Below are 106,910 nucleotides of genomic sequence, written 5' to 3' on the forward strand. Positions count from 1 at the left end.
AGAGTGAAAGGTCAGGTTTACTAAGTATTGTCTAAGTGCATGGTTAAATGTCTGGAAATACACATTAACATGAATCCAACATGATAGTGTTGTGAAACAAGTCTATGAAGCTGCCTATGAAATCTCTAAAAAAAGAAAAATGTATACAATATATAATGGGGGTCCCTGCTTTCTCTCTCTCTAAGCCAAGGGGTCCCTGGCCTGAAAACGTTGAAGACCCCTGGTGTATTGTTTCACACATGGTATTTATTTGGGTCACAGACTGAAATGTTGTGTTCAAGATTGAGTTTGTGCTTAATCTTTCTTTCACTCTCTTTTTTGAACAAAGCATAAATCATATTTAAAGACATTATATTCTATCAGCATAGAATGCATGCTACAGTCATTGCATGTCTGTAGTTTGCTTTTTTCCTTTGAATAAATCATCTGCTCTGATCAACGACTTCGAATGCTAATGTATGGTATATTAATGCAATGTCGGTTTAGATTTTAATTTTGTACTGTAATATCTGCAATATCAGTGTGGTATCATGGTGTGATTACATGATTACCTTAGAAACAAACACTTCTCAAATCAATGACTAACATTGTGCAGTAATCACAATGCCAGCAGGGGGCACTCATTTTACCAGAATAAATGGAGATGAATTAATATAAGTCTAACGTGCAGAATAAATGCTCATAATGCACTACAGCAACAGATATTTTCTCTGTCAAAGACTGGAGAATTTTTAAATCCACAACTTTTGTGCAAAGTTACCTTAAAGTGGTGTGTTTGTCATCAGCGGTGGCACTGATTAACCTGGCATGACCAGACTAAGACACAGATATGAGCAGATATGACCTGTCCTCCGCCTATCTCACGAACCGTCTGACCGATTGACTTCAAACATTGGCGCGTGTATCGCCAAGGACTGGAGAGAATGCTGTGCCCTGTGGGAAGTCGGTTGGATAGGCGGTTCGCCGAAAATCTGTAGAAATTACACAAATCTCCATATATGGAGATATCCCTGATGTCATCAATATGACATAATTATTTATGATATCACGTACTGACGTCAAAGACTAGCCCTCCTGGGTTTTTTGATATTCGTTGTACGACAGAGTGTATTGGTTTAAGTGGTGAAAGATTAAGTATGTTGTATTATTTATTTCAGGATCACTGTGATACAGTGCGATGCGGCGCAGACTCCCAAGCGACTCCCTCTAGTGATTCAGTGTTCAGAGGAAAAAATACCCTACCCTGAGGCTAGTGTGTGAATGCCTGGAGTGTCAGACGTGGAAGTGTAGGGCTTTCACTCAGTGCTTATTGAACACTGAAGAAAAGAAGAAAAAAAAACTCAAGGATGCCAAGGATATCAATATATACCGTACAGCAGTGGTTCTCAACCGTATCAGGCCGTGACCCAATTTGAACTGGGCACATTCTGCTTCCACCCTGATGAGCACTTGGAATGTAGGAGTTGAGGCTTTACATTTTGTTTGACTCGGTTTCCGCAGATAAATATTGTGGAAAATAGCCGATCTACAAGCTCACAACGCCTCGCAACGCAAATATGATTGTCACTTCAAAAATAGCAGATCTACAAGCTCGTAGCGCTGCACTGAGTGCCGCGCTACGAGCTTGTAGATCTGCTATTTTTGAGCAAACGGGAGAATGTGTGCAAATCTTTGAATAGATATTGTTTTAAAGCGAACATTTTGAACTCAAATCTTTGCTTCTGGGGACCCCGCCCCCTGGGTGTCCCGACCCAGAGGTTTAGAACCACTGACTTACAGTATGAGATTGAGACGGGAGTAATAAACATTACATGATGAGAGCTGCTCATTAGTCATTGATTAGAAGCACAGCAGCTCACTGGCATGCCACAAGCTTCAACACATCTGAGACTAAATTAAATCCTTTAACGAGTGGATTAGGGCTGCAACTATCCTTAACCTTCTGAGCGGCTATTCTATCAATTACTTTTAGATTAATGGCATTATCAAGAAGCACGTTCTTTGGGGGTAATGTTTTTATATAGCCTATAATGAATCAATTTGAAACATTTCTAATATTTATTGTATTGTCGATTAAATCGATCAAGTCTGATTAACCACTTATCCCTATTTTATACTTTTTTGTACAACGCAAAAATAGTGAAAATAGCCGAAGCTCACAAACAAGCTTGCAGATCTGCTATTTTCAGTATTTATCCAAAACGATTGTTTTTTTTGTTTTTTTTCTTATCAATTATAATCAATTAAGTCGATTAGTTTGATTAACTGTTCCATCCATGTGGATCATCAGTGTTGCCTGTCTCCATGCATGAAAATATTTCTCCATATAGGATATGTTATAATACAATACAACGTGTGTGTAGCCCACAGGGCCCCATATCTCTCCAAAACAAGAGAGAATTGGCCATTTGTAGGCCTTGCCAAGGGACAAAAAGGCCCACGTGGTGGCCGATGACGTGCGAACGGCACAGGCTGTGCCAGACTGGGCGACAGGTGGCGCTAGGTTCACACAGCGGGGCCGTGGGTGTCTGTGCCCTGCTGCACCAGGCCCTGGTGCACACAAACACCCCATGGCAGCTGAGTCACAAAAGAGAACACATTCTGGGCAGTGGGCACAGCTTCACTGGAGCGGCGTCGGCTGGAAATGGCACGTTTCCCCGATGACACAAGGGACGTACAAATAAGGGAGAGCGTCGCTTCAGTTTTGAAGGCCTTTGCCTTCAAGATCTCATCGAGATGTTGTTGCCTGCTGCTTGCGAAGCTGTTGTTTTAGCAGTAGTTGTTGGACTCGGGCCACTAATGGCCAGTGGTGTAAAGTAACTAAGTACATTTACTCAAGTACTGTAATTTTGAGGTACTTTTACTTTACTGGAGTATTTCCAATTGTCTACACTTTTACTCCTACTCCACTACATCTCAGAGGCAAATGTTATACTTTTACTCCACTACAATTATTTGAAAACTTTAGTTACTAGTTACTTTGCAGATATAAATCATTACATCATAAAACATATACTGACCACTTTAGCCCTATTTTATACCTAGGCTATTTGAAAATAGCCGATCTACAAGCTCACAACGCGTCGCAATGCGACGCGTTGTGAACTTGTAGATCTGCTATTTTCAAACATTTTAGTACTTTTGCTTTTGGTACTTTAAGTAGCTGTTTAAGAAGCTGTCGTTTTATCAGTAGCGGTTAGACTCATGGCCACTAATGGCTTGAGTGGGAAACAAGCTAAAGCCTGTTCTCAAGCCCTGCTGCTGTATACATGATCCAAGTCGGAGCAGATTTCACCAGTCTGTGGATGCTATAGCAGTGTGCTGTCGGCTGTTGGATCCGTCCACACAGTCTCGGGTGCAGAGCGTGTGAAGACGGTTGAGGAGGAGGAGGCAGAGAAAAACATTCGGCAGATCACGTCAACACAACACACACAGGTCCCTGTGGGAGAGAGGAGCCTACGCATACGCAACTCAGCCTTCCTGTGACCCTGCAAGCATCTGCTAGCCGCTGAGGCCTGGCGCTGGCTGTCGCCAGCACGACTTGCGCACATATGCACTGTCATGGCCCAGCCCAACCCCAGGCTCTCTTCTTACTTCCTTCACAGGTGTTACCAATGATACTAATGAAGGCTCTGTCCCATTCTGGTCAGGGTGCTGATATTGTGCATGTTGGCTCACTAGAAACACTCCATTTCGGTTCCCAAATGGCCCCTTATGGTGACCCGTAAGGGGTCCATTTGGGTCAGACTCAAGGGTCAGACTCTCATTTTGTGTTCAAGATTCACAACTTGCACACATATGCACTGTCATGGCCCAGCCCAACCCCAGGTTCCTCATTCATGTCTCACGCCGGGCTGTCGTGCCTTTTGAGTCACATAGTGGAACTTTCTTTGTGGCATGTCTTGTCAGCCCTGGAACTGACTCATACATACAGTTTCCCATGCCAGTATTCTATCTATCTATCTCTCTCTCTATACACACACACGCCTTTTCCCCCCAATCCTCTCTCTCTACATCCTGCTAGCTCTTCTACTTTCCATTTCTCTTTCTTTTGAAATCCTTTATCTCCCTACTTCCTGTAAGCCCGTTGTGGTGGTTTAAAATTGAGGGAAAAGTAGGCTATGCCACAGCACCCACCGCTTCTCACGAAAACCAAGCAGCGCTACCAACAATGCACTTTTCCTTCCACACATATATAGGCTACCCACTCATGACTGAGAGAACATTCCTTTTTCTCGCGCACTCGTCTTTCTACAGTATCCACCTGCCACCCCCTCTTGTGCTCGCTCTCACACACACACTCCTCCATACGCTCGTATCCTCTGATGATCCTCCATACAGCTATTCTTTTCCATTGAGCTACAGTGGAGATGAAACTACTTAAGCCCTATATATACTGCCGAAAATAGCCAATCCACAAGCTCACAACGCGTCACATTGCAACGCGTTGTGAGCTTGTAGATCTGATTTGTTATTTAATTTTTTCGCCTTAACCCTTTAAGTCCGGGAACGCATTTTTGTCACTTTAAAGGGATTGTTGACAACATTAAGCCCACATTTGAAAAATATCTCTATATATATATATTTTGCATTTTTTCCCCTCTATCAGCCACTATATAATGATGCTGGGGTGTTTTCCTGCATTGAAACACAGTCCTCTTTCTGAAATCGTATTTTCCCTACTGTTTATGTTTGTAGCGGGCCGTAAATTAACGCACGCATGTGCGCATCCGTGCGCGTCCGTGTCCGTGTGAACTTTTTACTTTCGGTTTGAAAACGCTCTCAAACTTCGTTTTTGAGGCACATAATTTACTTTTCAGATAGCGTTTGGATAGAATTTAGTTGTTTAACTTCATATATGTGGTCAATTTGTCATGAAAGAGCCTATTTAAAAATAAAAATTCAGAGAACCGGCAGGGGTGGGCAGTTCTGCGAATTGTATCCGAATAAAGTAACCTATATTCGGCATGGCCCGTTTAGAAGTCCCCTTAACTCTATGGAAGTCCTCCCTACGTCACCCCCTGGTGGTCGGGGAAACGAACTGCTGGAGTTTTTTTCTTTGTTTATCTCTGAATCGCCTACAATCCCTTTAAGATGTCTTTGGCTATTCAAAAATAGCAGATATACAAGCTCATAGGTGCCGCGCCATGAGCTTGTAGAACTGCTATTTTTGAAATCCTAACAAATCTTGAACAGTTTTTAAAAAAAACGTATGTTGCTATAATATCAGTGGTTCTCAAACTTTTTCATGTCAAGGACCCCCAAAATTATATGTATTTGGCTGCTGACCCCCATGTCAAAATATGTTGTTCCAGGGACCCCCCAGAAGCAAAGATTTTAAAGTTAAAAATGTTCGCTTTAAAAATATATATATTCAAAGATTTGCACACATTTTTCACGATTTTTCAAAAAATAGCCGATCTGCCGCGCTATGAGCTTGTAGATCTGCTATTTTTTAATAGCAAAAGAAATCCAAAAACTACACACAGATGCGTTCCCATGCTTCTTAATGGGTTAAATTGCATTCTCAGAATAAGGACGCCATGGGTTGAAAATGGTTATATGCTAAGTGTGGACAGCGCGTATAGCACCCCCGCCTGGTCTGCACCCATAAGCCCCCCCTACACGACCACCTCTGCACTTTGCACGCTTGAGAAGTGATCCTTGGTGCAGCAGACATTTGGAGCGGAGTGCATGAAATATTTATGCGTGTCCCTCCTCAGAGGCTGACAACCATTACCAGGCCTTCTACTCCCTCACATGCCCCGAACACGGAGATGTTTTATTCATTTCTATTTATACTTTTCCGTTTATTTTTGTAAACATGCTGGTATTATCCTGGATGCTATAGTTTTCATCCATAATTCACCATTTACCATGCTCCCTAAATTCCAGAAACACAAAACACAAAATGTAACAAGCAATAGTGATATTAATCAAATGTAAAACATGTCAGTTATAGCAAAGACAGACGTAAGCAGAAGCGGCAGCAGTGAAAGCAGTAAAAGCATGTTTGTACAATTCAACATTAAAAAGCAGTTTTATCAAAACAGACAAGCAATGTGGGAAACAGGACAACAGGAGCACTAGGGCAGGTCAAGAAACAGGGTAATTTATTAACACACAGATGAAGATGTCCAAACTAGGGCTGGACAGATTTCATGGCTTCTTAGCCACATAATTTGTCTAGAAAATTACCTGTAAGTTTAACTGTCTAGAAAATGTATTTAACTGTCCAGAAAATGACCTGCAAGTTGCGAGTTGTTCCCTGATGTGGGCTGATAAAGCATTCCATCCCTGTGCTCATTTAATTGAGAAGGCAGATGGAAAGAAAGAATGTTTATGGAATAATGCAGTTTCATCTTGTGACCCCTCTTGTAATTTACTCATTGTCTACAACAAAGCAAGTGGGAGAGGGACAATGCCATGAATAATATAATATAATATAATTCTATAGACCTTGCATGCTTGGTCAAGTTCCCAGCTCAGAAGGTTATAACTTTCCAGTATATTACAGTGGTGAAAACTAGGGGGTTTAGTGGCCATAGATGAGTGGGTAGGTTTGCTGGTTCGGTCCTCGCGCAACCCGTCCCTGAGCAAGACACTTGACCCCTATAACATGGCCATATTAATGGCACCCGGGGAGCACTGCTCCTAATTGTTAGGATGGGTAGATGCAAAGGACACATTTCACGCACCGGTATGTGCAAATGTGCAGTGACAAATAATACCCCAACAACAACTAAAGGAGACTTATTATATCAAATGAATTCTTATCAAGGGTTGTATACTGAATATAATGATTCTAGTGGCCTGAAGGTTGACCTTCTTGCCTGTGACCAGCACTTTCAACCTGGCATCCCTAATGCCCTATGACCTATGACACCCTAATGTGTCATAGGTGAACATAAAAAATATGACACATGACTCCAAAGTTGGACACGGTTTCAGCCTGATCAGAGTCCCATTGATCAGTCCCACATGATGTTCTGCATAGTTATATCTGTCTGTCATTTAATGTCACTATGAATTGAGTACAAAGGACCCCAATGGAAACAAGCCAATGGCTTACTTGGGTTTTTTAATTCCTATTAGCTGACCTTGTATTGAACTGTACTTTCATGTGCTTTTTTCTGCAAACTTCTAATAAAGTATTCAATCAATCAAAAACCATTGACTTCCATTTTTTAATTAAAGTTAAAGGTAGGGTAAGTGATATTTTCTGGTGAAAACAAAAGTTTTTTTGTTAAAAGGTTAAAGCACTATATTCTTATAGTAATCATTGCAATAGAGCGTTTGTTCAGTAACAGGGGTCTCTGCGTCTCTCCAGCTCTTCAATAAACAGAAAATACATTTTCAGGTAGGTGACAAAATTTCAGCCAATCAGGAGAGTGTTCCAGTAAAAAAAAAGTGTCTGCTAATTTCTTTGTGTCATCACTTCCAATTTCACTTGTTTAATCTGTATCCTGTCTGAGTTCTCTGTCCTGATTGGATAAAATTGGTGTCCTGACCTGAAAATGCATTTCCTTTTTAATAAAGAGCTGGAAAGACATGGAGACTCCTGTTACTGAACAAACTATATATGAGTACTATCAGAATATAGAGCTATTTAACACTTATTTTAACCAAAGAAAATCACTTACCCTACCTTCAAATATTTAAAAAAAAGTGGAGGTATTTCTGTGGCCTACTGGCTGTGTGCATACAAAGTACGAACACCTGTCTTACGGAGTCAGTGTAAAATGTAGAACAAAATGTATCTAGGACCAACATCTTCGACTCACTGCAATGATCCATGTCTGCAGAAAGCTTTTAGATGAAAAGGCCTGTGTCATCAATCATAATAATCATAATGTGGTTAAATGTCTCCTTTTGTGATCTGGTGGAGATAGATTTGCCAGCTCAGACAGGGAACGCTATATTATGGATTGATGAATGTATACGGAGGAGAAACGATTCCAGAGCTAAGCATTATGTTCAATATACAGACGTTCTTATCCAGAGTGACGCGTACAAAAGTATTATCTGCTATGCCGAGGTTATCTTCCAGTCAGCCAAAAACTGAAATATGTGTGGGTGGAGAGCAATGAGTGAGTTCTGTGTGTGTGTGTGTGTGTGTGTGTGTGTGTGTGTGTGTGTGTGTGTGTGTGTGTGTGTGTGTGTGTGTGTGTGTGTGTGTGTGTGTGTGTGTGTGTGTGTGTGTGTGTGTGTGTGTGTGTGTGTGTGTGTGTGTGTGTGTGTGTGTGTGTGTGTGCGTGTGTGCGTGCGCATACTATATAGTGCACATAGCAGGAGGCGTGTGGGTGCATGTACAGTATAGGAGCTGTGATGTGGTACTGGGGGAATGGATAGAGCACATGGAAGAAGTATGGTTATGTTTAGAGGGTGAGGATCTCCCTTCTCTCCTCTCACTCCTTGTAATTCATCACGTATAATTGAGTCTCCATTCCGGTAATATCACATTTTTTATTACTCCCCGCTGCAGAATAAAAAGACAACAGAAAAGGGAAGAAAAAGGAGACTGATGATGTGTTGGAAAAGAGGGTGCCGTTAACTCTTCTTCACCCCTCCTTTTTATCTTTTTTTTTTTGCTCCGTTCCCCTCTCTCCCTACTCCAGCCTTTTGACATCACACAGGAGGGAGCCAATCGCAGAGCTTGGACTTGCCCCCTTTTTCCTTCCTGGCTCCACCCCCGAAGTGGCCCCTTACATATATGCCCCCTCGCTCCGTTCGGCAGTGTAAAATATGCTGCGAGAGAAGAACCAGCAAGCGCTACGCCGACACACAGTCGGAGAGGGAGAGGGAGAGGACGCTGAAGTGTGAGTGGATTTCTGCGCAGACTTAAGGGACGCTTCAGCCATTCTTCCTCCAGACTCCTCTTCTGGTCTCACAAAGACCTCCTTCTGCTCTCTCTCTCCCTCTCTCCCTCCCATTCTGTTCTCCCTTTCTTGCCTCTTCCCCTGTGGCTCTCCAAGCCAGAGCTGACTACAGAGGAGACCACAGACCACAACTACCACAGCCCTATAGTCTCCAGACCCTGCACGAGCAGCCCACAGCACGAGGATGGGCTGCACCACGGGTCACCTCGCCTGTCAGCCCCAGCCCCAGGGCAACTCAGGACAGGAGGGACAGTGCCTGGAGGCGGGCGGACCCAAGGTCCCGGACGTGCTGTCGTCGCTGGAGCGTCTGTCCCAGGCCACCGGGGGCATGGAGAAGTCCTGGTACCGCTGCATCTTCCCCTTCGGCATCATCTCCCTGGTGATCGGCGTGGCGGGGACGGGAGTGACCTACACCTACAACGACTTGCCTCAGACCAAAGTGGTGTCAGTGGTGTTGCTGGTCGTGGGCCTGGTGCTGGTGCTCACGGCCACCGCTTGCTGGGCCGTGCACAAAAAGAAGAGGAGGAAAAAAAAGGAGGGAGGAGGCTCCTTCACCTCAGAGCAGTGTCCCCTGTGAGGCACGACGGAGAGGGGGACTCAGGGACACCGAGCGAGGAAAGACATGCCCGGGGGCCAGGGGCTCACAGACGGGCTAGACAAGCCACCATTCCAACCCCTCTATATGCCCCAAATCCTCTCAAATCTTTATCACACTAAAGTTTGGCTCCGCTCGCACCGAGGAGAACTTGGGGTTCAGAGTTGATATGGACGGAGAAAGAGAGAGAACGGATGGACACTGAGGATCTATGGGAGCCTGGTAGCGCTTTTTGGATTGCCACCATCGGAGGGATCACCATGCACAGCTCACACGAACACACACACTGTCACGCACGCACACACACACACACACACACACACACACACACACACACACACACACACACACACACACACACACACACACACACACACACACACACACACACACACACACACACACACACACACACACACACACACATACTGCTTTATCATCAGACAGCAGGTGTCCAGTGTCAAAACAACTTCCAAGGAGACACATACATAAATATGCACCTCACACACACACACACACACACACACACACACACACACACACACACACACACACACACACACACACACACACACACACACACACACACAGACGCACACAAACGCACGTACACATGAATATGCACTGCTCTCACACACACATACATATGCACCAGCCACACACACAGCAGCGGGAAATCTCACACTCAGCGCGCTATGCGGAGCGCCTGTCAGAGTCGGCGCGGACGTCACCGGGCACGTCAGTCGCGGCATTCCTCCAGCCAGGATAGGTGACCGTCCGAGAGGCCAGGAAGTGGGCCAAAGACGGCAACCCGACACTGGGCCGAAAGAGGAGTGCACCCACGTCAGCGGCCCACGTCATTCACTCGTCCTGTGACACCGCAGCAATGTGTTGGGGCTTTTTTTACGCAACGGGAAAGTGGAACCCGAGTCCAAAAGGCTCTCGCTGGCAGCTGTGTGGATGAGGAGTTGGGAGAGGGCCGGAGAGGGTCTGCCGGGGGGGAAATGTAGGCCGCATGTGTGTGTGTGTGTGTATGTGGGCCCACGTACTGTATGTAAAAGTGTGCATAACGTGGATATTGGGGGGGGGGGGACTGAAGCTTTACAAGACCCTGTGCCGTGTAAGCGTCACTATTAAGGAATGAGGGAGTCACACACACACACAATCACACACTCTATGTGAGTGCATGCGTGGATGTCCCCCAGCACAGCCCAAACTATTGTAATAGGCCCTGTCCACAAAAGGGGCAAGACATTTCCAGTGGAGCAACTTGGAGAGGAAACAGACTCTCAAAAGGTCTTTATCTTTTTTTTCCTCCCCTGCGTCAGTGTGCAGGGCGGTGACTTTCTGACTGACTTTTACAGATGCCTGCCCTCCTGACTATGTGTGAACAGTGTGCCCAGCATACTGCGTACGTGGGGGACCTCACCTCCAGGCAGGGCAGGCCAGGATTACTGAAGGACACACTGCCTGAGGGCTGAGGGGGGACATGCCACGGCGGGGCTGCTTTGACTTGGACAGTCCCTCCCCATGCTGCCTTAATCTATACTCCATCTTACAACGGTGTCGCTCGCTGAAAATAGCTGCTTATTTTTGGCGAGCGACACACCGTCGTACCGCGAAGAATACATCCGGCTGCTCTGGTGCCTTGAGCGTATAGCGCTCAGTGGAAAAAGGCTCTGCAGGCGTTCCCCCGTTTCCATCTGCTCTCCTGGGAATTTCTCCCCTCTCTCTTTACCCCGACCCGACAGGACTCTCTCCCCCCGACACCACCCCCCCCCCCCACTCCTCCTCTCCGGTGCCCGCCATTTATACACCTTCCCTCATCCTTCCATGCCACCACCCTCACCACCCCCGCCACCTCCGCCTCCTCCTCCTCCTCCTCCTCACATCTCATTTCACTGTCAGCCCCATTATGATAGCCCCGGAGCAACTGTGTTGCTGCACCGCACACCACACTCACTTTTAAAAGCCACACGTCACACAGCCCTGCCCCGGGGCTCAGCCATGTCTATTTAGTTCTCCACCTGTTCGGCCATATAAATTGTATTCTTTTAATGTTTTATAGATGAAAGCCCATTGGCCGAGAGTGTAGGTAGGGGTTAATCCCTTTTGTAGGTATGCGTGCCAGGGCGTTTGAATGCACTGACGAAAAAGAGAATCGGTTGTGGGGATTCCCTCTCCTCTCCTTTTGCCTCTGTGCTCTTTGTCTTGCAGGGAGATTGGATGTTGTAGCTATACTGTGTTGCGGCGCTCGGCTCCGCATCGCTGACTGCCAGGAGTCTCGCTGTCTGTGTGTGATCTCACTAGGTGAGAGCACATTCTATTCATGTCTTAAAGAAGATTCTACAGTATGTTCTTGAACGTAAGAAGGGAGAGTACACTAAGGAAATCAAGCGGGAAGAAAATGCATGTGTGCAGTAAACACTGCAGAAAATAGAATGGAATTTAACACCATTTGTGTCTATGTGATGGAGCATGCACCCAGAGATTCTGTTACCCTCGACATTGATTACACTGTTGTATTGATCCGGGCTCCTACATTAGTGCCGCCCGCTTCTGTAAAATGTGTCTATGCATAATGTAGTAGCATTTGACAAACCGTGCCAAAGGCCATCCCATGTTCATAGTATTCACATTCATTCAAAGCAAATCGGTGATAGCTATCGTTAAATGACAACTATTGCCCATGAGCTGTGGCATTGTGCCATATTGTATATGTCAAGAGAAGACTATGACTTGGGGTGTTTTCTAATAGACAGGCTTGGCCTGAATTCCCGCTTGGGTTGTAAAACACAGTAAAATCTTCAGTGTTGATATAGAAATGGGTCCATTTGGGTCCATTTTTACACTCTCAGGGTTAAATTGATGCTGAGGATTTTCCCCTCTCACGCTTTGCCTTGCCCTGAATATGTTGCAGATCATTTTGCGTTGGATGCCCTGTTGTGGTGGTGTTGTCATTACGGCAGTACAGGAGAGAGAGAGAGAGAATAAATAGGAAAAGTAGGATGAACAGATAAAGATGGAGAGCCCCGTGACAGCTGCCCTATAGCCTCTTAACTTTTATGTGACAGCGGAGAGCCCAGGCTGTGGTGAGATTGGGATCAGCCATCCCGAACAGAACACAATTATATTCTGAGAGGATGTAATGCATTACGGGAAGGAACAGTGAAAATGTCAATTCTCCTAGAGATTGGGATCTGTGATTGGGCCTCCTTGGGTCTTTGAGCTGGGACAATGACGGAACCCACAGCACTGAGTCACGGCGAGGGAGGAGCCTTTCCTGTGCCTTTTCTTATTGGCAAAGGAACAGAAATCAAAACAAACAAGGCCTCTTTTTTTGTCTGTATAAAGAGACATCCTTCAGAAGAGCCAGGTTAGGTTTTATTTTATGATTCTTTTTTAGGGGGGGGGGGTATTAAAGGAAGTGTGGAGGATATTTATGACACTGTTTTTAGCTCCAGCGCAGTGGTATTGTGTGAGCAGATGAGACAGTAACCCCAGGTGGGATTAAATTACATTTTAATGATGACGAGGTAGCAGCCTAGCGCACTTCTCTGCATTGTATTGCAGCCCAGTCGGGGCACCCCATCTACCCCTGCTCGGATTATACTGTAGGCCTAATGAAAAACCTGTTTTTATCTCGGGATGGATCAGGAAAGGGGCCGATTTGGTCCAACGACGATGACAAGTTGTGCGTAGCGCTATCATCACCTCCAGCGAGGCACGCCATGTTCAATTAATTCTCAAGGGATCACGAGAACAACGTGATGAGATGAGCAGCCGGAGCTCTAAATGTCCTGGCGTGCTCCCTGAGTGTTTTTACTCAGAAAAAGATAGATTGCTGTGCAGGCTCAGACGTGGTAGAGATCCACTGAGAGAGGGAGAGTTGTGCAATTTCATTGAGAGAAGCAGACCGCAAGGAGCCAGCAGCGTGATGGGAATACAGATTTTACAGTCAGTCAGGCCACCAATTTGACCACAATAACGTAGCTTAGCGTAAACGCACACACACACACACACACGCACGCACGCGCACATGCACACGCACATAATTGGCCAGTGCATGATGTACATGTACACAGAGTGTGTCTGTGTTCACAGCCGTGTGTTGGACTGTAGGGGGCGAAAGCTCTTGTGTAACCATGAAGTTTGCATATTTTTTGTTCTAGCTGTTTGTGAAACTATACAGTGCCAAAATTGTTGATGTGTATTGATGAATACTGATGGCAATTGGCCAGATATTGTTTTGTAGCGATTCAAAAGTGATTCCCCCTAATGCAGAAAATCTACCTCTCTCAGCTCTGGTGAGGGAAATCTTTCTTTTACACAGTAGACAGCCTATTCTAATCCACTATTGCTGTTGGTCACTCTAGTGAGCGACAAAAGATTGTTTGTCTGTTATTTGGTGCTGTATATATATACATATATATATATAACCATTTTATATTTGTACTGTATATTTATACTTGAAAATGTATTTTAAATGTTGCATTAAAGAAATGTTATGTGAGCACGTTTGTCATGTCATGTTTCAGCATAAAGCGCCTTGATTAAAGTCCACCTACTGGCAAAAGGCTTAAATGTTAGTGATGATTTATAATTTATACTTCGCAGTACAAGAGTATACATTGCCAACAGATCCGATCCCCTTGCGCGATGGAATAGCCTATAAATTTACAGCAAGTAAAAGAATGGCAGCATCACTCCACAAATCATGGTTCCATTCGACATTTAAGCATGAGCACTGTTGGTCCAATTCAAACCCTGCTGCCAGCAGCAATGGGAACTGTCTGTGGGTGTGGAGAGAAAAGGGTTTCGGTCTGAATAACAGCGGAGAGGCCAGTGGGGGGGGGGGGTCGGTTAGATTGCTGGGGTCAGCACAGATTACAGGAAACTGGCTGGGAGCAATCATCCGCTTCTGAGGCCACGTCCACACAACTACGTTTTAGTCTGGAATAAAAACTCTTAAGTCTGGAATATGCATTTTAGTGTGGATGTAGCCCCAAGGCCTGGCTTCAAACCAAGGCCCATTAATCATCCTCTGGATTGCATAAGAGTGTCATCAGTTTAAAATGTAAGGTCAGAGAAGAGGCTGCAGACAAGGCAACGTGACGTGTTGCATTCAAGTCTCCATTTGGCAGCTTGATTATTATCATCAGCTCTTTTGGTTCAAGAGGTGCTTCTGTGCAAATTCAGACAATTCCGCATGAATTCTGAGTCACCATCTGCTGTCATTGTGACATAATGATACCTTTATGGCTGGGAGGTGTTACATTTAATTTCTACACCTGATATTAAAGAGGACAGCTCTATCTGGGGACAGGTCGTTTCTGGGACATAATGAACATGTGTGGCCAAAAAAAGAAAAAATGAATCAGATTATAGTTATCAATTCAACATGTTCTGTGCTGTCCGGCTGCGTTTGACTGGTACTACACTGGAAAGATAGTGAGCAAAACAGGAAACATCAAAATAGTTGAACAGCATAACACTGGCATGTTTGAGCGCCATAGAAGTGAAGTTATCATAAATGTGTCAAAGCCAGAACTTTTGGAATGCCTACTTCTGCTTTAACCCACATGTACCCCCACCCCCGCTCTGCCTCTCTCACAACCTCATTCAGTTCAGTTTTGGAATGTTCTGTGATAGCACCCCACCCCCCTCTTTCTGGGGGAGAATGAAGTTCAGTTTCATAATGTTGATAGCCGTTATGAATGTTTCAAGGCATATTCCAGCTTTGGAAAGTTATTATTATTTGATGCGAGCCAAACTGCAAAATACAGTTGAATTTATAAAGGAGGGCTTACAACTGTTATTGAATACTTCTAAAACGTTTATTAATAAAGAAGAATAAACTTTTTGGGAACATTCAATAAGAGTTGTGAGCCCTTCCAACCTGCCAAATTCTTCTAAATATTTGAAATGCATCACATTGGGCATTTTCTGGACAAGCACCACAGAAGGGAAGAGAAGTTATAAATTAGAGTTGACAAAGCCAGAACTCTCTCTCTGAGAATGAACTCCAGTATTGGAATGTTCTGCCATAAACCTTTTTGGAACATTCAATAAGAATAAACTTTTTTTTAGACATTGTGTTGCGAGCCCTCCTTTATAAATTCCAACTTTGGAAGCTGTTATTCAGGGAAATCTTGTTTGAGCGTGTCTTTATTGTTGTGAATACCTGAATTTATTGTTCTGAATACCTGAATACACCATGTATTATACTCTTCTTGTAGGATTGTAACTTGCTGCTCCAGTTTATTACCCTGCCTGCTGCAGTAATGTAAGGAACAATATCATCAGTCCTGTTTGTTAGATTTTGAGTAGAGTTTGTTACAACTTGAGGATGGACGGGCAGATTATCCTGAAACTGAGGCAATGCTCAGCAGGTGGACCCAAAGAGACGTTTAACGTTTGGGGAATAAAGGTGAAAGGCAGCTGTCACAATTAACCACATGAACCGTACTGACCCTATTCTGGGCATGTCATGATAGGCAACCATTCAGCAAATATTGCGACTCATTGTGAGATTGTAGATCGGCTATTTTCCCGCGAAGAGATGGTGTAGAGACCATCTCGAGAATGGATGGGCATATTTTCATGACACTTGGTGGGAATGATGAGCAGGCTGCCTAAAAGTGATGATTACGTTTTAGGTCAAAAAGGTATGTGAATGAAATAAAGCTGCCCTGTCGGCAGGCGGTCTACTGCAAGGCAATCCGTCCCAACCAGTTTAGGGTATTGTGATGTTGCTGGTTGCTTCCAGCCGAGAGCTTAAGTATTCGCTCATGTCCATGAACCTGTCCGATCCAACTATGGCCTTCTGTAGCCAACGTCTCTCAGGGCTCTGCATACTTTCTACAACGTCAGTCTTGGGTGACCTAGGTCGAACCAGGCCTGGATCTCGGACGGCCCCTTGCTCCATGGTCAGATCCTCTCCAACAGTGAAGGTCCAAATATATTGTTTAATATGTACATTGTCACATTCTTTGTGCAGCACTTGGTAGCTCATGTCTTTTAAAATGCTATATTATAATGTATTCCCATCTGTTATTACGTCTGGAGACTCCCGCTCATGACATGCTTCAGAGGGCTCCTGCAGGAGACTTGGCTGTGAACCCATTTGATTTGACGTTAGGGACCTGTTACGACCGCATGCCCTTGCTGATGTCAAATTCAAGTAGGGTTTGAAACCAAGACCTTCCGCATTTAAGGTGCATGCTCTAACCACTACACTAGGGTGGCTCTATTGCTATATTTAATATTAAAATTGGGTAATGAGTCACTCTGAGTCATATAAGGAGTTCCCAATGCAGATATGCATTTTAGATTAAAGGTACTGTACGTGCCATTTTTTGGGTTAAAACAAAAAGTGTATTATTAAAAGGTTAAAGCTCTGTATTGTGATAGTAATCATTGTATAGAGTGTTTGTTCAGTGGGTTTCCCTGTCTCTCCAGATTTTTTGTAAACACTGATGAGCCCTGGGGCTTTTTGTGTTATCCTTTTTGCATAACATTTTAGCTGTACTACCTGTACTGTTAACACACTTGTATACAAAACAAAAACAAAACAAACAAAAAAATGAAAATACATACAACTTTCATCCAATAAAGAGAAAGAACCTCACACAAATCATTTATCAACTTCAAGTTCAAGTTCCAATTTTGTCTGCTCATATAATGTGTTTAATCACTTCCAATTTTTCTTGTTTATCCTGTATTAGTTCTCTTTCCTGATTGGATTGAATTGGTGTCTTGACCTGAAAATGTATTGTTGTTTACCAAAGAGCTGGAGAGAGACGTTATTGAAAAAAAACTCTATAGCAATGATTGCTATGGGAATCGATACAGAGCTATAATTAATGTTTATTTTACAGAAATGCACCAAATGATTATTTGTCCCTTGCCATTGGTGCTCTAGTCCAGACATCATGTTGGAGATCCAACGTTCTAGGGAAACACTATTGAATCCAATAAGAGGATATGATTGCCTGTGCCTGTCTAACTAGGCCACTCCACCACGATATAATTTGGCCTGGCAACACCTCTACTAAACCCATCAAAGCTGGTGAACACATTTTTCTCTGGGGGAAAATGTTGAGAAATAAAGTGAAAACTAATCAAATTGCTGTCTTTATTTTCTTCATACTATCCTTCACTACATACAGACAGATCTACATCTAAATTAATATTGACTGGTCACGCTCACCTTGAGCATTTCTCAATGATGGAAGGCACTGACAGGTTTGTTGGTGATCTAGATCAAAATTAGAATAGGCATCCATTTCACCTCAAAATTACTTGAGTAGCCTACCAAAAGTAGAAAGTACTCATCATGCAGAATGTTCCATTTCTCAAGTTTTCAAATGTATGTATAAAAATATTTTGAAAATAGCAGATTTACAAGCTCACAATGCGTTGCATCAATCTGTGATGTGGTGTTGTTGTGCAGAACGGATAAACACTTTGTAGCCTATGTCAGCCTTGAGGGAAAAAGAGGAGGAAAAAAAAGAGTTTTAAATAGGCATGCAGTTCTTTTTGAAGAGCGACACAGTCGAAGAACAAAGTATAAATAGGCTGTATGCATCACAGCCATATGTTGTTGAGCACTAACCACTTAAACCCCATACGGCATCGGTATTGTGGGGAAAGCTTTTGCTGAAAATAGCAGATCGACAACCATTGTGAGCTTGTGGATCGGCTATTTTCAGCGAAAGCCTTCCCCACAATAACATAAAACAGATCAGACGCTAGTATTGAGCCCTGAGGGACTCCAGTCACCCATATGGGGTTTAAGTGGTTAATGATTTCCCATGGATAGTGTGAGGATTGCCAGGTACTGAAGGGGACTACTCTTCTGAACAGATCAATAGAGACCAGCAGAAAGCAGCCTATACCCCTGCACTCTCCCTCTATGATCCTCAAGTGAGCAGCCATCTCTAAGTGGGAAAGTGTCTTTAATAATCACGTCATGTCCTGGAAGACAGCTGCACCCAGGGCTGAACATCCAATCTGTGGTCGATACTAATTAGGCCTATATGCGTCTCCGGTGTTACGAAAGAGATATTGATTTGTGTGTGTGTGTGTGTGTGTGTGTGTGTGTGTGTGTGTGTGTGTGTGTGTGTGTGTGTGTGTGTGTGTGTGTGTGTGTGTGTGTGTGTGTGTGTGTGTGTGTGTGTCAGTGGTGTAAACTTAAGTAACATTAAGTACATTTACTCAAGTACTGCACTTAAGTACAATTTTGAGGCATTTTTACTTTACTGGAGTATTTCCAATTTTCAATACTTTTACATCTACTCCACTTGCATCTCAGAGACAAATATTATACTTTTACTCCACTACAATTATTTTCAAACTTTAGTTACAAGTTATTTTGAATATTATTACAAAACATACATTATATATTTCGGCCATTTGAAAATAGCTGATCAATGAAAATAGCTCATCATTGTGAGCTTGTAAATCTGTTCTATACATTAGAAAACTTGAAAAGGGACATTCTGCATAATAAGTAGTGTGTGTGTGTGTGTGTGTGTGTGTGTGTGTGTGTGTGTGTGTGTGTGTGTGTGTGTGTGTGTGTGTGTGTGTGTGTGTGTGTGTGTGTGTGTGTGTGTGTGTGTGTGTGTGTGTGTGTGTGTGTGTGTGTGTGTGTGTGTGTGTGTGTGTGTGTGTGTGTGTGTGTGTGTGTGAAAAGTCAAATCCAAAGTGACAGTATTCTCCCTGTTTACTTATTCATTGGCAGTCTGAACTTGTTTGGTTTCACCCAGGTTTCACCCATCATGGTTTCACTATAGCCTTGGATCAAGAGTCAAGACTATCATAGATGTATTACATACATGATAGTCTTGACCCAAGGCTAGTTTCACCACAATGTCCACATCTTTGTACAGACTCAGAGTAACATCAAGTCCTGTAGTGTAATAGCGAAAGTAACAGATCTACAAACTCACAGCGCCTGGCATCACAACACAATAAATGTGAGCTTGTAGATCAGCCAATTTCAAAGTAAACAAATAAATAAATACAATGTATTCTATAATTAGAGAAAGACATGCCCAATTATAGGGGTGTCATTCACCAGGTTGCTTCAGTGATTGTGCATACAGTTTAACCTCTTAAACCCCATATGGTTGAGTGGAGGGCCTCAAGGCTCTATTCTAGTGTCTTTTCTGTTTTCTGTTATTGCGGGGAAGGCTTTAGCAGTCAAATAGATGATCGACAAGCTCACAAGTGGTTTGAGTGGTTAATCTTGGCATTTCACTCACTTCGAGCAATTATTTGAATGTATTCTCATATTCTGTCACAGGGTAGCTATGATCTACCAAGACAGGCAAAACATATTTTCATCTTTTATTCAGTTTATGAAATTAGATCAGAACAAGAGATATTCCTGTGCTTTCATTAAGATTATTTGAAAAATGATAAGGCTATGTGATGATTAAAATTGAGGAGGAGGGTTCATTGAATTGCAAATGTGATTATAATAACAAAGATCTATTCACTATGATCATTTGCTTAATGGGTATTTGTAATTAAATCGCTAATAGATTCATTTAATTTAATCCAAGCCAAGGTTTAGCATCTTCTGAAAGGGCCTAAATGTCCACCCCTTTGCAAGACTACTGAGAGTATCAGTATCAGTATCAGTGTTTAAGAGCATAAGTGCTAAAGAAACACATTTTAAAAGGACACAATATCAAGACAATGAAAAAATAAGCTGAGACAATATGAGAATAAAGTTACAGCGCAGTACAAGAAATTATGAAATGAAATGGAAAACAAACAAAACAAAAAAAAACTCAATAAAATACAGCGGCAAACAGAAGTATTCAGCTTTGTCTCAGTGTTGTGTGTGGGGAGTGTGTGGAATAACCAGTGGTGGAAACTAACTAAGTACATTACTCAAACTTTACTTGAGTACAATTTTGAGGTATTTTTTACTTTACTTGAGTATTTCCAAATGTCAATACTTTACTTCTACTCCACTACATCTCAGAGGCAAATATTGTACTTTTTACTCCACTACAATTATTTGAAAACGTTTTGTAGATTTTTATTATTATTACAAAACATACCACTTCAGCCCTATACATTCACCCATTTGAAAATAGATCTGCTATTTTCAAAAGATTGTATACATTTGAAAACTTGTGAAATGGGACATTCTGCATAATGAGTACTGTCATGGTAGAACGAAGTAAGGAATATCAGGCGTAGACGAGGGCATCTTTAGTGTGTTGCATATTTATTCAGAACCGCACACTTCTACTTTTGGTACTTTAAGTACATTTTGATACCAATACTTTTGTACTTATACTCTAATTTTTGAATTCCGGAACTTTACTTGTAACAGAGTATTTCTACATTGCAGAATTGATACTTTTACAAGTAAAACGTTTTAAGTAAAACAAATGTGAGTACTTTTTCCACCACTGGTGTGTGGAGAGTGTGAATGACCGTGTGATTTGATTTCATGGTTCATGTTTCTTTAACTGAGGTACCTTTAAATGAGCGGGTGTTGATCAACTACATGTCCCATGAGCCAACGCAAAGCGATACTACCATTTTTTTGGTTTGTATTTTCTTTAACCAATCACCTGTGCTCATTTTGGAGCGCGTATTTTCGAAACCGCGTCGTGTCATCCAATCCGCAATGATTATATTCGGAGTTCGTAAACACCGGCCAATCGGCGCTGCCGTTCTTTGTTCCGACCAATCTAAGGCCCGCTACTTGGCCAGGGGTGGTACCCCAATCTGACCAATGAAAACGTAAGTTGACGTTTAAACGCTGCGAGCGGGGCGGTGCTAAGGGGGATTAGGGGCGGGTCTTCACAATAGAGATGTATGCAGTGTTGCCATGTCGGCTTATTATAAGCGACTTTGGCCTTGTTTTTCTGGCAAGTTGCTTGTAAATATTGGTATTTGCGGGTTGCGGTTTTTTGGGGCTTGTTTCTAAAGTGTAGTTGCTTATTTTGGGCTTGTTTCCTAAATGTTCTTTAAACCAGTGGTTCTCAAACATTTTAATGTCAAGGACCCCCAAATTAATATGTATTTGTCTGCGGACCCCCATCTGAAATCATGTTATGCCATAGGCTAACTTGAGTTTAAAATCAAATTAGCAGACCAGTATTGAACTATACTTTCCTGTGCATTTTTTTTGAGCAAACTGCCAATAAAGTATTCAATCAATCAATCAAAACCCCCCATACAAGATTTGTGTTGTTAAAATGCATTTAGGTTTGCATTGTGCTCATGTGGCCTAGGTTGCTTCTTTTGGGCTTGTTTTTCTAGACCTGGTTGCTTGTTTCTCTCGCAAAACCTGGCAACACTTGATCATGCATGCTTGAATTTGAATCTAGGAAGGAAGAGCAGACCCACAACACAGTGAAACTACTAGTCCGTTTACTCTTCTTAAAGCTTAGCTTTCAGCTGATCACAACTAACTTTACTATACATTAGTATAATCTGTGTCATTTAAAGCAGGTTGAGTTTCATCTGCCTTGTTTATTATTACTGGACATTCATTTAATCTATCTGATCATCAGAGGACTGAGAGCTCCCTCCACTTGCAATGAAAGCCGGCGGTAAGTCTTTTTAACTCGTAAATGAAATATAACATCGTGTGTAATTGTGTCATGTGGTTTAAGATGTAGATTTCTTCACATCATGTTATATTAGATCTCATAGATCATTAGATCTCTTAGATCTCATCTCGAATTGAATACACACACAGGACCACAATGGAAACAAGCCATAGTGCTTTCTTGGGTTTAATCCTTTTAGCACACTTTTGTACTAAACTGTACTTTTTGTGCTTTTTTTGTGTGCTTAACTGTTAATAAAATATTCAATCAATCAATTATAAAAGGCAGTTATAAACGTTGATTAGCTCGCTGCTACTTGTTAGCCAGCTTATCGTTAGCTGTGTAGCAGCAACAAGTTCAAGTTGGCAAACTTTAGAGAAATGGTCAACATTTGTTGGGAAACGGTGTTGCTTCATACATAACGTAATAAACAACACATTATTGATCGTGATCATTTCAGACCGACATACAAATGATCAGATACGTAAATAAACAGCCCTAAAAGGTGCCTTTCCGCAGGAGGGAAATTTGGGCGCTCACTTGATCATACCTAACATGCCTTGTTGTTACTACTGCTTTATGCTAGTCATTAATCCGTCGACTGTTTTTAATAAATAATAATAGTCTTTGCCAGTTGTTTAAACATCAAATCGTCATTATCAGAAATGTGATTCTTAAGACCACCTGGAGAGGCACAACGTTAGGCGGTTTGAAACATGGAGCCACAATATTCATAGTGGTTTGTTTTAGCTCACATGATGCAACCCAGTGAAGCTACACAACAGTGAACTATTCTCCACTGTTTGTTTGTAAACTGACTGCAAACAGCCTGTTTTTTTTGTGATGGTGTGATGTGAGAAGTAACACCCTGCCCCACACTGAGATGGGATTTGTTTTTGAATAAAGTTGTATGTAGTGCATCCATTACACACAACTCTGTCTCTTGAAATGGACTGGGCATTTATGATGTATTTTGAGGTTTACAATTCACAATTTAGGCATTTAGCAGACACAGGAAAACATGAGGTAATACATCAAATGCATAGAAATGGTAATCTAGGATCATAGGTAAACCAAGAACCTATCATCAGTCTAAAAGGTATAATATAAAAAAAGATCCATGATCTGTACATTGAAACTATACACACTATAGAATGCATACAAATAACCTAGCATCTGTCTTCTCTGTGTGCACATTTTGCTAAACTTTTGACACGATTACATTTTTCAGTACTCCATTGCCACTGTTCCAAATGCTACTCTGTTCCGGTGCGGAAGAGGGTCCGTAAAAGAACTCCAGCCCTGACCCTGTTGTCACTGCCTGAGGAGGTTCTGCTGTGCGTGCTGAGATGCCTCTCTGCTGAGGACCTGCTGGCTGTCAGAGCAGTGAGTAAACACAATGCACACTTTCACGCCACAGTTCCACATTTAGCGTATAGATTCAACATCATCTGGGATTGCTTGGTCTCATCGTCTGTGTCCACCTAATTTGGTTGTTTTTTTAAGCTGACTCTCTGTTGACTCAACCAAAAATAGCTGATCTACAAGCTCACAACGTGATGCGCTGAGAGCTTGTAGATCGGTGGTTTTGCTATAAAATGTGGCTAAATTGTATTGACATCTGTTGCAGGTCCATTCTCAGCTGCGGGACATAGTCGACAGCAATTCCAGTGTATGGGCCAGGGTCAGTTTCAGGGATACCTGGCCAGCCCCCAAAACAGTCTGGCTATTTGAAAGGTACAATCCCTCACTTCAAATCTATTCCATTTCCGACACAATCCTTTCCCCCCTGCCCCATGTGTTTTTAACTGTAGTTTCTCTTTTCTTTCAGAGCTGCAGAGAAGGGGAACTTTGAAGCGGCTGTGAAACTAGGGATTGCCTATTTGTACAATGAAGGCCGTAAGTTACTGTCCATACCTCTCTGATTCATGTGTTTCAAATGATTACACCTCTTTATGTGTTTCGTTCAGCGTGCAATCCACTTTCATATATCATGTGCCCTGGGCGCCTATCTCTCTGTCTTAGTGGTTGTTGGGTAGGCTGGTAAACCATTCCGGTCATGTGAATAGGCTCTATGCACAGCAGCCATATTGGGAATGAATTGGGCCCCTTCCTTACTTCCTTCGCAGGTGTTACCAATGATAGTAATTAAGGCTCTGTTCCATTTAGTGTGGCATAGTGGTTGTCTTATTTTCAAGGACCCCCATAACTCTGAGAGTGTACAAATGGAACCAAATGGACCGTAAGGGTCCATTTGGTTCCATTTGTACACTCTCAGAGTTAGACACCCACCATAAGGGGTCATTTGGGAACCAAAATGGAGTGTTTCTAGTGAGCCAACATGCACGATATCAGCACCCTGACCAGAATGGAACAGAGCCCTTCATTAGTATCATTGGTAACACCTGTGAAGGAAGTAAGAAGAGGCCCAATTTCTTTCCAATATCACTGCTGTGCATAGAGCCTATTCACATTACTATGTGTCTTCTGCAGACCGGGCTGCCTCCAAGCGCTGGGTGGGCGTTTTGCAGAAACCAAAAAGTGGAAGAGCCAATCTGCATCTGTCAATCACAGGGGCCCTGAACACAGACCCTGATGGGCACATTGTTGTATGTTTTCTGATTCTGTAAATAAAGTTCTCTCTCTATCTCTCTCTCTGTCTTAGCGTTGTTGACTGACGAGGGGCGGGCGGACGTGTGTGGTCGGAAGGCCTCCCGCTTCTTCAGCCTGGCAGAGAGCCTGCGCCCCCCTACGGCAGACCCCTTTGTCTGGGTTTTCATTCGTCCTCCTTGGTCCCCAACTGGAAGCTGCTGCAAAGCAGTGGTGTTTGACCGTCTCAAGGCTGAGTGCGACACTAACGCGGTAATTGACACACACACGTCACCATTTTGTTCATCTCATGCATGCATCTCATGCTCAAGCAAGTGGTTTGTAACAAACATAACGCTTCAACGCTTGTATCTACTGGGTATTGATGACAGATAGATGGATAAATATATGGATAGATAGATAGATGGATAAATATATGAATAGATGGATAAATATACGGATAGATAGGTAGATGGATAGATGCTGGTGTTGTATCAGCAACAGCAGTAACATTAAATACAGTAGGCGCAGTTAAGATTATATATAAATATATATATTATAAGATAAAAACAAAATGGAATGAAAAGGGTGTCACGAATCGATGCATCATAAAAATAGAACAAAAAGGGCATCTTCATGCGTCATTGTCTCTGTGTGCATTCATTGCAACTAATGACTGATACTTTTGGACAATGATGTGGACTGGGGATGAGTCAATAGGTTCATAATGAGTCTCTGGCTCTACGGTTCCTTGCTGTGAAGACAAATCTCAGTCCTGAATACATGTTTCCTTGTCATTACTCGACTTGGGGATCTGGCCCGGAAGCGCTGGCTTTCACAGGGAGAGACCTTTTTGTCCTCGTTATAACTTTTTCTCTGGGCTTCTCATGTTGCTCAATGCAAGAAATGAAAACAATTCAATTTCAAAGAAGGTTTCTCTGTATGTTTAGAACAGCAGCAATCATTTGTTATAAATGAAAACAAAAACAAGTACGCATGAATGTTATTGGTATGATAGTAAGGGATGCCTTCTCTAGATTAAGAAACGGATGGTCTAATTATCACTGTCACTTAAACCGCAGCCATGTTCATTTAATGATGTTTATTTCATTGTCTCTGCAGGAGAGAAAAGGACCTTTGCTGCATTGTTTGGCCAGGGTCCTGCAGCTCTTTGATGTGAGTGTGAAACACAGACCATTGCTTCCTGTGGTTGAACGTGAAACGCGTTCAGCGTGCTTCTGATCGGCATGGGGTTGTGTGCCGCTGTTACAGATGGTTATTGTCTGGTCATCATAAGCAGAACCGATGGGAAAATTGCTGTTTTCTGCCTAGTTCGTATAGCGCGGCAATTGCCTTGCACTCCCTGTGGAGTCTGTGTACCTACTGCCTATAGTCTCAGTGTTCATTCTGCTGTTGTTTCAACCACATTAAACCCGGCGTCCCTATACTGGGCACATGTTTCAACAATAGAAATAACAGAAATACTAGCTCACAACATGTCACAATGCAACATGTTGTGAGCTTATAGATCTGCTAATTTAGCTATTTGTCATAGGATGAAGTATATAAGGCTTAAGAAGTGGTTACGGAATTTACTATTCATTTCACCCCCAACCCAGATAGTTATTTTTAAGGACCATTACACATGCGCACAGAACCTTTTTATTTGTTCCTGATGCAGGCAACTGTGATTATTCCGGTATATCAAAGGGATGTCCCCTGGAGTATTCTGTTTTTGTTTGCCATGGTAGATGTCTAAGGAAGATGAAAATATATCTGCTTTTAAGTCGACTGTGTCTGTAACCTTGTTTATATGATTCTAGGAGGAGGAGAAGCGCTCAGAAGCCTTGCCCATGCTGGAGGAGTCATCACAGGCTGGCTGTCTACAGAGCTCCTACATGTTATGGGAGCTCAGCCATAAAGCTGCTGTGAGTCTTAAAACATCTCCATGATCTGTTCCAGTCTTTAACCCATTAAAACCGAGAACGCACGTAAACCATTATTTTATACTTTGGCTATTCAAAAATAGCTGATGTACAATCTCATAGCGCGGCACCGAGTGTCACGCTACAAGTTTTTTTTTTATCGTGGGCAAATCTTTGAATATATATTTTTTTTAAAGGGAACATTCTTAACTAAATCCTAACAGTTAAAAAACAAAAACGTATGTTGCTATATATATCAGTGGTTCTCAAACTTTTTCATGTCAAGGACCCCCAAAATGATATGTATTTAGCCACGGACCCCCCCATCTAAAAATATTTTTGTTCCAGAGACCCCCAGAAGCAAAGATTTTAATTAACAGTGTATATACATTAAAAGATTTGCACCCATTTTCACGATTTCTTCCCCTCTAAAATTACAGATCTACAAGTTCATATCGCGGCACTCGTTGCCTCGCTATGAGCTTGTAGATCAGCTATTTTTGAATAGTGGAAGAAATCTAAAATGACACAGTATGTGCGTTCCCGAATTGAATGGGTTAACTAACAAGTGAAAACGTTACACGTTCTTGATCTATATTTCTCCATGCTGAAATGCAGCGTCAAAACGTACTATTTGGACCGTGTATACAGACTGTTTTGAAGTGTCAGGCCTATAGTTTGAGGGGGGTAAAATGCCCTGAGGAAATATCCTGTCAGTGCTGATATGCCCTGGTCTTATTTGACAGTGCAAAAATGCTTACCCAATACTCATGTCTCTTGTATTTCAGATGGCAGACCCAGGCAGGTACCTCCAGTGTGTTCGAACCCTCAGGGACTATGCTGCCAAAGGTTGCTGGGAGGCACAGGTGCGTGTTTCTTTTTTTTAAATACACAACCAAGCTTTTATTTAAGTACTGCATTTGTAATTTTTTTCGAATCTTGGCAATAAATTCTGTCAAGGCCGGTCATTAACGGCAATGGGCCTCATTCACCAACCATTCTTTAGAAGAAATGTCTTCTTAGGATCCACTTAGGCAGTTTTCACGAACATTCTGACATTCAGGTGTGATTTGTTCTTAGGTAAGAACAGAATCTACGCACGCTAAAGATCACTCTTAGGTACATTTTAGTGCTGAAATGTTTCACTTTGCTCATGTCCCCCCCCTGTTTTCTTCTGTTCTTCTATAATATAGGATTTAAATTACAATAATATCTTTAGAGCAGTGGTTCTGAAGGGAGTTCCAGGGGGTTCACAAAAGGAAAAGCAAAACAAGGAACACTTTAACCCTATTTTATACTTTGTTTGGGATAGCTGCTCTACACCAGATCAGCTATCCCAACGCATCCAACTTGCCGCAGCCCGTTTTGAGCTTGTAGAGCAGCTATTTTCAAACATGTTGATATAGAGAAATTGTGAAACATGCACAAATCTTCTCTTATGCGAGTCCCTGGCAGAACATATTTTCAGATGGAGGTCTGCAGCCATTTGCATGTCAATTTGGGGGTCCTTGACAACTGCTTTAGAGTTTTCAACGGGCCTGAAAATGACTATCCAACCCGAACAGACCCGGTTGAGTTGAAGCCCAAGCCCCATAACACCCCAGCCCCCCTCATCCCCCCTTACAGCCGCCACAACCCCATTTGCTGTTCACTTCAGAAGTACCTCCACAGAACTATTGATGTGTTTTCTTTAATGTGTGGAGATGTTAGGCATCCTTGACTTCATTCATTTATTTCTGTGTGTGATTTCCTGTGCAAAAATCAGGTGTGACTGCAGGCAGGGCCATGCAGTCATGCCTTTGAATGGGAATTGGTGGGGCGGCTCCCTAAGGTTATTCGGATGCTAATTAGGATAGGTGCGGCGTCTATGATAATTAGGATTAACTGGCACACCCATTTAGGAAGAAAACGTACAAAGGTATTGGTGAATGAGGCCCATTGACAGTAGTTCTTTCATCTGACTCTGTGGTGCAGTCAGTGTGTCATCACACCCGGCCTCCAAAAGTCTTGATATAAAATATTTTGCGTGTTGTCATGCACCAAAAATAGCCAATCTACAAGCACGCAGTGCACTGCTGCGTCACGCTGTGAGCTTGTAAATTGGCCATTTTGGCTGTGCGTAACCAATTTGCCTGATTTATTTTCCCATTCCGTATATTTTCTCTTCTCTACAGGTATCCTTGGCCAAGGTGTGCAGCAGCGGGAACCCCTTGGGCTTGGAGGCGCGGGCTTGCGCAGATCTGGTTGCCCAGCTCTTCAGTTCGCCTGGCCCCGCACCGGGCCACTGCACAGAGGAGGTCCTCAGACGTGGCATCAAGGACACCATGAGGTAAATCCACACGTCGCTACTGACATCATGACTTCAAGTCTGTTTGGTTATCATGCGCATTGTTCCAGCCAGGAGTCAGTGTAGTGAGTGACTCATTGTGCTTTTTCCTCATTAGATTTGAGTCCCCCGCTAATGGCATTAGTAGAGCTTGATGAATCACAGCATCCACTTATGGCATTGGTTTGCTGTTTTTCAACTCGGACCTTCCTTTTTAAAATGGTCCCATCAATTGCGCATAGCACAGCCTCGCCAAAATTACTATTATTGGGCTGGCAGCAATAATTTAGGCCTTCAAAACGGGTGCCTTGTAGCACAGTCACACATGTATGTGTACATATATGTTGTGTATTCAGAACAACGGTAATATCCAATACGATTTGGAAGTACTATTTTCCTATCACCACAGTACAAGAAAAAAAAGACCCTGTTTGGATGCCACAGCCACACATCCTTTCTTCATCTCTGCTATGCATCACTGTCTCCCCCTCGGCTGCACAATGTTCACCACCCTCGCACCTTCTCTGCCTGTCCTTCCATCGTAGGTACATCTTGGTGGACTGGCTGGTTGAAGTGACCACCATGAAGGACTTCTCCAGCCTGACGCTACATGTGACGGTGGGTTGTGTCGACCGCTATCTGGGTCTGTGCTCCGTCCCCAAGGCCCGCCTTCAGCTGCTGGGCATCGCCTGCATGGTCGTTTGCACACGGTGAGAGACACACACACACACACACACATTGCATAATGTTTTGTATTTTTGTAATCTACATCCTCTGGTACATTGTGGTCCTGATACAGATAAGCTCCAATAAGCTAAATTCAAGCAGTTTTTATTTAGTCCAGGATTAAGTGGTCAAGTGGCTTTACGTCCTTTTGCCCATTTCGGTCTATAATCTGTGTTCTGCGTTGAATCCTAATCATGGAAATTTACCGGCCAAGAGTTTTCAGTTTTCTTGCCAACTTAATCTCTTAAGCCCCATTTCAAAAACGAGTAGCGTTGCAACTCGCAACCCATTGTGAGGTTGTAGATTTGCTTTGTTCACAATTTGTTTTCTTTTCTGTCTCTTTTTGTTTGCATAAAAAGCTTAAAAGGGTAAAGAAATTGCAGCACGGTCAAGGAAAGGAAATCGTGCGGGTCGAGGATGGCAAGTGGGAGACTGGACTTTGTTCCCTGTACTGACTTTAGATAGTGACCTTTTCCCCCTTCTTTTTCCTGTAGCTACATGAGCAAAGAGATCCTGACCATCCGCGAGGCCGTCTGGCTCACGGACAACACCTACAAATATGAAGACCTGGTCCGCATGATGGGGGAGGTCGTCTCTGTGCTTGAGGGGAGGATCAGGGTGAGGATGCCAACGATACCCAACCAGTGGTTCTCAACCAGTGGTCCTTGGGGGGGGGCAAAAAAAGGGCAATGCTCGTGGACTGTACAGTGCATGGAGGAGGTCTTCATGAAATCACTGCCTTCTCCTGTTCAATGACTTCTTTGGTGGCCAGGGGGTCCCCAACTAAATTAGTTAACGTAGCGTCACAATAATTTTTAACTCATTTTTAACTAAAATCTTCTCTTCTGGGGGTCCCTGGCACAAAACATTTTCAGATGAGGGTCCGTGGCCAAATGTATATCAATTTAGGGGTCCTTGGCATGAAATAGGTTGAAAACCACTGAAATAGACGATCTACAAGTCGAGCTCGCAAGTCGCAACGCGTCGCGTTGTGAGCTTGTAGATCTGCTATTTTTGAAAATGTATGAATATTTTCCCGACATGATCGTGAGGCGCTAACAAAAAAAAAAAAGATGGGTCCTTTATGTAATAATTGTGACAGGCCCTATAATAACCTGTGTGGTTCCCTCGCAGGCCCCCACGCTGCTGGACTACGGAGAGGTGCTGCTGTCGCTGACGCCTCTGGAGAGGCGGACCACCCACCTGTTCAGCTACATCTGTGAGCTGTCTCTCCTCTACTCGGCTCTCACCGTGCTGCCGGCCGCAAAGCTGGCCTGCGCCGCTCTGCTGCTCACGCGGGCTCTACACCACTACGGTGAGTGTGGGGACAGTGTCCGCGCGTTACATGCATATACTGTGAATCAGTGGTGGGAAAAGTACAAAATTGTATTCAATACTGCAATGTAGAAACAAGCTCACAATGCTTGTAGATCGGCTGAAAATAGCCGAAGTTTAAATGGGGCTGAAGTGGTTCATGTATGTTTTGTAATTATAATTCAAATCTACAAAGTAACTAGTAACTAAAGTTTACAAATAATTGTAGTAGTAGAGTAAAAAGTACAATATTTGCTTCTGAGATCAAGTGGAGTAGAAGTAAATGTATTGAAAATGACTCAAGTAAAGTAAAAGTACCCCTTTTTTTTATAGATTTAAATTTGTATTTTATATATATATCAGCAAATCAATGCAATTTTTTTTATTGATTAATTGATTTAACCACTTAAGCCCTGTTTTATACTTTGTTGTACACCGGTGTCACTTGAAAATTGCTGATCCTACAAGCTCACAATGTGGTCCGATGCGACATGCTGTGAGATTGTAGATTTTTTTTAACATAAAATAATGGATTATTTTATGTAAATCGGTTATTCGATTACTTTGATTTAGTCCTCTAGCCGCTATGTGTGAATTGTGGAGACTTGCAGGCTGTGCCAGTGTTTTGTGTACCTTCCTTGGTTTCATACGCTGACTCTTGGCCTTTTTCGTCCCTCTTCCTCCACCCCTCTCTGCAGCTCCCATATGGCCTGTCCAGGTGGCTGACTACACGGGTTTCTCCAAGAAAGACCTCATCCCTTTCACTGTGCTGCTCTACGTCAAGTGGTGAGCGTTTACACTGAAACCGCCAGGCATTCTTCCCTGGATTGGTCCCCCAGTCACGCCTTGTCTTTACCCTCCTTCTGTCTCATTCATCACAGTCTGTTGCACATCATTCAGACCTCCATCACAGTCATGTACACCTGCCCAGTGGTGGAAAAAAGTACTCGACTGTTATACTTAAGTAAAAGTATCAATACTGCAATGTAGAAGTACTCTGTTACAAGTAGAAGTCTGCGACGCGTTGTGAGCTTGAAGATCAGCTATTTTCAAATAGCCTAGATAAAATAGTACTAAAGTGGTTAATGTATGTTTTATAATGTAATAATTTATATCTGCAAAGTAACAAAAGTTTTCAAATAATTGTAGTGGAGTAAAAGTACAATATTTTCCTCTGAGATGTAGTGGAGTACAAGTATAGACAATTGGAAATACAATGGTAAAAGTACCTCAAACTTGTACTTAAGTACAGTACTTGGTATGGTAAATGTACTTAGTTACTTTACACCACTGCACCTGCCCCGGCCTCGTTTGTAAAAAGTCAACTGTTCAGACGAGAGTGATACCATCGCCCATTCTGTGTTCGGCTCGTTTCCTTGGTTACGAGAGCACCCCTGGCTCTGACTGAGGTGTAGGAGTTGTAACTTTAGCATGAAAATGCACACCTCATGCGTTCGCGCCAAAGCCACGCTTGTGTCTTGCATTTAGACTTTATATATGAGGCAGCAGGCTCTATTGTATTTTGAAGGTTCTACCGTCTGCTGCAAATTCAAGAATGAATGCTTAGAATTGCTTATGTGGTCCAAACTGAAGTCATTATAATGAAATGCTTCTGAAGGGGAAAACTTTCAGTTCTGAGTTGGCTGTAATTCAATGTCTAAGTGCGGCTGAAGTTAATTATGTTGGTTAAGTAAGGTAGTTGCTATGGCTCTCTGTGATGTATTACACTTTACATCCTCTGTCTCCGCTGTCGTGATGCATACTTCTGAGGTGGGTTATTTATAACGCCAGGAAATGAACCTTTCACACTCACAGCTTGGAAGGAAAAATGCTAATGTAGTCGTTTTGTTAAAGGCCCCGAAAATGAGTGTTGAAAAAAACTTTGATAAAAAATAAAACAAATCGGTTGCACAGGAAATGAATCAACTAACCATATTAATCCTGGCATCTCTATTTTGGGTGAAATACTAATAATAATCTTCTTTTTATACAAAGAAAATAGCAGATCTACAAGCCCACAATGCATTCACTATGCAACGGCTATAAGCAATTGTGATGATTTTTTTTATTCCACGGCAGCACGTTGTTGGTTTGTAATAAGACGTTTTGGCACAGACATGCATATAAAAATGAAGTGCTTACACTGCAGCCAATTAGTAACAGATATGCATTCAGTCAGTGTAATGATTGCATAAGACCAGCCTGCTCAGAAATGGGTGTTCATTAAGTTCTGCTTTGGTGTCACAGAAAATGCTCGCCATTAATGTCACATTCGACATGTACCACCGTGAAGTGTTGACGCATTCTGTCCCATCTGATGCCTGAGAAAATCTACAGTACTGTTGTTGACAAAAGTAATGAGTAATTTATTGCACCAGCATGTTCAGATGGGGACATTAGTGCTTTCGGTGTTCCTTTTTTTTTTTAAGGGTTAGGGTACCCAGTCACAAACAGTGCACCATGGCATAGGCAGTACACACAGTTATACTTTGATATTATACTTTCACACTGCAAACATTAATAATACCAGGGCCCACAGTTTTTATTTTTTTAGGCATCGACTTGATTAGAGATCTGGTTTTGTATGCAGTCTGGTCATCGCAAGAAAGGCGATGGTCATCAGATATGGTGACAAGCAGACGGCGTGGGGGCTTGTAGCATGACAGTGAGCAGAGTTTGGACCGTGCATGTGTGTGGGTGGGAGTGTGTGTGTGTGTGTGTGTGTGGTGTGTGTGTGGTGTGTGTGCAGGCGGATGAGTCATACAAACGTACCGCAGAGTGAGTCACTCGCAAGGGGGGGGGGGGGGGTGGCAGGGGCTATTTCCCAAATGGACACTGTAACAAGGTTGGTCCATAGAGTTTATGGCAATATATAAATGAAAATCTGATTGGTGCTGCTCCAAGATTGTAAATGTACCCCTCTCTCCTCTCTTTTAGTTTTAGTCAAGATGTGCCCAAAGACTACAGACACGTGTCTCTTACTGGAGTCAAGCAGCGCTTTGAGGACGAAGCCTACCAGCATATCGGCAAAGAACAGGTACACACACTTTTTTTTAGAATTTAGAGCTGTATTATATTTTTGGGGAACGTCCACCTTGATGCTTGTCTTTAAAAAAAAAACACTACAAATACAAAGCATTCGTACGTCATGGCTCAGTGTAGCCATCTTCACCATGTGTGGTATCTTCTCTTAGATTTGTATTCTTAATCTTTAACTCGTTTTGCAATGGCCTCCAATCAGGTGATGGACTTCAAAGAGCTGTGCCAGATCCTGGAGGTGCCCGAGGTGGAGCCCCAGATAAGCATTCAGATGGATCCCAACTCCCCCAGCGGCCAACCAGCAGACATCCACACGTTCCTCTCATCCCCATCCAGCAACAGCAAGAGGTTAGCCACACCCCCTCGTCAAGCACGCCTCCTTCCAGCGTAACGCCCGGCCATTTCCTGCCTTGCTGTCGTAGAGGCAGAGCGTCTCCTCTTCTCACTTTAATGGTGTATCTCCGTCTAGGCCTGTCACAATTATTACATAATCGTCTAATCACAATTATTTGAGATAATCACAATTATTTTTGCATAATCGTCATAATCGTCTACATGTTGAAACATTTTCACACATTTTCAAATACAAAAAATAGCAGATCTATAAGTTTACAACGCGTCACTTCATGACACGTAAGCTTGTAGATCAGCTATTTCAGCTTATTTTTTTTACACGAATAGAATGTAAATACATATTAAATATCTTAATAACATTTGTACATTTAAGTTATTTGTCATATCTGCCCTGTGATTTTTGATTTCGAAACCTAAAAGCCAAACAGACTTTTTTATTTTATTCACGTGTTCCAATGTTCGCCAAAAACACAATTAAATCGTTAATTGCAATTATTTTAGTGACAATTAATCGTCAACTTAAATTTGTAATCGTGACAGCCCTCTCTCCGTCTGCTGTGTGACAAGCGGCTGCGGCAATATTGTTGTTTTGTTTCAGAAAGTGTTTTTTGGTTTGTTTGCGCTGTAATGGAAATCGACCCAGCTGACTCACTCCTTCCTGACGCCTCTTTTTTTAAATTGTTCTCTACAGAAGGCGTGATGACAACATGCAGGCCCACAGAGGAAGTTTTGTGGCCACGCCCACCGCTGAGCTGTCCCCCCAGGAGGAGACGCTGCTCGGCGACATGCTGGACTGGAGCTTGGACACTTCCTGTTCCGGCTACGAGGGAGACCTAGAGGGAGACCTAGAGGGCGACCTAGAGGGAGACCTAGAGGGCGACCTAGAGGAGAGCGAGGAAGGGGAGAGAGAGGCAGAGGGTGAGTGCCTGTGGGGAAATTGCCTTTGGTGTTGATGCAACAGTAATAATTGTATATTTATTTGTGTAGGTCCGTTTCATGCATTCTCGAATGGAGTGAATTGTGAAAAGATCTTAAGAAGCAGCCCAAGATCATTAATGTAACAAAGAGAGAGTTCAACAAAGGCATAGATAGACGATGTAGTAAGTCACAAAAGGCAAGAATTAATTGATAATTGAGTAGGAGAAGCTGCTTTACAGCAGTTTACACTCTCAATACAGCAACAATACCAATATTACGTCTAAATGTAGTCACTGGCTGACTTCCAAGGCCATAAAGTACTGTTTTAAAGGGGAAGCGAGCAATGACCACAGGGCAATAAGGCATGAGTCAGTGCAACATGATGATACTAGGCATGACTCGGCAGTTATGATGCTCCGCAAGCATCATACTGTAGCATCCATTAGCTCCAATCAAGGCCTACTTAACGCTCACTGTTGAACAACATTCAACCTTTTCTTTAATGCTCTCTATTCTTCTCTTCCGAAAGCCTCAATCAAGAGCATCACACTGCACCAGGCGGCGGGCGCAGAGGACTGGCTAGAGCACTGCCGAGCTCTGTCCAGCGACGAAGACAGCACCTGTGAAGACGTCGCCGAGGACCAGGGCAGCGCTCGGAGCCGACCCAAGGAACCCCTGTCCCGCTTCTCCGCCGATCTCCACAGCTCTGGTTACTCCTCTGTCCAGAGTGCCAGCCCCCCGACTTGCACCACCACCACCGCCACCTCCTCCTCTTCCCTCCTCGTGCCGTGCACACTGGCGACCATTCCTGCCGCCTCGGGCACGGCCTCCGCAAACGCCCGGCCGGGTTTCCGCCTCTTGGTGCCCATGCAGAGGCCCAGAGGCTCTTCCTGCAAACAGGTGAAGAGGAAGAACGCGGCAGCCCACAGTGGAGGAGAGCTGGAGAGAGGGGAGGAAGAGGACGGGGAATATTCTGCCAATATAGGGTTCTTGAGCCTGTGAGCACCGTTTGACCGGCGTGAAATTGCTATCCAAGTAGCCATCTATCCCCCCTCCTTTCCACTCGTCTCCAGCACTTTTTCCTCTTATTCCCATGTTCTCAATGCTGGTCCTCGCTCTGCACTGGTTCTTCTACTGCCAAGAAGATCAAAAGATACTCAAAGCTTTAAGAAAGAAACGACAAAACTATAAAGGGAATGGTCATGACACAGAATGTTGCCTTTCTTTTACATGTCTCATTTCACTCAAGAGTTTACAGGCACACGGCACAGTAAGATACCTCTCACAAACCTGGACAGTACATCCATGGACTCTCAGTGCGTTTAACTCTCCTCAGGATATCCCTGTTACAACGGCCACAGACGTAAAAGAGAGAACTGCTTTAGACGTACAAAGGTTTCCCCACAGTATAGCAACAATATGAAACCAAAACTGTAAAGACATAGTATAATAATATAGGTCTACGTATAATATGGATGTATTATACGCAATTACAAAGACTTTTAATATGCATGTACTATATGCAATTAAAACCTCTTGGAGGGGAGGGCAACAATTTGGGGTTCCAGAAGGACAGATCATGTTGGCCAATGTGTCATCTGAGGCATAGCGACGGCCACTTCCTATTGGCTGTGGCCGTGCCAATGGAGTCATTCACCTTGCTAGCAAACCTCAGAGAGTTCAGTCTCCCCAAAGTTGTCACTCTTTGTTGGCAAACATCAGCGTTTTGCCGTTTCCTCCCAAACATCCCTGCAGAAGTAAGTAAGTTTGGAATTCCTGTATGGAATGAAACTCCTTGTTTGCCAGGGCAGTGATGACAATACCTAGGTTGGTGAGGGAGCCGTTAATGGCCGTCATTTCTTTGAACCGATCACCTTGAGCCTGGCTCTTCTGAACGCGCTCGCTACCGGCCAGGTCCACCAGGCAAAGGGTAGAGTTGCACTTTAGGTCCCTGCCTGTGTTCTCTCCCACGATATCAAGCTGGAACACTGAATGGGAGCGGGAGGAGCGGTCATTGAAGCTGGTCTGATATGTATTTATTATATATATTATAAATATTATATTAAATATATAATATTTAATATATAAATATTATATACTAAATATATTATATGTTTAATATATATATATTAATGTATTTTTAATACGAAAATATATTACATTTATATTTCATATAAATATAATATATATTTATTATATATAATAAATATATATATTATAGTATTTTTGCTGCGTTCTCCATGTTGTTTAGTTTGCTCTCCTAGTGTCTCAAGACTGCTAAACCGAACAGAATAGCAGATTGGTTGGTTTTCTCTGTGTTTGTTGACTTGATTGACTTCTCCTCTCCGGCTGGAACAAAGTAACAAACAAACGCCTGATTATCATCACACGGACCTCTGCAAAAACCCTATCTCATTGGATGGCTGCGAGGTCTCAAACTATTTTTGTGTGTTTATTTTTTTATTTTAAATTAAGCGTTGTTGTGAAGATGTCTTGAAAACCTTCAACCATAGCTGGCCTGCTGTTGTGATTGTATTGTTTTATCGTAGATTCTAATAATGCACTGTTCTTCGTACAAGAATGTAAAAGAAGAAATCAAGAAGAGGCTGTAAACTGCTTGATGTAAATATCAATTTGAAGCCGTGACATTGACTGTATTTAATTATTCTAAGAGTTTGTCATACGTGCATATGCCAAAGGTACTGTGGTGTTGTCAGATGAATCTACCTGTATAGATGGTGCTGTGAAATTGTTATTTAGGAGCCTGTTAAATGCATTTCTTTGCCCAGACGTTTGTGCACATGCGTCCACTGTCCCGTTGACAAACAGTTTGATCCTTATTACTGCAGAGAAGACATGGGATGGGGGGTTTGATTGAAAGGATTATGCATTACCTGTTGGGGTCTTGACACTTCAGATATTAAGTAATGTGGCTTATAATGGATATGCAGTACAGCTGATAAACTTGAGAAACCACTAAGGATGCAGGTTGTCATCAAAACATGTTAACAGTCAGCTGTCAAAAGCAAGTACATACCAGATTAAACCTGAACATCAGAATCAACTTTATTGTCACATAACAGGTTTACAGGTGTAAGAAAAGAGTTAAATGCTTTTTTTCCCCCGGTACTGATGAGTTGTACTATATACTATAGCGTATAATATATATACTCAGGTACTGGTGAAATTGTACTATTCTGTCCAGTGGTTCTCATCTCTCCCATCTAGATTTGTCACTTTCATCATCACTGGAACAGAGCGGTCCTACTGCAGCAAAGTGTTGTTTTCTATGCTTGAACAATCAATGCTAATTTTAGTATTATGTGGATCTGCTCTGCCTCCTCTAGGAGAAATGGAAGACTGAACACTAAAGGCAGAATTATTTTACTTGATGGGGTTTTGAAAGTGCTGTATGCCTTACGGGTGTTCTTGATGAACTGTAAATAGTAATACCTTTTAAACTGTTCCTAAAGGCTGATTATCTACTGTGCCACATACACGCATGTATTCAGTGGTGGAAAAATTATTCTGATTTTTGTACTTGATTAAAAGTAAAACGGTATAATCGAATTGTAAAGCAAACGGCAGTACTTGAGTGAATATACTTAGTTACTTTCCACCACTGTATATACGTATGTATAAAGTATATTATGTACATTATGTGTGTGTGTATATGTGTATATATATTTACACCTGTGTACATAACTTGTGTGAAATTTGTGGAAGAAATGACTTGCCTCTTTACTTGAAATTGTCTTTGCTTCATTCCAAAAGAGAGCAAGTGAATTTATTCTCTTATGAAACTTAAGTTTAAAGTGAAGTTTTTCTATATAGTACCTGTTCAAGTGGCCTGTGATGTGAATATTGTTTTTTTTTAAATGTTTTTAATAAAACAATCCTATGGGCTTGGAAATGAATGTGTCTTACTGTTAAATACAAAACCATGGCCGACTTAGAATATATATGTTTAATACACGAGAACGCATTTCACTTGGTACTGTTTGTTCCTCAAAACCTAACTAAGTACATTTATTTAATTACTGTACTTATGTACAATTTTGAGGAATTGAATTTTACTTGATTGTTTCCAATTTCCAATACTTTTATTTCTACTCCCCTACATCTCGGATCAAATATTGTACTTTTACTCCACTACATTTATTTGAAAACTTTAGTTACTTTGTAGATTTTGATTATCACAAAATATATATTAACCACTTCAGCCCTATATATATTGGCTATTTGAAAATAGCCGATCTACAAGCTCTGCATTACAAGATCTACAAACCGATCCACTATTCTGCTATTTTCAAAAGATTTGCATATTTGAAAACTTCAAAATTGACATTCTGCATAATGAGCACTTTCTATTTGTGGTACTTTGAGTACATTTTGACACCAATACTTTTGTACTTTTTGATTGATTGATTGATTGAAAATGTTATTAGGCAAAAGAATGTAAAACAACACAGTTACATTTATAATGCTTTTGTCTAAAAGGTCCGGCCAAAAAAGTCCTTGCGGACTTGTTTCCGTTGGGGTCCTTGAGTTAATTTCATAGACATATATAGTAGCAACCAAACAGTTCAAAAATCAACATGAAAATACAGATAATACAGAAAAAATACTCAAGTCAATTTTGAATTCCGAACTTTAACTTGTAACAGAGCACTTCTAAATTGCAACATTGATACTATTAAAAAAACATTAAAAAAACATGAGTACTTCTTCCACCACTGTATCCAAAACAGGATGAGGGAACACAAAAAAAACTAGCAGGGGGGGGGGGGTGCACAGCTGTTCTGTGGTCACGTGACTCAGCTCTGAGGCTCAGGTCACGTGAGAGGTTTTGTTGATGCTTTGTAGCTGCATTTCGCACAATGAACACGGTGGGAGCTGCTGCTGCTGCAATGTCATCATCGCATCCTGCTCTGAACCTTATGAATTGAGCCGGAATCCTTCTTTATATGCTATTTTATTACAGGGAATCCGGTGCAAAACATTATCAGCTTCGCTGATGTTTATTGTCAATCGATAGAGAGACAGTGATCGAAGGAAGAAGCACCCACGTATTTCAATGTTATTATCGCCATAAGACGGGGAGGAATTAAAGGAAAGGACAGCAGCCCATGAAGTTCACGTAGCGATTCCTGCTTTTGTCAAAGGTAATGTGGCGACCTTGTTTTACAGATCACAGTGTTTTCTAATCTACAGCGCTAATTCATGCTTAATGCTGTTCGTTACTGTAGGAATTTCAGGAAAATGCCTCATTTTAGTCTCCTGGCTCCATCATCAAAATTCATAGGCATCCTTGGGAGTGACAGGCTGGTGGAGTGTCCAATCGCGAAGTTCAAGAGGTTGTGTTTGACCAATGAGAGAGAGGAAAGGCAGGGCTTAAAGCGACGAGCAACGCATTATATTCTATCTATCTCTATGATGGCTTTATTATATATTATATATTTTTTGACAAAATGTGTGTTGCTTTAGTTTTCATGTAGCATTGCTTGAAGGATAATATATTTCCGTTATCTTAATCAGGCAAATATTGTACTTTTTATTTGACAGCTGTTAGTTACTAGTTATTTTGCAGATTCAGATTATTAATAACTTATCCAGTTTTAAAATCACAAATCATTTTGAAAATAGCAGATCTACAAGCTCACAAGAGATGTCCCTGTATCAGCCAATTCTCTGCATAATGAATCTTAGGTTGTAAATTTATTTTAGTTGTAGGAAGAGATCTAGGCCTTGTTTGTTTGTCAAAGAAAGGTACCACATGTTAGACAATTCTATTGAATCGTCTGACTTAACTAGATCACGTTTTTCAGCTCAAAAACCCAATAAGAAGCACACTGTTTTCAGATGGGCATTTATTCTAGTTCCTAAACCCTTGTACAGGGGGTCTTCAACATGGGGTCCGGGACCCCTAGGGATCCTCAGAGTTACTACAGGGGGGCCACCAAATCTTTGTGTGATAGGATGTTTTATTAAATTTACATTAACCACTTGACCCTTAGCATCCCTACTCTGGGAACATTGGCCGAAAATAGCAGATCTACAAGCTCACAACGCATTTTTTCGCTGAGAGGTTTGGTGTAGAGGGAAAAAAGAGCAGATCAAGTACAAGTTTTCAAGTATTGAGGGTTTAAGTGGTTAACTGTCTGAAAATACACATTAACATGAATTCAACACTGATGATAGTTGCCAGACCCATAGAGAGAGAGAGGGTTCCGTCACGCTTTGATCTCGCCGCAAAGCGTGCTGCTATGGGCTGTAGTTCCAAACATTGGAACTTCTTCATTGAGATAGACAGAGCATTTCCGCATTCAATTTTTTTCAATGGGCGTCTATGCCAGTGTCGTCACTCTCATACTACATCACGCTGGATAGTGCCGTCAAACAAGTCTATGAAGCTATCTATGAAATCTATGAAAAGGTTTAATGGGTCCCTGCTTCATCTCTCTCTCAGCTAAGGGGTCCTTGGCCTGAAAAACGTTGAAGACCCCTGCCCTAGTATGAAACGGGCAACTGCTAGCAACTTATTTCTTTCCAGATGTGTGGCACACAACCTTATTCTCAACAGAGTTTCTGCATAAACCTTTCACTCTAAAGTTAGCAGAAGCAGGAAGTACAGGAAGACGGCAAACAAACAAAATAGTGCATTTTTTCATTGACTCGTCCAACTGGTTTCCATTGACTGGTTTAACTCGTTTGGCACATGAATCTACTGGTGGCTTATCTATCTTTAGTGTTTTCTCTCTCTTTTTGCCCTTCCTTCAACTTCACTGAGTTCCTCAGTCTCTTGTTCAAATAAAATACATCAAGTAGCCACAGATATGCATATAAATATGTATGGAACAGGCCAGGGTACTCTTCAGGTTCATTTCCCTTTAACAGCTGAACTGCATCTTGTGATATGGCTATTTCACTGTAATTCCCAGATTGCACAAGGTCTTGTTTGTGTTCGATGCAATCGTGTTTGAAATTACCCAGGACCCAGGTGTAAACATCAAGCCAGCTGTAAAATGAACTTTAGACCACTTTCAGTGAATGCTTCCTTTTTTTTTAAGAATGTAAAAAGTCAGACGCTCTCTTTCCGTGGTTATGGCTCACTGTTGAGGTGTAATGACTCATTTAAATCTAACCCTAAAACAGTGCTTCTCAACCTTTTATAAGGAGTCCCAGTTTGATATATATATTCTTTACTATTTCTCCTTTTCTTTTCTTTTTTCCTCTTGTTTTATCTCTGGGGCCCCAGACACTGTAAACCCCCCCGTGTTTCTCAGAGTTACAGACCCAAAAGGTTCCATTTGGACACCTTGTGGCCCCCGGAGACAACATTGAGAAACAACAGTGCCTAAAACATCCTGTCTTTATGTCTTTCCAGCAGCTGTGGAAGGCCTGCCAGGCTGTGTTCTGTCTCCTGGTCAAAATGGCGATTGTGCGGCAGTTTGGATTACTGCTGTGGAAAAACTATCTGCAACAGGTGGGTTGGAGGAATATGAAACTATAACTAGTTTGCATATGCCATGGTTAGGCATGAATTTGGCTAGCATTTGAACTGTTTTACATTTCAGGCTTACGGTATATGAAGTAGGCTAATTAAAGGTAATGAGATATTTAAGTAAAGTGACATTTTATGGTGAAAACAAAACGTTTTTATTTTTTCCCCTCTTTTTTTGTGTGTGTGAAAAGGTTAAAGCTCTATATTCTGAGATGAACCATTTCCTATAATGGGTGCGTTCGGAAATTACGCACCGGAGCACACTCGCCTATTAGTTTGTATTGGCCAGTGCGCTCAGTGCTGTATTTTCGAACGCGCCCATAGTGTCCAATAACAGGGGTCTTCCCATTTCTCCAGCCCTTTAATGTACCAAAAATACATTTTCTAGTAGGTTTGCCAATTTCATCCCATTAGGAGAGAGTATTCATTTATCAGCTTAAATTTTATAGTGTTCCGTTTTTTTGTGTCATCACTTCCAATTTCTTTAAATTATTACACGCAATATTTCTCACATTATCCTGTATCCTGTATGAGTTCTCTCCCGTCATTGGATATAATTGGTATCCTGACCTGAACATTCATTTTCTATTTACTAAAGAGATGGGGAGACCCCTGTTACTGAATAAACACTCTAGAGCAATGATTACTATCACAATATAGAGCTATTTAATACTTACAAAAACAAGAAATAAAAAAAACACACCCAGTGTGAAGTGGGCGGTGTGGTCACAGTGGTCATCACAGTGATGGAAGTTCACTTAAAGAAAAGTAATATTTTGGACCAACCATTTTACACCCCTGACTAAAAAGCATAAATAAATGTAAAAAAACCATAAATGTGTTTTTTTAAAGTGCATAGTCCTATTTATAGGGCTATGCACATGTGCCATGTTTCACTAGCCAATCACAGTCCTGAATAGACTGTGATTGGCCAATCACGGTGCAGGGTTAGGGGGGTACAATGGTGGCCAATCACAGCGCAGGGTGGGGGGGGTACAATGGTGGCCAATCACAGTGCAGCGAATGTCGATGTCCAAACCTCACATATAGGGGCGGTTTCACCGCCCAAAAAACACACAACAATGACAACAACCCTAGGCTAGGTGGGTGGACCTTTCACTGATTAAAGATGTATTCATTATTAACCCACAATGTATATGGAATCGTACCCTCTATATACTTGCATAACAGGGATATTTCTCTTGTCACTGAGATCTCTCTCACCCATGGCAAAATAGCACAAAAGACAAAACTCAAGCTGGTCCATGTCCAGTTTGCTGCTCATGTTAAGACCTTCAGAACACCTTTGCCACACCTTCATATTGATTTATGACACGGGTGACGTGTTGGATCTCTCTCTCTCTGCCCTCCTGTTTGTCTGTCCACTCCATCCGATACTTTTGATCCCAAACTATTGGCTGGATTGCCAGGGGATTTGTTGTGCACCCTCATGCTCCCCAGAGGATGACCCCTGGTGATTTTGGTGACCTCACATTCACAACCTTTCCTGTAGTACCGCACCCATAGACCAGAATGTCCACTTGGATACAAGATATCTCAAAATATAATGGGCAGATTAAGGCCATTAAACTTGCTAAATGCATTTATGCTCCTTGGAAGATGAACCCTAACCAATTGAGTGACCTCATGACTTTTTCTCTAGCACCAGATACATGACAAAATGTCAAATTTGCAAACAAGATATCTCATAATCAGATTGCAGGATGAAACCTGCATATTTCTGTGACTTCATGGCCTTTTCCTCTTTAGTGCCACCCTTCAGTCAAAATGTGTAGTTGGGTATAAGGAACAGCATGGCCTTTAGGAGTTTTTACCCTGACTTTTAGACTTTTAGACTCAGTCCTGTTTTTGTTTATACATTTAAAGCCTCACAATGCCTTTTGAAGATCTGGCACAACGGTCACATAACTTGTATAGTCAGAGGAGGTTTGTAAGTACGGTATTTTGGTTCACATATTATCTGTGAGCTTTTCTACTGTTGGTTAACATTGTGTGATATGAAGTGAAAACCAGTTGGAGCGGAAGCTATACTGAATCAATATCTCTAGGGAATAACAAATATTGTTCACCTTAGGCTTGTACCGTTCTCAAGTTGACACACTTAGATAGTATTTGTATTCTGAGGCATCTGAGCCTTTATGTTTGAACATAAGGGAAATGGGGTTAATATGGGAGTTAGTACACAATGCTCCAAAGGTTCAGCCTGGGAGTTGGCAGCCTGATAGGTAAACATTAAGTTTGGTTGAAGAGTGTTGCTCTGTTGTCCTTTATCCCCTCCTTGCTGCTCTGTTGTTGTTGCTAAGAGACTCCATTGGGAGTAGACGGGAAAGGAAACATGGCCTGTGTGTGTACGTTGGCCGTGGTACACTGACACAGGGATGCAGCTACAGGTTCATATGAGGTGACCACAACTTCACAAAAGACTCTTTTAGACTGCAGATGTGTCCAGAGTTTAGTTGAAAATCTATTGTTTTTGTCTAGATTAGAGTGCTCAACAGGCCTGAAAATTAAGAAGAATTACCATAATATTAAAAACCCAGAAAAAGTGTCATTATGTGCTTAATGTCCTCAAAGTCAAGCATCCAACAAGCTTTAAACTGAGCAGATTGGACCTTCCGTTATGGCCAAAACGTCTTGGTTGATGTTTGAGTTTTGGCCATTTTCGTCAGTTTTTTTAAATAACACAGGCTAGGAAGGTCGTACGGCGACGAACTAGATACCTGAGTAAAGTTCACTTTGAGCTGGGTCGGGTAGAGTCAGGTTCTCGCAATGAAACACACAAATGTATTGTTGTGTATTTCTTTTATTGGGATAATCGAGAATATCCTCACAAGCCACTTGAAAAAGAAGTCTAGTTCACTAAAGTACCAGTGTTTCTTCTGTGAGAGTGTGTGCAGTGGGCACATTCTCATACCTCTACAAGCAAACAATAGCCAGAAAATGTGAAAAATGCTGGGTTTTTTTTCCTAAAACGTATTTAAAGTAGTACAGTTTGAATCTGCCACAATGCCTGTTGGACTTTATTTAGTTTATAGAAGACTCACACAATGTTGCGATGTTTTAGGCGTGGCTCACTGGAGGCCTGTGTGTTTGTCTGGAGCTAATCTCGCAAACCGCTGGACTGATAAGCGCCACATTTCTTGTGCTCACTGTGCTGGCAGTTGACCAACTTGGTGCCTCCATGCATTGTCTTTTTAACATTTTATAATGGTGACTTCCATTATAAAATTTGGGGCTCAGATTGGCCTGAAAGCTTTCCCAAATTTGGAGTCATGTGTCGTAGACGACTGATGACGTCACAGGTTGGCCACATGAAGAGCAAGATCCACATGAAGCCACGCTGTTCACATGTGGAACTCAAGAGCGGGGACCTTAAGATTGATGATTACAAAATTGGTTGGAAGCACAGGATTTGTGCATAGAATCTTTCACAGTTTATTCCTCTGACTTAGATTCGGTGTTGAATTGACAATCTCAAAAACCTGGCGCTTCTCTCTGTGTGATGAAAGAGTTCTGCCCTCAAACTGTCCAACTGTGACCTGAGAGAGGCCTCAACATAAATGTCCTTATATGAACTGTGACATTTTCTGGCTCTCAACTGGGACTGTAGAATTAATCACTACTCGGTAATCAGCGGTGAACCTCTTCTCAGGTCCAGTCATTTACAACAACGCTTGCATTATTGCATACTCTATGGTGTAGCCAGCCTGTCCAATTTCTTATTATCAAATAGCAAAGTGTGGATTTGTGCTGTGTGGCTGTACTCTGCTGCAGTGAGTTAAGTGAATCTTTAACTTAAGTTCAGTTTCATTGTGTCTACGACCAGGGTTGCCAGATCTGCTTATTATAATTTCCCCGCAAGATTTTCCCCGCAAGAAGCTAACAACGCATCGCGATGCGACGTGTTGTGAGCTTGTAGATCTGCTATTTTCAAATAGCTGATGTATATGTTAAAGTGCTCATGTGGCCCCATAGTCGCTTCTTTTGGGCTGGTTTTCCTAGACCTGGTTGCTTGTTTCTCTCACAGAATATGGCAATGATGGTCTACTTTTGGGTACATAACTATATATAGACATAGATAAACCATGTTCTGTATGGCTTGGCTTTCAGCCACGCCGTAAAAACCCTGAAACAGCAGATTGATGTAAACCATGATGGGGATATTGTTATTCTTGAAATGGATTTGCAGATTATATATAAACAGCACACATAGTGTATGCATAATGTAGTGCAGTGCTCTCCTGTCTAACGGTGGACAAAAGAATTAACTCAATATAGCTGAATTGCAGTCATACTCTCACAGCACAGAAATATGTATTCATGCAGTTATTACATTTCCATGGAGGCTGCAATGCACCTTTGATCTATCTACACTTCATATTCTCAGAAAACTCACTTGTTTTCTATTTTTGTCCACCCCTCCCCCTCTCTCAATATTTTCTTATCTATTTCTGCCTTAATGCTTTTTTGACATTCTCCCTCTTCTTTCCACGTACATCTGCTATTTTTGAACATTTTTTAAACATCTTGAAAGTGTGCAGAACTACTCATTTAGAAGGTATTTGTAGAATCGGCCCCGGGTCTTAATGGGTTAATGCATATCAAACTAGGGGTCCTTTAAATCATTGGTTCTCAAAGTGGCGTCCATATTTTATACTTTGGCTATTCAAAAATAGCAGATCTACAAGCTTGTAGATCTGCTATTTTTGAAAAATCGTGAACATTTGCGCAAATCTTTGAATATATATATTTTTAAAGCGAACATTTGTAACTCAAATCTTTGCTTCTGGGGGTTCCTGGAACAAAATATTTTGAGATGGGGGGGGTCCGCGGCCAAATACATATCATTTTGGGGGTCCTTGGCACGAAAAAGATTGAGAACCACTGCTTTAAATGAAAAAAGTTCTTCTTGCCTGACTTGCCTCTCCCCTTCCCTCCCATGTCTGCAGAAACGTCAGATCCTGGTGACTCTGGTGGAAATAGCCCTGCCTCTGCTGTTCTCCAGCATCCTCATTGTGCTGCGACAGAAGGTGCCCTTTAAGAACTACCCCAACGCCACCGTCTACGAGAGCTACTCCGTGGACGCGCTGCCCCCCCACCTGCACTACCAAGGCTACCAGCTGGCCTACGTGCCGGGCAACTCCAGCGTGGTGCGGCAGGTGGCAGAGGACGTGAAGCACAGCCTGGGCCCCTTTGGCATCGCCTCAGGTGGGTCCCAGACAGTGTTGATTTTGACAGCAAATCTTTATTTGGTTTTAGTCAATAGTCTTTTGAATAAAATTCCATTTAACTTTAGTCATATTTTAGTCTTCTGAAATGTTTTAGTTTTTGTCTAGTTTTAGTCGACTAAATATCATAAGATTATAGTCGACTAAATCTACAGTTGATTTAGTCGACTAAAATTTATTTTGGCGGTGCCTTGATGGCGTCGTAATGGCTGATTTTACACTTGGTTGCATGCTGAAAATAGCCAATCTACAAGCTGTGACGCGTTGTGAGCTTGTAGATCTGCTTATGTTCAGCATGCAACACCCACCCACGTGCAAGCAAACATAAAACGACTTGTCTTTTAGTTCTACTGGGTCTCTTCTCCACTAGTCCCTCCCTAACATTTTAGTCTAGTTTTTATTTGTTGACAAAATTGTCTATATATTTAGTCTTAGTTTTAGTCATCGTAGCTTAGTTTTTGTTTTCTTTTTGTCAGTGAAAAAAGGTAGTCGACAAACCTTTTCGCCATAGTTTGTCTACAAAATCAACACTGGTCCCAGGTGGATGAAGAGAAGGTGTCGTGGCGGGACTGGATTAGACTTCAGAGATCAGCATCGGATAGATTTTACATTGAATATATAGTTGGATACTTTGCATACACTGTGTACTACAAAATCCTGTACACTTTGTGTAGAGTTTGTTTAATTTGAGTTAAAACACTGAGGATTTTACTGTGTAGTTCCCCCATAAAATCCCACACTGAAATTCCCTTCGGTATATTCAAGCCACTTCCAGACATCAGGGTGACTTCATTTTCATTTTTACATTGTTTGAAAAAATGTCTGTGTGTCTGTGTATCTGGATCTAATCTTGGCTGGACCGATCAGCGTCAAATCTGTTATGCTACTACCAGTATGCCCCAAGAGTACCTCCACTAATTTGTTTTCACGTTGTTCACTGTCATTTCTTTTATCCTTTTTAAAATATTAAACGTACATTTTGTAATGAAAGTCAAAGGGGGCTCTGATCAGGCCGACCCCTTGTCATACGTCATAGATATGTCATAGACGACTGACCTCATAGATGACTCACATCACAGGCTGACCACATGGAGTTCAAGATCTTTTTTTCTCTTAAGTGCCCGTATCATCATTTCTACAATGTGAGGTCATTTTGTGAGATCATGTGAGATCAATAATAGTGTGATGCATTTCACGTACTACACGTTTCGTGTAGTAGCAGCTACAGTAGTGCTACCTAGTAACCTACCCCCAGAACTGTGTGTATCTATTGACTCAAGTTTCTGGGGGTAGGTTACTAGGTAGCACTAGCCACTATAGCTGAAATGTGATATGTGAAATACATGAAATGGTGACAATTTTTTTTAAATAAATTATTGACATTTGGTGTCCACCTGACACAGGGTCTAAATTTCGAAAGACCACCTCAAACCGCTTCAGATGTGCTACTTATATGTATAGAGTATATATTCATTTGCATGCTTGGGGATACTGCCAGCAGATTCTATCCGTGATGCAACACTAAAACCAGGGTGACACAGTCACTGTCACGACCCCACATGACACCCAAATACACTCACACACACAAACTCAGTCTCTTTGACAAGGCCGACATTGTGACTGGCAGACAGGTCAGGTGTGCAAATTGGCTGTCTGATAACATTTTGGCAGACAGGAACACAGATAACGGAATGGGTTTATAGACCTGTATATCTGCAGGTCGTCCCATAAAAAGCGGATGCGCCTTGTGTGAGATCCCAGCGGAGTCACAAATGAATAATTTAGCCTGTCTCAGTGATCACAGCAGGAGGGGGAGGGGAGTTTTCAGGATGGCAGTTTGGGATGACACACACACACACACACACACACACACACACACACACACACACACACACACATACACATACACATACACATACACACACTCACTCACAGAATAATGTGCAGTTTAAATTGAAATGTGCTCCGACATGACACGTACTGTAGACTATCCTGCTTACAGTTTTCCCCCATATGTCTTGAATCTTAAATCAGTCTCAACTAGTTGGTTACACTGTTTCTCGTGTGGTGGAATACATTGATTGTGTTTCTTCGTCTCTGTCGGGTGGAAACCTCATATGTCCAAAACGGTTACCTCTCAGGATTCAAATTCAAAAATAGAAAAAGTAGCAGATCTACAAGCTCGAGCTTGCAGATCTGCTACTTTTGATGCTTTTGTGTGACGCTGTAGTGTGATCAAGTAGGGCATTAACCATTAATTTACGAAAAAAGTTAAAATATAAGAGGTTTCTGCTCGACGGCAAGGCTATGCTGCTGTTAAGATCAGAGAAGAACAACTGTGGTCAGCGGCTGTGTGGACTTCCCGTTTGTGCGGTTGGCAGCTAGTTAACTTGGCATTGATCATTTCCGTTGGTCAACCCCTACATACCAGTGTTTATTTTATGCAACTGACCTTGATTTGACTGTGTGTGTGTGTGTGTGTGTGTGTGTGTGTGTGTGTGTGTGTGTACTGGCTTAACTCTTAACACGCATAGAATCTAGGCCGCAGAATACCTGCATGTGTTCATGATAAGATTAGAAATACCATTAATACCATTAGAAATACCATAGACCTCTTTGTCTTGGATTGCTCTTTGCTCGAGCTATCACATATTGGCCTTGACAGAAATGAGCACTTGCTCCTTCTGCGTCATTGTGCGTGTGTGCGTGTGCACTCGCGTGTGTGTGTACTCGCGCGCGCGTGTGTGTGTGTGTGTACCAGTCTCAGCCATCTTTGTATTCTGCTTTTGTATGTGACCTTACTGTGGACTTAAAGCTTTCGACTAGGCCTTTCACAATTATCGCCTGCTGGCATGTATTTGAGCTAATTCTTTTGCATAATAATTTCCATTTATTTGTATAAAGATGCTGGATGAAATTAAGGGTTGTCCCTATTTTGGGCAATTAGTGCAAAATCATAAAAGTTAAGTATTAAAATTAAATTATTTGTTTTGATTATTGGTACTGGTCATTGTCAGTCATTTCTTTGTGCAATGTTTTTTGTGCAGAGGCTTTGTACACAATCAAAGCCTATTTGTCATATCAATACAAATGAATTTGTTATTGATAAAAAAAAAATTTTTTATTGATGTGTTCACAGTGTGCAGTGCCAAAAACACAATGAAATCATTCATCACAGTTATTTTTTGACAATTAATCGCAAACCAAAATGGCATGATCTTGACAACCCTACTTTGGATATAGACTTTTATTATGCTGAGAGTTCTAGGACACTGGACAACCCTGAGTGTCAATTTCACCAAGCGTAAAAATGGACCAATGCGTCCGTGGTCCATGTTGTTTACACGCTGAGGCAAATGAACACTCAGGATTTTGCAGTGCACCTTGGAGAGGATGCACCAAGGTCAGAGAATGAAGGCACAGACACCACAACGGCTCTGTGTGACGTGAGGTGAATGCCACTCGTCAACTGATGTCATTCTTAATCTAATCGTGTGTGTGTGTGTGTGTGTGTGTGTGTGGGGGGGGGTGTGTGGGGGGGGGTGTGTGTGGGGGGGTGTGTGTGGGGGGGTGTGTGTGTGAATTAGTTATACTTTCAAGGGCCAAATATTCCCATAAGTATATTAGAACTTGAGTTGTAAGGACAATTTTCCTGTTCCTCACAAGATAAATGTTGTTTTAGGAAAAGATTAAGGTCGAGGTTAGGCCTAACCCGTAGGCATTTAGTGGTCAAGTTTAGGGTTTGCGGTTGTAGTTATGCACCGAAAATAGCTGATCAACAAGCTCACAACGTGTCGTAGTGCGATGCGTTGTGAGCTTGTAGATCGGCTATTTTTGGCTTCAGGGTAGGTGTTAAAAATTGCAAAAAAAAATAAAAAATGATGATGGCAATAAAATTGCCGTCCTAAAATGTTGATGTCCTCACAAGTATAGTAAATACAAACGTGTGTGTGTGTGTTATGTTCCATCTCCAGTGCGTGGCTTTGAAACGGAGCAGCTGTTTGAGGACTATGTGAGGCACGATCCCCTGTCGGGAAAGATTCTGGCTGCTGTGGTGTTTGAACATCCTTTCACCCACGACGACGAACCTCTGCCACAGCAGGTACTGTGGGGACTGGGGAGAGACTAATTCACACACACTGCAACGCAACTTGCCTTAGGGTGGATTGGAGGCTAGTTTAACCGCTTAAACCCTCTATACTTAGTCATTTGACCTAGTCGCAAATGTAATTGGTATGTTCTTTTTTTTCACTCTAGTCTACACCAAAAAATAATCATTCATCTCAGCCTCTTCACACTTCCAGGTTTCAAGCTGCATAATTTACATGCAACTTGATGTTCCACGAAGCAATTCACAAATAATTAAACACACTCAAATTATAAAGGGCTGTTTTTTTTCACTGTCTTTCTCAACTCTTGACAGTATGTCAAGGTACTGTAGAAATTGAGTCTCATTCTATAGAACCTTGAGAATAACAATGTGTTACAATGTCTGTGAGGAGAGAGTCTAGAGAAATTCTGGCAAGCTTAACAGGTTGGGCTGGCTGGGTATGTCTGCATAGGGTCTGCATGCCTGCAAAAGAGGCAATCAAAGAGAATTCCACCCACGTTTTTGTTTGAAGCTTGTTTTCATGTGTCTTTGTGTGTCTTTCTCCCTGTCTTGTTGTTTCCGCCAGGCCGAAAGGCATGGCGAGAGAGTATGTTTTGTACCCTGTCCGTCCGTCCGCGTGTCCGTGTGTCCGTGTGTCCTGTCCGTCCGTTAGCAGCTAATCTCTGGCACCGTTGGCCCAGTCGCTGCGAAACTGTGCGCACACACACTCCCTGGATGCCAATTCAGAACCTCTGCCCATTTTTCACATGCATTACATTACATTACATTACAGTCATTTAGCAGACGCTTTTATCCAAAGCGACTTACAATAAGTGTATTCAACATAGGTAGGGAACGAAAACTACTAATCACCAGAAGTCTTTAGTGCATTTTCTGCAAAAACAAGCAACCAAGAGTATACCTAGCGCTAAGGTAAAAGTGCAATATATCAGCCACCTATTTCCTTAAACAGATGAGACAAAAATAGCTAAATCAAATGAGCATGAGCTAAAACAAATAAGTGTATCGACTAAACAAGATCCAATAAACAATACAGCAATAGAAAACAAGCGTTCGTACAACTAGTTAACAACAAGTAGGTCAGGCAGAGAGGAAGGGTAGTGTTTCCTGAAGAGGTGGGTTTTCAGCCTGCGGCGAAATATGGGCAGTGACTCTGCTGTCCTAACATCAGTGGGAAGTTCATTCCACCACTGTGGGGCCAGAACAGAAAAGAGTCGTGCCCGTGTGGATCGGCCAGAAGGACCCTTGAGTGACGAGGCAATCAGTCGCCCCGAGGTGGCAGACCGAAGTGGTCGGGCAGGGGTGTAGGCATCGACCATAGCCCGGAGGTAAGAAGGAGCTGTTCCTTTCACTGCCCTATAGGCTAGCACCAGGGTTTTGAACTGGATGCGAGCCGCTACGGGGAGCCAGTGTAGAGAACGGAGAAGGATGGTTGTGTGGGAGAACTTGGGGCGGTTGAACACCAGACGAGCCGCAGCTTTCTGAACAAGCTCCAGAGGTCTGATTGCAGATGCCGGAGCACCAGCAAGGAGGGAGTTGCAGTAGTCCAGGCGGGAGATGACGAGAGCCTGGATGAGCACCTGGGCTGCCTTCTCCGTGAGGAAGGGGCGAATCCTCCTGATGTTGTAGAGGAGGAATCTGCAGGACCTTGTCACTGATGCGATGTTTGCCGAGAACGTCAGTTGATCGTCCAGGGTCACACCCAGATTCTTCGCAGTCCGAGTTGAGGTCACCACAGCATTATCAATGGTGATGGCCATGTCTCGGTGCGGACAGCCCTTCCCCGGGAGGAACATCAGCTCGGTCTTGTCCAGGTTGAGCTTCAGGTGGTTTGTCGACATCCACTCCGAGATGTCAGCCAGACAAGCAGCAATGCGTGCCTCCACCTGGGTATCAGAGGGGGGGAATGAGAGGATTAGCTGGGTGTCATCGGCATAGCAGTGGTAGGAAAAGCCATGGGAGTGGATGACAGCACCCAGAGATGTAGTGTAGAGAGAGAAAAGAAGAGGACCCAGAACCGAGCCTTGGGGAACCCCAGTTGTGAGCCTGTGTGGTTCTGACACAGACCCTCTCAGCATCACCTGGTAGGAGCGACCCGTCAGGTAGGATGCAAACAGGGAGAGTGCAGAGCCTGAGACACCCATCCCCTCGAGGGTGGAGAGGAGGATCTGATGGTTCACCGTGTCGAACGCTGCAGACAGGTCCAGGAGTATCAGAACGAGGAGAGAGAGTTCGCTCTAGCGGCATGGAGCGACTCTGTCACTGCCAGGAGGGCAGTCTCTGTCGAGTGACCCACTTTGAACCCAGACTGGTTGGAGTCCAGGAGGTTGTTCTGGTGGAGATAGGAGGACAGTTGTTTAAAGACAGCACGTTCGAGAGTTTTAGATAGGAAGGATAGAAGGGAAACCGGTCTGTAGTTCTTGATCTCAGAGGGGTCAAGTGTCGGTTTCTTCAGGAGGGGGGTGACTCTGGCAGTCTTGAAAGTAGAGGGAAAGTAGCCAGATGTCAGAGAGGTGTTAATAAGGTGGGTTAAGAAGGGAAGAAGTTCAGGTGCAATAGACTGCAACAGAGTGGATGGGACCGGGTCTAGAGAGCATGATGTGGGGCGACTAGAGGTAACAAGGAGAAGGACCTCGTTAGGGGAGAGGGGAGAGAAGTGGGATAGAGAGGGGATGGGGGGGGAAAGGAGTAGATGAAGGTAGAGAGGGGGGGGTGGCAGGCAGACGGGTGTGGGTGGTGCGCAGGGCACCAGCCGGGGGAGGAGGGAAGGAGGATCGGATATCGATCACCTTCTTGTCAAAGAAGTTGGCGAAATCGTCGGGGAGGAGGGACGAGGGGGTGGTGGTTGCAGGAGAGAGGAGAAAGTTTCAAAGAGTTTTTTAGGGTTGGAAGCAGAAGCCTGAATTTTAGTGGAGAAAAAAGCAGCTTTAGCAGCTGATAGAGAGAAATGAGAGATTGGAAGGTGAGAAGGTCCTCCAGGAGGTTGCCATTTCTCCATTTGCGCTCAGCCGCTCTCAGGCTCCGTCTCTCAGTCTGCACTGAGTCCGACAACCAGGGGGCAGGTGGAGTTTGGCGTGCAGGCCTGGTGGTGAGGGGACAGAGATGGTCGAGAGAAGAGGATAGAGTAGAGAAAAGAAGATCTGTGGCGGTATCAGGGGATAGAAGAGCAAAGGATTCAGGGGCAAGGAGAGCAGTGAGAACAGAAGAGGAAAGATCAGTTGAGGAAAGTGAGCGAAGATTGTGACGTGAGGAAATCATGTGGGTAGGGAGGGGCTGTGAGGGGGGAGAGGAGAGAGAGAGAGAGAGTAGGACATGAAGTAGTGATCAGAGAGTTTCTTACCCTTTTCACTGGAAAGAGGAGTGACAGACAGGTTAGCAATAGAGCAGCCTCTGGTGAAGATCAGGTCCAGTTGGTTGCCCGCCTCATGGGTAGGAGGAGATGGGGAAATAACTAGGTCAAAGGCGGCGAGAAACGAAAGTAGTGGGTCTAGCTGCTTCTCAGTCGGGAGGTTGAAGTCACCCAGAAGGATGAATCCAGAGCCATCGACAAGGAAGTGGGAGACTAGATGGTCCAGCTCCTCCAGGAAGCCACCAGCAGGGCCCGGTGGGCGATAAACAACTGCAATGGTGAGCTTGACTGGATGAGAAACAGTGACCACATGAAATTCAAATGAGGTAGGAGAGAATTGTGACAGTGAAACAGGAGAGAATTTTCCATTTTCTGGAAATTAGCAGACCAGCCCCACCACCTGTCCGCACGGCTCTGGGAGTGTGAGAGAAAGAGTACACATCTGACAGAGCCGCGGGCGTAGAAGTGTTTTCTGGTCTGATCCAGGTCTCAGTCAGAGCAAGGAAATTAAGGGAGAGCAAGGATGCGTAGGCTGAGATGAAAGCAGATTTGCCTTCCACCACAGCCGAGTGGCAATTCCAAAGCCCTCCCGTTACCACTTGCTCGACGTGAGTTGAAAGAGTCGGATAGATGAGATTAGTTGTGTCGCGACATCTGGGTGTAACCCAGTGTTTGTGCGACCACCAGGAAGAAGAGAGGACAGGAATAGGAAGAAAACACATTGTAGATCACTAAACATATACTACTATATCTATCACACTACTATATATATGTCAATAATCAATGATACAGCTTATCGTTCATTGACGAAAGTCGGACTTTGACAAAGTCGCCTGTCGCCTTAGTTCGCCTGGCCTTCGTTTGCTGGACGCCGCTTAAAAGCTGACGCTTTCAGCTGGTGGTATAAGGCCACTTCAACTGATTGCTAATCGTCTGCCAGGAGTGCTGCCCAAACGACACACTTCACAAGGCAATCAAGTGGCCTCTACAGGGTGAAACTACTTCGACTACTACAGTGCCAATAGCCTACTGCTTCAAGCACAAAAACAATACAACTATAAACTACAGACTACCACACAAGCTAATAATATAATACTAATACATAAGCACTTAGGGTACCACTACTAGCAGCTTGCTAAATAACAAAAGAATGCTACTATACTCAACTACCAGGAGGTCAGGAGCTCTGTTCACTTCAGATGTTGGTTACACATGCGCCACCAGGAGGCCGATTTGTGCAAAACCCATTTTTTGATAGTACTCCTACAGATTTTATCCAAACGTCATGCAAATCGGTACACAGTATCTCTATAGTCATGTGATCAACACGGATCTGTCCGGTTTTCCAGATTCCATCCTCATTGGCTAAGGTTGGCTTCCAAAGTTTGCAGGATTGGTCCGTTTTGAACAAAATGCCTCAAATCATGAACGCAGCTAGCCATTTCCGTGAAATTTCACACGCACATTCCCACTAGTGCCGAGGAAGAAATGCCACCCGTTTCACATTGGCCTGTTATAGCGCCACCAGCAGGTCTAATTTAGCATAACACATTTTTGGAACAAAATGCCTCAAATCATGAATGCAGTGTCCGATTGCCGTGAAAGCCCTAAGAAGAAATGGCACCCTTTTCACATTGGCCTATTATAGCGCCACCAGGAGGCCACAATAACGTACCTGACCTGTGCTCCGAGGAGCGCTTTTTCTAGTTTTCAATGTAACCTAGCTCTGAGAGCTAAATTCATTCTGTCACCGCCTGCGTGAACTACTCTTTCCTCAGGTTGAGTATCTCAAATACCACCAAAGACACAAATCTTATAAATGATCTTTGGTGTGTCTTTCTAGGCCAAGCCTGGGCACTTTGGGGGCGTCATATATGAACAGGCAGAAAATCTAAAATGGGAAAGTGTTTTGTTTAATCATTAACATTTGTGTAATAAGTATGAAATATGAAACACACTAATTCCACGTGATATTAAGGCGAGGCAATTGTGAAGGTACTTGTGAAATAGATGAATTCAGTAACCTAAATATCGGAATCTTTTCAGCTATGTGGGAAAGGTGAGAAATTGCTACAATAAATGGTTCTACTCTTTAATACATAGGAAAATATATATACAAATGGAAAATTACGAACTCATTTCAGATTTAAAAAAAATCCTGACTCACAAATAGGCATACTTTGTGTTTAAATATGCATGTTATTGTTTGTAAGAATTAAGAAACAGTTTGAAGCTACGTTTTTGCCAATTGGGCAGCTAGGCATGAAAATATATTGAACATGGCTATGCCTTTACTCAGTTGATTCCTTTATTCAAGTGCACATCTCCACTTCACCTCTTTCAGACAACAGACAATGCATTTTGTCTACATCCTCCAGATTCATTATAAGTGACACTGGAGTGAAGTGAACTTGAGTGGCAGTGAGACGTTTTCGTCCGCTACCCTTGCCACTGCACTCTTTGCTCCACATATCCTGCTTGCCCCTTGGCATTCTGTTGAGTTTTCACTTGAGCCCGACTGATACCAGATTTTTGGGCCGATCCCGACTGATGTTTTTTTGACCGATAATTTATCAGAAAGTGCAAAATCTGGAAATACGTTTTGGGGAAAAAAACAGGTTTGATTCAAGTTTGTATTTGAGAATATTTTACTTATAATTAACGAGAACCCCCCCCCCCCGCCGGCCCCACAAATAACACTTTGATAGAGATTAGATAGATAGATTTTTTTATTAAGTATATGTAACCCTATAGTAAACTTCAATATATGAAAATAACACTTATCTTTATTTATACAATGAACAAACAAAAATGTAATTATAAAATACACACAAATTGAATTTTATTTTAATAACAATTAAGCCCTATAATTTTTTTTTCAAAAATAGCCAATCTACAAGCTCACTCGCGTCACAACGGGCTTGTCACGCTATTTTTGAAACCTTTAACAATCTGGAAACATCGGCTGCACAATTGCAGTCGTCAAAAAAAATTATATAATGATCTGGCCCTAGTTTCCACTCTTCATAATTTTCTCTCTCTCCTCACACAGGTGAGCTACCACCTGCGCTTCACCTACACCCCTCGGGACGCCCCGCCCAAGGAGAAGTCTGAGCTGAACCCCAACAATGACCTGGACTGGCACACCCTCAGACTGTTCCCCCTCTTCCAGCTGCCGGGACCTCGGGAGCAGTACGACAAAGAGGGGGGCACGCCTGGTGAGAGAGACACACACACACACACACACACACCACTCACTCACTCACTCACTCACTCACACTCACACTCACACTCACACACAGACACAGTAGTAACAGTTACAACTTTAGTAGCCTGGGCATCATTCCTTTTCGGGTATATGATCCGGTCGGGAGCGGAAGTAAAAAAAAAGAAAAGTGGCCGGATGGGCAGAACCGGAAACACGTCTCACCACAAAATAGGTCCGTGCTAATAAAATCCTTGATTCGGCATAGTTTAGCTTATTTTTTAAATATAAATGTGCGTGCACTATCCGGAGACTATTTAGCGTCTGTATTATCCCACGGGGAAATTCTATTCCATTTAAATAGGGATTGGGGAACCAAAACAAAGCAGCACCGCAAAAACCGGATGGGCAGAATCCGGAAACAGGATTATTTTCTCTTTTTTTTTTCAGTAGACCGGATCATATGGGTCTTTAGTAACGAACACCAGGCTTTCCTCCGAGGTGGAAAGACTGGTGATGCGAGGTTACAACTTTAGTAATATGTATACACTCTCTGAGATAGAGATGGATAAATGAACACTGAGGATTTTTTTCCTGTGCAGTTCCCTCATCCTTCTTAAGATGTGTGGAGGTCATGTTGACTTCCACACACACACACACACACGCACACAGTGTTCGTTTAGCAATGACTGTGTACAAATGATACAGATGATGTGCAGCTCCCTCATCCGTCTTGTGATGCGTGGAGGTCATGTTTACTTCTCCGATGCAGCCATCCGAACCGAAGCCTCGCCCACGAGGTCCTATGAGGATACATGGATGGTGAACAACAGCTTGAGGGAACCTGCGTTGTGCCGCAGGGGGCTGTCTCTCAATCACCCAAAAAACAAGTCAGTCAGTATGGGTAGAAGGTTAGCACCTACGTACGTCGGCTTGAAATTGAAGTGAGCATTTGTGCCACGGAGAAGCCAAATGCCACAGCCACCCTTCATTTACGTTGTGATTGAAACACAGATCCCACTCGACACAAAGCGCTCTTATTACCACAGCGTTCCCCAGAGGGAGCGACAAGCCTCCCTCCTGTCGGAGTTCCCATGGTAACCGTGGCGCTGCAACGGGCCCACAGCTTAGCCCTGATTGGTGCAGTTATCGTGCCCCGGCTGTTGACAGGGCCCGCCGTCCGGCGGGTCGAGGCATCTGGCGCTCTTCACCGACCCCTATCAGAGACGCTGTCGACTCGGAGCCCTCGGTACGTGCCCTCCACCTCGAGGCGGCACGGCCTCATCGCCTCTGAGCGAGGCATTCGATGATGAATGAGGGTCTTAGATGAGGTCACGACAGCTCTGTGACATACAGGCCACACTTCATTTTGCTTAGAACTCGTGACGAGAGTGGACCCGACAGGGCTTTTAGAATCTCATGAATATGGATTCAGACCTTTCCCACTCTCTCTCTCACACACACACACACACACACACACTCACACCATAATGGCCAGTTATAGCAGCCACTGTTATTCCTCAATACCTCTCATCCATTTGCATTGAAAGACAGACTTCAGGTGGTGCTCATGTACATTATTATTAGTGGGAAATTGAAGGGCTGGCCTTCCGGTTAAAGTCATGATTTGTAAAATGGTAATGTCATTGGATTAAAGTTCTCAGTCCCCACAGACTGATTTCAGTCATTTGGATTTCATAGAAGCCAGCATGTCTGCTATAGAAGCATGTTGTGCTCTCTCAATGCGTCTGTGACACATTGAGAGCTTGTAGGACAATATTACTAAAACATCATCATTTTACATATTGTGTTAATCTGTCTCGGGTTCCCTGTACAGCGAAAACGGCGATTTTACTGTACCTTTGAAAAATCATGGAGTATTCTCCGTGACCTCCGTCCTCACGGAGATCGGCTCATTACACGCACCGGGGTGTATAGTATAGGGGAAAACTAATTGGCCGGCCGCGATCCTCCACTCCAGAGCTGTGACGTTTTGATTGTGGCTTGTTTTTTGAAAAACAGCAGAAGAACAACAGAAAGACGAGAAAAAAAAAGACTTTTATAAATCCTTTAACATGAAAGGTGCCTAGCTTTTTTGTTGTTGTGATCACGTGATTTCTGGGTGTACTCTTCTTCGGTAGCGCTTGGATCATTCACAGGCTGCGGAGCTTTTGCTTTAACCCATTAAGACCTGAGGCGATTCTTTAAAATGTTTTCTAAATCCTAACAGTTTAAAAAAAAAAAAAATCTAAAAACGTTTTTTTTTGTCAAGATTTTTCAAAAATAGCAGATCTACAAGCTCATAGCGCGGCACCGATATCTGCTATTTTTGAATAGCCAAAGAAATCTAAATTGACACAGATGCGTTCCAGGTCCTAATGGGGTTAATGCATGCGTTCCATATTCTGCTCTGTTAATCCTCTCTCTCTCTCTCTCAATCTCCCCCCCCCCCTTCTCTGTATCTTTCTGTGCTTTTAAACTAAAGGTTATTTCAGAGAGGGCTTCCTGGCGGTGCAGCACGCCGTGGACCGGGCCATCATGCGGTCCTACAACAGGACGGGGGCGGCCGCCCTGCTGGCCCAGACCCGGGTGGTGCTCTCCCGCTTCCCCTACCCGGCCTTCATGTACGACGTGTTCATCCTGGCCATCCAGAACCAGCTGCCCCTGCTGCTGGTGCTCAGCTTCACCTACACCTCGCTCAACATCGTACGCGCCGTGGTGCAGGAGAAGGAGAGGAAGCTCAAGGTGTGTGTGTGTGAGTGTGTGAAGCAAATCTAAAAAATACAATAGTTCGCTTTAAGAAATATATATTCAAAGATTTGCACAACTTTTCACGATTTTTTCAAAAATAACAGATCTACAAGCTCATAGCTTGTACATCTGCTATTTTTGAATAGCCAAAGAAATCTAAAATCTGTGTGTGTGAGGTTATTAGTAGGGCTGCAACTATCGATTATATTCTTAGCGATTATTCTATCGATTACTTAGTTGATTCATTGAATAGTTGAGAAGTTTTCATAATTTATTGCATTTTTATATTGCATTCTTTGAAAAAATATATATTTTTAAATGTAATAATCAATTAAATCGAGTACATGAACACGGAACAGGAATATTACGCTGCGATAAAGTTATTTCACCGTGAATAAATGAATCGACCTATATGAATGAGGCATCAACTACTCGCCGCAAAATATTTTCTGTGTTTTTTTCCTCCAAATTAATACCTTTCTCTGCATCTGTGTGTGTGTGTGTGTGTGTGTGTGTGTGTGTGTGTGTGTCTCAGGAGTACATGCGGATGATGGGCCTCAGCAACTGGCTCCATTGGAGCGCCTGGTTCCTCACGTTCTTCCTCTTCCTCTCCATCTCCATCTTCTTCGTCACTCTGCTCGTCTGCATTCAGGTGAGTCTACGTTCCGAGCGCACATCTGTCACGTTTTGCCTCTGCCATGTTCTCGCATTTGGCTTCTTTTTTTGGTGCTGTTATTTAACCAGGAGGTCCCTCAGGGGTCTATACTTGGTCTCCTCCTTTTTTCCCCTCTAAACCAAAATCTCTTAAAAAAAGAAAAACATCTCACAGAGTTTATAGATGTGCTAATTTCTGCAAATGTTTACCTATTTTCGGATAAAATTCGCCTAAAGGCACCAAAGGCAGAGGATAACGGCATTCAACCGGACTCTGTTGGATGGATAATAGTCACTAAAGGCAGCTACAGTGGGCAGTTCTTATTACTCTGTCTTTGATCCTTCTTTTTAGAACCAGCAGCTGCCTTCTAAATGCTTTTGGATATGCACAACCTTTTTGATCCCATTAAAGACGAGCACCAAATTCCTTTCTTACATTTTGGAGGATTTGATGTGTATCGATTGAACCAAATGTTAAAAACCACCGGCGGTTTCCTTCCGTCATTTTAGGCAGCGGTGTAAAGTAACTAAGTACATTTACTCAAGTTCTGTACAATTTTCAGTACTTTTACTTATACTCCACTGCATCTCAGAGGCAAATATTGTACTCCACTACAATTATTTGAAAACTTTAGTCACTTTGTAGATTTGGATATTATTACAAAACATACATTACTCACTTCCGCCCTATATACATTTTAATCAATTGAAAATAGCAGATCTACAAGTAGATCTTGTAGATCTACTATTTTCAAAAGATTTTTATACATTTGAAAACTTGTGAAATGGGACATTCTGCATAATGAGTGCCTTCTACTTTTGGTACTTTAAGTACATTTTGATGCCAATACCTTTGTACTTTTACTCATGTACATTTTTAATTCCGGACTTTTACTTGTAACAGAGTATTTTTTACATTGCAGTATTGATACTTTTACTTTAAAAATGTAGTACTTTTTCCACCACTGATTTTTAGGTGAGCCCCCAAGGAGCTGTGCTGACCTACAGTGACCCCACACTGGTGTTCGTCTTCCTGCTGGTGTTCGCTATAGCCACCATCAACTTCAGCTTCATGATAAGTGCCTTCTTTTCACGAGGTAAGATGGATGGGAGGGAGGGAGGGAGGGAGGAAAGAAAGAAGGGAGGGAGTCATTTGTGTGTCTTGTTTGTGGCATGGCTATAGGCCAGGCCTTCTAGAACAGGGTTTGTCTTTATTGTATGTATGCATGTATGTATGTTTGACTGATGTACAAGCTTACAACACATCGCAATGCAATGCTTATAGATGTGCTCTTTCTGCCAATATGTCACCTTTAAATGACATGCCCGAAATAGGGACGCCAAGTTGAAAGTGGTTAAAAGTAGATCAATCACAGCTCATGCCACTATGTGCATCTCCTATTAGGGGAGTGCCGATATATCGTCCCACGATATATTGCGATACGTTTTCGTGACGATATGTATCTTTTCCTTTTTTTTTTGCAATAATAACTCATTCAGTGCCACATGACGTCTAAAACGTTTTTTTGATTTTTTTTTTCAGAATCCAAGATATCATGATTTGAAAATGTGCTGCTCCATTCACTTCTTGTTTAACTTCTTACTGAAAAAGGCTGTATCTCGGCTCCTAAGCACTTTCTTTTTACAATGAATTTTTGGCTCTGGCACTGGGACAACACAAACAGAAATAAGTCAGGCACTGAATGAGTTAATAATGCAAAAACAGAAGTATTTGTTTGCATTTTCTTTCCCCCCCCCCATATATTTTCATAAGCTTTTTTCCCCCCCATATATTTTCATAATAAAAGAGTGCCATATATCGTATCGATATCGTATCGATGTCGTGAGCCCAATATCGTTTTGTATTTGTATCGTATCATGAAATTAGTGTATCGGCACACTCCTACCTCCTATGCATGTAAAGGATGATTTGTTTTCTCTTACTTACACCAATGTTGTTCTTGTGAAGTACGTTTTTTCAATTATTGGTGAAGTATGTATGAAGGCTGCTATTTCCATTTGGCTGTAGAGCGTCACCACACGTCAGCCAGCCCTGTATAGGGGCCGCTTCACCGCTGAACATTGTGATTTGCACATAGTAACTTTCTATGAATAGTTAGAGATCGAACAGGGAGGCCAAGCTGTTATTAGACTCCAGGTCTTTTCATTGTGTACACCTGTGTGTGTTTATCGCAGTGTTTCCTCTCCTTGCCTTTGCCTTTCACTCTATGCATGTTCCTTTCCAAGTAGGTCAGGATGTTGTTGCTTGCCTCGTCTGTTCTGACTGAGCTCCTCTAACCCATTAAGACCTGAGGCTCCGATTCTACAAATGCCTTCTAAATCCTAACAGTTTTTTGAAAAAAACGTATGTTACTTTGTCAGTGGTTCTCAAACTTTTTCATGTCTAGGACCCCCAAAATGATATGTATTTGGCCGCGGACCCCCATCTATAAATATTTTCTTCCAGGGACCCCCAGAAGCAACGATTTCAGTTACAAATGTTCGCTTTAAAATAATATATATTCAAAAATTTGCACACATTTTAAAAAATTTTGAATAGCCAAAGTGTAAAATAATGCTTTCTAGCTCACATCAAAAAATGACACAGACGCGTTCCAGGTCTTCATGGGCTAAAGCATGAATAGAACCATTGATAGAAAGGCCCATCAATGATAAAAGCAATCTTCTACACAACACAATGACAGGGAAGATGTAGGAAGTGGTGTGTGTGTGCATGTGTTTTTGTGTGTATGCAAGTAAGTGCATACAATAATATACATTTGCATACACACATGCATGTTGCAACAGAGCTCAGTATGAGTAAGCAGACAACAGCAGGATTTCCTTCAAATTCATCAAGATAACCACTCAGCGGCTATGTGTGAGCCCATACTGTACATGACTCACTTTCAGAATGTAACTCCATTATGACAAACACTATAAATGAATTGGCTTCAGAAGGAAATCCTATTTTTACTCATCCAGAGCACAATTTAGTCCAACTTGCTTTATGATGACTAGAAAAGACTCCGAATTGCCTTCCGACTTCACAAAATTACCGCCGTTTCTCTTCTAAATCCCCCGAAGCTTTTGATACAGACCGACATCTGTCCCCTCCAACTGTCCAAAAAATACAGCTCAGATGGCAGGCGTCCTGTTTGCCAGTTAACCGAGAAAGCACACAAACAAGTTCTTATTTGCCTTCTGGCTTCTGTTGGGCCACAGAGGAGGAAATGGAGAGCCCAGGGCCTCTCGTTATAAAATAATACAAAGGAACCTCCCAGTGTGAGTCTCTGGTAGCTGAGAACCATGACTTCCTGCACAGTGAGAGCAGGTTATTGTGTGTTTATCATCTAGCCAGGATGGCAGTAGTCCACATGGGCCTGACTTTGAGAAGAACTGCATTCACGGTGTATATATAGTGCTTTTCGAGTTTTCTGACCACTGAAAGTGATTTAAAATATTCAGTATACTTCACATTCAGTGGCAGAGACAGCCATGCAAGACACGAAAATTCTCGCTGGAAGCAGTTAGGGGGTCAGTCAGTGTCTTGCTCAAGACAGGCACTCTACCTGCTGATCCACTGAAAAGATATGCGAGACACTATGCTTTTGTTGGTTTACACGGAGGGGTTGAATTTCGCCCAGTCAGTCATATTGTGTTGCTGAGTGCACTCAGGCCAAACTATCATCTCCATCTGTCATCAAGTCAATTCAAATTTATTATAGTGCCATATCACAACAAGTTGTCTCAAGACACTTTAAAATGTAGAGCAGAGACCCGATGTCTCTGCTTTGGGGGAAAAATAAAATACATAGCAGCCAATGGTTGTTATTGTTTTTCTCTCCCGTCTTTCCAGTTCCACTTGACGTCTTCTCTTGCTTTCTCCCCTTTATGGTCTTGCCCTAGGCTGGCCTTTTATGAATGATTGATGTTTTGTTGTTGCAGGTGACAGAGATAGATTGTGTGATAAAAATAGGTCAGGTACCAAATCTATACTGTACACATCATGTCATATATATTGTAGTCACAAGCCACTGTCTTATTCCTGAATATTGTTTTCATGGGTATACTAGGCTCTCCCTCAGTCTTGTATACACTTAAAGGTAGGGTAAGTGATATTTTTTGGTTAAAACAAAAAGTATTTTGTTAAAATACTATATTCTGATAGTAATCATTGCTATAGAGTGTTTTTTCAGTAACAGATGTCTCCCTGTCTCTCCAGCTCTTTAATAAACAGAAAACACATTTTTCGGTAGGTGTCAAAATCTCAGCCAATCAGGAGAAAGTACCCATTTTTAAGCTTAATTTGTATAGTGTTCCAGTTCCAATTTTGCATGCTCATTTCTTAGTGTCATCACTTCCAATTTCACTTGTTTAATCTGTATCCTGATTGAGTTCTCTGTCCTGGTTGGATAAAATTGGAAATGAAACTGAAACTGAAACGAAAATGCATTTTCTGTTTAATAAAGAGGTGGAGAGACAAGGAGACTCCTAATACTGAACAAACACTCTATAGCAATGAGTACTATCAGAATATAGAGCTATTTAACAATTATTTTAACCAACGCAAATCACTTACCCTACCTTTAATTGATTAATAATATTTGACAATACTTGCAGGCAATACTCATAGAATATGAAATCCTCCAACTAAGCTAAGCTAATGGAATTTATTGCCTGAGATGTTGCCTTATTTAAAACATGAGAGTAGAGGGAAGAACAGAAAGAGGGGCTTATTTCCCTCATGGCCTGTCTTGTGACAAGGACAGGCTATATTTCTGTCAAGATATGTCAAAACACAAGTCTTGCCCTTGGCCTGACGCTGGCTTATTATTTCATACAAAGACAGGTCTCTTCCTTCACCCACCCATTCTCGATCTATTTAGGAATAAATAATGGTACTTGAATGATCAATAATGTGCACCATTCAGGCACATAACGGCACATTGTCTGCCATGAAATGTTGTCATTTTATTCAGAAATGCTAGTCAAAATAACCCTTTGAGTCACATGTCGTCTTCTTGCACAACTCTCATCTGTCCTCTCCCTGTCTCCTCTCTCTCCTCTGTTCTTTTTCCTTTTGGTTTATTGTGGATTATTACAATACACTGCATTATTTTGATTTGACTGCATTTATGTACCTCAAATGACATAATAGTTCAAAGTCATTTGATGTTCTCACAACACAAAACAGGTACCTAGACATTTGATTTGCTGTACATTTATTATGTTTTGTCTGAAATGACTCCCTACAATTGTCAACACTCGGTTACACAATGTTTCTTTTTTAGTAAAATTCATGATAGTGAAATGAAGTCAAAACCAATGTCATATGCATATGGGCACATAGGAATGCTACCTCTCTTACAGTGACAAAGACATAAAATGAAAAGAGCTGCGTTTACTTTGTGCTATATAGAGTACATCATATTAAAACACATTTACTGGCTCCTTCTCATGCTTCATTAGAGTTGCTAAATAAACATGTTCCTTAGCAAGAAAATGTTTACTAGTTAATTGGAACCAAGAGAAACCCACTAACATAATGGTATAGAGAAATCTTCAGTTCTTCCCATTGTTTTGATGACGTCGCACATTTTATATCTTATCTCAGGTACTAAGTGTTTGTTTTCTTTGATTGATCTCTTTTCCCCCTTGCCCCCCACCCTCTTCTTCCCTTTCTTTCTTTCTTTCTTTCTTTCTTTCTTTCTTTCTTTCTTTCTTTCTATGGAAATAATACGATGGAACTATGCACGAAAACAAATTTCACCCACTTTTTTACTTCTGCAAACCTGTGATGTGACAATAAAGCTGATTCTGATATGTTTGTCTCACTGTCTCCATGATATGTCTGTCTCTAGCCAATGTAGCAGCAGCTGCAGGTGGCTTCATCTACTTCCTGAGCTACCTGCCTTACTTGTTCCTGTGGCCACGCTATGACCTGCTGAGCCATACCCAGAAGACGTCCGCCTGCCTTATCTCCAACGTAGCCATGGCTATGGGTGCCCAGCTTATAGGAATGTTTGAAGGCAAAGGTAAGATGAACACACGATAGACCTTAAGGCTTATGTTATCATCAAAGTGGATTTGCTCACAGATGTGTGTTGAAGATGGATACAAGGAAATGATTAGAAATGCCACATGTGGATTGGCAGGGTGGTATATAGAGGCAATAACACACCGCAGAGACCTGGATTCAGAATCGGACTTATGCCTTTTATTTATAGCGTATAGTGGAGATAGACAGGAAACGGGGAGAGAGAGAGATGGGGAGAGAGACGGTAAAGATGGTCGGGAACGGGACTCGAACCTGCGATGCACTGTCAGCCTACTTAGGATCCTAGGTGCCCGGGCTGTGCAAGGCCAACGGTCCGGGCCTCGTCCGGGGTGTTCTGACGAACCCAACTGGCATTTGTTTGCGAGTGGGAAGCTGGCCGAGGGTCTTTGTTGCTACACTAGTGGCCCCTGCTGGGTGGTCCGGGTGCCTGTTGAGTGAGGAGGGGGAACTGACAGAAACAGTTTAACCCATTAAGGCCTGAGGTTCCGATTCTACAAAATGTCTTCTAAATCCTAACAGTTTTTTGAAAAAACTTATGTTGCTGTGTCAGTCGTTCTCAAACCTTTTCATGTCAAGTACCCCAAAATGTATATGTATTTGGCCGCGGACCCCCATCACAAAATATGTTGTTCCAGAGACCCCCCCCCCCCCCAGAAGCAAAGATTTGAGTTACAAATGTTCGCTTTAAAAATATATATATTCAAAGATTTGCACACATTTTCTCGATTTTTCAAAAATAGCAGATCTACAAGCTCGTAGCGCAGCACTCGGTGCCGCGCTATGAGCTTGTAGATCTGCTATTTTTGAATAGCCAAAGTGTAAAAATATTGCTTTTAAGCTCAAATCTCAAAATGACACAGATGCGTTCCAGGTCTTAATGGGTTCATATTTGTTATACACTGCGCATATGTATTAATTACCTGTCCTCTCCTCCCTCTCCTGTAGGAACGGGGATCCAGTGGTCCAACCTGTTTGACTCGGTGACGGTGGACGACGACTTCTCCCTGGCTCAGGTCATGGCTCTGCTGCTGTTGGACGCCCTGCTGTACGGCGTGGTGGCGTGGTACGTGGAGGCCGTCTTCCCCGGGGAGTACGGAGTGCCCCTGCCGTACTACTTCTTCGTCCTGGTACGCATTAAACACCCGAACGTATGCATACATGCACACTCGCAGTCTTTGCACTCATTTTGCTCATGTTCACGAGCAAACTCGAGGTCAGTGGCGGAAAAGTTAAAGTACAAAAGTATTGGTATCAAAATGTACTTAAAGTACAAAAAGTTTGAAAATAGACGATCTACAAGCTCACAACGCGTCGCACCGCGACGCGTTGTGAGCTTGTAGATCAGCTATTTTCAAATAGCCTAGGCATAAAATAGGGCTAAAGTGGTTAATGTATGTTTTATAACGTAATAATGTATATCTACAAAGTAACTAGTTACTAAAGCTGTCAAAGAGATGTAGTGGAGTAGAAGTAAACGTATAGACAATTGGAAATACTCCAGTAAAGTAAAAGTACCTCAAAATTGTACTTAAGTACAGTACTTGAGTAAATAGTTACTTTACACCACTGCTCAAGGTAAACACTGATTTATACTTAGTTGTACGGCAGAGTAAAAATTAGGCATGAAGGACATGGTGCATTTCTTATGACTTCAGGACGCGGTGTGATTTTCACTGGAAACCAAGTATTACAATTAGGAACAGAGTAGAGGCTTTGATGCTTTGTCCGTTTCTCTGCGCAGGTCAAAGGTTCAGGGGAAGGCTGTCTGGTTAGCGCTTTGTTTATTATCAGGTCTTTGTGAGAGCGTAGTGAAAGTGTCTCAGACAGGGTGACACCGATAAGGTTGCGGTGACTCGTTGGTCACAGGAAGTCTTTGCGCTCAGCTGGCTGGAGAGACAGGAAGGCCGTGTCCTTCCAGCCAAGGCAAGCGAGGCTTATCGTTAAAACTAGGCAGCGCGCTCACGAAAAGGAAGCACTTTCGCTCGCATATGCACTCATAAATAAACATGCAAGATGCATTTCCTGGCACTGGCGGGACTTCCAGAGAATGAGCAGAGGCGTACTTCGCTGTTTAGCCATTGTGTGTGTGTGTTTGTTGGGGTGAGGAACCTTTTTAATTGTCCAACTGAGAAAAAGGATTCTTATAAACGCAAATGTCCAACTTATTCCCAGAGTCACAGGTGACCTTCTCTCTTAATCAGAGCTGCCCTTGAGATGATTGTTGTTGACATCCGTGTCTGGTCACAGCTTCTTATTGTTGCTGTTGGGCAGAAATCTCAATATTTTATATTTGTATGTTTTTTCATGAATCAATGCCCTATTTGATACTTAATTGTGAGACAGTGTTGTGTAGAGGTACCAAAAAAGTAGTTTGAAATGTAGTTTCATCTTACATGTTGCAAGAAAAAACATCCATTACAAACAAGGCAGGTGCTGAGCCTAAGAAAAACAAACTGTAAAGATAAAGAAAAGAGCAAACACTGCTCGCCACTCCAGTTTAAAAATGATTTATTGCACCCAATGACTGCCCGAGTGATGTTTTGACCCACACACACTCTGAAGCTGTCTGATGAAGAGTGTGTAGGTCAAAACGTCACTCGGGCACTCATTGGGGGCAATAAATCATTTCTTAAACTGGAGCCCAGCAGTGTGCAAGCAGCTTCCTTTCTTTCTACCCTATAAGTTCTTCAGACGTCAGATTGAATGTGGTTAAGAATGTCTGTGGGTTTTATAAATATTTAGCCAATGACATTTTTTTTTACAAGAGCTTGTTTAATGATTACATTGGATCCAAGGTTTCTGTGCAACAGTGACAATTTTAGATGGCAGAACAGCTCCATAGAGTTTTATCAGGGGGAGTCTTGTTCAGGAGGGTGTCCCCAGCTGTGTCGATCATTACCGGGACAATGCTAACAACGTTAGTCCTCGGTCTGTGACCTTCTATAGTTTTCCTCTGAAAACCCCCGTAATCTTCCTCTGACGGGCCATTTCCTCAATGTTCTTAAGACAAAAAAAGGGCTATTATATACACTTGGCTTTGTTGTTAGAGGCATTAATGTGTTCCTAGCATCGTTTGTTGCATCCTGTAGTTTGTCCTGCCTGTCTCGACAAGAGGATGTAACCACTGTACAATGTTTGTTATGCAATAGAAGTTGACCATTGTGCCTGGTCACTGATGTGTCATTTTAGAACACATAATCTCTCTTTGGAAGATGAATAATTGGCAGTTAAGTGTGAACAGCTCAATGACCCTATACTCATAGATAGGGCATGTAGACACAAACCTTACTTACCACTTACTTCCTCTACACAGTTTACTACACGCCAACCATCGGCTTTAACTAGCAAGTCGTTAATATTAATGTTTCACACTCTTATTCAATAACAGTTGTCGATTGTGCACACTCGCTCACCGTTTGCTGTGAGCTTTGCTCTTTGAACTGTGTTCGCTGTGTGAAGGGTATTTGGCAACATTATTTGTAAATTTGACCTGCAGAACAGTGGTTTTCAACCTTTTTCATGTCAAGGGCCCCCAAATTGACACTTAGTAGCCCCCCATTTGAAAAGATATGCCAAGGACCCTCACAAGAGAAGATTTTTACAGCTCTAGCAGTGATTCTCAACCATTTTAATTTCAAGGACACCCAGTTTGACATGCAATAGACTACCGACGGCCATTTGATAACATTTCTATCTCTGGAACCCCAATTTGTATTGAAAAATCAATGTTAATTTAACTCTGAGAGTGACCCTGACGGGTCCATTTGGTTCTTAACTATCTATCATTTAGCTGGGGACCACCTGGAATACCTTCAAGGACCACTGGTGGTCCCCGGACTGGTTGAGAACCACTGCTGTAGAACATTAGTCTACAGGTCAGCTCTTTTGACTCGAAGGTACATTTTATGCCCCGTGTCCACTTCCATTCCCTCTGCCCTTCTGTCCATTCCTCTGTCTCTATCCCTACTATCCCCCACCATTTATCTGTCCATCCCCAGCCCTCCTACTGGTGCAGCAGCCCCCGCATGGCTCTGGTCAACGAGAAGGAGGAAGAGGAGGACGCCGAGAAGGCTCTGAAGGGCGAGTTCATCGAGGAGGAGCCAGCTGGACTGGTCTCCGGAGTCAAGATCAAACATCTAGCCAAGGTGAGCAGCGGAATGACCACTGAGGCTCACAGGGTCAGCATGCCCCATTGGTTTTTAATCCCATTATGACAAGGGCACAGATGGAGAATTCTGCCATTAGCCCATTAAGATCTGTGTCATTTTAGATTTCTTTGGCTATTAAAAAATAGCGGATCTACGAGCTTGTAGATCTGCTTTTTTTACACATTTTTACAAATCTTTGAATATATACATTTTTTAAAGCGATCATTTTTAACTCAAATCTTTGATTCTAAGGGGTCCCTGGAACAACATATTTTGAGATAGGGGTCCGCGGCAAAATACATATCATTTTGGGGGTCCTTGACATGAAAAAGTCTGAGAACCACTGATATAGCAACTAGGGCATTCACCGAATAGCCGAATATTCGAATATTCGAATATCAAACCGACTATTCGACTATCAAACCACTATTCGATTATTCAAAAAAAAAAAAAAAGAAAAAAAAAAAAATGTAAGATTTTTTTTTTTTTTGTGGCTTTTCTAGAGCAGACACTTAGCTGTGAGCTCTGGTGTGACGTCAACTCGCATTCCTTGAGTCGAGTCATCAATGCCATAAAAAAAAAAAAAATAAATAAACTTTTTTAAAATGTTTTTATTATTTTATTTTTTATAATCAAACCGAATAATCGACTTTTCGAATACTTTTGGGTCGAATAATTCGAATACCATAAATCACTATTCGTTAATGCCCTAATAGCAACATAAGTTTACAAAAAAACTGTTAGAATTTAGAAGACATTTGTAGAATATACACTGCTCAAAATAATTAAGGGAACACTTTGATCCCTTAATTCTTTTGAGCAGTTTTTGTTAGCAGTATGTACACATTAGCAATTCATGAAAACTCAAAATAATTAAGGGATCAAAGTGTTCCCTACATTTCTTTGAGCAGTACTATATATTCATAGATTTGCACAAATTTCCAAGATTTTTCAAAAATAGCAGATCTACAAGCTCATAGCGCGGCAGATTTGCTTGTAGATCTGCTATTTTTGAATAGCCAAAGGAATAAAAAAAATCACACCCAGTGTGAAGTGAGCGGTGCTATTTATGAGTTATTAATTTCATCATGCATCTCGGTAGCCAATCACAGCACGTCCTGCGAAGTGACGTGCTTAAATTTTTTACATTATTATTAATTTCATCATGCGTCTCGCTAGCCAATCACAGCGCGTCTGCGAAGTTTGAAGTTAATTTCATCATGTGTCTCGCTAGCCAATCACAGCACGTCCTGCAGAGCTTAGCCTATGGGCGTGTTTTCCACAGCATGGCGTCACAGCGAAAGACACATTTTCGTGACGGAAAGAAAAACTTTCACCACGGATGGGTCCTAAACCCTCTTATAGGAGCGGTTACACCCCTCAAAAATGACACCGATGCGTTCCCGGTCTTAATGGGTTAAATATAAACAGAAGGAATTTGAAGTGGGTAAATATTAAGCAGCGAGGTTAATCTGCCCTCGGGGGCCAGTGGTGGTCTCAAAGAAATGTGTTTGTAAATTCCTTTTTTGATTTTTGGCCGCCTGTCAGGAATTCACTTTGGGCAACAAGACGCGGCAGGCCGTGCGGGACCTCACGGTGAACATGTTCGAGGGACAGATCACGGTGTTGCTGGGTCACAACGGGGCCGGAAAGACCACCACGCTGTCCATGCTGACAGGTGACCCATCTTTTTTTTTGTAATTCAAATGTTTATTTATTTTTCCAAGTGGTTACAGAATATAACTCAATGGTACAGTGCAGCACAAAACAACAACATAATACAGCCATTCCAAGAAATTAAAAATAAAATACAAAATAAATGCACAGTTTTGCAATCCCCCCAAAAAATATTGATTACAGAGAAGTTCTCACAATCTGAGGATATGAATTATAGCTCTGTTCTATCAAGATCAATGTTCATTTGTTCATTTAAGGTTCATATAAATCCAAAATCTGTCCCATGTCTCTTTCATCTTTCCTTCTCCATTCACTCTACCCAACATATATTCATATGACGTAATCTTAATCATTTCCTCATTCCACTCTTTAAGCCCAGGTGTTCTAGGGGTCTTCCAATTACGCAGCAGGATTCTGGCAGCTGTAACAAGTCCAACTTTTACAATGGTGAATTCGTTGTTAGTTATACCAGGGACCGCTGCCCTGTTACCTAGTAGACAGAGCCGCGGTTGTAGGGGTAGAGTGAATCCCACCCATTTCTCCATAAATTCAATAACTTTACACCAGAATGGACCATCTTAAACACTTATGCGTGTGTGGGCAAAGTTGAATACACTCTATTTAGAATTGAAGGTGTGTGTGTGTGTGTGTGTGTCTGTCTGTGTTGGGGGGGGGGGGGAGGACAGGAAACGGGAAACGAAGAATATTTAAATTGCTCTAACACCTGTTGCTGCAATGTTCTACACCTAGAGCAAGAGTGTCAAAACAGGCAGCCCGCAAAGGCGTCCAGTCAAGCCCATGGGATGCTTTTGAGAACAAAAGAAAAAAATGGGTGCTGGTAGACTACTTAGGAAGACAATAGAAGGTGATAGATGGCAGTTAAAGTTAACTGCTCCACTGTGCGTGACTCTACTAAACTCCTGTCCAACTGATCCAACTACTGAGTGACCCAGTTAATTTCCCCTTTTTGCAGTCAGTGCGTGTCGCTTACAGGAATAAGTACGACAGGTACAGGACAAAATATTACGAGAAATTGCAATTTCACAATTTTTTCCCCTCATTCACACACACAATATTTTCATACTAGAAGATTATGTCCTTGTTTTGATTTGTTCATTTTGATTACTTCAACTGTTTCCAGCTTTGGGATGAGAGTGAGACTAGATACTAGATCATTTAAGTAGGATTCAGATTAAGCATTGTGCATTTGGCTATACTGTGTGTGTGTGTGTGTGTGTGTGTGTGTGTGTGTGTGTGTGTGTGTGTGTGTGTGTGTGTGTGTGTGTGTGTGTGTGTGTGTGTGTGTGTGTGTGTGTGTGTGTGTGTGTGTGTGTGTGTGTGTGTGTGTGTGTGTGTGTGTGCGCGCGAGAGAGAGAAATTCTCGCTATATCATTTTATAGCAAAATTCATGACGTTTTTTTTATGGGTATGTCAAGGTGCTTGGCATACATTCTCTCTTTTCTGCAACTCGGTTAAATTACGATGGCCACAAAGTGTACAAAAGTGGACTAATGCATGCAATGGCCAAATATATTCTTAATATATTTTCAGTTCAAACTAGCTCACTTATCTATAAATTCCTGACAGTTTTATGTCAGAAAGCGGGGGTGCGAAAGCATAAATTTGAGCTCCGTAATACAGTAGTACGGGAGCAGCTGCCAGTGGTGGAAAAAGTACTCACATTTTTTACTTAAGTAAAAGTATCAATACTGCAGTGTAGAAATACTCTGTTACAAGTACAAGTAAGGTATTCAAAATGTACTTGAGTAAAAGTGCAAAAGTATTGGTATCAAAATGTACAAAAATAAAAGTACTCATTGTGCAGAATGTCCCATTTCACAAGTTCAAATGTATACAAATCTTATGAAAATAGCCGATCTACAAGCTTGTTCAAATGGACGAAAAATATATGGAGCTGAAGTGGTTAATGTCTGTTTTGTGATAATAATCTAAATCTACAAAGTAACTATAACTAAAGCTGTCAAATAATTGTAGTGGAGTAAAAGTACAATATTTGCGTCTGAGATGTAGTGGAGTAGAAGTAAAAGTATCGAAAATGGGAAATACTCCAGTAAAAGTCAAAATTCCTCAAAAGTACTTAAGTAAATGTACTTAAGTTACTTTACATCACTGGCAGCGGCAGTGTGCTGACTTCGCTCAACCGCTCAGGCATCAGTGGTTGAGGTCATTTAACAGCGCCAGCAGGATGCTGTAATTCCTTTCCTGTGATGTGTGTGTGTGTGTGTGTGTGTGTGTGTGTGTGTGTGTGTGTGGGTTCTCGTTGCCCAGGTCTGTTCCCACCCACCAGTGGGCGGGCCTACATCAACGGTTATGACATCTGCCAGGATATGGCTCTGATCCGCCGCAGTCTGGGCCTCTGTCCTCAACACGACGTGCTGTTTGATAACCTGACGGTCAGGGAGCACCTGCTCTTTTATGCACAGGTACACCCCACACACACACACACACACACACACACACACACACACACACACACACACACACACACACACACACACACACACACACACACACACACTACACAAGTTTGACTTCTTTGTCTCTCTGTCTTCCCATGGGTTAATTTTTACAAAAGCATTGCTTTATACTACTTAACCCATTCAATCCGGGAAAGCATCTCTGTCCTTTTTAGATTTCCTTTGGCTATTCAAAAAATAGCAGATCTACAAGCTCATAGCGCGGCACCGAGTGCCGCGCTATGAGCTTGTAAATCTGCTATTTTTGAAAAAGAGTGAAAATATTTGCAAATCTTTGAAAGCGAACATTTGTAAAACATTTTTGTTCCAGGGACCCCCCAGAAGCAAAGATTTGAGTCACAAATGTTCGCTTTATATATATTCAAAGATTTGCACAAATTTTCAAGATTTTCCAAAAATAGCAGATCTACAAGCTCATAGCGGGACTTCTCCCTCTCTTGCTCTTTTCCTCTCTTCCTGTGTGTGTGTGTGTGTGTGTGTGTGTGTGTGTGTGTGTGTGTGTGTGTGCGCGCGCAGCTGAAAGGCTTCCCCAGAGACCAGATCCCGGCTGAAGTGGACCGCATCATCCGCATCCTGAACCTGGAGGACAAGCGCCACTCCCGCTCCAAGACCCTCTCTGGTGGCATGAAGAGAAAGCTGTCTATCGGCATCGCCCTCACCGGAGACTCCAAGGTTGAAACATATTGGTGTGACGGTGTTAGTATATATCGTCTCTGTCAGAGGGGGGGAACCTCATATGTCCAAAACTAGCTACTTTTCAGGATTCAAATTCAAAGTGTTTTGAGCTTGCAGATCTGCAATCTGCTACTTTTGATGCTTGTGTGTGACGCTTTAGTATGATCAAGTAGGGCATTCATTCACAAAAAAACACAAACCATTAGAATATGGAGATAAGAGGTTTCTGCCCGACAGCAACGATATACTGTATTTTTTAGAACAGTCAGAGTTTAAAAATAAATAAAAATGTCCCTCTTTGTGTAAATCTTCTAACATTTCAGTTTTGTCTTATTCCATTCATCTGTCCGTGTCTCTCTCTCACTCTCACTCTCTCCCTCTCACTCATATATCCAATGTTCAGGTGGTGATGCTCGACGAGCCCACGTCGGGCATGGACCCCTCGGCGCGGCGCGCCACCTGGGACCTGCTGCAGGGCGAGAAGCGCGGCCGCACCATCGTGCTCACCACGCACTTCATGGACGAGGCCGACCTGCTGGGCGACCGCATCGCCATCATGGCGGGAGGAGAGCTGCAGTGCTGCGGCTCGCCGCTCTTCCTCAAGAACAAATACGGTGAGGAGCGCGCCGATGGAGAGCCAAGACGGGAGACGGAAACTGGGGGAAGAGAAGAGGGACATTTAACCCATTAAGACCTGAGGCCGCAGACACCCATCTCAAAATATTTTGTTCTAGGGACCCCCCAGAAGCAAAGCACAAATGTTCAAGATTTTTCAAAAATAGCAGATCTACAAGCTCATAGCGCGGCACTCGGTGCCGCGCTATGAGCTTGTAGATCTGCTATTTTTGAATGGCCAAAGAAATCTAAAAATGACACAGATGCGTTCCCGGTCTTTATGGGTTAAGACGATTTCTGTGCCATTTGTATTGGTTTATACAGATAGGATTGAGCAGTGGTTCTCAAATGCTTTCCTGTCAAGGACCCCCAAATTGATATGTATTATGCTGCAGACCCCCAACTGAAAATATTTTGTTCCAGGGACCCCCGAAAGAGAGGATTTGGTTTAAAACATTTCTAAATTATTCCAAGATTTTTTTCAAAAATAGCAGATCTACAAACTCTCGTGTTGAGGTTTTTGATTGGCTTTTTTTAAAAGTATAATATAGGTTTAATTAAAGTAGTTAAACTGATTTTGATGCTTTATCAACTAATTTAGCTTGGGACCACCTGGAACCCCTTCAAGGACCCCTGGGGTCCCCAGACCTCACTTTGAGCACCACTGGGATAGAAGAGAGCAAAGTATTGTTGACAGGCTCCCAGTTTAGATACCGGTAGATGGATACCTTTTATTGATCCCGCGGGGCAGCAAAGCAGTTAGAGTTACAAAGTTACAGATACCGAGTAAGGAAAGTACTGGAAAGTCCTCTTGTTGGTTTCGAACTCAGAACCTTTCAGTCAATGTTGTTGGTGTGAGTCACCGAAGCACTCGATAGTGGATGGTGATAGCTTAAAGCCTTACACCATAATGATGGTCTTCCAGAAACAGTAGGGGTTCAGTGTGAGAGAGCTTTATGTCAGGGAATTGGATCGTTTTTTTTAAGGGATCACTGAAGACCCTTGACACTGATACTGCTGCTGTTGTCTGCTAACGATCGGCTTGGTCTGTTATGGCCTGAAGGTTTGCAGGAAGATGGGACACAAACGCACACAGGAACACACACACACACACACACACACACACACACACACACACACACACACACACACACACACACACACACACACACACACACACACACACACACACACACACACACACACACACACACACACACACACACACACACACACACACACACACACAGTGTGTAATAGTCAGAAAATGTGAAAGTGCTGTAATTCCTCCAAATCCCCCATCATCAGGTGCTGGGTACCACATGGTCATTGTGAAGGATGCTCTTTGTAACGTGTCTGAGATCACCCGTCTGGTCCACATGTATGTTCCTAACGCCACGCTGGAGAGCAGCGCCGGGGCAGAGCTCTCCTACATCCTGCCCAAGGAGAGCACCCACAGGTGAGACTCTCCCCAGTCTGCAACTGTATCATGATGTATGCATGTACTCGACAATTACATTACAATTTAGGCATTTAGCAGATGCTCGCATCCAGAACACCTTGCAAGTCTGGAGGAATGCAATGTACAATTTAGGCATTTAGCAGACGCTCTTATCCAGAGCGACTTACAATAAGCAAAGTAATCACATGCATGGAATGCAGAGAGGCAGTGTAGTGCCTCAGTAAACCTCACAGGGACACCAATAACATAGCATCAGTCTAAACAGTATACTATCAAAATAATAATCTATACATTGAAACTATACAAGAAACAATTATAATCTCAATTGTCTCTGGATGACCGGGTCTTTTGAGAGGACAGTAGCTGGCCAGAATATCTACTCTACTGTATATAAATAACTTGACTAGCATCTTTTTACGCTCCGTTGTCCTAGAATCAGTTCCAGAAAGACATTAAAGTGGAGCACTTAATCCCTTTGGGTGATTTGTAAGATGCAACTTCAGACATTAAAAACTGAGGTCTGCAGTTGTTGTTCTTCAGTTTGCTAAATGTGTTGACTGTCATCAGAGTCATGACTCTGATGAAGAAAAGTTTGTGCGTTTGTACTTTACACCTTGTCAAATAAAAAGGCAATGAAATAGTCAGAGAGGCTCCAGCGCTTAGTTCCTCATGTTTGCTGCCTTGTCCTCCTGTGATGCACTGAACCTGCCTATAACTGGCTGATGCGTGGTGGAACCTACTTGTTCCTTCCTTTGAGCAGGTCTCCCTTGTAAAAAAGAGAACTTTAAAGGTCCTTACACACCGGGGCGATTTTTTTCGTGCGAATAATACGCTTTTTTTAAAAACCTTATAAAGTCAATGCAAGCGTACATGGCGCGAAAAAGCGGAAAAGCGAAGCGAAAAAGCGTCTTTTAATTATTTGGAACGAGTCCGAATTTTGCGTATATTCGCCACATTCGCCGGTGTGTAACCGCCTTAACAGTGGTACTCACCTGGATAAGTAGGAAAAATAAATACTAAATCTAAATAACATAACTAGCATTTATCAAAATAACATAGCTAGCATCAATGTGAATAACATAGCTAGCATTCATCTAAATAACATAAACGACCATGTATCTCAACTATCTAAACCATAAGCAAACAATTAATGCAGTTAAAAAGGTAATAAGTAAGTGTTAGGCGAGGAGGCGAGTCGGTCTGCGTAGGAAGATTGGAGGTCATTGCAGCCCAATGACATTAACCCATTTAGAACGGGAAAGAATCTGTGTCATTTTAAGATTTCTTTGCCCTGCCTTTAAAAATATATATATTCAAAGATTTGCACACATTTTCACGATTTCTCAAAAAAATAGCAGATCTGCTATTTTTGAATAGCCAAAGAAATCTTAAAAATGACACGAGATGCGTCCCCGGTCTTAAAGGGTTAATTAATGACACCATTACACTCCGTTCTGGACCGCGGATCACCTACGCACAGAACGGGTGGACAGATGCGTGGTGGTGGTAGTGAACAGGTGTGTGTCAGTGGAGGACATGCTAGCTGAGGACAGCAGAGTGTTCCATTTTGAAACGTGTCTCATTAACACCTCTCAGTGGCCCAGTATGTGCTAAACCTGGCGAGAGGCCGGAGACAGCTCTTGTACAGTACATGAAAAAACCACCAGTCACCCGCTGTTACTGCAGCGCTGAAATCAATGCTTCTATTCCTGTTTCCATCACATCACGTCTTTCTCTCTCTCTCTCTCTCTCTCTCTAGACAAAATGTTATGTTCTTGGTTTGGTTGGCCATTCTTTTGTCTTCGCCTCACTTTGTTTTTCGGACACTTCTTTCTACACAATGGTGTTGATTTCGTCTACTAAAAGTATGACAGAAAATGTTTGTCGACTACCTTTTTTTTCACTGACGAAAACTAAATAAAAACTAAGCTACGATGACTAAAACTGAGACTAAATATATTGACAATTTCGTCAACAAATAAAAACTAGACTAAAATGTTAGTGAGGGACTATTGGAGAAGAGATCCAGTAGAACTAAAAGACAAGTCATTTTATGTTTGGTTGACTAAATCAACTGTAGATTTAGTCGACTAAAATCTTATGATATTTAGTCAACTAAAACTAGACTAACAGTGAAACATTTCAGACTAAAATATGACTAAAACTAAATGGAATTGTAGTCAAAAGACTGTGACTAAAACTAAATCAAAATGTGCTGTCAAAATCAACACTGCTACACATGTATCTCACCGTTGTTTTAGTTTCCGTTTTGTCTTTCAGCCTATCTCATTTGAGACTCATTGCTGTCAATATGGTTTGATTTAAGCCCACTTTTCCAAAATGTCAGAGATGTCAAATATATTTCATCCTGATTTATAACACAAATGTTGTTGACATTTTGCCACTCTGTGTCTGAAGGCACTATTGAGCGATCGATTTAAAATCTCAGTGGGATATGTTCCGCAGTCTCTGTTTTTTTTGAATGACCGTGTTGTGTTGTTTCGTTCTCAGGTTTGAATTGCTGTTTGCTGAGCTGGAGATGAACAGGGAGGAGTTGGGCATCGCCAGCTATGGAGCATCAGTAACCACCATGGAGGAAGTCTTCCTCAGGTATTGGCGCAGTTTGGATGCCGTGTCAAAAGAAAGGGTCATGTTTGGGTGGTGGACATGGCCAGTCTCTTAGTGAAGCTATCCACAAGCTCACAATGCATCGCGATGTGGTTCATTGTTAGCTTGTAGATCTGCTATTTCCACTATTTCCTAAAAGTTTTTTACATTTATGGGATAAGGAAATAAATACATTCTGAACTTTTTTTTAACTTTAAGTCCTGAAAAATCTTTTTAAAATGTAATTATTATTATATATCTTTTTAATCTTTGAAATAAAGATTATTTTTGTTTTGTTTAGTTTTTTGTTGTTGTTGTAGGAAACATGAAAAAAAGGGATATTTGCTCACAACATTTTGTCCCGACCCAGTGTTTGGGAGACACTGTTTTACACCATATTGGTTCTCTGGTACCCACCACCACTTTCTCATTGCTAGCTCCCAATCCCATGCTAGACAAATAGATGTTACATTTTCTTAAGTTCACTTGCACTCATAATGAAAGGACAAAACATTGTCTTGTATAGGAAAGTACTTTGACTAGAGAGAGAAAAGAATGTTCCATGATATAAACAGGGAAACCGAGAGGTGTGCATAGTTGATCGTTGAGCCACACCGCCATCTGGTGGACAACAGCTGATGGTTAGTCATCTATCCCGATGACTTCTATCATATAAGACATAATAGCCATGGCATGGAATTAAAAACTATACTGGAAAAATACTGGAGCTCAGATTAGTATTAACACATCCACCGCCAAGGGCTAATCTCATAATGTACTCACCAGTGCCAAGGTTTTATTGTTGTTTTTTGTTTTTTTCAGGTCGCCATAGGCCCCGTTAAAATCCTTTAGATTGCCCGATCCAATGTTTGTAAACAACGGGCACATGTCCTGGTGTCTACTCGTCGAGACCGCGTGTCAAACGGAGCCGCCATGTTTGAGTTCTGATCGTTTATGTTAACATGGGAAATGCGAGGATGAAAAACTACATGTCCTGTACAGCTTTTACAGGGGTTTTTGTGTACGACTTAGAATGAAGGCAGACGGGAAACAAAAAACGTGATCGCAATTCCGGTCGATTTCGGGTGGTGTTACACTGAAAATGGTCCCCCTGGAAAATTGAAAAAAAAAAAAAAATTGAAAAAAAGGAAAAAGCACCACAGCCCGTAGGGCTACGGTCTCGGCGCTTAACAGTTGGATTTAACGGCCCGTAGGACTACGGTCTTGGCGGTTAATGTGTTAATTATATAATTGAAAGCACATATTCTCTGTGCTTCCCTTTTTTCCCCTTTTTTTTCTTTTAATTGTTTTTCTGTTATTGGTTTTCATGCAGCTCCTCATTGTGAGCTGCTGCCTTTCATCTTGAGTGTGATAATGAGTCCTAATAAGATGTGATTGGATGGCTTGGCTTCATTGATTAGAGACCCAAAAATAAGTACCCCAGCATCATTTATGCCTGGGAGATGCACTGAAAGAGATGGACAGAGATGTTGAGGAGAATGAACAGAGACTTACTAGCATTGCTCAATTTGGCAAACATCTCTCACACAGTAGAGCTTTTCAAATCCTGGTACACAGGAAAATGAGAGGATCAGAGAGTCAATTGTGCTTTGTAGTAATGTGTGGTTCTTAAATACATGCACAGAAAAGGCATGATTGCAGGGACACTGCCTCAATACTGTGTGGAATTAGAAATGAGAGGAGCATCTTATCTATTTATGAAGCACCATTCATACACATCACTCAATGACGAATAATAGACAGGGTAAGACGTGATAAAACAAAGATGCAAGAAAATAAACAATAAATTCAAAATATAAAATTATGATAATGACAAACACAATAAAACATCCCTATGCTCTGATGAAGGCTCTGGCCTCTGGCTCTGGTTAGCAGCCAATTGTTGCAAAATAAAATTAATGTGCATCTGAGCCAAAGCTTTACATTTTATTTTATTTTGGAGTGCTGTTATATCCAGTCTTTTTTTTTTTAATACTCATTGACTGTACTACTACCTAGGCACTCACAGCCAAGGACGTGATCAGAGGAAGCACACATTCTGTACATCAGGAGAAAACATTCTTTAGATTGATGCTATCAAAAGGGAACAAAGGGCATCATGTAGTATTGAGGTGGATATATACCTTAACCCATTTAGACCTGGAACGCATCTGTGTCACTTTTTCATTTGAGCTAAAAAGCATTATTTTACACTTTGGCTATTCAAAAATAGCAGATATACAAGCTCGTAGCGCCAAATCTTTGAATATATTATTGTTTAAAGCGAATATTTTGGGGGGTCCCTGGAACAAAACATTTTGAGATGGGGGTCGGCGGCCAAATACATATCATTTTGGGGGTCCTTGACTTGAAAACGTTTGAGCACCACTGATATAGAAACATACGTTTTTTCAGAATACTGTTGGGATTTAGAAGACATTTGTAGAATCGGCCTCAGGTCTTAATGGGTTAAGTGTCCTGTACATTCTATTTCTTTGTGTATATAACCACAGGTTAATGAATAATATGTGTGTATGTGTTTAGAGTGGGGAAATTGGTGGATTCCAGTCTGGACATCCAGGCCATCCAGCTGCCCGCCCTGCAGTACCAGCACGAGAGACGCTCCCACGACTGGACCACAGACGACGCCAGCAGCATCAGTGGAATGACCGACAACACCGACTTCACAGACAGCGGGACGCTCATCTCAGAGGACTGCTCCAACATTAAGCTCAACACAGGGGTGAGTCTTTAGCAGCCGTTTTGGGCATCTAATTATAAGCTAACATTTTCAAAACATTTGAAAATAACAGATATACAAGATCACAAAGTGTCACAGAAAATAGGAGACAATTATGGAGTTTTAAAAAAAAAATTATATTGTGTGGAAACCTCACATGTCCAAAACGGTTCCTTTTCAGGATTCATTTTCAAGCTTGTGGATCTGATACTTTTGGTGCTTTTGTGTGACGCTGTAGTATGATCAAGTAAGGCATTCTTTTATGAAAAAACTGTTAAAACAGTGTTGAAATATGGAGATAAGAGTTTTCTGCCCCATCAACAACGATATCTACTAGGGCTTTCACCAACTAGTCGACTAGTATAACCACCTTATAACAACCTTGTTGGTAGGCCTTCTAGTCGAATAGTTGATTCATTAATTTATTTTTTTGCATTGTTTTAATGCCATTGCTATTGTTATTATCCTCCTGCCTTTTTTTTTTTATCAAAAGGAGGTCAAAGGTATGCCCAATAATAGCCTATTATTAGGCAATAACCCCCTTTTGAGGATCCTTGGAGACGCTGCTGTGCTGCTGTGCTGCTGTGCTGCTGTGCCAGAAGCGCTTCCCTTAAAACGGCATAAAAATAAAGGCAGGAGGAAAATAATAATAGTTTTTATTTTATTTTATAGGTAATTTCGACTAGTCGACTACCACTGGGTCAAATTAGTTGACCAGTAAAAATCTCTAGTCGTGAAAGCCCTAATATCTACTGTCTCCTTCTCCTGACGGAGAGAGTTAATTGCTACGATGTCTGAACTACAATAAAGATTTGTTTATCCGGTGCACCTGCATCAAATGACATTACTGATATTGTCAACCAGTAGGTGCTTTACCCAACACCAGGGTCTACATTTCTCAATGGAATATTAGGGAGACCTCCTCCAAACACTGCAGATGTCCTAGTTATACATTCATCTTTAACTTTATTGTCACAGGTTTACAGGGGTAAATCAGTAGGTGAAATTCTGTTTTGCACAAGCTCCCGTCATTTGCAGTTTTCAGGAAAGGGAAGAAAAACACAAATAGAAGGAAATAACAATAAAACTGGCCAGATATTCAAATATTCCTGTTAACAGTGCAGTGAAATATATTCATACAGGTATGCACAAGCAGTTCAGATATTCCAAAAAAGACAGTGGTATGAGGCAGTTAAAATAGCAGCATATAACATATATATGCATGAGGTTAGAAATAGGAGCAGATATAGTAGCAGATATACACATAAACATACGGTGGAGCAATAGAATAGAACCAGATCTGGAACGTAGACTTATGTGCATACTGTATACTGTAGTCTCATGTGCAGGGGAGACATCATTTAGCAGCACACATCATATCACACTGTAAACAAAACATAGGTGGCAGCAGCAGAGCGCCTACAGATACATACAGATCTGTAATCATGTGTGGCGGACTGTGTTGTCATGACAGCCTGGTAATTATATTGTATTAACATACTCTACCGTACAGATTGGTTAGAATAATGTTTTATTCATTGAAACAAGCTATTTTTTTATAAATGATCCTTGAAGAAGGATCTTGACGTCTCTAAGAGGTGAAGACCATTGCTTTTTTGTTTTTTTTGTTTTTGTTTTAACCCATCATTTTAGATTTCTTTGGCTATTCAAAAATAGCAGATCTACAAGATCATAGCGTGGCACCAAGTGCCGCGCTATGATCTTGTAGATTTGCAAAAATAAAATATTGTGACAATTTGTGCAAATCTTTGAATATATATATATTTTTAACGCAAACATTTGTAACTCAAATCTTTGCTTCTGGGGGGTCCCTGGAACAAAATATTTTGAGATATGTTTTATATTTAACTTTTTTATATATATTTTTTGGGTCATTCTTTCGTCTACTCAGGCTTTTGGGAGCCCCCCAGACAGTTTTTAAGTTGCTTGATTCAGTATTTAAATACTGAATCAAGCAACTTAAAAACTGTCCGGGGTGCTCCCAAAAGCCTGAGTAGACGATAAAATGACCCACATTTATTTTGAAAGTGAAATATCCCTTTAAATGACCAACACTTACATTTGCATCCCTATCTATCCCCCCCTTTTTGCTCTGCACACCAGGTCAGATTATACATGCAGCAGTTCTACGCCATGTTCCTGAAAAGGGCGTTGTACAGCTGGAGGAACTGGAAGGTGATGGTGGCCCAGTTCCTGGTGCCCCTCGTCTTCACCGCCATAGCCCTGTTTGTGGCCCGCTCCTTGCCCAACCACCACAGCTCCACGCAGCTGAGGCTGGCGCTCAGCCGCTACGGCCACACCAGGGTCCCCGTGGCCCTGGAGCCCGGCGCCGGTCCCCTGGCAGCCGCCCTCGCAGGCGCATATGATTCCCAGCTCACTGCACAGCTGGCACAGCTTGTTAACATCACTGGTAATGAACTGAGAACAGATTTCATTAAGTAAACGTTTATGTTAATGAATCTCAACGCTGTCAGGCGGAAACCTTGCATTTCCAAAACCGTTACTTTTCGGTAAATATAAAAAATATAAACTGTGTTCCAATCGATCCAATGTAGTCATTATTTAGTCACAATCTCTTGTTACAGTAATACTTTTCATCGGTTAAATATTTATAAACCCCACAGACAGACTTAACCACTTTAAACCTGGTGAACCTATTTTGGGCATGTCATTATATATTCGCTACTTTTGCGCAACGCTGTCTATGACTCATTATAAAATATGGCATTCATTTATGATATATGAAATATGTAGATACAAGGCTTCTGCCCGACAGCGACAATATCTGCAAATGTAGAATACGTGTCAGACTGTTGATTCTTACCCTGTATGCCCCCCCCCCTTCCAGTGGTGTAAAGTAACTAAGTACATTTACTCAAGTACTGTACTTAAGTACAATTTTGAGGTATTTTTACTTTACTGGAGTATTTCCAAACTTTTACTTCTACTCCACTACATCTCAGAGGCAAATATCGTACTTATACTCCACTACAATTATTTGAAAACTTTAGTTACTTTGCTGATATAAATTATTACTTTACAAAACATACATGAACCACTTTAGCCCTATTTTATACCTAGGCTATTTGAAAATAGCCGATCTACAAGCTCACAACGCGTCGCATCGCGACGCGTTGTGAGCTTGTAGATCTGCTATTTTCAAACATTTTAGTACTTTTACTTTTGGTACTTTAAGTACATTTTGAATCCAATACTTTTGTACTTCTACTCAAGTAAATTTTGTTTCCGGACTTTTACTTGTAACAGAGTACGTCTACATTGCAATATTGATACTTTTACTTAAGTAAAACATTTGAGTACTCTTCCCCCCCTTTCCCCCCCATCCAGACTTCACCGACTACATCCTGACCCAGGCGGAGGCGGAGGGCGGGGCGTTCAACGAGCACTGCGTGGTGGGCGCCGCCTTCCGCGGCAGCAGCAGCGTGTTCGCGGAGGCCACGGCGTACTTCAACAACGAGGGCTACCACACCCCGGCCACGGCCCTCATGATGGTGGACAACGCGCTGTTCAAGCTCCTGGCGGGGCCCAACGCCTCCATCCAGACCGGGAACGACCCCATGCCGCGCAACCTCTCCGAGATCGCCCAGAGCCAGCTCACCGAGTGAGTGCATATACAAGCAAAGGAACCGGCCATACGGGGGCTTGGGGGGGGGGGGGGGGGGGGTTTATAATGGCCGCCGCTGGTTCCCGATTAGATCAGTGCCTCCTCCCATCTGGAATTGACCAGTGGTGGAATCAAAATGTACTTAAAAGTACCAAAGTGCTAAAAAGTTTCAAAATAGCAGATCTACAAACTCACAACGCGTCGCGATGCGACGCATTGTGAGCATCGCAAATAGCCTAGGTATAAAATAGGTCTAAAGTGGTTAATGTATGTTTTATAATGTGATCATTTATATTTGTAAAGTAACTAGTAACTAAAGTTTTCAAATAATTGTAATGGAGTAAAAGTACAATATTTACGTCTGAGATGTAGTGAAGTAGAAGTAAAAGTATAGACAATTGGAAATACTCCAGTAAAGTAAAAGTACCTAAAAATTTGACTTAAATACAGTACTTGAGTACATGTACTTAGTTACTTTACACCACTGGAATTGACGAGGAATAGCGGCCCCTTGTGAGCTTGTAGATACTGTCTATTTTCATAATTAAGCATTACTCTATCTCTCTCTCCCCCTCCGTTTTCTCCGCCAATCCTCTCAACTTCCTCCTGGTTTTCATCTCCTCTTTCCTGTCTCTATGTCCTCAGGGGTCAGACCGGCTTTGCCATAGCCATCAACCTGATGTATGGCATGGCGTCGCTGTCCAGCACGTTCGCCCTGCTACTGGTCACAGAGCGCTCCATCAAGTCCAAACACGTGCAGCAGGTCAGCGGTGTCTACCTCTCCAACTTCTGGTTCTCTGCCCTGCTGTGGGACCTCGTGAACTTCCTGTTGCCCTGCATCCTCATGCTGGTCAGTAAAACCATGTTCACTTCCCTCGTTAGGCCTTTTTGAACGATGATGACACACGTTCATAGTAAGATCCTTCAAGGAGCTTTATTGTCATTCCATTACAGAACAAAATTTGTTACCCAGGTCCTGGTCATGGCAGAATAAATAAAGATACGCCTAAACACTACATAAAAACGCTACATAATACCTATAGTGCAATAAAGCAATTGCACTTACCCACTAAAATTGCACGTGCCCACTAAAAACAGACTTGGTGCTGATTAACTCTGACAGTGTAAAAGTCGACAGATACAATTTCTTCAGGGTTTATACAGATAAACGTAAAGGGCGTGGCTGTGGATCTCTGATGTTATATTGATGATGTCATATTGATGACATCAGTCTTGCCCAAATATGGGCATATACTTCTTGGCCCGTTGGCAGCGTGCACCAGAAATGTGATGCTGATTGGTAGAGGGGTTTGTAAGATCAGCCACAGCCACAGCCACGCCACAAAACTGCATTAAATTATTGTACGCCAAAATAAAAAGGAGAGCTTAAGTGGTTGATGTTATAAATCGTATAGTGTTCGGTACCTCCCGATTATTTCTGTTCTTAGTATGTCCGTTTTCAACCAGTTCTCTACCTTCCCCTTCTTCACGCTCTCTCTCCTCTGTTATTATGCATCTTCTGTCAGGTGGTGTTCCAGGCATTTGCGGTCAAGGCCTTCGTAGACAACAACCACCTGGTGGATGTGCTGCTGTTGCTGCTGCTGTACGGCTGGGCCATCATTCCTCTCATGTACCTGCTCAGCTTCCTGTTTGACACGGCGGCCACCGCGTACACACGCCTCACCATCTTCAACATCATATCCGGCACGGCCACCTTTCTGACTGTCACCATCATGACCATTCCAGGTGAGGGTCACGGTGGGGGGGCGGTTGGATGTTGTGGTTTCACAAATGGAAATGTTTCTAGTTGGAAAAATGCCTGGGCATCACAAACAATTGGAACAAGATATAGATATTGTACGAGTGTTTGTAGCAAGATAAGTTAAGTCGTCAACACCGATAACAGTAATGATAACTAATAGTTATTTACATATACATATTTATTATAGTTATTAACTATAATAAATATGTCGTTGTTATAATTGTGGTGTGAACTCTGTCAGCCATTTGAGTTTTCAAATTTGAATACAACAGTGGCGAACAATAACGTTGGGATCACTGTCAGAGCGATTTGACGAACGATAGAAACACTGACAGCCAATCGAAATCCATCCCAATTTGCAGAGTGCCGCGTTCAACACATCACTCTAGAAAGTTTCGTTCATCAGTGTGGATGCTCACTTCATTACCATTTTAGATCATTTCACACTTAATAGACAACACCTGTCCACAGGAGGCTTTTAAGAGGATAAAGAGAAATAATAAAAGAGGAGCATCTAGTGAAAACAGAGCTAACGCAATTTTCTTCATCCCTCCATCCTCTTGATTCCCTCTTCTTCCAGAGCTGAAGCTGCACTACCTGGCCAATCTGCTGGACAAGGTGTTCCTGATCTTCCCGAACTACTGCTTGGGCATGTCCTTCTGTCAGTTCTACCAGAACTACGAGTTCATCTCCTTTTGCACCTCCAATCCCATTGCCCAGATCATCTGCAAGATTAATAGTGAGTAACATCCCTGAAAATGTTACGAAACGTTCAACTTCTGGTGATCAAATCAAATCAAACTTTAACAACCGTGGTTGACCAAAGTGTTGTACAAGTAAAACAAATCTAAAAACAGCAGAAAAGGTTGCAGTGAGAAAAACAAGACAGAACATTACAAACAGGACAGAGCATAACAGAACAGAACAGAAGGTTACAGCAACAGTACACAACAAGAGGCCAGGTTCAACTAAGAGTGAAGACCATGGAGAGAAAGTGAGTCTTGAGTGAAGATTTGAAAATGTTCTGGGCATGTTCTGGGCCGATCTAATATTGAGGAGAAGGCAATTCCAGAGCCTGGACCCAGTCACAGCAAAGGCTCCCCTGTTTTTTTGCTTACATCTTGGTCAGCCAACCTTAAATATCTAATTGGACTGTGTGGCGGTGTACGAGATCAACAAGATAGGGAGGAGCCAGCTCATTAAGAGCTTTAAAAACAAATAATTAAAGTTTAAAATCTATTCTGAAACAAACAGGGAGCCGGTAGAGTGAGGCCAGGACACTGTGATGTCTGGTCAATACCGGCATATAAAGACTTGGAGTAATCAAGCCTATATGAAATCACTGTCTCAAGCTGTTTCCGGGGGAGATAGAGTCTCAGTTAAAAGAAATTGGTTTGAACTACTGAGCCGATGTGTATGAAATTAGAACGCACGGTCAAAGGTGAAGCCAAGGTTCTTGACAGAGGAGCGGATGTTGGTGCTTAGAGGGCCGAGTGAATTTGAAGGAGAGACTGCAATTTATGATTTTGGTCTCGCTTTCGTTAAGATTTAGGAAATCATGTAAGGCTAGCAGAGGCTTGAATGAGTCATTGCTGTTGGCTGCAAGAGGCATGTAGATTTGGACATTGTTGGCATTAAAGTGAAAGCAAATATTATGCTTTACAAAAATAGATCCTAGGGGCAGCATAACAACAGGAAGAGTGCAGGGCCCAAATTGGAGCCCTGGGACACCCCTCAAGTAAGAGGGGCCGCAAACATTCTGAACAGAGAAACTCCTATCAGTCAGATATGAATAGAACGACGGTACCTTTGATGCCAACACGGCGCTCGGGTTGTGATAACGGGATCCTGTGATCCGCGTGTCAAAGACCGCCGTTAGATCTGGGAGCGCCGGGACCGCAGGACAACCAGAATCGGCAGTTAAAATCAGGTCATTAAAAACTTTTTCGATAGAGCCATTCCAGTGCTGTGGCTTGAGGTAAAGCCAGACTGAAACTTTTAATGGTACGCGTTGCTCTTTAGTTGGGTGTGAGATCGTAAAACCTGCAGATTTTGAGCCCACGTGTCAACGGCCGCCGTCAGTGGTGTAAAGCAACTAAGTCCATTTACTCAAGTACAGTACTTAAGTACAATTTTGAGGTACTTTTACTTTACTGGAGTATTTCCGATTGTACTTTTACTTTTACTCCACTACATCTCAGAGGCAAATATTGTACTTTTATTCCACTACAATTAGTTGAAAACTTTAGTTACTTTGCAGATATAAATTATTACATTATAAAACATACATTAACCACTTTAGCCCTATTTTATACCTAGGCTATTTGAAAATAGCCGATCTACAAGCTCACACTCGTGACGCGTTGTGAGCTTGTAGATCTGCTATTTTCAAAGATTTTAGTACTTTTACTTGTGGTACTTTAAGTACATTTTGATACCAATACTTTTGCACTTTTACAAAAGTAAATTTTGAATTCCGGACTTTTACTTGTAGCAGAGTACTTCTACATTGCAGTATTGATACATTTACTTAAGTAAAACATTTGAGTACTTTTTCCAACACTGCCCGCCGTTGCTCTGTTCCAGACATCACATACCAGGAGAACTACTTCTCCATGTCCGAGCCCGGAGTGGGCCGCTTCCTGGTGTCTTTCTCGGTGCAGGGCGTAGTCTTCATCACGTTGCTCTTCGTCATCGAGCTGCAGTGTGTCCGCACCCTCCGCCGCTTCCTCAGCTCCCTGGGCAGAAGGCACAAACAGGTAGGAGGGACGAGTATAGGAGTCTGGACATAATATCTCACTCTATGCTGATGATGGGTTCAATAATCACCAGTGGTGGAAAGTAACTAAGTACATACAGTATACTCAAGTACTGTACTTGGAGGTGTGTTTTACTTTACTTGAGTATTTCCAATTTTCTGCTACTCCACTACATCTTAGAGGCAAATATTGCACTTTTACTCCACTACAATTATTTGAAAACTTTAGTCACTAGTTACTTTGTAGATTTTGATTATTATTACAAAACATACTTTAACCATATATGTTTCGGCCATTTGAAAATAGCCGATCTACAAGCTCACAATGTGTCGCGATGTGACGCGTTGTGAGCTTGTACTGTAGATCGGCTATTTTCAAAAGATTTGTATACATTTTAGACATGATAACTTGTGAAACAAGTACTTTAGTATATTTTGATGTCAATACTTTTGTACTTTTACTTGAGTAAAGTGTGATTACCGGACTTTTACTTGTAACGGTTAATATCACAATATGGAGCCATTTAACACTTATTTTAGCCAAAGAAAATCACTTACCCTACCTTAAGTAAAAAATGTGAGTACTTTTCCCACCACTGATAATCACAGTCAATTAGCAGCTACTCAGTGTGCGTGTGCCCTTTACCATGCTCATCAGCTACCTGTGATAGCGGATGCGGCGCTGCTTCCAGAGGACAGGGATGTGGCCGAGGAGAGGAAGAGGGTTCTGGAGTGCCAGCCTGTGGTGGAGTCCATGGTGGGCAGCCCGCTCATCCTGCAGGAGCTCAGCAAGGTAATATAACGCACGGCAAGACCTTGTATGCCATGGCTGTAGGCCAGCGCTTCCCAACCGGTGGGCCGTGAAGATATCGCATGTGGGCCCCCAAATAATTGCCAAAACCCCTAAGAATGTAATGATAATATCGTTGCTCGTCGGGGCAGAAACCTCTCATCTCCAAATTCTAATTTTCTTTTTTTTTGTGTGTAAATTAACACCCTACTTGATCATACCGCAGCGTCACACAAATGTAGCAAAAGTAGCAGATCTGAGCTTGTAGATCTGCAACTTTTGCTATTTTTTTATTTGAATCCTGAAAAGTAACAGTTTGGGACATAATGAGGTTTCAACCCGACAGAGACGATATCATATTTTTATATTATATTTTAGAACCTATTTAAAACCTTTAAAAATCAGTTTTCGGCATGAGCTCGGCTCCCTAGGCTGGCAGAGGGAGTGTAGTGCCCAGGATCACTTAGATAAATGTCACTGGGTAAAAAGATGGGTTACAAAAATCGTGGGATAAAAATGTAAAATGAAAAATATAGTTTTCGTTGTGATATCGACAAATCGGAACTTAGAGCATACTATGCCAGTTCCATTGACCCAAGCCAGAACACAATCGATTGATCGATCATTTAAAAATAAACGTGCTCTGAAAATGCTCGTGGCCCCCACCCAGCCAGCAGCTGAAAGGCTGCTGTGTTAGAGGTGTGGTCAGGTGGGTGGGTCCGCAAACACTTTCTTTGATTTTCTAATGGGGCCCTGATCCAGACAAGGTATAGGGAACCACTGCTATAGGTCAAGCATCGGGGATTGTATAATTAAGCAATATTACACGAGAGGGTGTGCTTTACCGTCATTATTGGCACGCCAGTGATGCGGTCAGGAACGAGGCGAAGCCGAGTTCCGCGAGCATCACTGAAGTGCCAATAATGTAAGGTAAAGCACACCCTCGAGTGTAATATTGCGATTATACAACAGTTACCAACAAAACACATCCAAATGTATTCATATTGTGGGGCAATTAATAATAAAAATGTTTCGCTATTATCCGTTTCCCTGTAAAGAGAAGAGTTTTTGACTGAGAGACATTAAATAGTCCCTGTAGCAGCGCTTTGAGTTTGAGGCACCGTCTCATCAACACAGCTGAGCTATCAATGCTTGCGCAGTGGAATGAATTCCAGTAGGTAGGCTATATGCTCCATCGTACGACGTGTCACGTGGCCAAAATAACTGATCTACAAGCTGACAACGCGTTGCGATGGCGACGCGTTGTGAACTTGTAGATCGGCTATTTTCGCCGTGCGATACCTTCGTACGATAAAGTATAACATACACTGGACTGTTAACGAAATGGGAGTAATTTTACTTTAACACAGGAGGATATTTATAACCTTCTAACCATTGATCAACCGTAAGTCCACCAAATAAGTCAAAATTAACAACATAGTCAGGGGTGCACATAACTTTTTAGGTCTAGTACTCAGAAGAGCACCTGGAGATGTGACTTGGTGCGCACAAAATAAATGGTCCCGTGCCATTTTGTCAACTGGGGGGGGGGGGGGGGGGGGAATTCAGCACGGTGCCCACCGGACAGTTTTGTCAACGGGGGGGGGGAGGGGCGGGGGGGTGCTGCACGAGAGAAAAGGACGCTCTGCTTCCAAATTCCGCCGATTTTCGCCGTTTCTTTTTCTCTCACGCCGTTTGGTGAAGCCCCCAAGGTTGGTGCCCTGTGCTGCGCTGTTTTTATCCGTCAGATTGGGACGTTCACGGCATATTTTTGCACCATTACGGTGCGTTCATCATCGGTGACGAGTGCCTCTAACAGCCGCTGCTGGCTGCGTGCACGCAGCGAGGCAATGCGAGGCGATGCGAGACACTCACACAATCACGTGCAGCATGCGTCCTCTCCCCCTGCGCCTCCAGGCTTTTATTTTTTAGTTTTGCTAAAAAATAAAAGCTTGGAAATTCCTGTCCCAGCTGTTGGTACGCAAAAGCGCCTCGCGTCGTCTGATGTGCCGCGCATTATTTATTTTGGGTGCGCATGCGCACCTGCGCACCAGTTATGTGCACCCCTGAACATAGTCCACTTTGCATAGCTGTTTGTTCTCCGGTGGCGGCGGTGGGTCAGGCTACTGTCTGTTTGTTTTCCTACCGTGGGACAGCGTGACTTCACAGCACAGCTGTGCCATATATGGTCTAATCAGGTGCGGACTGCAGTGCGGAGTGATTTATTAATGGCTATCTAGCCTGTGCTATGATGCTGGTTTGAAGCACGGCTAGATAGCTATTTCAGCCAATCAGATTGCTTGGTCGGAACTACCTGTTGTATAATATATATACGTATGTATTTAGTTATTAATGTATGTATGTGCCCTCAAGTAGAAGTTAAATTGAAACGTATTCACAATCTGCACACAAGAGTTGACAGAGAGGCCACACTGTGTGTGTGTGTGTGTGTGTGTGTGTGTGTGTGTGCGTGTGCGTGTGCGTGCAAGCACACATACGTTTTTGCCCGTGAGAGAGAAGATTAACCCATTCAGTCCGGTAACGCATCTGTCATTTTAGATTTCTTTGGCTTTTCAAAAATAGCAGATCTACAAGCTTATAGCGCGGCACTAAAAAAAAAGTTGAATCTTTGAATATATATATTTTTAAAGCAAACATTTGTAACTCAAATCTTCACTTCTGTGGGGTCCCTGGAACAAAACATTTTAAGATGGGGGTCCGCGGCCAAATCCGTATCTAAAAATGTTTACTAAATCCTAACAGTATGTTGCTAGTGGTGCTCCAACTTTTCCATGTCAAGGACCTCCAAAATTATATGTATTTGGCCGTGGACCCCCATCTCAAAATATGTTGTTCCAGGGACCCCCAGAAGCACAGATGGGAGTTAAATTTTTTTTTGCTTTAAAACATATATACATATTCAAAGATTTGCACACATTTTCCATGATTTAAAAAAAAATAGCAGATCTTCAAGTGCCGCACTATGAGCTTGTATATCTGCTATATTGAATAGCAGAAGAAATCTTAAGATGACACAGATGCGTTCCTGGTCTTAACACCTTTACCGCCGGGCCCGTAGTTCTACGGGCCGTTAAATCCAACGGTTAAGCGCCGAGCCCGTAGTCCTACGGGCTGCGGTCTTTTCGCGCATGCGCGGTCCGGGTGCACTTTCGGAATTTTTTTGATCCACTTCCGTTTCCGGTTTGATGACAGGAAATAGAATTATTTGGGATCCGGTTTCGACGATCACGCCCGCTCCCATTCTACAGACGAAACTGAAACTCAATTCTCTTCCTGTAGTTTTTTCTCCTCGCATTTCACTGTTTAACGTAATCCGCTCTAACTACAGTCATGGAAGTCCGTTTGACACGCGGTCTTCACTGGGAGATACAGGGAGATCTCGCGGATGTAAACAGACCGTTCACGGCTCAATCTTAAGGATTTTAACAAGATCTATGGCGACATGAAAAAAACAAAAAAACAACAAAAACACCTTGGCACTGGTGAGTACATTATGAGATTAACCTCTGGCGGTGGATGTGTTAATGGATTAAAGAACCACTCATGACAAAATAGCCTCTGTGCTAACGTAATGTGTGTGTGACTCTTGATCGTGTGTGTGTGTGTGTGTGTTTAGCTGAGATATGCCCAGGTGAAAAGACGTCTGCTGTTATCTCCGTCTCACAGGTGTACAGTAGCGGTGAGACTCTGCTGGCTGTGGACCGGCTGTCTCTAGCGGTGGGGAAAGGAGAGTGCTTTGGTCTGCTGGGCTTCAACGGCGCAGGGAAGACCACCACCTTTAAGATGCTGACGGGGGACGAGAGCGTCACTTCTGGGGACGCCTACATCGACGGATACAGCATCCTGAGCGATATCAAAAAAGTAAGCGAGACGGAGGAAAGGGATTACCGTAATTTTCGCACTATAAGCCGCACCTGACTATAAGCCGCAGCAGCTAAATTGAATGTTTGGAACATATATAAGCCGCACTGGACTATAAGCCGCGGGTGTAAAATCCATAGATTTAGGAAGTCCCCTAGTGGCCGTTAGCTGTAAAAATCCATAGATAAGCCGCACCGTTATATAAGCCGCAGGGTCGAAAAATGGGAAAAAAGACGCAGCTTATAGTCCGAAATTTACGGTAGAAGCAATCAGTGGTGGAAAAAGTACTCAAATGTTTTAAAAGTATAAATACTGCAATGTAGAAGTACTCTGTTACAGGTAAAAGTCAGAAATTCAAAATTTACTTGAGTAAAAGTACAAAGGTATTGGTATCCAAATGTACTTAAAGTACCAGAAGTAAAAGTACTAAAATTTTTGAAAATAGCAGATCTACAAGCTCACAACGCGTCGCGGTGTGAGCTTGTAGATCAGCTATTTTCAAATAGCCTATGTATAAAATAGGGATAAAGTGGTTAATGTATGTTTTATAATGTAATAATTTACATCTGAAAAGTAACTACTGTAGTAACCACAGTAGTGGAGTAAAAGTACAATATTTGCCTCTGAGATGTAGTGGAGTAGAAGTAAAAGTATAGACGTTTGGAAATACTCCAGTAAAGTAAAAGTACCTCAAAACTGTACTTAAGTACAGTACTTGAGTAAATGTACTTTACACCACTGGAAGCAATGACTCAGTCAGAGTGAGTCAGTAAACGCAGTCTGTTTGATTTGAAATGTCACTCTGGTGTCATATCAGTTATCCATTGCATGATGTTTGAGCCATCTGGTCGATGACTCCAGCCGAGGGAATCTCAAAGAGGCTTTCTGAGGACAAAATTGATTTCTTGCAGATCGACTTCAATGAACGTGCTGTGAATGTAGGCAGTCGCATACATTTTCTAGAACGGGGGTTTTCTGTATATGAATGTATTGTCACGGCCTGAATCAACCGGCTTTGCACATTATCACTTAACGGTATCTACACAAACGGCGCTCGTGTCTAGGAATTTAACGAGTAGGTTTCGACTGCGAGCGTAGCTGAAGCTCAAACGGTTATCACATCAGAGCACAGGCATGGGTTGTGCTGTGTGTGGGTAGGTGCCTGATTCTCTGTAGCGTCGCAGATTCAGTCATCTGCATCAGCATTCCCCCACCAGCCCTGTTGATTATTCCACAGTAGCAGTCCTTGCCTCTTGGAAAATGTTCATTATATTTTTGTGAAGGCCTGGAGTAATGATGCACTCAAAAGGGGACACGTGGGGTAAAAGGCAGACGTCTCAAAACAGAACCTCCTGCGGTTCTGCACCAGGAAATGCCTGGTGAAGTGAAGTTGAAACTCATTAAGAGTTAGAAAGTTGGATTGCAGTTGATAATCTATGCATGTAAATCTTATGCATACATTTTTTCAATGGAATTCTTACATGATAAAGAGATGTATACTGTTGCCACACTGGTCAACAAGCAGCCAATTTGTCAATGCTGGGATGAGGCCATCCTAATTTTTCCGGTATAGTGTGACTTTGCCACTTAACACATTGAGTGCCAGAGGTTTTTTAAAACGGGGTACAGTCAGTGCCAGCGTTTCTTACCGTTTATTGGCGATCTTTTTAGAGCTGCAGAAGCCACAACGAGGACCCGGATGTAAACAAAGGGACCCTGGGTGATGGCCCAGGGTCCCGTCTTAACGACTGGAACAATAACATCCGCCATTGCAGAGAGATCGCCCGTCGAAAATGGCTTGTTTGACCACAAAAAAAGCTATGGACCTTTTGGGCGGTGAAACCGCCCCTATAAGTGAGATTTGGAAAAATGTACATTTTCCTGCGCTGTGATCTGGGCCCAGGAAATTATCCTGCGCTGTGATTGGCCAATCACAGTCTATTCAGGACTGTGATTGGCCAGTGTCACATGACACATGTGCATAGCCCTATATAATAAACCATAACTTGAAAAAAACCAAATTTTGGTTTTTTTCAAGTTATGGTTTCGTCCATCATAAAGAGTGTTTCAATAAATGTATTTATCTTTTGTACATGATTGGTTGACTTCATTCAGTATTGTGATTAGCTAGCAAGACACCGCCCACTTCACACAGGGTGTGATTTTTTTCTCAAGTTACCATCATTGGGGCGGATGCACGTCCGTTTTTTGGGGATGATGTCACATCCATCCATTCCCTTTTAAAGGGTCCTAGGATCATTCCTAAGTTGCGTTAGAGCGCCCTCTTGTGGGGAAAAAAAAGAATGACATAATATTATGTTTATGGCACTCCACGGCAGAGTCCTGCACAGGTCCAATTTTGAGAACCCGCGCCCGCCCCGCCCGTCAATACTCAGATCCGTAGACCGACCTGTCTACGATTATTATGTGATTATTTCAAAATACGAAGCAGACCCGCCCCGCCCGTCAAATAAACGACCCGTTGTCCGCCCGTTGCCCGTTTACCCGTGTAAAATGTAAATCCTATTGAAAAGTGTGTTGAAAAAGATAGCAGCCTTCAACAACAGCGCTACATTCAGTGGTCAGGTTTGTACAGAAATCAAGTGAAGACGGAGGAGCGAGCTTAAGCCACGCGAGCGAACGCGCATCTACGCAGCACACATGTGTCGTTGTTTATGTCATCATATGGTTTTAATTTGAAGGTTTAACAGGATGTTCAATGTGTTTTTGTGAGTTAAGATAACTGACCAGCATGCTCCATGCAGTTGTGCTGTGTTAAGTTACACAAGTAACGTTGTTTGGGCGGAAAAAGTGCTCTCTGATTTTCACAATAAAATTATACCCGCCCGCGATTAGTTCAGTACCGCCCGTCCCCGTCCTCGTGATCTTATCAAAGTAAAATTTTCACCCGTTTTCACCCGTCAAACGCGGGTACCCGTCGGGTATCCGCGGGTACCCGGCCCGTTGCAGGACTCTGCTCCACGGGTGTATTTGCAAAAACTTATTATGTTTTTGTTAAAGTTAAAGTTTGGTCAGGAAGGCCACGCTGTTAATAGACTTTTAAAATTAAGACACTGGTTTTCAATATTGGGTCAGGGGTCCTTGAAGGGGTTCCAGGGGTCCTCAGCTAAATGATTGATAGTTAGGAACCAAAAACACCCTTATGGGTCTGTAACTCTGAGAGTGTACCACTAAGGAACCAAGAGAGTGGAGGATTATATTATATGTATGTAGATTGTGGTCCCAGAGAATAAAATCCTATCACATGGGTATCTGTGGGCTAAACTAAAGCATATCAAACCGGTGGTCCTTGAAAAAGATTTGAAATGGACAGTATTCATCATCCCATCTCTGAATTGCAGGTGCAGCAGCGCATCGGCTACTGTCCCCAGTTTGACGCTCTCTTGGACCACATGACGGGAAGAGAGACTCTGAGTATGTATGCCAGGCTCAGAGGAATACCAGAGAAATATGTGTCTGGTTGTGTGGAGAACGTCCTCAGGTCACTGCTGCTGGAGCCCCATGCTGATAAACTGGTTCGCAGTTACAGGTACGCATAGAGACATCTTCTACAAATTAGGGATTGTACTGTACGTGTGTGTGTATGTGCCGCTGCTATTATTTATTTTATATATATTTTAACAACATTAACCATGGCGTCCCTATTTTCTCTTAAAATGGTGAAAATCTTTCCAAAAGAATTGCTAAAATAGCTGATCTACAAGCTCACACCGCGTTGTGATGCGACACGTTGTGAGCTTGTAGATCTGCTGTTGTCGCTGTTAGTCGTATGACGAATGAGAAAGTGTAAGAATGAATAGTGGCATTCCCTGCAATTCCCTGTTGGTCTCTGTATAGTGGGGGCAACAAGAGGAAGCTGAGTGCAGGCATGGCTCTGATAGGTGGGCCTCCGGTCATCTTCCTGGATGAGCCTTCCACTGGTATGGACCCTGTGGCCAGAAGACTGCTGTGGGATGCTGTCACACGCACACGGGAGTCTGGCAAGGCCATCATCATTACCTCACATAGGTAAACTCTGTTCACACTCATTTCAGTTGAGCTTTTCACTCTATTTAGTTTATTTAGCGCTTCACTCTTGTTAAGCTTTTCACTCCTGGGGTGCCGCCAAGTGTGCTATCAGGCCTGCTCAGCGTTAGAACATTACAGCAACATAAATTAAAACCATCTGTTGTAAACTCAGTGAACTTTTTCACTTCTTGGAATGTTTGAACTGCACTTTTTTTTGTTGCACGCACGCACGCCATGCACATTTGCGCGCGTGCGCACACATTTGAAATATTTATTTATGTCCACATAAGCAGAAGTATAAGGTGTACAAAGGACATAAACACACACACACACACACACACACACACACACACACACACACACACACACACATGCATGATCTTCTGGCGGAGATAACATGTCCAAGTCACATGTCAAAGAAAACTGCTGGATTACTGATCTGTATGATAATATTAAGTGAAGAAAATCTCCTGGGCTGCACAACACAACAGTCAATTAAATCCAATTAATATTCCAGTAGTTGGCATAGTGTTTGAAATGTACTCAGTGCATGAAAGCGTAAAAGCAGCAGCGCTGTCAGATTTTGAATAATTATTCTGGTGGCTGAGAGAAATTCACACTGTTGTCAGCACCAACACTGTGAAGCATCGTTCCTGATGGTAATGAAGGCATTTCGTTGGCCTGTTTGTGTTTTAGTTTTTTTTTTTTGTTTTTTAGTTTTGTGTTTTAGTTTTTTCAAATGGATTTTAAGTTTAATTACATTTTTACATCTCAGTGCCTACAGGTTTACTGATTAACCACTTTAAGGCCTATATACGTTGTCATACTTTATGACAAATATTGAGTATAGCCTATGTACAAGGCAAGCTCACAACACGTCGCGATGCATTGTTAGCTGTGACATTTTTTTTACATTTATGCCTATAAGGATACGCCCAAAACAGGGATACCAGTTTAAAGTGGTTAAAAACAATAACCAGGGACACAATGACGTGTCATGCTCTAGCTCTCATTCACCTTTCCCTCTCGTTTCCTCTCGCTGCAGTATGGAGGAGTGTGAAGCTCTGTGCACCAGGCTGGCTGTTATGGTCAACGGTCAGTTCAAGTGTCTGGGCAGTCCCCAGCATCTGAAGAGCAAGTTTGGCAGTGGCTACACGCTGCTGGCAAAGGTGCACGTAGAGGTCGACCTGGAGGACAGTGACCTGCAGCTCTTCAAAGATTTCATTGAAAGCACCTTCCCAGGTCAGAAGGTTTCTCTGCTTGACAGTGCAGGCTCTACAACGTTGAATTTTAAACGAATAAAAAAAACAGACAGAACCAGAGATTACGCAATCCGAAGATTTACTGCTCCATTCACTTTCTGGTTAACTTATTACCTAAAAATCCTGTATCTCGGCTCCTTTGTACTATTTTTTTTTTACCATTTTGGCCGAGACATGTTATTTTCAAAGGCGGGTCAACAAATGTCAAAGAGGTCGCGATGACCTCGTTGACATTTGTGAAACCACACAGTGAAACCCTCCCTGATTAGCAACCATCAGGGGATCGATCATACTGGAGATAAATATTCTGTGACTACTTGAAAAGGTTATAAAACACAAAAATCGCTGGCAGTGGGTGAGTTTATAAATGTATATACTCTGGCAGTTAAAGAGTTAAAGGGAAGCCATCATCACTTTCAAAATGACCTCAATATATTTGCTGTGGTGATAACATTCCACTCACATCCATAATGCTCAGCAGTCTTCTGTCTCTGAAAAGCTGCCAAAGTTGTACTGAAATGTTTAGTAACTCTAATGATGTCATTAGTGTACAATGTGTGAATGTCCTTTATTTATTTTTGTATTTTTATTTTTTTATATATATTTTATGCCACTGCCTTATGTGACATTGATTCAAGATTTTTATTGTTACATCTTATATACACAAGAGTAAAATTCTTGGGTTTTGCTTCCTCAACATTGTAGCAGCAATAATGAACTTGTTCGCTGTGTTTACAAAATAGTAATCTTCACTCCAGAAAATACCGTATGAATGGTTGACGTAACGGCTGCCATAGATCATACGGACGTATCAGGCCAGTGCTCGCTATGAAATGCATCATGGTGCACAGAGACCGGCCGAAATAGGCCGGAATTTTCTGTCAACGTGGACTTGGGTTGTGTCTTAGATATTACTTATAACCAATAAAGCCAATTAAATATTATAACCACATGAACCCTAGCATCACTATTCTGGGGTGAACATTTGGCAGAAATAGCAAGTCTACAAGCTTGTAGATCAGCTCTACAAGCTTGTAGATCAGCTATTTTCACTGAAGATATTTGGTGTTGAGAAACGAAGTATCGGGTTAAAGTGGTTCAACTATGATGATCCCGAACATTTAACTGAAATTCATATCGACAGAAAAATACATTTTGACATTGTTGTGCCGATGACCAATCAGCGTAAATGGATGAGGAAATGGATTTTGACCAAAATGGTCTCTCTCCCAACACAGGTAGTCTACTGAAGGATGAGCACCATGGCATGGTGCACTACCACTTGACCGACAAGACTCTCACTTGGGCACAGGTAAAAGTGCTTATACAGTACATAGAACCTGCATGTCATTTCATTGCTGATGTTAGAGCCCCCTCTAGAGGAGAAAAGGTGTAATAACTCCACAATGCCATGATCGATCCAACAGCCTCAACTATCACTTGATCAGAACCTTACATACCGCTGCTAGCACCTTAATGTATTTACCTAACACTTTCAATTCCTTTATCCACCCCCACCCACAACTAGGTGTTTGGCACCCTGGAGGCAGCCAAAGAGAAATACCGTATTGAAGACTACTGCGTGAGCCAGATATCACTGGAGCAAGTGTTCCTCAGCTTTGCCCAGTTCCAACACTGCACAGAGGGCAGGAGGAAATAAGAGACGAACGAAGAGGACATCCATCCGTCCCCTCCGGGTCCCATCCATGTTCCACGTGTGTGTGTGGATGGTCTGTGTATTATATACAGTTATACAACATAATGTGCGTATTGGACACACAACGCACAGGCCTCCGCCACTGTGCGGTTGCAGGGGCAGCTAGAGGTGCTGTGGGCCTCTGTTTTGTTCATGTGGCCGCGTATCTCTGGCTCTATGTGACCCTTTCCGTGGGATTCGAACCGCCACGCACACACACTGGGCCCCGGCACCCAAACATCAGCCTCGAGCCTCAATCATGCCATTTCTTGTTATTATATAAGACAAAGTAATGAAGCGACGGTTGTAACCGGCGGGGATGGGGTCAATTATATACCAAGTAAAAAAATGAAGAAAATCTTAAATGTTGCACCTTTATGTGAGTTTAAAGATGACCACGATGACCACTGGAAAATCAAACTACACCGTAAAATCCACGGTGTTCATTTAACTCTGAGAGAAGTACAAATGGAACCAAATGGACCCTTACGGGTCCATGTGGTTCCATTTGTACTCTCTCAGGGCTAAATGAACACTGAGGATTTTACTGTCTAGGTACTACGCTGCTTTATTGTTTCACTGTGTATGACCGACGACTTAACAGTGTGTCTACTTTTATGTGTGTAGCCTTTCGTTTCTCTGTTATTTATATATCTTTTGTTTTATCGCTTGATTTTTTTTGTGTTTCTGAGAATGAATGCCGTTTTTGACATTGTTGATCGCAAAGAGAGTATGAACCACTCTATTTGACGCAGCCGTCGGTTGTCCACCGTTAGCCTTATCTAACAAATGAGGGTTTATCCCACTGTCGCACCCGATACTTTTAATGCCTGATCATCCTTAAAAGTCGCTTAATGTTTTTGCCAGGTGTAAATAATATAACATATTCATCATGGTACTCGAACCATTTACTCGTTAAGAGCTATTTATAGATGTACCGGGTGCATTCATGAATGCATGCCTGAATTACAATTTCTAGAACTGCATGGCATTGGGAACCATCGAGCAAACACTGGAAGCTCCGTTCTTGTCTGACTGAAGACATGTCCTCAAATTACGTTTAGCACATTTTGAAAAGAGGGCATTGAGCATGACTGATGGTTTAGCACACGTGGGGGAAAAAAGGATCCTTGACTTCTCTTTTGTTTTGGCTTCCAAACAAATCAGCAGCGGTGTGTGATCTTGTCATGGAAACCCAGTCACCACAAGCTCCATGACACCTACTGTATATGGAATGAAGCTGACATTAGCTGCTGAAATAGTAACAGATCTCTTTGTCAGATAGAGTGTAAATGCATATTAACCACTTGGTTTACATGCGTTTCTATATCTGACAAATGTCTTGCCCTGTAAAGCAAGCAAGCCTCTATAGATTGCATCTGACGGATTTTGATCTATTCCTGCAAGATTACAATGACTTGAGGGTTGCCTTGTACCCTCATGTTTTGTTTTCCTGCAACACATGTTGAAAAGACTCTTCAGTGTGTGTGTGTGTGTGTGTGTGTGTATACATGTCTTCTTTCCGTTTGCAGATGTTAAAGCGCACATCATCCCTTACCTCAGACTATTCTACAACTGTGGTATGATTACTTAAAAATGTGTGTAGGAGCATTACTTTAGCTGCTATGGCCGAGTAAACCAGCCCATTACCACTACACAGTTCATGGTCGTGTGTGCGGAAAACAGCAGATCTACAAGCTCACAACGCAACACATCAGGTCGCTTTTGAGCTTGTCGATTGGTTATTTTCAATCTTGTGTGTGACACAAATGTAACTCGGGCTTATGATGATTACAGCAATGCTTGTTCCCCCCCCCCCGTGTGTGTATGTGATTGTGCCGTCATAGCCTCTTTCTTTTTTTTACGAACTGACAAAGACCAATATATTTTCAGAAGGAATGTTTGAGCAGATTATATGTATGACGATAACAAGTCTCACATACTGTAGAGGAACGATGAAGATAGTCTTCCTCCTTTCATAGCCTGTGTAACAATCCGTTTGTGTAGTATATGTGAAGACGACATACCACAGTGTGCGGGTGAAAAGTAACATTCCCACTCTCAAAGCTCACTAAACAGAGTTGAGATGAATGTATTTATTGTTTAGACAAAGCAAACAGCATTCAGTGAAATGAATCCGCTTTGTTAACCGTTTGCTTGTTATGGCTTAGTGTGCTTTCATGGATGGGAGACAAAATAGTAGGCATGGGAAGTATGCGGACATAAGAGATGGTATTCCCGAAAGATACTAACACATGGTGCTTATTGGTCAAAGGACGCATTAGCCACTTTCAACCTTTTTAAATTTGCCAAAAATTGCTGATCTAGAAGCTCACAAAGCATCATGAGATGCTTTGTGAGCTTGTAGATTGCCTATTTTCGTGTGACATCGTACGACGAAGTATAGTATAGGCCGTAAGTGGTTAAACTCCTGACCTTTTGTTACTTGTCTCATTATGCTTATGACTTGAGAATCAATGGAAATGTTGTCGGCCTTTAGTCTGAGCAAAAGAATGTTTGAAATATC

At 42.4% G+C, this 106,910-nt stretch overlaps 3 protein-coding genes across 4 annotated transcripts; all 3 read left to right on the forward strand.

Moving 5' to 3' along the window:
* The first annotated feature begins 8,760 nt into the window (after nucleotides 1–8,760).
* On the forward strand, nucleotides 8,761–13,988 carry LOC308098552 (transmembrane protein 100). The gene has a single exon (XM_080446950.1). The coding sequence runs from the start codon at nucleotides 9,064–9,066 to the stop codon at nucleotides 9,454–9,456; it is 393 nt and encodes a 130-aa protein (XP_080303076.1). The 5' UTR covers nucleotides 8,761–9,063; the 3' UTR covers nucleotides 9,457–13,988.
* A 7,882-nt stretch (nucleotides 13,989–21,870) lies between these two features.
* ccnf (cyclin F) lies at nucleotides 21,871–37,272 on the forward strand. Its single transcript, XM_080447382.1, has 17 exons — nucleotides 21,871–22,061; nucleotides 23,293–23,447; nucleotides 23,692–23,798; nucleotides 23,893–23,960; nucleotides 24,727–24,923; nucleotides 25,773–25,826; nucleotides 26,474–26,578; nucleotides 27,364–27,441; nucleotides 28,750–28,904; nucleotides 29,447–29,611; nucleotides 30,122–30,245; nucleotides 30,762–30,942; nucleotides 31,640–31,727; nucleotides 33,879–33,978; nucleotides 34,183–34,328; nucleotides 35,026–35,252; nucleotides 35,782–37,272. The coding sequence occupies exons 1-17, from the start codon at nucleotides 22,049–22,051 to the stop codon at nucleotides 36,252–36,254; spliced, it is 2,436 nt and encodes an 811-aa protein (XP_080303508.1). The 5' UTR covers nucleotides 21,871–22,048; the 3' UTR covers nucleotides 36,255–37,272.
* A 2,871-nt stretch (nucleotides 37,273–40,143) lies between these two features.
* Nucleotides 40,144–104,835, forward strand: abca3b (ATP-binding cassette, sub-family A (ABC1), member 3b). Of its 2 annotated transcripts, none has more exons than XM_080446803.1 (31): nucleotides 40,144–40,417; nucleotides 42,640–42,738; nucleotides 47,727–47,985; nucleotides 51,980–52,107; nucleotides 58,518–58,683; nucleotides 61,156–61,415; nucleotides 61,957–62,073; nucleotides 63,052–63,172; nucleotides 67,940–68,113; nucleotides 69,082–69,263; nucleotides 72,135–72,281; nucleotides 73,833–73,962; nucleotides 76,251–76,405; nucleotides 76,976–77,131; nucleotides 77,538–77,748; nucleotides 79,058–79,208; nucleotides 81,723–81,821; nucleotides 84,363–84,561; nucleotides 86,683–86,989; nucleotides 87,928–88,201; nucleotides 88,850–89,054; nucleotides 89,731–89,950; nucleotides 90,547–90,705; nucleotides 92,553–92,725; nucleotides 93,383–93,517; nucleotides 97,202–97,396; nucleotides 100,759–100,946; nucleotides 101,255–101,425; nucleotides 102,471–102,667; nucleotides 103,926–103,999; nucleotides 104,216–104,835. In XM_080446803.1, the coding sequence occupies exons 2-31, from the start codon at nucleotides 42,685–42,687 to the stop codon at nucleotides 104,345–104,347; spliced, it is 5,139 nt and encodes a 1,712-aa protein (XP_080302929.1). In that variant the 5' UTR covers nucleotides 40,144–40,417; nucleotides 42,640–42,684; the 3' UTR covers nucleotides 104,348–104,835. The 2 variants fall into 2 exon arrangements, with proteins under 2 accessions (XP_080302929.1, XP_080302930.1); XM_080446804.1 differs by having other exon boundaries at nucleotides 42,643–42,738.
* The last annotated feature ends 2,075 nt before the right edge of the window (nucleotides 104,836–106,910 follow it).

This window comes from Gymnoscopelus braueri (genome assembly GCF_963280865.1).
Source record: "Gymnoscopelus braueri genome assembly, chromosome: 13".
Taxonomy (NCBI): domain Eukaryota; kingdom Metazoa; phylum Chordata; class Actinopteri; order Myctophiformes; family Myctophidae; genus Gymnoscopelus; species Gymnoscopelus braueri.

What these genes read in the sequence shown, in the direction of transcription:
- LOC308098552 (XM_080446950.1), top strand. Translation starts at nt 9,064, where the DNA reads ATGGGCTGCACCACGGGTCACCTCGCCTGTCAGCCCCAGCCCCAGGGC.
- ccnf (XM_080447382.1), top strand. An exon ending in ACAGTCTGGCTATTTGAAAG is followed by an intron (nt 23,799 to 23,892) that starts GTACAATCCCTC and finishes CTTTTCTTTCAG; the next exon opens with AGCTGCAGAGAAGGGGAACT. An exon ending in AGCATATCGGCAAAGAACAG is followed by an intron (nt 33,979 to 34,182) that starts GTACACACACTT and finishes GCCTCCAATCAG; the next exon opens with GTGATGGACTTCAAAGAGCT.
- abca3b (XM_080446803.1), top strand. Translation starts at nt 42,685, where the DNA reads ATGGCGATTGTGCGGCAGTTTGGATTACTGCTGTGGAAAAACTATCTG. An exon ending in ACGAACCTCTGCCACAGCAG is followed by an intron (nt 52,108 to 58,517) that starts GTACTGTGGGGA and finishes CTCCTCACACAG; the next exon opens with GTGAGCTACCACCTGCGCTT. An exon ending in CATTGAAAGCACCTTCCCAG is followed by an intron (nt 102,668 to 103,925) that starts GTCAGAAGGTTT and finishes CTCCCAACACAG; the next exon opens with GTAGTCTACTGAAGGATGAG.